The following is a 137957-nucleotide window of genomic DNA, read 5'->3' on the forward strand; positions in this document are numbered from 1 at the left end:
GAGGAGGCTGCAGGGATAGGCCTGGCCGTTTTAACCACTCCATCTGGCATGGAGTGATTGACTAACTTTGGCCTTTCTTATTTATACTCACGTGGGCTTGAAAACTCAATATGCTATGAAAAGCCTGTATCTGTATGCAACAAGTACTACAACAAGTTCTAAGAAAATGTAGGGCCTGTTTTTACAGCTAGTTTAAACTAGAAGTTGAGTTCAAACTTACCTCCTCGTCTCCGCTGCAATTAATCCTAATTTAGATGGATGAAATGCCCCCTTTGAACGCAGCATCAACTCTGTGTGCACCCTCTGCTTTCTGGTAACGTGCTCGGTCCCCTGGACATTTTTCTCTGTCTGCTACAGCGGCAGTAAACAATAAGATCATGAGGCGTAGGCTATGGCAGCATAATGTTCTGCATGGCTAGAGAGGGGAGGTCGATCATTACACAATTTGTTTTAAATTTGATCAGTCAGAGTGAGCAAGGGATTGGCATCTCCCCGGAAAGCCCGCACAGGGTTCCTATGGTTTTAATCTAAGTTTTATATACTGAACGGCCATGCATGCCTGTTCAATACCACATCAACATGTAACTGTGAATACTGTCAGATATTTAACGTTGACTGAAATGTCTGTAATTGGAAAATATGCAGTAAAGACTGGAATTACGCAAATATAGGTCGATGGTTATTATCATGAAGATTTGAGTTGCAAATTAGTTTCCATACTTTCATACAAATTCAGAAAGAACTGTCAGTGTGGTTTAGTGTGTGTGTGTGTGTGTGTGTGTGTGTGTGTGTGTGTGTGTGTGTGTGTGTGTGTGTGTGTGTGTGTGTGTGTGTGTGTGTGTGTGTGTGTGTGTGTGTGTGTGTGTGAGAGAGAGAGAGGGGGACGATGGGGGGAGCGTCGCGTTGTGTAGCAGCGTGGTGACGGCAGAGGGAAAACCGGCTGGACAGATTTGCGTTTACGCCTGATCTGCTTCTGGAGAGCGAGGCTGTGTGGGAAGGGAAAAGGAGCACCTGGCTCGACCGCTGTATCCCATCTCGTTTTATTGACAGCCTGATAAGCAGGGACCAAGCCGTGCGGTTTCCAGCGCGGATGTCGAGCACCCTGCTGCGTTGCACAGTATCAAGGCCTCTTAATGGCTGTTCCTCCAAATAATGGCCCAAACACAGCCAGTCTTGACTGGCCCGTACCTGCGCTGCCCCGGTCTCTTCCTGAGAGACAAGCGGCGGCGCGGTTGCCCATTTACTCACTGTCTTGTTCAAATTGACACAAACATCAGAGGTTGTGAAAGAGGATTCGGGGCTTTTAGCCTGCCTTAGTAAAGTTAAAGTCCCATTAGGAGTCACTGATGGCAACTTTATAGGGCTGTAGAAATAAAAACGTTTTAGCGCAGGCTGCAACAGATAAACTGTCTACAAATATAATTCATGTTTATGACTAAAAATTGTAATCCTTGAAACAGAGCAGTGCCCGGATGTGCTGTAACATCTGAACTTTGGAAATGTGTCTCTCCTCCCAGTCCAAATACATCACGAAGAACAAAAAGAGAGACATTTATAGGCCCTTAGAATGGGACACGGCTGCACCCGTTCTGCCCACCTGTTGCACACTGGGCATGCTCAGATTTAAAAACACAACAACAGCTTCTTGCTCATTTGTTAATACCCTTATATTCAATCTGCCCCTGTCCCCAAACATCTGTTAAAAACTGTAGCTACTCAGGAGAAATTCAGCTTTTAAAATCCACTGTGGTTTTAGTATTTTAAATTTATATAAACAAAATATTGCAAAGTCTTTTCAGTTTTAAGATGAGCTCATTTCCATTTATTCTTAAAATCCCTGGGACCGCAGCTGGAGCCTGTGTCTTGACAAATAGTGTTTATACATCGGAGGAGATTGATAGCAAATAGCAGCTCTCTAACCAAAAAGCGTCTTTCTTGCTGAAGTACTCTTGAGCAAGTCGTACCAACTCCATGGTCCCTGTATGGTCTAATGTATAAAAAATTGGAGAAAAGACCAATTAGAAAGGAGAACAGCGCATCCTGTATCCAAGAGTGAATAACTGCTCACTGGCCATCTGGAAATTTGGCACAGTTTGGGACAACAAAAGACACTCTGGGATAAAGTAAAATAAAAATAATACACGCACATATTAAAAAAAAAAAAAAAACGAATTCAGGACGGGGCCCTGCGGAGTGAGTTGTTAGCTGTCAGCCTCTGCGCACAGCAGACACACTGGGACAGTAAACAGGCCGGTGTGCTCCACATGCAGGCTACCTTGCGCCTTCCCCATTCTGCGCTCAGTGTCCTGTCCAAGGTATGACGTCGACCCGTCGCTCCAGCCAATCACTGCCAACTCGAGGCTGATGCTGAAGGGAAAGTTGCTGTAAGAGCCGCAGATTTTTTTTCCCACTCTCATTGACATTTCAACTCCACGACGGATCCAAAGGTAGCTAGATATTAATCGGGACTTATAAGTTTCTGTTTCTGTGACACGGAGGAGAGATCCGGGGCGGGAAGAAGCGGCTTTATACGCACAGGATACCGGTCCGACACCTCTGCTGCCTTTCGTCCGGTGAGTTTATGTGGACTATACTTCCAAACAGTCTCCTTTTAAAATTGAAACCCATCATAACCTTATTTTAAAATGTGTGCTTCTATATTTGTCCACATCTCCCGCAACCTGAAAAGAAGGAACTTGAGTGTGAATGCCGATCATTTGTGAGCCCGATGCACTGGAAAAGTTCGGCAAAATTATTGGTTAAGTTCCTGCACGTTGCCCTGTGTCGTCTACGGGAGGTGTACACCCACACAAAGTGGAACACAGCGAGCTGATTTCGTTTTTGTTGTCATCCATCACACACACAATACAGCGTGTAATTAGCAATCTTCACTGAGGAATTAAGCGAACGTCACTTCTTTAAAAAGCGCCTATTATTGTGAGCTTTACGCAGGAGAAACGAAAGGCTTCGACCTGTACAGTAAATTCAGTGTGTGGGGGTCAGCTCTACTCGATCCATGGTGGAAATGTCGCCGTCCATCAGCGGAATATTTTACTTTTTTTTTTTTTCTTTCCCAACTTCAGACCAAAGAATGCTTCCCTGTTATTTTGGAGAAACAACTTCATATTTCGTTTTAAATGTTGAGTTAAAGAAGTTCATGGTTTTATAATAACGTAACAGATTTGTCAAAGTTTTGGCAGCAACTTACCAAAAGAAGAGTGTGTAAAATGTTCAAAAACATTTGAGCATGCAGGGGGATGACATGGCGTGCGCCTTGATGGTTTTCAGGTTGACTTTAGTGTATGGAAAGGGGCTGAGTCTGGTGTTTGTGTTTTCAAATTTTTTATATATATATATATATTTCTCTCCTCTGATGAGATAAGCTCCCATGTGTATTAGCCTACTATATATACTTATAGATCCATCGTACAGGTAAAAGTCCAATGTGATTTCCAAACAGTAGCTGGGAGTCTTTTTTGAATGCCTCAGGTCCAGGTTCTTGTATGTTTGGCTCCAGTGTTTCTTCCTGTCACGCTTGCCGAGCAGCGCTGTGACACCATTAGCCCCGGTGTTTATCCCAGCCTTCAGCCTTTTGCCAGGAGAGGGCTTTAGTGGACTGTACACCTTCTGTGGACTGCACAAGGAGCCCATCGCTCTTCTACACGTCTCTCCTCAAACTTTGAAGATTGTGCAGTGTGGAACATTAATTATAGTTGAATATAAGCTAAATTGACTCAGGAGTTGAAAATGCAGTCATGAGGCATGGGGACGTTTATTGTGACAACGTGTTTTAAAAGCGCCTGTAAGCAAAAGGTTTGTGCGTGTTAGACATTTAGACCCAAGTAACATCTGCAAACATTTCCTCCTGAGGAAGCTCCATGGACGTGTCCACGCCGTGATGGAGTTGTGGTTCCTCAGTGTGCTGAAAAACTACTCTTCTGTCGCGCTCCACGTTCAGCACCATCTGCAGATTGATGAAATAGCTGCGCTAAAATCGAACAAGCGTGAGACTCTTTAATTATTGCTTATAAAAAAAACAGAGTTATACCTTATAAAAATAAATAAATGATTTACGAAAAAAACAAAAACTGGCGACGTCCTCGTGAATCTGTTCGCAGTAAATACATGACAGTCCGTTGTTTGATTAATGACAGTTGATCTTAAGAAGAATGCAGCTGCATATTCAGGTCAATATAATTACAAGATGAACAACACTAATAAATAATAATAATAGTTTTATGGCATTTCCCAAATAATAAATTCATAGTTGTTTGACTTTTTATTTATTTACAAAATGTTTTAATTTCAAATTTAATATTTATTGTAACAGTCCTAATCATGCACAACACTGTCAACAATATTAAAAGAGAGCTAATAATAAATCAATAAATAATAATAAAAGCTAATAATTTACAATTAATGTTAGATAGAAGAAATAATAATAGAATAATAGAAATAATAATAATACTCAGCAAAAGAATTATATAAATAATTATATAACAATAAATGTGTAAAATATTATAAATAGTATACATACATATATCATTTTGTTAACTTTGCTAAACAGGTGTTACAAAAGAATTGGTGGCCTGTAAATTATATTATTATAATCAGTAGTGAGGCAGCAGCACTTACACAGCACTTATGATGTATGTGCACTTCTGTCCTGATTCAAAACAAACAGAAAATGAGTGACTCCAGTTTTACAGACAGCTATTATACAGATTTAATAATACTGTAACACTTTCTGATAGACTTCTACTGATGACCTGATAAACAAAATGTGAGTCAACTGTGACCTCCAGTGGGGCATCATCACAAACAAGTATCTATTAAAAAAAAAATTGAAGAAACACATTTTTTTAGTAGTTTTTCAGATGAAACAAAAACAAAATACCACCGGATTATTTTTTTTCCTATAAAAACAGTACAAATAGGCTAAACTGTAAACTAAGTAAAAGCAATACATTTGATTTAGGTTTGGAGTTTACCCTCCACATCATCCCCTTTCCCTGACCAAAACCAATGTTTTCCACTGCAGCTCTCTCCTTATGTTTTTTTTTCTTTTTCTTTTTCTGTCTTTCTTTCTTTTTGTCTTTCTTTCTTTTTTGTATTTAAAAGTTTATAGAGGGGTACAAATACCACATTGCCTCAGGGGAAAATAGCGACCAGATTAGTCTTTCCTTTCAAAGCCTGTGACATTAGTTGCTGCTAATCCGAATTGGGCTAATTGCTTTCCCAACATCAACCCCCCTCCCCCCTCTTTTTTTTTTTCTTTTTTAAACAGACTCCTACATCAACGCCACCTCCCACAACACCGAGACATGTATATAAATATATTGAGGAAATATTTTATTTCAACATTGTTCCTAGATGCTCTTATGGCCTACTTGGTTTACCAGTGAAGGTTGTGAAAAAAACACAACCCTGAAATCTCTTGAGAGTGGAGACAACGAATTAGCTCTTGGAGCGGATTTACAGCTTAACCAAAGAAATCAATAACCTACTGGAGGTATTGTTTCCAAAAGAAAACTACTTGACACACTCATCGGGGAATCTGTCTTTCAGCAGAGGCAGGTTAGTGGTGTGAATTTTTGACAGCTGCAATCTGTGACAAGTGAGTGGCAATAACATTTGCACTACAAAGGTAGGTCATACAATACTTTGGATGATCAGAGGCCGCTGTGGAGAGTTACGCACGATAAATTCTAATACGTGGACGAGATCTTTGGGCTGCAACTTGTTACATAGAGTTCAAATCTGATATTTTAATTATTAAAAATTATATTTGTCATGACTAAAAACCATTGGCTGTCAACAGTCCCATGCAGCTGTCCAAGGCACTCACTGTGGCTGAGCAACACGAGGACGCACAGTTTAGTAAACACTGAAGTTCAAACTCTGCTTTGGTCCTGCAGTCAACAATCAAAATATTACTTTTTTGGTAACACACTACCTCTACCTTTATTTCAGATCAAGTAAATGCTCTCATAATTTCCTGGAAAGGATTTAAGATTTTGAAAACTGGCATTTAATATTTTAGAATAATGTGAATTCCCTATTAAAAGTTTAGCTCCACCTGCAGTGTCCACTGACTCATTTTTTACAGTAAATTATAACCAACACGATTCCCCCCAGCACAAGCTTCCGTCGGGTGGGGTGACTTGTGTGTGTGTGTGTGTGTGTGTGTGTCTATGTGTGTGTGGGGGTGTTTGTGGTCTAATGCATGTCTAATAGGGGGGTCCTTGACGTGAAAATGTTTGGGGGAACCCCCCCCCCTCCCCCCACTCGCTGATATAAGCTGCGGCCATTCACGGTAGGCCTATAGGCTGAGCCACCAGTCTAAGTGAGTAGAAACAATGCAGCAAGGAGAAACAGATGAATGTGCTCGTTTAGTTTACGGGTTGTTTGATGAAGGAGTATTGGCCAAAGTGTTGTTCCTCACCGCGGGACCCTCGGTGACAGTTTGAGCCGGTCCTCTCAGCTCATTATCTCGCCGGCCCACTGAGGGCCTCATTCAAGCCGGGCAGTCCCTGACCCCCTCCTCTCTCCCTCCCTCCCTCTCTGCCTCGCACCCTCTCCCTCTCTCTCTGGCAGCGTCGTTTGTCTACTCATTGAACCCATAGTCAGGAATGCGATGGTTGTTAGGGAGCCCTCTTTCACCTCCGAAGTGTTTTATTGATGAGCTCTGACTTCTCCTACTTTTTCACATGTCAAAGAAAGTCAAGTGTAGGCCTCCATGACTTCATTTCATGGCCTCCCATCCCAAAAAAAAAAGCATTTTTCTCCCCTCCCCCTGCTTATGCTTGTGTCTCTCTCTCTCTTTGCCCTTTCATGCACCCCCTTTTCTGCTTTAGTTTGGCTTCAACATCCACACAAACCTCATTCTCTTCCACTCGGTTCTCCTCCTTTTGGAGTAAGCGGCGGGGCTTCTCAGTGCTGAGACTGGTGCTGCCCAAAGCCTCGAGTGTATGCTCAAACACGGGCGCAGAGGGGTTGCTTTTGGGTGCGTTGAGGTGTGCGTTAATAGTCAGTCATTCAACCAGCTCAGTTTGGGAGCGTGTGGCCATGGCTACACAGTCATTTGCTTTACTTTATTTACGCGTGCTATTTGCTGTCAGGTCGTAGGAGTGACGTCGCCGTGCCTCGCAAATGTATCCATAAAAAGCAGCCGAGCTTGCCTAAAGGCTGCGCTCTTTACGCATGGTGCTCTTGTTGACAGGAGGGGTAAGACTATTCAGGGGAAGGTGATACTCAAAAGAATCAACAAAAGCACGTGGTGGACATTTTTGATTGTTTTCAGTGAGGCAAGGCCCTTTCAAAGTAAATATGTTTTAATTTGGAGCTTAAAAAAACAACTTTTCCCAACTCATCTGCATGCAGCACCAGAGAGCTTCTCTCCGGGATAGCCTACTTTCGGGACTTGCTATGTTGTTTTATTTATTGTTTATGGAGCAATATAGAGCTAGTTTTCTTCCGTAAAGCTGACGTAGCTGTAAAGAGTAGAAAACTGGTGCGGGCTGAGGATTTGATGCTTTTCAAAGTAAAACCTTTTTGATTCTCTCCACCTGTAAGTCTATATTTGTCTGATGCAGTACCACAAAATTTAGAAAAAAAAAGAAAAAAAAAAAGAAAAAAAGTAAGAGGTGACACTTTACAACATGTCCCCCAAACTTTTAAACAGCATCATTATATGCGTCTCTATAACATTAATCGCATCTGTAGAGCGTCGGCTGCTTCATAAAGGGCACGCTGCAGCTCTTTGTAATTTTAATTTGGTGTTACGAGCTCCAACATTCACGTGTGCGCAGCTCCACTGCTAGTTTCCGTCCCCCTTTGCAGCACCAACTGGCCTCAGGTTGGAGCTGAACATGCCCGAGATTCCCTGTGAGGACCCAATTCAGCCTCGAAGAATAGAGCTCTCCGTCCAATAGGCATTTCCGAGGCAGTTGCTTTGCAATAGGGCAATATTCAGCAAGTGAGCGCAGGGTATTTGCATGCGTGGGCTGATTAGTGGGTTGGAAAGACGAGACTCTCTCTCTCTCTCTCTCTCTCTCTCTCTCTCTCTCTCTCTCTCTCTCTCTCTCTCTCTCTCTCTTTCTCGCTGTAGCTCGGCCCCGTTTCCCGCTTTGGCTGTGGTGCAGGGGGAAGTGTTTATATGGGGGATGATGACAGAGGTCGGGTCGCGCTAATGGGCCAGTGAAGAGCGGCGGAGGGAGGCGAGGAGAGGAGAGGCGAGGAGAGGCGCACAGAGCAGACCAGGAACACATACATTAATACACTTGTTCCATCACCAATCAGCATAGGTGTGTTCATTCTCTTACCCCCACCTCCTTCCACCACCGCTCTCCCTTCCCTCCCTCTTTTCCCTCCCTCCCTCCCCCCTTTCTCTCTCTCTCTCTTTCTCTTCCCCACTCTCTCTCTTCCCGACTCTCTCATTCGCTCTCTCACACGCCAGCGCACATCCTCGCCAAACTCCGTGCGTCCTGACATCTGAGTTCACTGTCAATCTCTGTCTCCTTCGCAGGGATATCCCCTCCGTCTCCGCCGAAGACCACTGGAAACTAATTTTTCCTCTTCTAAACTTCCCGAGAGAGACTGGTCCTGGTCGGCTGTGGTTTTTTTTCTCTTTCTGTGGTGTGGAGAACTGGGCTGTAGCCTATAGTTTACCAAGGACTTTGACAACGACGCAGGATGCCCCAAAAAGGTGAGATCCTGACTGAAAGTTTGTCCATACTGTTACATTATGGATTTATTATTTTGGACATGCAATAAATGTGTTATTATTATTATTATTATTGTTGTTGTTATTGTTATTATTATTGTTGTTATTATAATAGTACTAATCATTATTATTATTGTTATTATTATATTATTATTATTATTATTATTATTATTATTATTATTATTATTATTATTATTATTATAGCTCGTGCATTTTCGGCTGTAGGTTGAGGTGCAGTGAGGCTGTGGGTGTTTTCTCGTTTGGACTGTGCAGCCTGTCTTCTGACTGGACTCTCTCAGAAGTGCGAACAGCCTTTAGCGTCTCTGCCTGTTTTATGTGCTCGATTTTGTTGTTGTGTTTAGGCCTACGGATAGCTTACCGCTTATTTATGACAGCAAAGAGTAAAAAGTCACGTTGGGCCAGGACAGTGATCATCGTGGAGAATGGGGCGCAATGACCCGTTGAGGAAAGGTGTCAGATTGATTCATGCAGGCGAGTCACCCAAGCGCCTTCTAAAAAAGAAAAAAAGAAAAGAAAAGTGCTCCACCGAGCACTTGCGGAAGAGGCCGGTTTTTAGCATGTTTGTTTGTGTGCCGGTGAAAATACAACTTTCTTCCTCGTTTCTGAGCTGATTCGCTCTGTACTTAATGACAGCGACTTAAACTGCTTTTACATTTTAGCGGTCAGGCTGTGGAGGATTTTCAAATAGTCAGACACAAGGCCTGACTGGCCTCTACGCCTTTAACAGTAAATAGCCCTTCAAATAATTTCAGTCATTTAATAAAACACAACATTTCAATACAAACTGCTACCGCTGTTAAACTATTTGGTTGCAACTATATAAATTAATAAACCAAAACAGATGCAATGATTTAATGCAGTTATGCATATTTTTTATTTTGTAATTTTAAAGATACATTTGTCATAATTCAGACAATGCACTTAAAATAATAATATTAAAAATAACATTAAAAACACACCAGGCCTATCAGCTCTAATATATTATGATGCTATTTTGCTCTCAGTTGAGATTAAACCTGTTGGCTCTAATTCACAAACTATTCTGTAATATGTAAGAATTTAAAAAAAAAAATTAAAAAAAATTAAAAAAATGTGTCCCTCATGTTTATAATTTTCTCTGTTAGCCTCCAACTTGCAGCGGGACCATTGTAGCCCAGGCCTACATGGACCGTTTCTGCATGTGAATGTTGAGCGCGCAGGAACCACCGGCCAGAATAAGCATGTTGAACTAAAACACTGTTGTTTGAGATTACTAAAAGAAAAGAAATGCAGATTCGACCGTCGTTAACCTCAGGAACAACAACGTTTGAGCTTTCGACCTTAAATAAATGATTAACCACTTTACACGGCTAAAAGCTACTGACTGCAGCGCACTGACCAGCAATTATACATTATTTTATTCATATATATGGTTCCACATGCATTTGTGAGATTAGGCCAGAGATATTAAAATATAAAGAAATATTTAGAAGCTGTTTTGTTAATTTTCTAGGTTACAGGGTGACGCAGACTATGTGGGCCAGTGTGAAGGAATCTGAATTTGATTAATGACCGAGCAGCCGATTAGTTCAAACATAAAAGAAAGCTGCAATCTAGATGTAATGGCGGCCCCGTACGTGCATCCCACAAACTATGTCTTGGTCTAAACACAGTCTGCTAGACGTCGACATTATAGGCCATTTTGCTCTGCACACAACACAACTTTGCACGGAGGGAGAAAATGAAAACTCCAGACTTCTCCCTCACTGGCCCCCTTTTTATCTGTTCCCCCATTCAATAGCTTCTTTAATGCATTTGTCTTTTCCAATTGAGCGCCCTACTGCGCTGTTGTGTATTTAAAACCCGCTTTACAACCAGCACCAGCAGCACCAAATAACCACCAAATATTTATAACAAGAAATTACTTAAATATATATATATATATACATATATATATATTATTTTTTTTACTAAGAAGGCAGGGCAAACAAGACCCACATTCACGCACTGGCAGCGCCGGGGTCATGGTCGTGTGTGTGTGTGTGTGTGTGTGTGTGTGTGTGTGTGTGTGTGTGTGTGTGTGTGTGTGTGTGTGTGTGTGTGTGTGTGTGTGTGTGTGTGTGTGTGTGTGTGTGTGTGTGTGTGTGTGTTTGTGTGTATGTGTGTGAATGGTCCCGGAGGGGGTGGATTCATGCCTCCGGCTCTTTGTATTAATCTGAACTTGTTGGTGTGTTTAGTGGGGAAGCTGCGTGTTTCTAGTCGCGGAGGCCGAGTGTTCGCCTCGGGTTTGAGGTATATGGAGGCAGAAAAAGGGGGTGCATTGTTGGAGTCCACCAGGCTTTGTACTCCAGCTTTGTACCCCCTCCTGGTCTGAACTTTTGCAGAGCAGTGAGGCGAGGTAGACAACGTGTGTCACTGTACAGTTTCCCCGACAGACTCCACAAGAGGAGGGTTATCAAGTTTTAAAAAAATATATAGAGGGAGAGAAGCGTCTTGCTGGGACGATGAGGTCCGATTTCTTAAATAAAAAGAAAGAAGAAAACATCAGGACTAAAAGCTTTGAAACGGACAGTGCTGTAAAAGAGTTGCAGGCCCGATATCAGGCTGTTAGTTAGAATTTATTTTGACAGGCGCTTTCGGAAACAGGCCCAACAGAGATGTTAAAATGATTAACATGAATGTTGTCCCGCGCGTCAATTTTAATTTCTTTGCTTGGCAGCAACATTTAGGTTAATTGTAAATGTAGGCCAGAAAAAAAAAAGAAAAAAAAATGAAGATGCAGTAGGTTTAATCCGTGTAGCTATGGCTGTGCTAATGTGTTGTTTTGCTTTGTCCTATAGGGAGACATTAAGTAGTGAAAACGGCAGATGATTGACTAAATTGTTATAGAGTGGACAGTCAACTCTGTTTCCAGGCAAGTTTAATTAAAATCCATACATACACTGAGGATGTTCAAATTCACTGTGCATCTTTAATGTTAAAGAAGCAGATCCGCAAAAAAAATTCTAATCGAACGAGATGAGAAACTTTCTGTATTTTAAAAAGAAATGTTGTAAATAATTTTACACTAGAAAAAAAAAGAAAGAAAAAATATGTGTACATCACCAGATTTCTGATTTGATGCTAACCAGTTTTGTTATTTCCTTGTGACGCTCAGAATACCACAACCAAGCCACGTGGGAGTCTGGCGTAGCCTCAATGATGCAGAACAGTAAGTTGTTTTTATGTCTCTTATGTTTTGAAACTTTTGATTACAACCACAAGTTCTAATGTGGTTGCATGGAAGCAGCACCCACTGACATTTTGCTCTGGTTGTTAAAGCGCTATTACTTTAAGAAGCACTTGAAAGGGAAAGAAAGGGATGAAATGTATGTGCAGGCTTAGATTTGCATGACTTTGAAGTGCAGGGAGGAAATATTCCAAGTTATTTGATGGTCGTTTCATTGCTGTTAATTTATAATTCCCCTCCCCTCCCCTCCCCCCCCCAATGATAGGTAGGCAAGTTATTATTGAACAAGTTAATCACACGTCGTTCTTCTCCAGAGAGAGAGAGAGAGAGAGAGAGAGAGAGAGAGAGAGAGAGAGCAGAGAGGGAGAATAGAGGGGGTTGGGTTGGGAGGGAGATTTTTGTTTCTGCTTGAGTTGGTATTAAATAATTGCACAGCCGTCTGCATTAGCGTTAGAGCTGGCTGCCAGGCTGCATACAAGATTAGCCGCGCAGAGAAGAGCCCTGCATGAAACATGAGGAATAGCAATAATGTCTTATGTAGATTAGTCCATATTCTTCACGGACAGACAGCATGAACTAGAAAGAAAATGCTCATATTATAACCACAGGCCTTACTGTCAGGTGTAGGCTCAACTCAGAGCGGGACGATAAATATTAACAACCATATTGTCGTGGGTGCCAATCCAAAAAAAAAAAAAAAAAAAAAAAAAAAAAAACATGGTAGATGCAGTTGCTTGTAGGCCTCTGTGTTTAAAGTGGCCCATGAGTTGAATTTCTGTCTAATTCCTGGTGTGTGTTGAAACAAAAAAAGATAAACATGAAACATTTTCTCTCTTGCTGCTGGACAAGAGGTGTATGACATCTGTGATGAAGGTGTGTGGAATAATTTTATTACATTATTCTCCATATACCTTGATGACGTGTCTGTGCTGTAATCTGTGCGCATTAGTCCAAACATGTTTGAATCCAATGTTGGACCATATGACAGTTGGATTGCTTGATGTGTAGAGAGGTGTGACACATGATAAAAATAAAATAAAAATAAAGAGACCTGTGATGCACAACTGAAGTAAGCTGTTTTTACAAACTGGTGGCATTAGTTTTATTTTACAGGCCACAGCGCTGTTGTTGTTTTTGTTGTTGTTGTTTTGTTTTGTTTTTGTATCTTGCTAGCTGTCCATTATAGAGATGATAGGGCCTTATCAAAGCTGTGTACAATACCCAGTGCTCCTGCTTTGCTGCGGATTGATGTTAATGGGATGCTCCCCTGGCTTAGCGTGTGATGTCTGGTGCGAATTGTCGAGGAGATATCATTGGGCCTGGCCCTTTGGGTTGTCTAAAGGTCGCGACGGCCTCGCTGGCTTTTGTGCTAATAACTCCTGGGTGTATATGGTGGGGAGCGTCCAAATTGACACCATATGTTTTCCTATTAGTCGACTTGCAATAGAATACAAGGCGCATAATCAGCGCCAGCGGGCGAGATCGACTCTGGGCACTTGAGGGAATTGTGCCATGATTAAGACTTAACCTTAGGACAGTCTGATTTTTATGTGATGTCGTTATCTGGCGGTTTTATCGATCCGCAGGATTTATGTGATAGTTATAAATCAGAGGTGATTGAGCAGCCCCGGAGAACCCGCTGAGCAGGACTGCTTAATGCGGGTAGGCCAATTTCATCGTAAGAAGTCTATTAATTCCACTTAATCCTGGAATTACCAAAGAGCAGGAGGGATGATAATGGATTTACTAGCAATCAGATCCACGCTGTAAGATTATTACACACGGCGGCCAAAAGGGATACGTTGCTCAGTTAAACAGGTGTATTTTCCCTCAAATATTAACGCACCCTTTTGCCATTTATATAAAGTGCATAGCTATAAAAGTCTGCATTAAAAGCCGAGTCCTATATGGCACGTTTCAGTGTAAAGACGCCCACCGATTCCACACAACAGGACTGCAGTGGCTGTGAGCATTTGTTGTCAAATACAAACAAGGGGGGAAAAAACTGCATGTCACTTTTAATATGTTAAGAATCCAGGCGCGCCCTCGTTTGTGTGACCGCGCGTAGCCCCTGGCCACCTTAAAACGAAGTCTCTCCCTCGGAGGGTAAACGAGTAGCGTCCAATTTTGTCTGAGTGATATCCAAATGCAGACAGAAAGGGTCGTTTTATCATGCTACTATTTGTCGTGACGATGCGATTTTCAAAAGCAGAGCGGTGTCATAAAGTGACATGCCTGCCACAAGTGCTCCAACTGATCTTTTCAATTAGCCTCCCATGCATGATCCGAGGCGACTTCCGCCTATTTCCAGAAATTAAGCTCAAACTTGACGTGCAGCTAGCTTTATTTTAAAGACAAATGTCAGGCAGGCTCATCATATTTTCCCCCTCTTCTATATTTGGAGCTTATTTATTGCTAAGGAGCCTCTGCTCCCGGAGTCAATGTACCGGGCGGCAGCGCAGGGGAAGGGAGCGGAGAAACAGAGAGCAGCTCAGGCACTCCGGGGAGTCAGCTCTCCCATTTGGCTTCAGGTTTGCGGGTTTATTCTGTGCTTTAGACAGATGCCATAGCCCAGTTTAGGGATAATTTCCAAAAAAACGATCATTTTTAGACAATAACTGCTCATAAAAACGGCTGTTTTGGAGCTAATATCCTTGTGTTTCCTGTCTTTGTGATGCGTAATTATTGTGTGTTTTGAATCATGGAAAGGATTTACCGATTTAATGTCATTTTCTAGAAAGCGATGCTTTTATATACGAGTGCTAATTTAACACATTATTTCATTCTAATGTTTTATGGCATTGTCGGTGTTGCTGGTTATCATTTCGAAGATAGTTTATGAGTGAGGTGCTGGTCTTGGTTTTACGCAGCTGTATATGGAGGAATGGATAACGGTGCGAGTGTTTTAATACTGAAGTTTACCGGTTTGATAAAAGCTTGGTTGAGATTTGTCGGGGCTGATGACCAACTGGATTTTTAATTTATTATTACAGAATTACATATTGAAATGTTTTGGTTCGGTTTATGTGATGCTGCTATCGTTTATTCCATGTTCTGCATGCGTACCTGCGCAATGTTTGTCTTCAGAGGCGGATGCACTGACCGGTATAATAGTTTCTTAAAAATCTTATTATCACCAGTGCTCTCCGATTATTATTATTATTATTATTTTTTTACATAGCATATGACAGTTATTTTTTGAAGTAAACTTCTTCTGTCTGCTGTCTTCATGTTGCATCTTTAACTCGGTTATCTTGAACGCTTAAACCATTCTCCTCACCATTACATTAAAAAAAAAAAAAAAAAAAAAAACCTCATCTGCTTTATCTCATATTTTACCTGGACCGAGTGGTGACGTGACTTGATGACTCCGATGCTTTTGTCTCCGTGTAGGTCACAGTGGCGTAAACCAGCTTGGTGGTGTGTTTGTTAATGGTAGACCGCTGCCGGATTCCACCAGGCAGAAAATAGTTGAACTTGCTCACAGTGGCGCTCGACCCTGCGACATCTCCCGGATACTGCAGGTGACCATCACACTCCTTTCTGAGCAGAAAACAGGTTTACACAGACTTTGTTTTCAGTGCATACAAACTACCGGTTAATAATTCAATCACTAAACAAAAGGTGAACGACATTACGGTTTGATTTCCATTATTAAATCTATGTTTCCTGTAGCAGAAATGTTACATTCTAGGGTAGTTTTAAAACAGTGAAATTATGACTTATTAGTTATAGCTATAATTCCTTCACTGGAAATATAATAAGGCCGACAAAAAGGAAAAGTAATCTGCCTGCTATTACAGTATAGAGAATAAATGCCGAATATACCATTGAAGGCATATTTTTTGTGTTTATAGACCCATGATGAAGTCCAAGTGCTGGACAGTGAAAAGGTGATAATTATTTGAGCCATCTTAGAAATTCCGTTAATAGTCGTAAATAATGTATGTGAATTGTGTCTTTTGTTTTCTATCCAGGTGTCCAACGGCTGTGTGAGCAAGATCCTGGGTAGATATTATGAAACTGGCTCCATAAGACCGAGAGCGATAGGCGGCAGCAAGCCCAGAGTCGCCACTCCGGAGGTGGTCGCGAAAATCGCTCAGTATAAGCGGGAGTGTCCGTCTATCTTCGCGTGGGAGATCCGTGACAGACTTCTATCGGAGGGGGTCTGCACCAACGACAATATACCCAGTGTAAGTGTATTGACTGTAAGTTGTGTGCATGATTTAATTTGCCACATGAAATGACTTTTTTCCTCATGCAGTGGAGGAAAAGGAGATGGGCATCCAAGCATTCAGTCTTATTAAATACAGTGTGGGGCACGCGTTACTGCATATGTGATCACCAAAACACAAACTCAATTAGAAGGAGCCCGCTGTCCATTTGTGTGCTTGCAGGAACATCTTCCCGTGAAGATTCATTGTTATGATAAGGCGCGTGGTGCCGTGAACACCGACATCTTTGTCCCCTCATGCAAAGACACACCGACGCGGCGCTTCCATCTAATCCTAATCCTCACTTTTATCATATGTAATTTGTCATTCAGGTGTCATCAATAAACAGAGTCCTCCGCAACCTGGCTAGTGAAAAGCAACAGATGGGCGCAGATGGCATGTATGACAAGCTGAGAATGCTCAACGGTCAGACAGGAACTTGGGGGACCCGGCCCGGCTGGTACCCCGGAACATCAGTGCCAGGGCAGCCCAACCAAGGTGAGCCTCATTATCACACAGTGGCAAATAAAAACACCTTGAAGCACGCTCGGCTGTAAATTTGGAGCTAAGAAGGATGCAACCGCGCGGTCGAGCTTTGATTTGAATTCTCAGTATGTGATCAGTCACAAAAAAAACAAAAAAAAAACAGGCTATTTGACTCGAAGATAGATGCATTAAAGTAAATTCCACAGAGGTCCCCATAAATTGTATGAATATGACTAGTTTTGCAGCTCACTATTCCAGTGGTTCCGGTCCACGGCTCTGTTTGCAGAAAGGTATTGTACTGGCAAGCTTTTGATGCCCTGGACAAGACCCCCAATTAAGACTTGCCGATTAGAGGAAGCCATAGGCCATGCATGCAGTCTGAATGCCTCCACTGTCCCAGACATGGATGTGCGTGACAGCGGCTTGTCCTTTCAGCAGAGGTGTCCATCCAACAGCCTGCGTTTTCCTCCCCTCCTGATGGGGAGGAAGAGCCGGGGAGCTGTGTGCGGGGATATTAGTACAAAGGAATGTTTTCCTTCACACGCAATGATTGGTTATGGGAACGGCCCGCACTACGTGTAATTGCTCATTAGAGAGGGCTTTGTCTCTCATTATGGCAACATGCAGGAGTGTGGAGATGGTAAGACTGCTGTGGAAATGTTCCACTCCAGAGGGTTTTCCTGTCGGCCTACTGCAGGCCAAATACTCAGCACATTTTCTTATAAGAAACGAGACTTTTTTCTTTTTTTTTTGCTTCTTAAATACTCACTAATTAAACAAGTACCTATTAAGCACTGTGTCTCATTTTATATGCCCCCAGAAAGCAAGTGTTGGAATTTAGTCGAAGCAAATAAAAATAAAAAAAAATAAAAAAAGTATTTGTTTGATGACCGTTTGGACACGTGGGGCTGTCATCAACAAGCAGTAAGGCGGAAATGATCACATTAGCGCCTAAAAATATTTATTTAAATTTGTAATGATAATAGCTAATTTACGATTATTATTTTCCTCATTATTGATAACAGTTATGTCCACCATATCAGATTAATTATTATTGGTTCCTCATACATATAATATTGCATTATTAATATTATAATTACGTATAGCCTATTATTTAGATTATATGAATTATTATATTATCGGATAGAACAACAACAACAACAACCATACCAACAACAACAGCAAGAATAATCATAATCATCATAATCATAATCATAATACTATAATGAGTTGTTAATGCGGTCATTGTGTTTTTAAGTATTTGGGTAAAACAGTTGTCTCAGGGGAACGTAAATATGTTTTCGATCAGACAGCCGAGTAGGCAGATATAATGGCTACATGGAGAGTGACAGGGCCCCAAAAGAAGACAACTCTATCCAAAGAGGAACGAATAAAACTCCGCACCGATTTCGTCTTTCATCCCTTTCTCCTTCTCCTTCGCTGGCTATATGGCTCTAAATCCCTTCCATAGGATTTAGTCTCTCACTTTCTCTTTCACTTTTAAGCGGTTTCTCAAGAGTGTTTTGATCCAGTCTCAGCAGCTGAAAGGTGCCGCAATTGGTTCGGTATCTTTTTTTTTTTTTTTTTTTTTTTTTTTGCTGCTTTTCCGCCTCAGTGGTTGAGACATCGTGATACTAAAGAATGAGTTTATTTCCCAGCGCTTTTATAAAGAAAACAAATCCCATCCGAGCGTCAGTGGGTTTGGCAGACGGATAATAGCTGCACATTCACTCCTTTTTATGGATTATCCGGAGTGAAGAAACAAATAGCGTGGATACAAACTATTGGCCTATAGAAGAATACTTTGTCTATTATGCAGCAAGGGGAATTGTCAAGAAACGTGTCGCATCAGGTTTCCTCCAGTGAACCAAGACTGACACATATAGACACATTAAAAATATTTACGTGAAGTAGGAGGGACAATTTCCTTGCAGCAGAACTATCGGCAAACACTTGCTTGATTTGAACATAAAGAAAACTTTTTTTTAAAAATTTAACAAAATCATTTGTTGGTTGTGCATGGATAGCCTTTGGTTTTTAGGAACATATGTAGGCTATGTGTGTTCTGGCCGGCCTGCACCTGTTTCAACTTTGCAACAACCCCAACCGAGGCACAGCTCGCATGCAACTATCCCAACACGTTTACAAACATTAAAAAAAAATATAATAATAATTAAAAAAAAATCTGCATACAAAGAGCTGAAATTCCACTTCATGAGTTCAACCCATGGCGCCACAGACATGAGTGAGATATTACATAAACCTCCCTTTATCAACGCACCCGCTGCTTAATTTCGCATTAACTTCTCGGTGTGATAATGATGTCCAACAACAAGACAGACATTAGTCGATAAGCCTCGCCCTGCAACTGAAGGGGCCTTTGGGCCCACCGCGGACAAGCAGGAACAGTGAATAGATTGGCCTTATTTTGGTTGTTCAGGGGGTTGCATGCTCTCTCCTCACTCATTTGTTTCCAATTGAAGACAGAAATCCTGACTGGCGTGTAGCTGGCCGGGGGACGTGATTAATGATGGTAGTGGATAAGGGTTAACACACTGGACTCAAAGCTCTGTTGACTGGGATCCTCGTGCGCACAATGCCAAAGTACTATAGCCTGTGCGCCTCCAGAGGGAGAGGATCCTTTTGTCATCTCCTCCAATAGCCCCCCTCCCATATATTACACCCACCGAGGGCTCACTGCTCGTCCCTGGCTGTGTCCATAGTTTAATGGTTTCCCTTACTCCTGAAGGCATTGTATCATTCTGAAAAGCGTCTTCTCCTATTCAAAAGTTGGTGGTCACCTCAATGGCTATACCAACGCCCATATGGGAACGACCATTGAGGCACTGCTCTGCCCTAAAAAAAAAATAAAATAGGGGGGCTAGAGAGTTTGGGGTTTTAATACATTTCATAGGCTCTGAAAAGAGGCTCGCCACATCTTGTCACATTTCTCTTAACCTTTTGAGAACACACGCCATTGTTGGGACGCGATAAGTACGCGCAACCTTTCCCTCTCCAGCCTGTTTTTCCCACAATATTTTATAAACAGTTAAACTGTGAGGCCTTTGCTCATATTGTTCCTTCTCACGCAGGCAGCCGTCTTTAATCTGGAAGCATTAAGAAGAAATTGCAATAATTCCTCCGTATTTTGAATTAAATTAACCATGATGGGAGCTTTAATTAATGATGTAGCACCGCGCTCTGTACAATTAGCTGTAGGCTGATACAACATGAGGCCCGATAATTAATTATTCAATTAGTTTAAGTGAATGTATATTTCCATTAAATGTGCGTTGTTGTTTCTTTTCAGATGGCTGCCAACAACAGGACGGTGCAGGAGAAAACACAAACTCAATCAGCTCGAACGGCGAGGACTCAGAGGAGACACAGATGCGACTGCAACTCAAGAGGAAACTCCAGAGGAATCGCACGTCCTTCACACAGGAGCAAATCGAAGCACTGGAAAAAGGTCAACTAATCACTCAATAATGTATAGCCTGTATTTTAATCCACTGTCTTCAAATTGAAAATAGAAAAAAACAAACAAACAAAAAAAAACGTACAAATGAAACGCAACATGTTCTTGAAGTTTGCTTGAAAATTGTGCGATCAGTTTTTATTGACTTTTATTTGGGGGTGTTTTCTTGCGTTACAGAATTTGAACGAACTCATTATCCAGATGTTTTCGCGCGAGAAAGACTAGCAGCGAAAATCGACCTGCCCGAGGCAAGAATACAAGTGAGTTATCGCAACTTTTTTACACCACGATTTAAAAAAAAAAAAAGTGTTCAAAAAGTTACCTTTTAAAACTAAGTGAAAACTAAGACGAAGTTATTTCCATTGTAGGTATGGTTCTCAAACAGAAGAGCAAAGTGGAGGCGAGAGGAGAAGCTGCGGAACCAGCGCCGGCAGGCCAACAACTCCTCCAGTCACATTCCCATCAGCAGCAGCTTCAGCACCAGCGTCTACCAGGCCATCCCACAGCCCACCACGCCGGGTAGGTCCAACACAGCTGGGGCCGCACTCCCGCTACCGAAAATAACATTCAAATTAAATGTTAAAATATAATGTGTTGGCTGCATAAACGCTACACCAACCACGTATTAATTTGTCATATACATTGCATAATAATACATTGTAACAACACATCTAACGGGTTGATCAGACAAACAGAGTCGATATGAAATATTACTAAACAGTAATATGCGACATCCTGCGGATTAATATTTAAAAAAAAGGGGGGGGGGGGAAGTTCGCCTTGCGGTTGTGCGCTCTGGTTCACATGAAGAAGCGGTCGTGCTTTCCTTTTAATGGATGATTGAGCAAAACTTCTCAGCTGACTATCCGCGTAATTACCGAATCAAGCACGAGGGCACACAGGCAGAACTGAAGCTCATGCTTACAAGTCAATCACCTGAGACAGGCACTGTACAGTATCTGTCCAGGCATATCAGCTTGTCAAATAAGGCGTCACCTTCAAGCACGCACTACTTAAACGCTAATGAGACTCGACTATCACGCTGGAGGACCGTGAGTGACTTCTGCGGTTTTAACCACGTTTTTTTTTTTTTCATTTTTTTTTTTTTTCATTTCCATTCACAGTGTCTTTCACCTCGGGGTCAATGCTGGGTAGACCCGACTCTGCACTCACAAACACCTACAGTGCGCTGCCCCCCATGCCCAGCTTCACCATGGCAAACAATCTACCTATGCAAGTAAGTGAAGGATAATCCTCAGTCAGTAGACAACAATGTTTAAATATATGACGTTTAAGTAACATTTTATGATTATTGATGTGGTTGTAAGAGTGGAGTCAAACACACCAATAACAGTAATTTATTGTGTTTCCTGGCCAAACAAAACTAAGGAGCGACAGGAAAAGAATTAAACTCTATCCGAATCAAAAATAAAATCATACATATGACTACTGAGATGAAAACTATGGTTGGCTAAGCTAATGTAATATTCTCTTCTCATCTGTAGCCCAGCCAGACCTCCTCTTATTCCTGCATGCTGCCTACCAGTCCGCCTGTGAATGGGCGGAGCTACGAAACATACACGCCCCCTCATATGCAGGCACATATGAACAGCCAATCAATGACCACTTCTGGTACCACCTCAACAGGTAGGCAGAAAGTTCATTGCTTACCAACATGCTTGGGAGTTCATAATATCAAACAGTGCACTCTCGGAAATATCTGCCACCTTTCCTGTAATTAGGGGGTACTACATAGCCATCTCTGATTCATGACATGTCACAGCAACTTTTCCCTCTCCTTTCCGTCTATTTGAGAAACTTCACGGTTTAACTGTCTGAGGATCGATATCTCTGCATCCCATATCATTTTCGCTCTGCAGTTGCATGAACGAAGCTCATTTCATCGCCACTCTAGGCCATCATGTCAATCCCACGACTCCAGCCCATAGTTTAGTTCCACCCCATTAGGATGCTGTTACTGAGAGCCATATATACCGGTTATAGTCATGAAGAGTTAATCATGCATAACCACATTTCCTCTGTGGTAAATTGCTAATTAATTTGATTCATTTGCTGTTGTACTCTCTCTGTTTAAATGCCTTTGCCAAAGCCTCAATTTATCGAGCTTGCAAGCATTTTACTGAGCAACCATGTGCAGAGTATTCTGTCTCATTGCAGCCCCATGCTCATCTACCTATTTGCAAGCATTTATAGCACAATACTCTGTGCTATAAGGCTAACTAGTGTTAGCTGTCACACTTAACTGTGCATGGTGCATCCACTCATCTGATTTAATTCAGCATGTAGACTTCTGGGGCTTTTATTTTAGATTCTCGCTGTGTTTAGTTTTTTTTCTTCCTAACATCTTTTCTCTTTTTGTCTCTGCAGGACTCATCTCTCCTGGAGTGTCTGTCCCTGTCCAAGTCCCAGGGAGCGAGCCTGACATGTCTCAGTACTGGTCAAGACTACAGTAGAGAGAAGAGCTACTTCACCCTGTAACCACCCACTCCACCATCGCCCTCCGGCAGTGCTCCTCACACATACACGGCACAGGAGAGTAGAGAAGGCGAGAGTGGGTTGAGAGGAGACAACAGACAGGAGAGGAGGACAGAAAAGAAAGAGAGAGACTCTGGGAGAGCCTTGGGACGTCTGGGCTTTGTTTTTCCAGTGGGACAGTGTGCTGTTGTGTAGCTCTAGGCACATTCAAACGAGGACTTGGAAGAGAGAACAACGATGGAAAGAAAAAAAAAAAAAACGGACCTCTGTAAAGTGCCCGGTGTTAAATTTTTATGGAACAAAAACTTATCTGTTTTTTTTTTCTATTTCCAACTTCAGTCATTGTTTCCTTTTTTTCTCTGGTGTGTTTGTAAATGGCCATTTGTATGTTAATATGAAAAACCAAGATCAAGTACTGATAGATGGACTGCTAGAAAACCATGTTGGTCTTGCGTTTGTTTGAGAGAGGAGAACCTGAGAGATTCTGCCATGACTATCTTTTAATCTGCTTATATCGAGACTTTTTACCAGCCTTTGCATGGTCTCTGGACACTGTTGCATATCATTAAAGACGAAAAGCTGGAGGGAAGACTCTTACTGTGTCAAAAAAAAAAAAAAAAAATATTTATTGGTCTCATTTCTTACGAATGGATATTTAGCAGAGGAAACCCAAACTCGATCCACCCACTGAAGCTGTGGTCTTGGCTCCTCTGACACGGGCCCGTATTTTCTGGCTTATTAGACACGGATCACTATCAACAGCTCCAAGTGTGCAAAGACGGTGCGGCATGCAAACACAACTTGGACCTCTTGCTTCGGTGGTTGGATTGACTCTTAAGTTACCACGAAGAACATTCAATGTGGAAAACAGGTGTAAAAGAAAACCTGTAGTCTGTAAATGGTAGACTGCGTCTTCGATATAATCCAGTTTGTTTATGTCAAAATGTAAAGTACTTGTCTTCCCTAGAAATCTTCCAGAAAGATTTCTCCAATAAAAGTTGATTTCATTTATATCCCTGAGAATATTCTATAAATGTTCCATGCATCATAAAATACATTTCTTTAGGGTCAGGTACAATTTGTCTCTTAGGTATAGTTGTAATATAGTGTCCTATGGTCAAAAAAAAAATGTGCAACTAGAAATATTTAATTCCTATAATTATGATTAAACATTGCTTGACAGAGTTTTAAACTTAAGTGTTTGGCAGTTGTTTACAAGTACATATCAGATTTAATCATTGTTGATTGTAAAACAGACCAAAGCCTTTGTATTTCATCTAGTACACAATGTTTTGTTTTTTTAAACGATATTAGTCTTGTGTTGCAAAATTTTGTAAACACGTTCTGTTCAATTACATTGGCTTCGAGTTCGTGAGACTGCAGTCGAACCCCGCAGTCCTTATTTATAATTGAAGACCATGGGAGGGTTTTTCTAGCATCATCTGTCATGCTCTTTTGAGTTTTGCATTTTTATTTCAGTGTGTACGCAGAACATGGACACATACTGGGTTTACGTCTGAGCATTGCTTCTGAGATAAAACGTCTACACGCTGTCTCTTAAATATTTCAATTTAATTTTATTTAAAATGGAGCTTTTTAAATGTATTTTGTGAAAACTATAAAACATTTTGTACAGTAAAATTGTGTCTTAAAGAAAGCCTTTTTGCCTGGTCAATGCTGTGTCGGTTTTCACTAAGCAAGGAGAGACAAAAGTTTGACAAAGTGCATCACTGTTGCAATGTTAAACAACGCAAATCCTAACTAACGGCAGTAAAAAAAAAAAAGAAAAAAGAAAAAAAATAGCTTGTAATACACATAACAACACTTCTAATTCCCACCACACAAAGGTGCACAAAATAGCAAACCTCTCTTGATGTATGGGGCTGAACCAAGTCGACACAGACCACACAGCACAACACCACCACACAATGAGAAAGGTCAAGCAATTCACCATCGCTAGCTCTTGTTTTAGTAGAGTTACGATGGTATGAAAAAAATACAGAAGCAATGAGGAGGAGGGAGCACAGAAGAGAGAGAAAAAAAAAAAAAAAAAGTCATGGAATAAAGCAGTCAGTGCCTAGAGCGAGGCAGAGGAGCGATTGTGTGGCAGAGTGAGTTATTTTGCTTCACTTGCTGCCTCAGCGGGGGGCGGGAGGGAGGAGGGGTTGTGTGTGTGTGTGTGTGTGTGTGTGTGTGTGTGTGTGTGTGTGTGTGTGTGTGTGTGTGTGTGTGTGTGTGTGTGAATTTAAAGGGGTGTGTGGTAGAGAGAGAGAGAGTGCCAGACCATCTAAAAGGAAAAGATATCCAGGAGAGAGTGAGGTCAGGTAACATTCACACAGCACGTATCAGCACCAAACATCTCACTAAATTGATTAATTGAATTTACATGTCTGACTCGATATCAAATAGTCCAATCAGGAGTTTGGTCAGATTTTAATGCAATTTCTCTATTCATTTAATCCAGTTTATGACACAAATGGAGGAATACTGTCGGAGGGGAAGACAGAACAGACGAGACGACTGCACCGAGACAGAGGAGGAACATTAATAATTACAGAGAGAGAATGAAAGAGAAATTCAAAATGCAAGAAAGACTGCAATTAAGGGAAGTCTAAATAATACACAGCTTTGGGGATGAAATGGTTTAAATGTAATTCTCACTAGGAACAAAGTCATGTAATGTAAGTTTCTGTAAAAGTTCCCTGAAAACTTCATACTTTTTGATCTATTTTTTAATGAGAGACAATAATTTGGAGCTGTAGTGATCCTTATTCGAGTCCCCACAGCAGTAAGCAGAAGCTGACACCCTCCTGTTCCCTGTCAGCAGTTATATTCTGGGTTCTCTTTGTGAGTGTGGGCTTAAAGCATATATGAAGTAACATTTCCCTGATCATTGTAAAAACAAATACATTTTGCGTTGTGTAAACTGTGTTGAACAGTTATGGTTTAAACATTTAAATTCAAGTATTTAATGTGGTTTAAAAAAAAAGCTGTTGTCCACCTTAATGTTAATTTACCAGTGCTGCAATGTGATGGCCCTTCAATAACACAACCCACAAGACCTCAATTAAAGCAGCTGTAGGAAAACAGCTACGGCTTTGCTTGAGAATCAATAGGACATGAGTGGCAGCTACCAAAGATAAAAGCCTATTCTCTGCACTCACTCCCATGTTTTTCTTTTTTTTGCCATACGGGCGTGTGACGCTTTTAAGAAGTAGGTTTTGTAAAATGGGCCGACGGCACTGAATGTTCATCTTATGTATTGTGGTTACGGATTCCATTCAGATAAAATATGTTAGCCTACTTACTGTCATAAAAATATAAACACAATAACTTGTTTGAAATACGTGTTGACTTTTGAGCAATAAGAAGGAAACGTTAGGAAGAAAGCTGAAAACAGCGAAACAGAAAACTACAATCCAGCCTGGGTTGTTTTAAATAGTGTACTGTTTCTTACTGAGGGTGAAGTGAAGCGCATACGAGCATCTGAAGAGCCACATGTGATCGTTTATAAAAAAAAAAAAAGAAAGTAAAGAAAATAAAGAAATAAAATGAAATGCCACATTCTCTACCAGATTGTAAAATTCCAGTTTTTGTGTCCTTAGGCTGAAATTAATTGAACGATCCTAGTATCTTGAACTACTTATCACAGCACTGTCTAACCAATTTCATCTAACAGGAGGAGACCAACAAACATGCTGTCAATCAAAAATTAGAAGTATTTTAAATGATGTTTATTTCAATGGAAATATTAAGACTGGCACCAATTTAATTCTAAATAAACCTGCACTTTACATCAAATTGTGACAACACTCAGTCCTTTATGTTTACCGTAGAAGCTGACATTACAAAACTTTGTTGATAGTTTTAAAACTTAAAAAGTAATGATGAGTCATAACTCACTGGACAAAAAGCAAAAGAGCATGTTTGTTGACATACAAACTTGGCAGGGTTAAAAAGTATAAAGAACACACTAGTTGTATGGCAACATGCCCAAATAAATGTATTCTACTTAAATCTACCTGAAAAGTTTACCCTGAATATGTCAGCTCTACAACTACAATATATTGGAAAACTGTTTTTATCTTGACAACACGAGCTTTCATTCATCACCTGTATACGTGACCTGTGTATGCCATCTCTCTCTCTCTCTATCTCCTAAAGCCGATAAAAGAGCGCTCCATTCATGTATGAAACTGTCAGCTAACACTAGCCTCTCCCAACACATGTTGCAGATGGTTACCAATACTGCCAGTTTTTACAGGCAAAAATATTCAAAATGGCATCAGCAGCAGCAGACTGCGGAAAACAAAAATGAAACATTTAATTTTTCATGTTGTTTTTTTTTTTTTTTTCTCCGTTTCTCCATGTCACCATTTGACCTAATTTGTTCTTTTGGGCTTGTCATGGCAAAGCAGCTCATCCAGCAAACATGCCTGATGAGGTGTGAAGCCTGCACCCAAATCCAGCTCTCCTACCCTCTGCCCACATTCCTGCTCTGCTCGGATTACTGGAGGTAGACGTCACTCACCGGCAGAGTCTCCGGGTCAGATGGAGGCGTCCCTATTCGAACCTGAACCCAGTCAGGCTGACCACAGATCAGTCATTCTTAACCAGTGGTGGAAGAAGTACCCAGATTCTTTGGTTAAGTAAGAATCAATGCAGCAATATATAAATATTCCATTACAAATAAAAGTCCTGCATGGAAAATCCTACTTAAGTAAAAGTAATGAAGTATTAGCAGGAAAATGTAGTTCAATTATTAAATTGAAAGTTCTGATTTGGTCCCTCTGACTGAAAAATTATTATATATGACATCATTAGATTATTAATACCGAAGTATCAGTGTGTAAGCAGCATGTTACTGCTGTAGCCGCTGCAGGCGGAGTTGTTCTGAACCACTTTATATCCAGTTTTATATCCAGGAACAGCAGATACATGTGAGGGGTCGTCAGATGATTACTGGGAGAGGACAGGAGAAAAAACTAAGTTCTGATCCATAAATCTCCAACTAGACATTTCTGTTTGTAATATGAGAAGTGAAAAAGGTTGGAAACCACTGGTTTAATTTTTATCAATGCGTTGTATTCTAATAGCTTTTAAATTTTTTTTTATTTTTTATTATCCACTGCATCAAATCTTCATCTTAAAAATAACTAAAGCTGGCAAATAAATGTGGTGGATTACAAAGTATATTTCTTTCTGAACTGTAGTGGGAGTATACAGGTACATTAAAATAGTAAATCGGTGCAGAGTGTGAGGAAACGTACGTAGTTACTTTCCATGTTCATAACACATCTGGTTCAGATACATTTTTTTTTTCCAGAGAATTGGTGTTGTGGTGAAATGAAGTAAAAACTGAATAAAAAGCATGTGTTTGGTTCTGTAAACTTGTTCTCTTTTATTCAATGTAACAGAAGTACATTTTTAATTATCAAAGAAAAATAGAGAGAGAGAATCACTCAAAGCAGAGAGGAACCCAAAGAACAAACAAAATGTACCAAACCTTAAAACAATTCCCCATCTTGGATTTCAATTGGATGAAGTGTTAGTCACCATGTCAGTCATGTACCTTCAAATAACATTTTGAAACACCACAGGTTTCGCATGTTCTTGCAATTTACAGGTGAAAAAAACCCCTCAAACTGAGGAGATAAAGCGTGGGCTAGCAACATAATGTAAGTTAAATGAGCTTCTCATGACAGTTTGGAATGTGCCAATTTCAGCTGTCAGATTGAGAGAGAGTGTACAGTATATATTTGTATATAAAAAAAAAAAAAGCGCTTGAAATATGGGATGAAATGTGTCCGTTATGAGAAGAGGTACTGTGGATGTTTAGATCGTCACCCCCGGCTGGGTCAGTTGGCAGGTGGTGAAGGCTGGCAGGGTTATCGCAGTTGACATTACGCGGGCCGGGGAACAACCTGGTCGCCGCGGTAAAGAGGACAACGCTGCAGCGTTCCAGGTGTGGGTTGCCCAGGGCGACTGTGTGGGAGTTTTAGAAGTCCAGGTGTTTGGTGCCGGAAGTGCCGAAGCCACAGGCCGGAGCCACCAAGGCCGCCGCTCCTGCCAGCTCCCCCCTGCTCACACGACTCACCGTCTCAGACAAGTCTGGAGGCAAATGTAGTCTCTACAGAAATCGGAGGGAGGGACGGAGGGAGAGGGCAGAGTGTTAGTTCGCAAAACGAAAGCACGGCGGTGGATCAGCGTACGGAAGATGGTACACTTCAGTGATGCTTATTCACAGAGAGCCATGTTGGGTTGAAATTGCATTAGATGCTTCAGCACTCCCCTCAGCACTGGCAGCATGGAGTAAACCTGCTAGCATGCTGCTAAATGCTTCAGAGAGCGTTAGGTCTGTTACGCCTCACAAGGAATATATGTACGTGTGTGTAACTGTGTGTGAGCAAGGGATGTTTTAGAGCAGGGGCGTCAAACTCATTTTAGTTAAGGGGCCACACACTGCCCACTTTCACCTCAAGTGGGCCAGACCAGTAAAATCGTAGCATGATAACGCATACATAACAACAATATTTCTCTATGTTTAAATCATTGGTGAAGGTTTTTGGATGATAAACCCTATTTTAAGGTCTTTCTACAATAAACTATAAACATAAAGACCAAAAACTCAGACATCAGCCCACTGTTTATCTGCCTGGGCTCTCCTCTGCAGATTCCCTAGCAGCGAGCGCTGCTGCCTGTGGCAACGAGCGCTTCTGCCTCCGGAGCAGACGTCACATTTACACTGTTTTTGAAGCAATTACCGGATCGATTAAAAAAAAAATTACAAAACGTTTGTACTCATAAACCTCCATATTCTCATAGAAATGCAATTTATGTCTTTCTGTAATTTTCACACTGAGCAAAGTCATCCGGCGGGCCGAGCTGGACCCCCTGGCGGGCCGGATTCGGCCCGCGGGGCCGTATGTTTGACACCCCTGTTTTAGAGAGTTGTTGTGTACGGGACACAAAAAACATGCACTTACAAGGTAAAAGAGTGCGTTCAGACAAATCTGGATGTGTTTGCGCTTGTGTTGATTGCTGTACTGTAACACAGATGATTATGTTGAGCTAATACCAGAGTCATTACAATCAAGTCTTTGAGCTGTTTCACAGTAAAAGCTTATCTGTGGAGCAGCCCTGTGCCAACTCAAAGCACAAAGACGCTAAGAGGTTAATGAGGGCCACTCATGTAAACCCCCCTAACACCAACACGCTAGCTACTATAAAGCTTAAGAGGGCCTACGCTGCTCTGCTCTCTCTCCGCAACCGGCATGAAAGGCCGCCAATGGCCCTCCATGAACAAAGTGCTGAAGAGCCGCTGAGAGCGTGAGAGGAGGTGAAGTATCTCCGGAGTCAAGTGTGTCCCTGACAATGGTGTTGAGTAGCATGTTGCTCGAGTGTCTATCGAGGAAGTTAAATCTGAATACTGCCATTCTGGGTACAAGAGAAGTTAAACCCTGTAATTTGTCCTTGAAAGAATCTGCCATGACATTTGAAACCCGCTGGTCAATGCCTGCTCTCCCACCCCACCCCTCCACCCCACCGCACCCCTCCACCCCAGGCCCCTAAACCTTCCCTGCCCGCCACATCCTCATCCCCTCCAGACATCCAGCTTTAGGAGTGCCCCTGCACTCCCACAGATACTTATCTTTTTCTTAATGACTAGGTGTTTGGGTACAGGGTTTAAGAGTGTCATTACTAAAAGATAATTCAGGACTACGCATCGCTCTTTACCCCTCTAGGGTAGACTACTTCCACCCTTTATCCAAGACTGTTTTCTTAGGCGCACCGAAAAACCCGAGTCTGTTTTCAGCTGATGTTCATGTCTGATATGAAGCTTTGCGTTTCTGCTACCGCGTCTGACGGTTCAGAGGCGCGACATGCTCAAGCGGTCTCCTGTTCTGTTGCCTTTGTGCGTTTAAGAAGACACATTTGTGAGGCAGGTCGAGGAAAGAAGAGCAGTAATCTTCACGCTGCCCTGCAAATTATCTCAGGCAGGTGAGCACTCAAGACGTTGGTGATGTTGGTCGGTAGAGGTAAGGTTACATGGAGGCAAGGGTGATGATTCCCAGTGGGGAGAACAAACACGAGGTACATAATCAACATGAGCCAGCACACCGATGACGCCACAAGAAGTTGTTAGAAACCAACACGATAAACCTCTCCCTGTATGTTAAGTCTTTCTCCGACTTCCTGTCTTCACACAAACACCCATGCAAACTCGTGCATTGGCCTTGAGGGGGCCTCCAGAAGCTCTGCTCTGCTTCCACCCCTGCCAAACCTCACCTGTGTAGTAACCTTTCGTGTCTTCAGCTCACTCGAGTGTGATTGAGAAAGAAAAACAATGCATTGATCAAGCCTGGACTCAGTGCTGCTTAGCGCACTGCAGCGGAAGCGCGGTAGAGAGAGGGGTAGGAGAAAAATCAATCACATATACATCATCCTCAGTGGGTGAGTTAAAAAAAAATAAAAAGACATCACACCGTTGTCTGGCTGTCACGCACCCACGAGCCTGGCTACACCGTGTCTCTTTGGCTCTGGGCTCTGTGAACCCACTGAGCCTGTGCAGAGCGAAGGTCAAAGCAATCCAGAAGTGCAGCTCAGCTCCTCTAACCTCTGAGTTCAGGGGCAGATGAGAACAATCAATGGTAACATCAAAGTTGGAGGGAGGAGCAGACAAAACCAATCGATTGGTTTGACACACAGAGGGAAAAGACAGCCTAGTAACAGTCAGCGCACATCACTGACAGCCAATATCAGAGCTGATAACTGTTACTGGTTAACAGGGCCGTAGAAACGTACTTATATTCACCTCAACACACAAGATATACTTATTTCACATCACTCTTAAATAAATGAGGACAATCAAGGAAAAAGACTCTAATTCATTTTACCTTGCTTTTTAGATTATGTAAGTGTGGTTCACTTATTTGAGCCGTGATATGGCAACTGCAGTGCGGCCATGAACATTTGCATTGACACCAAATGAATGGAGGTCAGTCTAGGACTTCGACAGAAGTATTCAGGGAGGCTATGAGTCTGCTTCCCTACGACCTGCACACTCCATGACGTAAACAAGGACATCCGGAAAACCCTCAGAGGCATAGTGGGGTGTATGTGTGTGTGAAGTCTTTCTCTGCTGCCTGGCAACCTTCACGAGGGTGGAGAAAGAGGAAAAAAAAAAAAGAAAATAAGAAGTGGGTAGTGGTGGGTGTTTGATGGGAGTGGACGGCGGGAAAATAGACCATTGGCTGTGGTGCACTGGTGGAGGAGGAGGAGGGGGGGGGGGATGTGAAAATGGATGTGTGCCACAATGTTAGTGCGATTATGTGTGTGTGTGTGTGTGTGTGTTAGAGCTGTGATGTCAGTGTTCCCTCCCTGGTGGCGGGCAGGGGTAAAGGTCCGTGGTTCAGCACCGCTCCACAGCCAGAGGGGCTGAGTCCATGCTGGCAACAGGGTGAGGGGTGACAAAGCTCCAAACGAGCGCTAAGCACTTGAAATGAGCCCTCAGGGCCGGCCCACAGACTAGCTTTGCCTAAGAGGGTTACTAATATCACCATACAATGGACAATTCCCTTCAGCTTACTAAACACACCAAAGAACCGATTCTACGGCGTTTCATGCTGCCAGGTCATTTACAATCTCCCATACAGCTTTGTTTGCGGATATGACATCAGTGGTTCATGGGTCAGAAAAGGCACCAAATCACTGCTTTAAATAATGAGTTGTGTTTTGTTGATGCGTTTTATAATGCAGTGCAATGGCGTAATATTCCGAGATCCAAACGGACCAAATCTTTCCGACTGGAGCTCAGAAAGAACCCACTCACACAAAGCAGCGTCATCAAAGGCATTCCACGGGTGGTAACGGCTTGCTAATGACTGGAGTATTAGGTGCTAATTTAACGAGTCATTTCTCCCATAGAGTTTTAGCCACACTTTCAAATGGCCCGTGTCACTGTACAGCTTAGAACTATGGGAAACCCAACACCTTGTTGTAACACATGACGACTGGTCTGGCTGTTCCAATCAGATTAGCTGATGATGGAACATGCTCATGGAAGTGACACGGTATTTACCATAAACACCTACTTAACGCAACCAGTGTTGTAATTTGGTCGGCATTTTATAAGCTCTACTAAATCAGTGAAATGAGAGAAACTGATCATTGTATCACAGCTGAAGTCATTACGATCACGGAAGAAAAGGCGACTAAGCAATCCGGCTATATGCTGTCAAAGATGAAAAAGAAATTCCAGTTATTGCTCTGATGTAGAAGAACTCAGTGAAATATCTTTTTAAATAGAGCAGTAAATTCGGTATTCATAGACAGCGGTCGCACCAGAGGTAATACCGTTAGCCAATTCCATTTGTCTGAGCGCCACAGCTGCAGTGCAGCCACTGTAAACTAATGTGTACATCTGTCCATGACACCAGGTCACTGTCCTCCATTTCCAGCCCCATTTCTACAACCAGCCAAGGGTCAAAATGGCAGCAGAATGTTTCACGGCTGAAACTGGTAGATATTTCCCAGACTCGCTGGTCTGTTCAGTCACTAAACCAAGCTAAATCACCTCCTGGTGCCGTAATCCCTCGGACCTCTAAAGTTACACTGCATTGTGTGGGAAATCATTTGCTGAACCTATAGGAGACGTCAGCACACCAAAAACCCACATAATGAGGTGATGTGCTCGTCTATTCGAGAAGCAAACTATCATCACATTTACGCTGGCAATTTCAGACAATACTTCCGCTACCTTGCGGGGAAAAAAAATGCAGAAACAACCCAGCATAAATCCCATCACTGGTAATTCTAGCCCACCTGCACCAAACAAAAGCGGAGAAGAAGCTCTACCTTCCTCTTCTTTTGTGGTGACAAAGAGTGTAACACGAACCCTGGCTTTGCCCTAAGAATAACCTGTTGACTAGGGAAGTCTTTCTCCCTCACACTTGGTCAATAATCTTGAATCCATTCATCTTTTTCTAAGTTTTTCTCACATACTTATTTTTGTAAAATAAATGTCAGTACATTAACTGTTTTAGGGCATTTTGGACCTTCTGCTCATTTAGTAGCTTGTAAAGTTGGTGATTAAGGAATTTAAACTTATTCAAGCAATTGGCATGCGCTGAATTCATCAAGTACATAAATGTACATGACATGTAAGGCTGAGTATATTTTACAACTCCACTCTATCCTGTGGAAACCCACGCTGCTTAAAAATAGTGTAAACTTCAATTCTTTGAGTAAAAGTGTAAAGAGAATATCAGAGACAGAAAAAGAAGGACACAAATGTGAACTATACTGAAGCTCTTCTCAAGTTTCTTTTTCGGTAATTGGTTGATGGTCACCTGCTCGCTATGTCACCTGCTGCCTGATCCAGGATAATCTGAGAGGCAGCCATACAGACAGTCAGGCGGACTGACAGATAGACAGATACAGACACAGGCTCCTCATCTCTTCCGCTTCATGTCCTAATGCATCTGACAGAGTAGGCAGCAGGCAGGCAGAAGGATGAGTAAGCATTTTGAGTGTAATTATATTCCCAAACACTGAAAGAATGGGAAGGGACTAATAACCGACTGAATTTCATTAAAAGTGAGCGTGTCCAAACAGGAAATTGATTAGCTGACAATATTTCAAGTTCTTTTTCTAATACCTAATGGAATGTTTATTCCTGTTCTTTTGAATAGATAGCTCCTCACTTACCCTTCACGCTCCACAGACTGATAAAAAGCAGCATTTGATAGAATCTGTCATGTTACTAAATGTGACATGCATGGGAATCAGTCAGCTCTTCGGTGCTTCTGAATAACCAAATGGACAAACAAGGGCCAAAGTGTAACTGTGCTGTAACACAACAACTTGACTTGTTATCTCCGTCATCATCATCTTCTACTAAACCCTCCTCTGGGGTCCTCTGCTTGGACCTGTCAAGAGTTTTGACAGGGGAAACAGCATGGGGCCATTTTGTCTCTTTTCAGTTCAGTTTTGTTTCTCTTTGGAGGGCAGTGTTGGTATGGACCGTGGGCGTTGTAGGGTGAGGGCACATTGACCCTTGTGGTGGTGGATAGTAAGGAGGGGGGTGGGTTAGTTGGTGTTATGGACTTGGGCACAGCAAGAGAGTGCTGGTTTGCCCCTGGAGTGACATGGTGCCTGGGGAGAAAGGGAGAGGGATAGAGGGCGTAGAGTACAAACATATCTAAGTGCTGCCTTCACTACCGATAGGCCCATAGCAAAGAGCGCGGCTGCATGGGTTATGACAGCATATCTGGGGGACCTCTTGTGCCCTCCACCCCTCAAACACACATTTTACCCCTCAAACCATGACTCTGATATAGACGTCCTCAGGTTAAAACACTACTGACACTTTTGGTAAGAGCAGGTTTTCTAGTGCTATATAGATGCCCTGCTATAATAATCACACTTAAGAGCAATTCTCTAAACACACTTCTGTTATTTAGCAAAAAAAAAAAAACAGTTGAATATCAAACTATTCAATTTTGTACAGACAAAGTACCCTATTTCTCCATTGTCTTTTAGGCATAAAAATTCAAGCTTTTAGGCCACTTTGAACGTTTTAAATCAAATGAATGTGAGACATTTGCAATTTTAAATGCTTGAACAATGTCAGTTTAAAGGAATAATTTGACATTTTTATTTGCTTGCTTGCAGAGCATTAGATGGGAACATTGATACCACACTTATATCTGTTCTTTCAATATAAATCGAGAGCAAACGCAAATCAGCTGAGCTTAACACAACAACTGGAAAGAGTGTGAAAAATGCATCTAAGCTCTGTCTAAAGGCATCAAAGTTATATTACCGACACTGCGAATGCTCACTAGGTCTGGGTATCTTCCAAAAATGTTCAACAGCAGTACCAATACTTTGATATCAATTCCTGAACAATACTTTTTCTAGACCAATTTTCATAACAAATTTGACCATTTTAAGAAATAGAAAATTATATTACACATTATGGTACAAATGTTTAGTTTTCACGCAGTTTAGAAAGGGAGAGTGTAACCCAGGTTGTTTTCTGCAGCTAATATTAACAGCTGTCCCCTAAACGTCTTACAAGCAAGTTATCACAAGATGCGACAATTTACTGATGTTCCCTGAAAGCCTCACATGCTATCAGTAGATGCTAGCAAGCCGGCTGAGTGCAGAGAAGCCTCCAGTTACTGCAGAGCACTGGAGTCAGACAGATATGTGGCCAAAAAGGAGTGAAGTAAGGTGTTCTAATGAAAGATTTACTTAAGTGATTCCGTCTACGTGATTGGGCCGCCCAAGTATAGGCAATGTATTGTAAATGCTTGGGCTTGCTGACGCTAATGAGTTTACTCCTGCGTAAACGTAACAGGGTAGGTATCGAAATTTGGTATCGCATGACAAGGCATTTTTCGTTAGTAGACGATAAAAAAATAATTTGATCGATCAGTGCCAAAAAAGCGTTGAGGTTATGGACCCTGCACGATATGTCGCTTATTTAATCTGCATAAAAACCACATTGAAAAGATCAAGCTGTGTTTTTGGAGAGGTTTAGTTGCTGAGCGCTTTCTTGACCAGGAGCAGTTTCCAAAAAAGGTTGAACTGTTCCTTTAACATCCCTGCGCTATTTGGTTGTTAATTTTCAGTCACCAAAAAAATTAAAGTCGGAGCATTACCAAGGATTTTTTTTTTCCATGTATTATTCATGCCCTTTTCTGTGTTGCACTCAGTCTACAAGTGCACACGGCCATGTACAAAAACAGACAGACACACACGGCCTCTTTCCAATGCATGTGTCACAGAGGTATTTACAACATGAGCGCACAAAGCAGGATTGTACATCTAGGGTTTCCTGAACCTGGCCTTAGCGCCAACACAGAGTCCTATTTATCCGTCGTCATTTGTGCTGTGATGGGAGTTCACACAGTTTACAGGCATAACATTTGGCAAAGTGAAAGGTCGTCTGGAGGTTACTGTGTCAGCCGGGGTAAGTGGCTGACCTCTTGGGAGGGGTGGGGGCCGTGACTCTCACAGAGGAAGTCTGTTGTGATAGCAAAACACAAGGACTGAATGAGGCAATTTTGAAGAAAGAAGGCAGAAGATGACAACATACAGAATTATCTGCCATTTGAAATATTTCCAGTGTCATGTGATAATGCTAAAGTTGTCACCACCAGTTTGTAAACCTCATCTACCACCACCTTCTTACTACCATCCTGCATTATTGCAATGGAAACTACAAGACATATGTGACACAGAACTGTGTTTTGTCTTTACATTGTGCCACAAAAAGCAATCCAAAAACACAGCATGTATCATCCTCCTCAGTTAAGGAGATGAAACAAAGCAGAGGTCCATCTGTGTATGAGAATCACTGGTCAGTTCTTTACATTGGAATCTACCTGCACAGGAGCACAGCTTCAAGTTCACCTGCTTGTAATCTTCAGGAACCAGGCGGGAAGTTATATATCTGAGATTCAGCAAAATAAGAAAAGGAGAGTCAGTACAGAAATGTGGAGAGTAACAAAGTTGAAGAATTACAGTAAAACTGTAACTGAAGACAGAGAGAAGATTAATCCAAGAGAAAATTCACCACATGACTAAATTATACAAAGGGGACAGTAAAGAAACTATATGAAAGTGTATGATGTTAACTCTTTGTGAGTACACCAAAGAAAGGTGTGTATATCTACATATGTAAAATTTAACATGCTGATTGTGTTTGTAACACTTTTGATATCCTTGTGGTTCTACATATGCGTGAGAGTGTGTGCGTGATTGTATGCTTGCGCGCATCCGTGTCTGTTAGTCTGCCCGGATGAATAAAGGGGGGTGGGTATAATCCATCACCAGTTGATAGTCCTCACAAAAAAGAAGCCCTTTTTGCTGAGAGGACAGCCCTTGTGTGGACAAAGACCACCATACTGGGGACTTCATAGGACCCAGCTGAAAAGGTGTTGCCCAGAGTAACCCCATTCACATTAACAGGCATGCTGGCCAAAGCCAGTCATTACTGCTGACTTGGACCAGCCGGGCCACACATAGACCAGCCTAGAGCCTCTAAGGCCATTCACTCCACATCAGCCCACAGGCAAGCGGCCTGAACTCTGCCACTGGGGAGCATCTAGAATTGTTACCATTCTATTCGACTGTCCGTCTTGAGAGCCTCAATATATGCAGGCTTTGAGTAAATTCATAAGAAGCATGAATATACAGTTTAACTGGTTAGAGTCTTTGTCGATTCATAAAAGCCTGAAAATGTGTCAAAATAAATGAAACATTTTATTTCAAGTTGATGTATTGTGTTTTGTTTATGAAGCAGTTTCTGACATTTGATGTAAAAAGTGATAAATTAGTAATTTTAATTAACTTGAATTTCCAGCTACAATTAGTTCGATATCTACACAATCTGGTCAAAAAAACAAAACACCTGTGCCAATATGATATCTTGGGTATTTCACAAATGTTGCTACGGAATGTCAGATTTCCATTAGGCAATAGCTTCTGGTACTACATTTACATGCAGTATAACAGAGCTGCAACAATTACTGTCACATGGACGGTCACCAGAAGATAATTCATAGTGTTTTGATCAAGTATGCTGCTCGAAATTATTTTTAAAAAATTGGCATTTTGTAAAAATTTAAAATGTCTTAGAGTAGAAAATTTCCTCCCCAATATGACAAGACAAATTAGTTGCTTTCATTGGAGGTGGGTCAAAACAAAATAGTTGAAGCACATTAGATGTCCTTTCTTATGAAGTAAGACATGTATGTATTATCTGACTTGTTTGGCAATATTCAAGTACTTCTTCACATCCACCCATCTTCCCACCACTACGACTGTCTCTGAAATGAGGGTGACCTCTTTCACAATCACACAGTGGAATGCGATGAGAAAAAGGCTGATGCGCTCTCAGTGGACTTGTACTGGGATCGCTGGGGGCTGAAAGGCTTCGTCCCACTAATCTACTGAACTCTCCTAAAGGCACTTTAGGAAACCAAAAATCGGACCTATAATACATCTCCACGCAGAATTCATAACACAAGTTTTAACTGCAAAACCTTCTAGGTAAAAATCAAAAACCTGATTTAGATGTATTGTTCAATCAAATAGGAAAATTACATTTAATGTAGCTACATCAACATATTATGCATTGGATTCTTTGGTATATAAACACACTTCAGTCTCCTACCTCCTCTTTCTCTCCTTCCCCATTTGCCCTCCATCCCCACTCCACCTCCACCTCCACCTCTGTTCTACTCTCCAGTACCCTCCCTGTGGGCAGGTGGTTGTGTAAATTTAGCCACAGCTAGGTGAGGTGCTTCCTGGGTAGACTGTTGGCAAAGCTACCTTTAGGGTGTTCAAGATGTCAGAGGGAATGAGACATCACCTCGACTGCCCTGTCAAAAAATTCACCACCTTCCATTTCCCCCATAACCCCTAGGTCCTGGAAGCACCGTGGGTGATGGGGAATTCTTGTTTTGTGTTTTCTAATTTAGCCTGAGACACACCAGCCATTACCTAACCCAAAGCGCTGGCTGAGTGTTAATTGTGAAGCATTACTAGAGCTATTAAAACAGTGAGCCGGGGCCTGGGGACAACACATGCTAAAGTTAAAAATCAGAGAGACAGCACTAAATGCATGTTATACCCTCCCTGCAAATGACCCCTAAAAGAGGTGACACTGGGGAGGATGTCTGGAATTTAAAACAACGACAAGAAACATAATGCAACAATCAATATAAAAATGTTAACTTCAAATGTAACTTAATAAGAAATACCATGGTATTCAGATAAAAAAAAAAAAAAAAGTTTGCGGATATGTTGTCAAATGATCATCATAATACATTTTCATCTGCAAATGCGTACAGATTAATGAAAGGAGACTAAATACTCACAACAGGATTAAACATGCAGATGTTTCCTCATGACTTCGTTTTTTTTTTTTAGTTTTTATAGACCTTCTTTCATAACAACCCTGTATGATGCCAAAGATTTTTTTTTGTTACTTTTAGTTTAGTTTTTTTCAATACTTTTCTTTTTCTATTAAAGTGGGGGAAAATACCGCTTTTAAAAGTGTTTTTTGCAGCCATTGGATCACAAATTGGTCACCAAAAGAGAGTCCTCACAGAGTCCTCGCATAGTTCATCTTTGGAAAAAATGCAAAGCAAAGAGTAGAGTAATGCATTGGCTCAATAAGACTTATTTCAGTTTCTTAAAATGGATATTGATGCTCGGTCTTAAAATGACTCTAAATCAAATTACAACAAACAAGTGCAGAAATTGTTCCAAAATTTTGTGAAAAGTGAAGCAGTATTATTTTTATGGATCATATTATGAGAGGTAAATATGACAGTGATTTTTTTAACAGCTACTGCTGTGACAATGATACATTTATTTAGGTATTAAGAACAGTACAACTTTTTAATGTTCTCAAAGTAAGACATATACTTGAGCACCAATGCAGCTCCAGATGTGGATATTTTGGAGGCATGGGTGTTAAGTGTGCTGTACCTAAACACTGTGTATATAGCTTGTTGCAGTGGAAAGTTTGGTTAGTAAGGTGACTAACGATCAATAAAGACATTGTTTTCCTCATTTCGCAAACCTACATCTGACAAAATGAGCACAATGGATCGCTCTAAACGTTTTTCTCCGATTTTCTCTTCTTACCGAGCCGTTCACAGTTTCACGACACTTGTAACAGTTTCTTTTAAAAAGAAAAACGCTTTTCTGTCGTTTGGGTGGGTAGCCTTATTGGTCAGGAACCTTTGATCACAAAACCACAAAAGCTGGAGAAGACTAATGAGTAAGAATATTAGTTTGCGCTATGTAATTAGGGTGCAATTATATTCTATGAAGTATGGTTTAAAAGAAAAAGAAAGGGTTAGTACAGGGATGGATACAGAGTGCAGCTGAGCTGAAAAGAATAACAAAATTGGAAAGCGGTCCAAATGTGACTATCAGCTTCTTCATTCTCCCCGATGCCGAGTTAGGCGTTTTGCTGGGAAATGGGCGGCCTGCCAGATTGGGGCCAAGTCAGAGTTGTCAGGGGATTACAGTTCTGCCTTGCTCACTGCAGGGGGTGCGGATTGGGCCTCAATTACCCTGGAGCGGCGTGTTTGATTTGGCCCGGCACTTTTGGGGACAGACCAAAAGCTGAATAATGCACCATTAGCAACTCAAAATCCTGCCCTAAAATGAGTCCACTTATGCATCACATACAGTAATTGTGTGTCTATCAAAGACTGGCAGGTCCACACCAATTACCCTGATAACAACAAAACAATCTATGCATAATATTATCTGCCGAACACCTGTGGGCACCCGCAAACATCCAAGTTTTCCTGTTTAAAACTTCATTCAAAGTCTGTCCCTGAAGTGAAGTGTCAACTTTAGAGAGCTAAAAGACAAAAATGCAAGTTTGCTCTGAGGTAATGTGGAAAATGTGTGGTGGTATACATTTTTATGTTTGTATTTACAAATGTATGGGAGGCTGAGGGAGAGAGAGTGTGTGTTTATGAGGAAAGAGAGAGAGAGAGTCTGTGTGTGATGACAGAGTTAGAGAGGGAGAGAGAGAGAGAGAGCGAGCGAGAGGGAGATCCCCCTACTCTGGCTACAGTTAGAGCTGTGCAATTGAATTTCACAGGATATGAGGCAGCAAATGGCATGTAAAGGCTGAAGCGTCAGACGGTTCCTGCCACACAGGCCAGACAGATAAGGGAGGTGTAAGTGAAATCATTAGGTAACTCTGCAGGACATCAGGGGCAGTTTGAGGTTGGCAGGGGGCTACGAGAGCCAAAGGTCCTCCTTGAGCTCCATTGAACACCCACTCAGCCTGATATACATGCACTTACAAACACACAGGGAAAATCACTTATACAAACACGCTGCAAGACAAACAAGGACTCGAGACAGAGACAGGCAAAACAACCAAGCGCTGTTTTTTTTTGGTTTTTTTCACTCTCCACCCGCAAATACATGCATATGAACTCACATGGATATGCACTCATGCACACATACACACACCACTTCAAACTGCAGACGCCTCATTTAGGTATCAGCCCCTGCGATTGTGTTTGTCCACCTGGGTATGAAAGAGCCATTCTGGCCTGTGTGGAGGAGACAGCAGTGTGGTACAGCTCAAGCCGGAGCCCAGCAAGCCTACGTCTGTCTCAGGCTCTCAGGGAGGGGAGCAGCCAAGTGTGGATGCACCTCATTACCTCACTCATCCACACACCAATTACCCCTAAATAAATACACCCAGCCCACAGGCAGCAACAATGACATCCAGCCTGAAAGGGAAGAAAGGACGCCGTTCAGAAAGCATTTGCACGCACAGAAAAGTGCTGTTGGATAATGATGAAAAAAAAGTACAGAGAAAAGAAGCAAAAAGAAGAACATGCAGGGGGCTCCAAGTCTTTTAAAGAACTCAAAGACGAAACGGAGAAAGAGAAAGAATGAAACAAACACAGAGCAAGCAGAGTGAAGTGATTCAGAAAATGATAATTTCTTGCTAAATTTCACCCAACACATCCGCAAATGATTATTGTGGCGGGGGAGGGGCAAAGTTGAATTGTTTTAATGCATGCAGCCATGAGATAGCTCTGCCGCCGACTAAAATGGTGATGACTGGAGCTGACATGTATGTATTTGCATATAAGACGGACCGCTTGGGGTAACAGCAGTGTGTCCGAAGGCCAAAGAACACAGGCTAAAAAGAGAGCGAACAGAGCTCGTTCCCCAGAAAGTTTGACAAATTATGGCAGGTGGCATGAAATGTGACAGGAAACACTTGCGCCCCAAAGAGAAGAAAACAGTTTAAGCTGTTAAGAGTGAAAAGTCTCCAGCACTGGAGTGAGAAGGTGAGTGAAGGATGCAGAAAAGGTGTGTGGCAGAGAAAAAGAAGACAGATGTGTTTTCAGGGAAGGGTGGTACAAACATGGAGAGGAAGCCAAGAGTTCCTTCATACGCCCCTTGCCCGCCCTCCCCCTCTCCACACCACTCTCCCACCTCCCTCCATGTGGGATCTTTCTGCATGAGTGACTCTGTCATACCTGGGGGACAAAATGGTCTCTCTCTCTGCCCTAGTTCCTCCCTTCCTCTCCTCTTGTATGTCTGTGCTGTGATTATGGTGAGCCAAGCCTGATTAGCTGTGTGGTACTGTGTGGTACTGTGTGGTACTGTGTGGCAAAAGAGACGTAAAACTACACGAGTGAGTGAGTATAAAGCATCAAATATTTCCATCATAAATACCCTAAAATTATTCAAATTACCAAAGTCCCTAATACACAGAATTTTAAATCTTAACTAAAGAGCAGCTTCTACTTATGTGAATCACTTTTATTTTGGCAGCCAAAGGCAAAAAAGATGATTCACTTCCTCCTCTAACACCTGAACAATCAGGTGATGGGTGGAATGGTAATTTGCTGATGATGGTGTGTCAGGGAGTGCATCCGCTTGTAATCCCTGATAGGCTGCTCTCAAGTCACCAGGATGTAAGAGCACATCTAAAACTTTAAATAACCCACATGACCAGAGCAGGGCGGTTCACCTGACCAGAGGCAGATTCCTGGTTAACAGAAACAACGGCTGGGAACGTGTCAGTTTTCCACACCGTTGATTCGGTGCGATAAACAGAAGATGATGGATGGAATGGAAGTGAAAGGAGCAGGTTTATTAGGATTCCTTCCTGGTGAAGGGCTAATTGAGAGAGGGCACATTGCACACATCTTGTGCCACAGGTGGGTGGAGTAGTATTGACATGCTGTGGCAGCATAGTCAGGATTCCTGGTGTACAGCTCAACCCTCAGCTGGAATCCCACTGCATGAGAATCCCTGGCTGTCACATAAAACACAACAAAGCGAGGCCTATGAAGACCTGCTGGCCATTTACAAAATCACTTTGTCTTTTACATATATTCTTAGCTGCGGCTGGATGTAAAAATTGTAGCGGCCCTTCACCTCTTCTCTGTCCTTCTTCCCTGCTTGACACGGCCTGGAGCTTCCTCCAGAGCGCTAAAGTGTTTTTTATTTTTTATTTCCTGCACCCTCCAACATCGACACATGCTGTTGTCAAACCCTGCAACACACTTCACGCACTGATATACTGTGAACACATTTTCTTTAAGGTTTCTGTGTCTTGTTATTATTTGATTAAGGTCTGAATGCACACATATATAAACATTATACTTTCTCAGAAACCGTGTGAAAAATCGTGACGATGCTCAGCCAATTCCAGCAGTTGAACCTCCTTGGGTAGAGAGGTTTGCGTGACTTGTGAGATTTCACACACTACCTGTGCCTGAAAGGAATGTACAGGAGATATGCAAGATCCTCAAGTACACACCCAGAGGCGCTTCATGATCAGGACAATCCACAAACACACATACAAAAAAGAAATGATTGTGCGTTCGTGTCATCAAAATATGTTCAGTGAGCAGGAGCAGACATGCCAGTCAGTTCTGGCTTTCACACAACAAAAGAGAGATGATTTGACTCACTAATTTCATTCACTAATGATAAACTCACAACTACAAGTGTCTGTAGTTTGTAAATATAAACTTAAGTCATTGAAGGATTTTGAGACTAATGATGGCTTAAATTGATTATTGTCAGTTTTGTGCAAACTCTTCATCTCTTTGCTGCAGTGTTTAGCCTGGGACACCTTTAGCAAAAAAGTTGATCCAAAAATTTAACATTTTGGCTAATCAAATATGTGCAATAAAACACGTCAGGTAGATATTTCTTAAAATTCAACAGTAAAATTGTACTATTTAGTTCACAATTGCTAAGACAGGGAATAAAATGACAGTCTAGAAACCCAAGCAGCTCATCTCATGCAACATCTTGTTTTTTTAAGTATACTGCTCTCATGATTGCCCAGTAAATCTGATACCCAAGTCAAACAACTTTTCTATTCATCGGAGTTTTACGTCACTTCGGCATGGCATTATCATGATTATTCACTGGCGGTCTGATGTAAATATCATTTGGTGTGCTGATAAGGAAAGATGGAAGACATCTTCATGAAAAGACATCATATACGTTTTTGCTCTCCTGTGCTTCTTCGTGCAAATGATATTTAGTTTACTTCTGTGCGAGCATGCCAGGTGTGATATTTTGCTATTGTTCTTTAGTACATATGAATCACCTCAGGAACATGACCTGTTCACAGGTATTGGTAAAGCTTGTTGTGTGAAAATAGGGTTAGTATCCTGCCTGAAGTATTAAGTGTCCGCATACATATAAATCAAGCATCCTCCATATGAACACTCACTTTACTAATATTTTTTTTCTCTCCCAACAGTAAGTAGTCAAAATATGTAAAAATGTATATACGTTCACAGACATGCAACTTTACAAGGTTATTTCAAAGTACAAGACTGAGTTAGATGAATTATACACAAATGCTATCACCGTTGTAAATGTGCATCATCTGTTCATCCATCTAAGTTAGAAAAAAATTGTGTTTGTCATATACAGGGCCATATCACAATGTAATCTCTCGCATAATGGTGCAGTTTCAGAATTAGTAGGACAAAAAAAGACACATCCCAGTGATATTGGCCATATAAAGTACATTGGCAAACACATTTACTTCAACTGCCAAATCTCTAAATTAACACCTTTTTGGTGAGAAAGCTCAATTTGGAACACATCACACCAACACCACAGCTGGCATTCAAGGGTAAAATTAATTACTTCAGATACATGTGCTTCCTCTCAAAGTGGCAGACTTATTTGCATTGAGGAACATTCAGCAGAAGTAATCGATGCACACACAAAATACGGCCACCCAATGACCCCAGCCCCGTCTCACAGTCCCCTCCCACCATCCCCAAAGCCCTGACGGCTCAGCCATGCATGGAGGAACAAACACAGGTAGCGAGAGCAAATCAGACTGCAACAAAACACAGAAACATGAATGGGAAGCATTACAATGACGGGCTGGATGCAGGACAATGGGTCCGCTATTAAACAAACGGCAAATCCCAGGATGGGCTGCGGGAGTATGATACAGATTACAGGCACCTAGTCCCTGCCTGGGGAACAGGGGAGAGGGAGAAAAAAGGACACAATATTGCAATCTGACAGCTGACGTCTTCATATAAATGTATGAATTTACATTCCAATTAGAGGAAATTTACATCTTAATCACAGCGAGCAGTGTGTCGGTCCCTCGGTTAGTGTGTTGCTACGGTAATGAGGTGGGATGCCGCTGTGCTTTCTCATCCAGACAGTGATCTGTCAGCAGACGACACCTCCCTGTTATGAGGGAGCTGCACCCTTAAATGCAAACCGCCACCACAATCCAGGAATATTCGCTGAAATCTGTCTTAAATACCAACAAGGTGTGAGCTGCCACCCGAGGATAATGTGCCAAATATGGAGTTTGAAAAACATCAAACATATCTTAAATACAGTGCACTGAACCAGGAGTGTCTTTAACTGTCACTCAAGTGACAAGCTTTCAGTGCTCTATGGTATTCCATTTCTAATTTCCATACTAATAATGGGTATATTATCTTTAATGGTTTGACTTTGTTTTATGGCATTTCAAATGGATGGTGAAGATGTCTGTGGAATTTCTCAAACATATCATGTCATCCAATCACATGCTGCTCGGCTGCTAACAAAGGCAGTGTGAGTGGTTGAGATGGCAGGATTGTGAACGTATCATCAATATCCTTCTGGTCATCATTTACATCAGTGTAAATCATAGCATCCAGCTCACCCTCAGGGAGAGCACACACAGTCGACACAGCATGTGGAAACTTGTGGGGAGAGAAGGAAAGCAATTCAGTTGGGAGGAAACAGTAAAAGCCGGCTGAAAGAAGAACTTTTGTTGAAGTTTCTGAAGTCTGTTTGAGTATGCTTGTTGTGGTTTGGTTCAATTAGCAGACAACACCTGCTGGTTTGAGGATTTGGAATTGAAACCACACAGGCAAGCCTCAGGCCCAGGCAGGGTCCTTTCATAAACTCACGAGAGAGAAAAAAAGATCGCTCTACTGACATCAATTTTAACAAGTCCAGAAAAGAGACAATTTCATGAAAACTTCAGCATCCAAACTGAAATAACTTTAATTCAGTGAAATCATTTACTTGAACAGGATCCGTGATTGCTGACAAAGCAATCCGGAAAAGCAGATTAGCTACCACCAAATAGGAGAACACGTAAATCAATTTAACACAGTCTTTTGCCATCTTCACGCTTGACTTTAATACAGGGATGTGTGAACAAAAAATTGGAGGGAAATGAGGCATGGCTTCTTTATCAGCTACCTCGTAGCCATTCAGACCCCTCCTGCCAGAGACACTGCTCTAATGGCCGATATCTATGGGAGCAGCCTATTACTGGATACTGCCTGTAATTAAGACGAGTCAGATTACACCAGGCCAGTGCATCCCCTCTGATATGTAGGATGCCATTAAGGCCTGAAGTGGTAATACACTTGTACACCGCAGTGAGAAAAGAAATGAAGCTCGTGGTGAAAACAAAACATAAAACACTTAAAAAAAATGTCGCATGTCCAGTGCAAGTGCTGAATGCGTCCCCAAACATTACATGGGGTGATATGTGGGGCGTGGCTGGGATTCCACTTTAGCCTGCAGGGTGTTTAGAGAAGATGCCAGAAAGCTGCACACAACCCCTTTGGCACTTATCTTGCATACTCTAACATTGCAGATTGATTCCCACAGCAATGCTGCTTTGCCTGTGCACTTCTGCCTGAGCATCCAGGTCAGATCGCCTCTCTTTTTTTAAGGGCGGCTGGGTGGGAGTAGGAGGTGGCAAATGAGGTTCAGCAGTTGAGTTTAGCTTGAATGTTCACAGTGATTACAACTTCTTAAAACAGGCAGCAGCTTACAAGGTGTCAAGTTGACTTTGTGTCTGGAAGCAAATGAGGTGAAAAGGGTGAAGGTGAATGCTGTTAAGTTGGAATAAGGGTCCTGAATGCAGAAGGAGCAACACTTAAAAAGCTGGCTATGATTAAAAAAAGAGGAGCAGAGGATGGAAGCCTCCAACAAAAGAAACAGTGAGTGAGAGGGAGACAGAAGGAGGGACAGCAGCGAGTGAGTTTGAAATGGGAAAGCACTTTCTGTACACACTCTGCCTACTCTAATATTCACCACTACACATGCTTTTGCGCACTATTCCTCATCTAAGCACGCAAACTCTCCTCTCAATACACACACTCGCGCATTATAAAAATGCACTCCCTGTTAATACCTATCTTGCATAGGTATTAACAGGGAGTGCATTTTTATGATGCTCTCAGTTGCCAGGAAACACACATAAACATCAAGACACGCTATCTTTTGAGGGGTCTAAGAAATTTACTGTACTGAATTGATTATAAGTTTACATTACTTCTCTTGTCTCCCTGCCAGACTTACGGTGATGCACAACAATGACTGCTGAATGTCAGTGTTTTTAAGGATGTGCATCAAAGGAGTCTGTTTACTTTCATATTTTGTGAGATTGACATGGAGATACATTCACTGGGATCTCTCCTCTTGTTGATGTGAACAGGTTATTTCTGACTAAATAAAGTCGCTCAGTAAGTGAAAGCTCTGATATCTGAAACAGAGACAATAAATATTGCTGTCATACCTTTGAATGAACAAACAACAAACAAAGTTGTTGAAATAGCAATTACGCTGAGGTTTATATTCATCTTCCTTTTATGTCAAACAAAGTATATTCAAAATAAATGAAACATAATCTTCAGGAGAAACGATACCTGTAAAATCGCAATGCATGTAAAGGATGCACATCTGAATTATAAGCATGCTAAACGCAAAGCAAGGCAACACACGTATACATGTAGTCTTACACACATTCACAGTGGGTGATGAAGCAAGCGTACATGAGGTCCACGTTCAAACAGTCTGTGTAAGTGAGCGTACAACATCAGGCCATCAGATCACTTCCCTCTCCAAACATGAAGCCTCTAATAGATGTGAAACTCCAGGCCCTGGATCTTTTCACACCACTGAGTCGCAACCCACACAGAAGAACAGGAGGCACAGGATGACAGTGCAAAAAAAATAAAACAACGAAAGGGACTCCACACAGGGCAAACATATTTATGATGCGGGGATCGAGCAGAAATATATCGCATTTGATTTGATCCGGACAAATCTTTCTAGACTTGACAGAAAATATCCTCGTCTGAAGAAAAAAAAAAAAAATTCATAAGAATCCTCTGACTAACATATGGAGTAACCTTTGTGGCCTTCCGGGACTTGGGGGTGGTGGTAGGGTTACGCGGGGGGGTCTAACGCTCCGAGGACTGTAGGCACGCTAGGGAGAGGTGAGCTGTCACCCCCCATTACGATCACCGCCTGAGCTCAGAAAGGGGGAGGGGTAGGAGGAGAGCAGGCAAAAGAAAAATACTGGTTCCTCACTAACTGCCATCTAGAGCCATCCGTGGGCCTCAGAACCCTCCGTCTACGACTGCCTCCTGGGAAACACTTGCACGCAAGTCCTGCTCATCCCTAGCTGGCGGTGGGGCACAATGTGTGTGTGTGGGTAAAAGCAGGGGTGTGTGTGTGTGTGTGTGTGTGTGTGTGTGTGTGTGTGTGTGTGTGTGTGTGTGTGTGTGTGTGTGTGTGTGTGTGTGTGTGTGTGTGTGTGTGTTTAGCAGGGCTGTGTAAGCACAATGTATGGATTTTGTATAACAACAGAACAATAGTGCATGTTTTCTTACTTGCTTCAGCGTGTCGAATATACTGATATTCAGTATGCTTCAGTATTGGAGAGCATCTTGAGGCTTGTTATTAAAGTTTGAAATGAGAGAAAACAAAAGGCAAGAAGTATTTCAGGGGCTCGCTGTTAGAACAAACAAGTTCGATCATCAATAACTGACAGAACTTGCATGCTTCAAAATGATTGCTAAGTTCTTTTCAAAAAGATCTAGGATGGCAGTTAAACTTCATAAACATAATGCCAGCATGTTAGAAGACAAATAAAATACTTTATCTTATTAAAAGATACATGGGTAGTGCCATGTTATGTGCCAGCAGATAAGAAGCTTGCCTCAGATTTGACCTTTTGCTGCCTTTTGTGTTAGTTTGAGTGAGCGCTGCTTAGGCACATTCTGTTCCCCAGATCCCACTCCTAACACCCCTGTCACTCATCATCACTCATCATTGTTAGGGACAAAAGGAAAGTTTGGTTAAGCCACACACTGGAGTATTCTCCCACCCAGAGCCACCCCCCCTCCACCTTCACGCACTTGCGTATGAGTGTTAGATAGCACGAACGCACACACTGAGAAATGCACAAAGAAAATGTTTCTATTTTTGCCGCATAAATACAAAACCACTGACTCCAACATGAGGTCGCAAACCTTTGGGTAAAGCGTCACCACCTTGCCCTTCGAATGGTCCTCCGACTTATCTACTGCGTATCATTAAAGTCTATTCAGGGCTCTATATGTGTCTTAACTATCCTCCGTCATCTGGCTGGGCCTTTCAATAGCCACCTGTGAACTCTGAAGGACAGGGACACTTGGCACTCATAAAATTCATGAGCACCACTACATTCAGCAGCCGGGCCAACTTCCCTTAATGGCCGACAGCACTTTAAACAACTCTGTGTTGACTGTTGGGTGAATCCTTTTTAAATACAAGCATATTCGCAGTAGCAAGGGTTAAGTAGCTCCCATGATTAGCTGAAACAAATGCCTTTATGGTGTGTTTGGAGATAAAGACACAGAAAGAGGATCAAGACACCCAATTTGTTTTCGTCATTGAGGGATTGCTGACAGAGAAAGCATTTAGAAAAAGGCTAAGTGTCCAACTGATCTGGTATTTCTACTCTGTTGTGACACAAACAAAAGAATGCAGTAGGCACAAATACAGCACTCTGTATGTCTGGGGTCCAGAAATAATGGACTTCTAACAATGAGGCTGTCTCCTCGTGTGGAAACACTTTTCAAGGGATCTCGTGCTGTAGTGAACAGGAAAAACATGTTTTTTAAAAAAATGCAGACATGTGATGGTCAACCTTCACATAAGAGTATTAAGGAACCAAATTTCTGCTGCCTTCAACTCTGTTTGCGACCAGGCTCATGGTACTGCATGCTCGTAGAGGTATGTGAATGTGTCTGATGGCAAATCTTTGAGATTTCAGCTGAAGGCACTGAATAAAATGGACATTTTGATCAAGGCTCTAAATGCAGACACTATTGTATTACCATTCACAATGTTGTATTACAACAGCGTTGCATACCTAAACACTGAGCAGACACACAGAGAAATACATACACACAGTCCTCCTCCTGACCCCCCCAGGACACTGAGCAGTGAGAGTGTGGGAAAGTTATTTTTAGGACCCACGCAGAGAGCCTTCCTGAGTTTGATGCTCCTGCTCCGGATCAACATTCCACCTTTGAACCACTCCGACCATGGAGCTGTTTGTGCTCATGAAGGCAAATTTAACTTTCTCTGTGGACCAAAAGCAGTGGGGACACACTTTCATTTAAAATGAGACGGTCACTGCCTTTTGACACTATTTTGTCTCAATAATAGTAGCGATAATGTTTTTGTGCAACTTTAGAATGGACAATGTTTTCAGTGGAGAACATATGGATTATTGAGTACTTAGGGTTTGAACTTTCAATTAACAAATTGTACCTTTTTTCAAATATACTGTATGCATGATTAGAATTTCTAAGACGTCCTATCTTGTGCGCGCTAATTGACACAGTGGCAGATTATTCATATGTCTCTAAAGTGAAACACTAATATATGTACTGCCGCATGTATGTTTATTAGTTTCCGTGAGCGTCCGTGAGTCTATTGATTACGTTTACACAATTGAACTTAAAAGAACACCAAGTATGAACTGAGCCTGACTAGGGGGGAAAAGCAACAGAGGTTTGACACAGGATTTGCAGTGAACTTATTTGCTACTCTTGCAAACAGTTTTTAAGACTTGCACAAAAAGTGCATCAACCTAAGGCAAAATTAGACAGTATTTTCTCAAACCTAACACTACAATGAGAAAGCCAAAGATACAGTGGAGACCCAGTTTTTAAGCACCAGGGGGGCTATTGGTTCCTCAGTCACTACCATTATGCTAATAGGAGCCCTTTCTGAACATACTTATACATACCCTATAGTGCCACAAGACCCCATGGATGTAGGGTGGCATGCAAGTTATAGCCTCTTTCCTCTCTCTAATGGGAGCTGAAGACAACTAGGGCTACTTTAATCAGATCTGAGTCCAATGTGGCCGGTCTAGTCTGATGGGGGCTGAGTGGTGCATGGACCATGTTAAGGGTTCACTGCTCACTGATGAAACAGCTTCACTTCCATGGCGAATTCAGGCAGACCACACTCTTACTCAGTCTGGCAGGAGGAGCACATATGCCCTGTTTTGTTTTGCTTTAATACTGTCCGTTTGAAAGAAACGTTTCGGCGTTTTGTTGATATGGTATGGAGGGCAGCACATTTGGCTGTCCCAAATATTCTCTTACCGAGCTTTGACTTGGCTACCGCAAACACAACTGCTATTGCTTTTTATCCCAAGGCGCTTGACAAAAAAACCCAAAAAACAATAAATTTAAGTTTTAGCCAGTGTCCTCAGTGATTTCTGAACCTTGACCTTATTAGTACAAGCACATCTTCTACACCCAGGCTACTATGACTTCACTTGCACTTCCACTCATAAAAGTCAGTTGATTCATCACATTAGTGGAGTGGACATGGTTTCAGGTTTGGTTCTCTCAATGAATAGAATTAACAAAGATCAGCATTAAAAACGTCCATAGATTTAATGCAGAAAACCTGAATCACACGGCGCAGATACCACAACAAACAACCCCCTCCCCCCAAAAAAAACACACGTTTGCAGCTCCCAACCCGCCAAAGACTCGGCGCAGAGAATTTACAAGCTGGGTCTTTTCAAACACATGCACATTTGCCGAATAGATAAAATCCCTGTTAAATAATAGATGCAAATCTGATGTATGTTGTGAATATTGTTCAGCTGAGGGGTACAATCGCGTGCCACTGACTGGCCTGCACTGAGTTCTCTCTCTCTTTTTCATACACGCACAAACCATAAGCACACCTCATTCCCAAATGTGACTGAGGCTGGTGTGCGCAGAGGGAGGAAGTATAAATTATTCAATTGGAATATTATTCCAAAGGTCCATTCCCATCTGATCGTGATTCTCTAGGCAGATTTCGGAATCACAGGCTCACAGTTTGGAGGATCAAAAGGATTTTTTGCAAGCTACCAATAGGTTCAGGACATCCAGCAAGCCCATTGCATTTAGTTTTCTCTGAAATAGTCATTGGGATCTGCTATTGAATCACTGAACTCACTTCTCTCTACATACGAGTTTGTTCAGCACTGGCTTTTCTCTGACATTTAGTGCCAAGCATTATTTGAGGCATGGGGAAGCTGATATATGACCAGGCATGGAATACAAACAAACATATAAACAAATACAAAAACAAGCCCTTAGGACTCAGTCTCTGTCTAAATCATTCTGCATTCTGCAAGTCTTTCTTTCCCTCCCTTTTTATTTCTCTCTCAATAAGACGGTTTGTTGCCTCTGAGGAAAAGCCCTCATTTTAATTAGACCTGACCTGAGAATCACTTAACTGCTCCTCTCCGCTTATGCCTTCCCCCCTCCTCTCCAAGCCTTCGCCCTGTTCCTCACATAGGTCCATTAACACCCTTCCCTCGGCACCCACGGGCTTCAACAGGGGGCAGACACAGGCGTTGTCTTAAAGACATTTTGAGGACATGCCAAAAAACATTAACCTACTCTATACACCTCCCTCGGACTCTTTCAGTTTGGCTTCCTCTTCCCCTTAAGTCTTCTTCTATTCAGTAACACCATAATCTTCTTTTCTGCTCCATCTTTGCTTCCCTCGCACTCCCCTAAAAAGTGAATCAGCTGGCTGATGCCCAGTTCATGTGGAGGGGTACTGGACAACTCAAAATGTTTGCAGGATTAAGGAGTTGATTGTGTGAGGGTTAAAATGCAGTGCTGAATCACATTAACACAACAATTTCTATGTCATTTTTGGTTAATTATCTTTAACACCACACTGTGGCTGTTACGAGACATCTGTGTTTGTATTGTTGGGGCATTTATATGTCAGCATTAAGATCAAAAGTCCTGAGTTAAAACACCCCAGAGCCTGCGCTCGTGGGGATGTGTTCTATCAGGTGCCGGAAAAATGATAAAATACAACCCAGAAAGTCCAGTTTAAGTAACTGATCCATACATTTCAAGGCCTATCAGATGCCAAAACACTGCACAGCAATTTATAATATTCAGGCAAAAGTTTAATGCAACTTCAGGAGGAATTATTTCATCTTAACAGTGTGAACAGCGGAAATATGGCGTTAGCATTAAGGTAAGCTACCGGGATCAGCGACAGCAGCAGCGACAGATGATGTTTGGGCAGCATTTCAGCTAAATTTGAGCCCCGTTTCTTTGCCCGTGCACTCTGGATTGGCAAACAAACTTGTTCATTCAGATGAACAAGGATTTGAAATGTACCCACAAGTCATAAACTTTGATGGCGCTCTGACATTTTCGGTCTGGATCTGGCTTGAACCTTCATCACATCTCATCCTCCACTCTCATGTCTTTCTTTTACAGACTTTCTCTATAGAATTTATAATGCTACAAAATACTATAAAAAAACAAAAAAATCAAAACATTAAATCAAAACTAAAAGTTCCCAATACAACAATGTTTTTCTATGGATAGACTACATAACCATTGTGACATGATTTGCAGCAGACACCTCCAAATAGGCTCTCTAATAGAAGACTAATTTGACACAAATCCTCATATTATACTGTATTTGACCCTGTGACCTGCCTCTGGCACCCCACAACCCCACAGGCACATTGCCTGTCAGTTTAAAGGGTCAAGCAAAGGTAAAGAGAATGTAATTGCGTGCCATCTGCATTCTTCAGTGCTTCATCCTCAAAGCATCTTGCATTGTGAAACTAGTGACAGAAGCCTCTGTCAGTTTAATATGAGTGACTGGGAAACTTCTCACGCATTGCGTGTTTGGGAATGTTTCTATCACATATGGCGTGCCTGCCTTTCTCAATACGTATGTGCTTGTGCTGTTGCATGAATGTCAATATCTCTATGTGTGGGAGAAAGTAATGTTTGTATGTGTCTATGAGTATGTGTTAATCTTGTCTAAACACCTAACACTCCCCTACCTGCTCAGACAGGGCCATGGGTTAATTCTGGCTTCAGGCATCATGGCTAATAACTGCTCATCAACCGCAGCTTGAACTCTCGGAAACGTCAAATGTTACCGTGGTAACCTTAACACAAAACTAGCAGAATATTGATGATGCTGAGAGAAGGGAGAGAAATGAATGTACTAAAACCTATCAAATTAAGGAAAAAAACGACTTGCTTAATAAAACTGCTAAATACAAGAGAATGTGTATCTTAATAAAAACCTGTGATATCTGTGCTGGCAAACACATATTTTCCGCATTCCTGAAGTGCTCAGTGATAAAAGCATGAGTCAAACAGAAGTTTAGAAATTAGTTACCAGAACAACTCCATGTGTAGCTGGCGTGACATGCACCTGCCTGACCCAGCTGGTGAGGAGATAGTGCTGTCCATCACCTGTCATTCACCACTAAATCACAAATTAATCCAGATAAATGATATAGAGCGAGCTGCTGGATTCACAGCTTTTCAAATGTGGAAAAAGAGTCAAAAGTTGAAAGAAAGGCATAGCAGCAGGATGTGTGGCAGCAGACTGAGCGGCTGGAGAGAATGTTGTATTAGGTGGCCCCAGGGAGAGGAGTCTTATAGCTTGAGTAAATGAGGTGATTAGCAGGGATGGTGTGGGCTGTCACATGCCAGACACTGGGTTTAGAATCCAATCGCCATCTCATGTGTCAATCAGCGGCCCACCGAGGCAGCTGGCCAACAGGTCAAACACAGTATAGAATGGGCCACGTAGCCGGATCACAACAGTGGTCCTGCATGGGCTCCTATAGACAATGCTTTCTGCAAAGAGGGATGCAGGGCTGACATCGTCATGACATTTTCATCTCAGGTGATGTACAAATTAATGACAGCCGATCACAGCGCCAGAGTGCACAACACAAGAACATAATAGGGTATTACAGTGACTAATCTGTGTTTTGGCTGATCTGATGCATGACTGGTGATATGATAAAATGTTCTCTTGGAAATTCCCTGACTAATAACGATGTGTCATCGCCAAGGACTCTGATTGACATTTCATATTATGTACTGTCTTGTGTTAACAATCGCAGCCAATTTAGTATCTCAAAAACAACATAGGCGAATAGCACTCATTTTCTTCCAAGCTTATGCTCTAAGGACAGTGCAAAACTAGGACTCCCTTTCCACAAAAACTCTAATAAAGTTCCTTAAACAAGGAAGGCAGACAAAGCTTAGTCTTAACAATGTGCTGCTGGGATATATGACACGGTATCCAGGCCCCACAGAGCTACCGGGATGCTCTACGCTTCGGCCCCCTGGCCTGACCAATAAAGAGGCCTAATTAAAAGACCATTGAGGATAACCACCTTGACTTTTACAGACCTTATAAATCTATACTGGAGTGGCCTATTTGGGGGGTCAGAGAAAGGAGAGGGAGTGGGCCAGTAGAAAGGGTTAGAAGGATGATGATGCCTGGCGAAAAAAGAGAAGGGGTTGACTGTGGGATGTGGAGAAGTTTGGGGGTTGGGTGGGCATTCCTCTCCTCCCCTTCAAATTCTGCCTGAGACAATAGGACTCACTAAGAGCCAAGGACCAGAGGGTGTGATAAGGTAATGATAATGCAATGAGGACCAATCATGAGAGTGAGCTAAGAGGAGGGCCCCTTAATTTGTCTCCAGAGTGGTAGCTCAGTGACAGATTGATTGCTCTAAGAAAGAGTGATGAAATGACAAATGCAAAATGGATGCACCTCTGACAAGGAAAGAAAGAGGATGAGAAATTATGAATGAAAATCAACGAAGAAAGAGAAAGACCATTCAACGTACTGTATATAACGTATATTCATCTTCTTAAATTGACGAACGGACGGATGGACGGACATCCGCAGGAGAGGATTCAGCAAAGGATCTTTGGATATTACGCTGCCATTCAAATGAACTTGCAGTACAATATAAAGTACAACTCCTTTCCATCAGCATGTCATTACTGTTGCCAGTTGGTGAATGAGTGAACAGTGACCTGTCAAATAAAGTAAGCAGGACCTACCTTAGATAGCTCATTCTCTCAAGAGCTATTGTGGTATAAAATGTTTCCGTTAATGCAACCCTGTTTGTTGCGGTTGCCTCATTTTTGTCAGTCAAAACAAAAGAGTTGTTAGAGTGCAAAATTCATGCAGGACATATTCATGCATCAGTGTCATGACTAGTTACGTCCTGAATATAACAAAAATGTGAACCATACATTTAACTTAAAATGACATCAGTACTTCTTCATTGTATATTTATGACTATTGATAGATTTTTCTCACTCTGTTGCTTCTTGATGTTACACCGTAGTAAGTGTGGCAGCAACAGTTTATAATCAATAGCTTCACCTTTGAATTTTCTACCCAATAGCAGAAAAAATAAAACAAGAGGTTGGCAGAGCTTCACTTTTGTAAGAGACTTGTCATTATCATCTGCACTGAATTTCAGTAACATTAGGAAGAGGATGAACGCTGCGAAACCTAATGTAAACTTTCTTAATAAATAATTACTTTGCATCTAAATCAGCCCCTGTTTTTGGTTAATGGTTGGATGGCGATGGAGCTGGAAATGGGGCCACAAACCAAAACAAAAGAAAAATGACTGAGAGGCTACATTAAAAATACAAGGGTCGGGGTACAACCACTGAACACTGCTTCGTTTATGAAGAACCACTTAGTGACCTCGACAACATACCTCAATAGTGAACTGTTTTCTCTTGAGCTTGAAGGCCAGGTCCTTGTGGTCAGGGAGTTGGCTTGCCAGACAATTCAGGTGAGGTACCTGGTGTACATGTAGCAGGCCTATATAGGACGGAGGGAGGAGATTAAACCTGAAAGCGCTTAACAGTGCATAAAAAATACAGCAAAGCTACAAGGAAGATCTTCCTGTCCTATCCACAGTGTGCATGTATTATGTGACACTATGCCAATAATAACTCCCTTGGTGCTGGACAGAAGAAGGCTTTCTTATTTCAGTGTAAAATAAGTATTTTATATTTCTACATCAAAATGACACATTACAGATTCATTATGAATTATGACCAACTACCATAATACATTAACCCACATTATTAAAATCAAAAATCTTATGGTGAAAGAATGTCGCTCTGCTCTAGGATTGCAAGATAAAGTTTGAGTATCAAGCAATAATTATTAAAGATATGATCTGTATTAGAACAATTAGCAAATAATGCTTTATATCTCAAACTGAATTTAGTGCATGTTTACAGATGTTTCGTTAGTTTAAAATATTTTCAAATTTAAGTCTTCATCTGTTTTACAGATGACAAACTACTTCTTTTCATTTGAAAATGCCAAGACAAATTCTAATAGTATACATTTTTTTTTTAATACATTTTAGACTTTAGACGTTTTTCTCATTTTGATATGACCAATTTCAAGGATCCACCTGCTGATTGCAAAATACAGTTTTTTGAAAATGTTTTATGTGGATGTAATAGATTACGCATTAAAAGTATTTTTCAGACAACTACATCATAACAAAGCATATAGTTACAGTAAGTAACGGTTACAGTACTACAATGAAATGAAAAGCATTACTGTGGAAACTACTTGTTATCAGATATCTGCAAACCTTTCTATATCAGCTACTCTCTTCTTTTATTTTCCTGTGGGCTGGAGCACGGGTAAAGGAAACTTGCCAACTATTACTGGGACACATTAGAGCATTGAACGACAGGGAACAAAACATTCAAACCAAGAATCCTACAAAAGCTAAGAAAAAGGTCTGGGGGATGTTTTTACTCATTGTTCCTTATTTCATTTCACCACCGTTGCATTGTCATAAAACAGGGTACACACTGTAGAAGTGGGGTGTTATGAATAAGCATGAGAGAGGAAAAGAGAGATCGAGGGAGTAATGGAGAAAGGAAGACAGACAGAGAAAGTGGGGGATGGTGGGTTCTCTACTCTGTGCACTTGGGTGATTTCCCCTTGCCTGATTTGCAGTGACAGGCTTCCCAGCATGCTTTGAGCAGCCCTGAACTGCTGCCGCAAACACGCACGCACGCGCAGCCACATGCACTCTCACACTTGTACCAGATGCGTTTGCACTCATGAGCACACATCAAAACAATAGTACGCATAAATGTATTTCATAATCCAACCAAAGTTTTGCTGGTTGGTTAAAAGAGACCGTTATATTTTTGAATAAGACATTAAAACAATATTCACTGCAAATTTCAAAGAACATTGTATGACACTCATATGTTGAATGAGTTTAAAAGCCACCTGCCTTTACAATGCAGAGGAATGTGATCACTACGGGATGTGCTATCTAAATAAAACATGCTGGTGGATGAGACCAAAATCTGCCATTGAATGTTTTCAATCTCGTCCCTTCATCTGTCACAACCAGGGCTGTCTAACCCGAGGAGGGGGGGGGAGGGGGGGAATGGAGGGAGAGAGAGAGGGGGGGGGGTGGGGATGAGAGGAAAAGCGCAAGAGTGAGTGGGAGAGTTCGAGAGGCATTGCTAAAAATACCCCACTCGCTTAAACTGACCTTTATGCGTGGAGAGTGTGATAGAGTGATAGAAAAGAGGGAAGCAAGCGGGAGAAAGAGGGAATGATAAAACTGTGCCGAAAAAGTGATGGTGAGGACCGGCAGAGCAAAGACAAACTACGCTTCCCTCCCCTCCTCTTTCTTCGTTTCTTTCCCTCTAACCGTCCCTTACCGGTGTCCTCTCCCCCTACTGAAAGTCTTGCCCTCCATTTATTAGCAGAGCATGCTGGCCATGGAGACATTGAGCGAGGGATAGAGAGATAGAGGCAGAGAGGAAGAGAGAATGATGGTGAGAATATCGATTCCCCAGTGTTGGTCTGCTCTGCTCCAGAGCCTCAGGGGTATGGGACCGGGGATGGAGAGTGGGCGAGGCGAGAGGGAGAGAGGCTCTGCTGGAGGGGGGAGGCAGGGATGGAGGGGGTGAGGGTGCGAGGGAGAGGGGGTACAGCGTGGCAGCTGAATCCCCCCCGGCCTGTCTACTGAGGAGCACGTCTGATTGAGCAGCAGCACACTAACGCGCACTGACAGCCTGGCCTGCAAGGGGGCTGCCCTGCCTCCATCCACAGCCCAGCCCCAGCCTTAATGCATTGCCTGTCTGTATGTGTGTGTATTTGATGGAAAAGAGACAGAAAGATAAGCAAGTGTGTGTGTGTGTGTGTGTGTCTGTGTATGTGTGTGTATGTGTGTGTATGCGTGTGTTCTTACCATGGTAGTCTTTGTAGAGCAGGTTGGTCTCTCTCTCAGAGCCTTTGAATGATTCCAAAGCTATGGCATTGTCACATAGCCTGGTTATGCTGCCCATTAGAGCTCTGTCCTGTAGGATCGAGTGGGATCAAGATTGAGGGAGGGAGAGAGGGAGAGAGAGAGAACATGAGCAGGTAATTAAAAGCCTCCTGACGGGCCATCAGTGTTGCAATTAAATTAGGTCATCATTTCCTGTGGCCAGGTCACTCCTGCCCATGGCTTATGCAAGTGTGATGAGGTATAAAGGGGAAAGCACAGAGGGGGGTGACACAGGTGATGTTGGGGCAAACAAATGGACATACACCTCACATCAGTCATACAGCTACAAGAATTCCATGAGAAAATTCAGTGAAATTATTTTACTTCATCAAACAGCATCTTTTACGAAAGGTCTCACAGTTACTGCACAATCTGAAACCCTCACCCAGCAGGGGAGCACAGGAGAAGTGGGAGAAGAACATAGGCTTGATGAGGATAGCTCCCCCTACTGGTTAGGTCGGTGACTTGTCAACAAATAGGACAAATATGGGGTGAATACAGTATATAGCAAGAATGAGGGAGAGGTATGCAAAAGGGAAGGTAGAGGGTAAAGGGAGTGGAAGGGAGGAGGAGAGAGGGACATTGGGACAGAGGGAGAGAGGGAGTCCTGCATTATTAATCCCTTTGCCTCCTGAATCATTCACATCCTTCTCTCTGTGTTGGCTGCCACTGCCTAATGCAGTTTTCATGCCTTCATGTCTTTTCTCCACTCTTTCTTCTTCCTTTTCATTTTTGTCCTACTTTTAAAGTATGCATATCCTACCAGTACCACCAGCACTTACAGGGTATCTGAGGTCACTCATGTGCAGCAATTAAAGCCAGTGTAAGAGTTGGGGGTACAACAAATTATTCAAAACATTAATGGCACAGTATGACCAATACTGTCTGTGTGTAAGATACGACCAGCTAAAACTTTATCTGCGTTAGCCAATCAAGGCCATAATGACTGCTCTATGCATATTTAAGGTCAAGCCTGATGCTCCTTGACAAAGAATCAAAAGTGCCAAAGTCACAGGAACCCAAAGTGTCCACACCGAGCAGCTCAGTCCAGTGGCAGCAGGGCACAACGAGGTCAGTAACACATGTACGTCCTCCACATCTCCTTGAGTTTAAAGAGGTGATCGCGTGAATGGTCATCTCAACTGTTAATCTTTTTCAATTTCTAATTGATAAGGGGCTCTAATAAGTGTCATTTCAGTACTGCAACAATGAAGGGTTTAGCTCAGGTTCCATCAGTGTAAATCCCCTGAACACTCTGAGCTTCAGCTGACGACCACTGACTGGCAGGTCAGAGTGGGGTCCCAGCGGTCACCTCACCCTGTAATATTTTACCCACCGAATGGGCTTACCCAGTTATGGATGTTTGGCTCTATTCATTTTGTTTGGCCGTTTGTTATTAGAATGCATTAAAATATCAAATAAACAGTCTACTTAATATGACCAATGGGTCTGGCGGAGGCAGGGATTACTTGGTCAAAAACCCAAACACATATTCTCCACTAAAAATTGACAAGGATATGATGCTTATAGCTTCAATAATGTGACATAGTTTCAATTTTTTTTCCAAATGAAAATATTGAATACAGTAAAAATGTGAAAACAAAAAGTTGCAAAGAACAATGGTATTATTTCACACAAGACAAAAACTATAAACTAAAACAATTGGCCAGTATAATCTTTACAGGTAAGTTTACATATCTAAGTGTATGCTGTCGATGTTATAGACTATACGGATTGTATGCTAATGTATATAGACATCTTTCTGTATCACTTTGTGATACTTTAAGTCTGATTTATGAAAAATGTAAGATTTTCATTAAAATTTTATAATCAGCAATGCTGTAGGGTTCAAAAGTAAAATATATATATTGATGGTTGTGAAGAAAACATCTCTTGTAGCTTCACCACAGAAGGTTGTGACACCAAACAACTGTGTATGACGAATTTGACCCAAGTCAAAATGAATGTATAGATCAGAACACCGTGTAGTCAGAGCAGCAAGTGAGGTGTATATGGATTCACTATAGGGAAGACTGTGTTTTGTGTTACTGTGTGGAATGGGTGTGGTAGCAGGAAGTAGTATGATGGAGAAGAACCTGGGATAGGACAAGGCTAATTAATGTTTCAGATGGACTGTGGCACTGGGCTGCTTTGAGGAGGCTTTCAGTGAGTCGCTCTGCTTCCCAAGCTGCTCAATAATAGATTGAGTATTGTAGACTGGTAGCAGTGGGCTAGCTGGCCGAGACAGTGCGGTCTTGGCCAGGTAGCCCACTGCTGTTAGTCTAGACAGTCTTCCAGCGGCCCAACTCCCTTAACAAAGCTAATCATCTTAGCTAAGTAATGCAGTGGCAGAAAGAAGCTCTACTAACATGTCAGTTTCTAAAATACCAAACACACTCTAGTCATCAGCTTGAAGTGTGCAAGTTTCACATGTTGGTGACATCATCTGATTAATTAGACAATTTTCTTTAAACAGCAACATTGAGTGAGATTCACGATGCTATACTCATCATAAGGTCAGAGCATAACAGCCTCTAATTACCTCTATGTTGGCTTTGTCGACCAACACCTGATTCAGTCCAAAATTTCCCCCTCGCCTCGTCTTCCCCAGCTCATTCACTTTTCTCCCCAGGGTGGAAAAAGGGGGAGGTGACAGATTAAGGGTTTGGATGCCTGGCCAGAGTGAGACAGGGGGACCGCTCCCACCACAGCTGACATCTGCTAGTTAGCCACTCTACCTTTTTTGACTAGGCCAAGGCCGCTGTGCACTGAGCATACAGGCCTGGAGCCAGAGCATGTTGTGACAACACAGCTGTTCTATAAGTTAAGCACTGACCTACATTTTGTTAAAAGGGATCACGAATAACACAGTGTCCATGCTCTTATGAATGAGCACTATGACGAAGTAGGATATTTAAAGTGTGGGCAGGTTAAAACATTTTGGTAGAAAGTCTCAGATGGCTTTTCTGATGAGTGTGCTTCTGTGGTCGACTGTCTGGGGGAGGGCTGTGGTTTGCCATATGCCTCAGCAGATGACTCCACCTTCACACTGAGAGGCCAGACTGGACACAGACGCATGCACGCGGACTCATACCCCCCCTCTCTTCCCTCCCCAAGACACACACCCACAAACACAGCTAGAGACACACACAACTGCAAGGAGTGATATTGGTAAGACAATAAATCTGTGCACATGCAGACAATCTCTGTACAGCTTCAAGTAATTAAAGCAGAAACAAACAAACATAGATTTAGGGGGCTTTGAATGAATTGTGCACTTGACTGGGTCTGCTGAGGGAGTGATGCCTGGAGCAAGAGGCCCCTCGCAGGCCTGAGTCATCTCAGGGTGACAACGAACCATAGGGTCAAGAGCAGGCCCCACTACAAAACACTTCATACTTTGCAAAGCAAGAATAAATGGGCCAAACAAAAACGGTGCACAAACATTTAGCATGTTATCTTTAAGTCAAATCAAGGTTTGAACAACACACTCTTAGAAATTGGAAGTAAATGTTTTAAGTCACAAAAGAGGACTAATTGTTGTGTTCTTGCAGTACCACACATCTCAGAAACTAGTGACAAACTGTTCACAACTGTTAAACACGAGCAAAACAGTGTGTGTGGGTGAACTGTGTTCAGCTGTTGCCATGTGTCAGACCTCTTACCTGGATAAGATGAGAAGGTACAGTAACGACTGCAACTGACAGCGATGACCTCAGCAAGGCACGGAGTCCATAGAGAAAGGTAGTCAGGGCGTGGCTGTGTCTGGGGTTGTCATGGCAACTCAGGTCATCACCCCACAGAGCCGAGCCAAGAGAGTGAAGCCCAACTCGCAGGATGTTACGTGACTTTGACTACAAGAGCAAGCGAGAAGAAGGGTCAGAAACACAGCAGATGTGCAAAAAGTCATGCAAATGTGTAATAATTAACTGAAGCACAGACACAGTACATACTAATGCAATAATAAAGATCACAGAGTGCTTCTGAAAATTATCTGATGACTGCTTTTGAATCATTTAATAAAGCTGCTGCTGTCTTGGGTAGTATTCCCAAACTCTGGGAGAGAGCGAGTGTACAGTCTGCTCACCAGCACAGACGATCGGAACACAGTGCCCAAACGTGACTGGACACAACTGCCCAATCACAGAAGCCATCTGACACACGCACAATGGACCTGTCAGACAGGCTTCCAATATGGCCGCCACCCAGAAACCCCAGCACATTCTTGGCACCACAGCGATGCTCTGCAGCCAAGGGGGCCTGGGTAAGGGTGGAGTGCCTTCCCTTGAAGCCCACCCCCCACCCCCCCTCCCATAAGAGATCAACGGTAACCCACTCTCACGAGGACAGAGAAAAAAGTGGCTAAAAAGTGGTGGGATATATATCACTGAAACTGAGAGAATGGAGGAGCCTGTCCAAACTGTGAGAGGTTTTTAGCCTTTAGTACAATTGCCTTTTATTTGGGGTTTCTTCGGGATGGCTCCTGATTACTGAGGTGAGAGCCAAGAGTGATTAACAAAGGCCTGGCCTAGAATCTGCTCACTTTTCGCTTTTTTCTAGCCTCCTCTCTCCTTTATCCTCCTCCCCCTCTATTATCTCAACCCTCCCGAAACCTCCTCCACCCCACTCCCCATTGCTTCCTCTCCCAACAGTATGACCTAAGCTTCGTTTGGATCTGGATCAGAATCACAGGGATCTAAGAAAAATAAACCCCATTGTTTCTGGGAGTTTTTCACAGTTGGCTCATAGCTTCCCAAAAGACTCTTGCACTGGACTTGACGTTCATCTTTCTTTACATTATTCAACATCAGTAGTCCATCTCTATAACTTACTATGCTTAAATACTATGAGTGTGTGTGTGTGTGTGTGTGTGGCTTAGTCACTATCGGATATGCCCTTTCTTTGTTTAGCAGGCTTTTCCGACACAGGTTTTGGGGGCCACAGAATTAGAAATCTATTTCTATGTCTGCAGCTCAGCGGGAGGGAACTGTGGTAACACGACTGTTGCTGTGGCAACATCAGGATGAGAGGCCAAACTTAACTCCTATAGTTTAGCCTATAGAAAAATCAGGGAACAGTGCCAGTAGGGTCCAGCCAAGAACCAGGGGCCAGCCATATAGACTACAACTAGCCTGGGACCACAACCTAATCAGCCAGTGTCTGTGGAGACTCACAGTCCTGCTGCTACTCCGGTCCCACCCACTCGTCTCAAAAGACTCCAAAAAAAAATATGCTCAGGGAGATTAATCCTTGTTCTAATCTGTTATTTACATAACACAGTTTATATTAAATCTGCCTGTTATGAACAGTGCACAATTGGGGACTTAAGATGAACAAATCAACAAACAGATGCACACACACTATCGGCAATACGGAGCATTTTTGTGCCAATGCCCATATCGCTCTGTGCTGGTCTGCATTCCTGGACTGTGCCAACAGCATGTCAGGCGGCCACACTGCTTTAATGATGTCAGCAGTTAATCTGGTGTGTGAGTGACAGCGCTTGGGGAGGGAAGGTGGGGGGTAGGGGAGGTAAATCCTGTGTGTGAGTGACAGGGGGGAGAGGTGGCTCCAGGTGACGAGCAGAGGGGTCACAGAATGTAGGTGAACGAGGCGCACACACATGCGTGAGTGCGTGCATACACACACACATGCCTTGTTGTGAAGGCGCACTTAAATGATGTAGAGTGTTTAAAGTGTGGGCATATATATATATATATATAATATATAATAACATAATAAATACATATTGTATTTACTGTGTTAAGAGAAGAACACTTGGCCATGTGGAAAACATAAATAGGCACGCCAAAGCGAGATAGACGGGGCCATGGATGTTCCTGGCATTTTGAAGAGGATTGGTGATTATTAAAAAGATGCATGTCAAAGGTAAGACGCACACAGCTGAGACAATCAGGTGAGGCCAACCAGAGCAGGTGAGAGAGGTAAACAGACTCAAGTGGTGGTTGGAATGTGACAGAAATGCTTGGGGTCACAGATGAAGATCCAGTATTTTTTTTTTTTTGTTTTTAAATGCTACCGTTATGCATATCACACATTAATTTAAATTCATAATAATTTGACTGGAAACATGGTAAAAAATGACATTACAACCAGATATTTGCAACCTGATACCTGCTGATCAAAGAATTCTCCTTTGATGACATTTGGTGAATAGAGACAAAAATGCACACCTGCCTCTTTGTGTATGTGTATGTGTGTGTGTGTGTGTGTGTGTGTGTGTGTGTGTGTGTGTGTGTGTGTGTGTGTGTGTGTGTGTGTGTGTGTGTGTGTGTGTGTGTGTGTGTGTGTGTGTGTTTCATTAGTGGTACCATATACCTACTGCATTTCGGTGATGTTTTTTTGTCAAAAGCACAAACACCGAGAGGAACACTGATTGACAGATTGTAGATTTGACTATGTGGATTGTCATGTTCTATCCACTTGGACTGATGGGTAATTTTTGTTACACTAATATGGGTAAGGTGAAATAAAAAAACAAAAGGTATGCCACCTTTGAACATTTTAAACCCACCAGTTGAACTGGTTGAATAGATTGAGAGGTGATTTGGGCTGCTGTTTCAGCCACCAATCTAAACACAGAGTCATGTATTGCTGGACAATATATATTTTTTGATATGATTGATTTTTGTTGAAATGATGTGCTGCTTTGCTTGAAAGGCCTGACAATAACTACCATACTATAGATACTATACATTTCATAAAGGTTGTAGTTGCAGAATATATGTTGTAAAAACACTCTGAATTCAGACTGAAAGCAACAAACACAAAACAGTAATTCAGCTGTGGTCCTTACCATCGGGGCAGCTACATCAAAGCCCTCCCTGTGTATGAGCTCTTGAAGTGACTTCAGCAATGCAGAGTAGGACTCAAGCATGGGACTGGAGAGACCACAGGACGGAGGAAAGGACAGACATAGCGAAGAGAGAGAGAACAAAAAAGGGTTACTTTAGATGTGTAAACTGTCATTGGGACCATTTTGATAAAACTGGGACAAGCCTATCACCACAGTGGCTTAATCCTCTATGACTGCAGCATGTTCTTCCTGACTGTGCTTTTCTGGAGCCACTGAAGCAGACAGATGATCCATATCAAGAGATCCAATTAATTTATTTGGTTGATTAAATTACAACATGACTGGTTCTCTGTCAGCTCCCCGAGGATTTGATTGTGCCGAGACAGACAGACAGATGAGATGCACATATGCACAAACATACACACAACAAAGATGATAAGTGAGAGGGGGGGGGGATTAATGGGCTGATATCTAAAATTAACAGGGAACAGCATTTTGTTGTTTAATCAGGGGTAAGATGTGCACCACTGACAAAGGGCATACAGTACCATCACAACAGCATTTAGCACCAGTCAGGGGACGGACGACTGCTGAGCCCTCCATGTGCCTATATGATGGCCAACAGGAATGTTAACCCCATCTTTTTACACAGGACCCTCTACTTAAGAACACCCCACCATTGTAATGACCACTCTGTAGTGACTCACAGTGGGCTGCTATGTCAGTTGTCAATTCGACCTGCAGGCTACAAAAGCTGATACGCATAGATTGGTCACACGCCAATAGCCCTGCATAAAGAACAGTAATACACACTTGTGTTGATTACACTTGGCCAAGTATATCCATGTACTCTATTTCAGTTATTCAGCACGACAATGGTGCCTCCTGACCCCGCTGTGGCTAATGATAGAGCTGGTTTGGTGAAAGAGGAACACCTACCCTCCATGGCCTCTCTGCCCATGCCCCAGCTCTGAGGTAGGGGGCTGGGATGGTGTGACATGCAGTCGAGCAGGAGGTTGGCAGCCATTGTGCGAGACGGCATTGTGTTTTAGCTACCCCTACTGAGCACCCCTCATTCAGGTACCAAAAAGGTCTAGGTGCTTAGCTACAGGGGCTAGTGCGTCAGCTAATTAGGATCATGCACAGGGAAGCTTCTTTATCTCAGTGTTCCTCATTCAGCGAGGGAAGAAAGGAGGAGAGAAGGGGGATGCTTGGTCTTAAACAACAGGATCTGTATCACCTAGAGAGCAATTTGCGCCAATTATGCCTTCAAGTGAAACGGAGCAATTTAACAGCTAGGGTATCAACATGGGGCTGTGGACACGTGCAAGGGGGAGTCTCCTGCTTAGGAGTTTGTGTGGTACAAATGCGTACGTAATGTACTGAGTGTGTATGTGCACGTATTTGCGTCAGTCCTGGGGCGGGCCTTGGGACACAATGGTGCAGTGCAGGTGTAGTGTCCCGCTGTCAAAATGTCTATAAGATCTATAACCCATTCAGACACTGCAACAGTACCACTATGTCACTCTTACTCAGGGCAGCACGATGCTACGAGTTGTGCTGGAGGAGATGTTTTTTTTTTTTTTTATATCTAATATTTTCTCCATCGGGCACCGATACGTTCCGAACTGTCATTTGACACAACAGTTAACGCTGCCTACTTCATAGCCCACACTTGTGAAAATGTGAACTTTAAAGTGAATATCAACAACATTTAATGTGTTTGTCTGGTGTGCTCTGTTAAACAGGGTCTGTTTGCGGATATAAAAGAGGAGGGACTTTATAAAGCCTCTTCTACATCCCCTGTGCTCCAGATTGCTGTATTTACCCAGTGTGTGTGAGTGTGCCTTCGTGTGCCCGTGTGTGTTCAGCAGCACTCTTTGAGTAAAGAGCCTGCATGACCTCTGAACCCTAAGTACACTCAACGCAGGAGAAATCAAACAGACGCTGAGCAAACAAGACCCTTATTTGAATAGACATACACAACCTTTCCAAGAGGCTGAATGACTTGGGCTTGTGGCAAGCTACTCGGAATAAAAGGTGAACTGGGCAGATTTCTAACTGATTTGTATGAGCTGTTAAAGGATAATTATACTGACAGACTCAGTATTTAATCTTCCTTTTTTTTTTATTTTTAAAAGGTGTATTTTGAAATCAAACATTTTTACTTTGGATGCTTTAAGCTTTCAATCAGGTATGTAAACAGCGAAATGAAGAAAGCAATAGGGGACAATTCAGCTGTAATGATAAATACTTTTTAATATGTTGAAGCAATTCAATGGATCTCATCAACTACAAAATCTATCAAATATAAATGATTTTTTTTCTGCAGCTGGAGGTAATAAAAACATTTTAATAGAGTTGAAACAATTCATTCATTCATCAACTGACTGACAGAAAATTAGCTGGCAACTATTTTGACAACCATTTATGTGTTGAGTAATTTTCAAGCAAAATCGCATATAAACTGGTCAGAGCTTCTCAAACGCAAGTATTTTTTTCTGTTTTTTTATAATAGGAAATTGAATACTTTTGATTTTGGGTCATTTGTGACAAAATAAAAAGGCACATGAACATGTTAACTTGGGCTCTCCTGTGATGGTATTATTTGTTTTTACAATTGTGTGACATTTTACAGACAAAACCATTAATAGAGACGAGATTAATGAATAATGAAACCTAAAGTTAATTGAATTCTTACAAGTGACTCTCAACCAGAGGGGGAAGGATCAATCCTCTTGACTTTTCTTTGATGCACATGCAGGTTACAGGGCTTATACAGTATGTGCTCCTTAAATTATGGCATTGTGTTAGTGATGTTGGTTTACCTGTATCCTGTGAACAATGCCACGTTTACTTACCTGTGCTCTGTGGATGATGTCTTATTTGTATAACTGTGTTTTGTGGACGATGTCGTGCTTGTGTGTCTGTGTTCTGTGGATGGTGTCTCATTGGTTTCCATGCATTCTGTGGATGATGTCTTGTCGTTTTACCTGTGTGTGGTTGATGACTGGGTGGGATGTTCTGGGAGGTAGAAGCGGTGGCACTTGGCTGCCTGGCGAATTTCTGGCTCCATTGTCTTGGAGACGTCATAGTAGTGCCCGAACCGGGAGGAGGATGCCAGGGCACTCTGAAAAGGTCAACAAGTAAAATTCATGGTAAAGAATATGTCAAATAAAACCATTTTAATAAAGATCATATAAATTACACATCACACCATGGCCAGCTGTTTGTATGCATTTAAACAAATGGTGTGTATTTAACTTATTTCAAATAAGAATAAAGCAATTCATAAGAAAATAACCTTTTTTTTTGTCTTTCTAATATGTTAAATGAGTGTGCCTACTCATACTATGGTAATGCAATTGCGTTGTTTATGGGTCATTCCTCAACATTCCTTCAGCAGAGAAGTTAAATAACCACTACGACCACGCTCTTAATCATTTCTTCACATAAATGTCCACTTCTGGCTGTGAAAGCAAACGTGTCAGGGACGTAGGGGAAGGCGGATGTTTTCCTGCAGCTGAAAGAGAGAGTTTTAGCTCTTCTCTCTCAGTAAAACCACGGATTCCATTGTTAGAGGGGCCCTTAATCTACTCCTAATCTGGATTAGGGCCCCCGGTGTGTCCCTCTCCTGGCGGGACGAGGGGGTCAGCAGGGCAGTGGGGTCAGGGGCTCATCTTCTCTTTGTGAGCTGGGCAACCCGCTTAGCGTTCCATCCCCGCCCTGACGGCCTCACCTTTGATCTGATGTCTTCATCGGGAGAGCGACACAGTGGGCTATGCCAGGAGAGGTGTGTGTAAGGGGAAAGTAAGCGTTGACTCTGGGGGTGAATTTGGGATGCAAATCCTCTGGTGGGGCTTACTAGTGGTTTGTAAAGACGATTTTACAGGGGAAGGGGGAGAGGTGAGGAAAGGACACAGATATAAAGAAGTTTCCAGGGAGAGAGAAAAAGGGAGAGGATCCCCAGGGACACACTGTGTGCTGTTAATCCACATAGCGATATGGATTATAGACCGACGGGGGTAGGCTGCAGAGAAGTAGAAGGGGAGGGTCACCTCTCCTCAAAGCGGAAGAAAAAGTGTAGGGCTGCCGACCCTCGCAGGGGGAAAGGCAGGGATTTGGGGGAAGACAGAGGCGCAGGTCTGGGTCATAGGGTTGAGCGAGCAGACATGTCAATGCACAGGCTGCAAAGTACTCTTGTTTCCCAGGCTAAGCAGGGGTGCAGGCGTGTGTGTATGTGTGTATATGTGAGTTGGGGACCAGTGAAAAGCCTACCTATTGCCAGCTAAGTGTGAGTAATCTGGTCCAGCTCTGAAAGGAGAGGCTGAGGCCTCATTCACTCCACAAAGGAGTTTAGAAGCTGATGGATTTAGTGGTCGAGACAATTGCCAAACCACTAAGACCAGAGAGCCAGTGGTGTCCATTCTCATACCATCATTAACAGAGACACAAGTTGAGCTTTTAATAAGAGCAAACAATCAAAAGGTTACCTGTATTCCACTGTATGTTGTAAAAATAGGATGCCGTCATTATGATAACAGGCAATATGAACCATCATGTAAATCAATCTGATTACCTGGACTTTAGGAAGATTCTGATAGCGCCAGGCAATCTTCATGGCATCCAGAGTGTCCTGAGGTTCACCAGACAGTCTGGGCTGTTCCATCGGTTTGTGGACAGCAACATCATCCAAGATGGGAGCCGGGAGTTCCTGTACACAAAACTGCAATGAAATTCATGCATTTTTTTTATATTTGGTAAATGAGATATTGATTTTAATTGCTGAGAAATGTAAGAAGGGAATAAGGGCACGACGATGAGTGTTGCGAGTCAGTACAGCAGGGGGTCTCCAACCCGTCGCTCATGAACTGCCAGTAGCCTGCAAGGCTGCCCAGGTATATTGACGGCTGACCAAGTACATTTGGCCACCCATCCAGCATTATTCATTAATTTATTTTTTAACTTAGCGACGCTATCGACGCAATCAATTAACGAGTGGACAATCTCCCCCCGGTGTCCTGCATCTGTGTCTGCTCTGCACTGTGTCAGTGCAGCAGAGGTTGCAGTGCGCACATACTGCATTGAAAACATAAAGAAATGCATACAGACAAAAAGCATGCACATGTAGTTGAATTTAAGCTGTTGTGATACAAAATGTGTGTATCAATGTTATTTTTCACATAAGAGAAGCTTATTTTGGTTTGAGTAGAGCTCAGCTATGTCAATAAATGTTACTAATGGTTGGAGACCCCTGCAGTACAGACTTTTCCTTTATTTACAGTAGTTGCACATGCCATCAGTTTTCCAAAAGTCTAGTAAAATAACAAAAACTGGGTTTTGTTCATTGTGGTGAAGCAATAAAGAAAAACCTGAAACCAAAGATTTGGGGAGAATCCTGATTACTTGGTCATCTATAAACTGAACTGTGTTTTTTTTTTTTACAAGAGTGCATGCGCATGACAAAGACTCCAGACAGGAGACTTATTGTTGTAGCAGCAGGGCAGAGGATGAAGGATCCTGGTAATAATGTGAATTGTATAAAAAAAAACATTTGATTCTAAGTCAGACTCAAACAGAAACTAAGATCTACGTATATCATTTCTACAGATGAACAATATACTATTTGTAAAATTCAGACTCGTGCATACATGAAGGAAAAAGCCTTTCACACTGTTTTTCCACTACCAAGAGTTTCCATAAATTTCTATCAAAAAACACAAGACAAAAATCTTGCTAGCCTTGGTTAAAAAAAAAAACATGGTAGAAATGGGTCGGAAATCTGCTCATTCAGCTGACACGAAAAAAATATGGATTTTAAGTGAGCAAGATATTGCAGAGCATGTGACTACGTCCAATTTCCTCCTTTAACTGGAATTCTTTGTGCATATTATTGTAATGCATTAAGTCCAACCTCTGCATCTGAAGATTAGCATACTGCAAATGTAGCTGTGAAAACACTAAATGATGTGATATATCCCCCTTGGGAGTCCCCCTCTCTTAATAAGTCTTTGATATGTAAAGAGAGGGTGAGGCTATGACCCCTCCCACTATCAATCAGTGGGAGAGAGGCCCTCCTCCTGTATGCTGGGTGGCAGTCAGCTTCTGGGGCTACGGTCCTCTTCACAAAGTGATACGTCGGGAAACGTTTCAACAATGCTACAACCATGCCACCCTCGACCTCTCAGATACCCCCGTTGACCCTGACACATGATAAGGAAAGCTGTGTGCCTGCACTGTACAGTGGCAGCTGTTTATATTGTGACAAAAGTAGTTTTCTACATCTTCTCATAACTAAATGATCAACAAAAGTTTTTCAAAGATGTTTTTATGACCGTGTAGCAGTTCTACAAGACGATGTTAAAGTTGATATATTGAGGCCATCTTAGATTCTTTGTGAAATGTATGTCAAGACTTGTGGCTTTGAAAAGGAAAATCTTTGCGGTAGCATGAATTTCTATCCTAAGATTTTACGGAAGATGTGGCATCTCCTCTCATACCTGTAATATGTCATCAGGGTTATCTTGAGCTGCCGCCAGAAAAAGTTCATGTCGACACACCACTCCTTCTGCCAGGAAGTACTTTAAGATCATGCGTGAGTAGCTATCATATCGGTCCTCCTCTAGAGCAAACAAAGACAACAACAATCAGAATTTCAGTGTTTTATGCCACACACTGGCTGCAAAATCGAAGAAAAGGGTTTAGTAGTAAAACAGTTACTTTTTGATGGAAAAATGATCAACCTTAACTCTATCAGTGGGTGTTGTTGCCCTTTTCACCATTCATTCAGACACCACAGATGCAGCAGTTCATGACCACATCAGAGTTGCTGAATGTAATTGATGTAAGGACCACAATCCAGCTACCTTTTGTAGGGAACAGATGAAGTGGCAATCAACATGGCACAGAAACGTAGGTGTTACTGTGGGGTCTGACTTTTAAAGCGAAGATGACATCTTCAGCTCTCTTGTTAGGGTCCTGACAGTATTCCTGTCCACTTTCACCTATCATATCCCCAACCAGCAGCCGAGGTGAGAGGGGGACACCTGCCTTAAGCATTCACCTGACCCCTCCCATTGAACGGAAAGGTACCTCAGCTGGCAGGTCAGCTGACAAGAGAAGGCAGGAGTAGGATAAGACAGTATCTGTTCTCAAAATGCTTTCTGACATCTGGTTCACTTGAATCTGTCTGTTTTTTTTGTGTGCATTATGATGGAAATGGCATCCTTTCACTCCTATGTTTAGGGCATTCACATCAGGTGTTTTTATTATTGTAAAAAGTAAGTTATAATCAGAGAATAAATCTCAGCTGGGAGGGATGACACAGCCTCATCTAGAGGAGCATATCTGACTGACAAGCAATTGTAAACACCAAACATACTTTCCCTAAGGTAGCCTTTCTTACTGCACACAAAGCAGCCACCCGGTCATTCCACACCCCAAACCCACAAAAAAAAAAAGCCTGCATCATCACCATGAAACCCAACCGAGCAGGGCACATAACTCTGCCCAGCATGCTGCTGCTGCTTCCTGTCACAATCAACCATTTTGTAAAGATTTCATAGGCCTCTCTTCACAATGACAAACAGTGGGCACAAGGACAAAGGCAGCAGTGACAGTTTAAGGTAATGGGCATACAGCTGACAGCTTGGGAATGACATCCTGACATGTCATCCTCGAACATCCGGAGAATTCCCCCCTCCCACGTTCCCGGTCTACGTCCTCACCTACAGACTTAGGATGGCCCAGGAAATTCCATGGCTCTTCAATTTGTTGTCGGTGGGGCTCCCTGTTCTCTTATTGATGGGTTTCTAGGTCAGCGGGCCTTTGTGGCTTTCAGCAGGCCCCACAAAGACTCCCAGATGGGCCCTCTCAAGATGGGGCCTATTGTGGTTGTGTTTCTATGGGAGCCTTACAAATGGAACCTCCAGGAGTCATTAGGCTGTTGAGGCGGGGGGTATGAGGAGGGGGCGGGAGGTGGCGTGGTATAGGACCAACAGGGGGTGGGGGACGGTCATATCTTTGAGGTAGATCAGTCACTCTGGACAGTCAGGGGATGATTTTTTTCTACTTAGTTTTTTTTTGTGTGCTTATTCTGAAGAAGATTTCATAAAGGGGGCAATGCCGCTGCTTCATATGCCTTCAAACAAGGGAGTGGGAGTGCGAGAGTCCTGAATCATATCTGCTAAAGCTGCAGGGGGAGGAGACAAAATATCTAGGTCAGAATGTTTTCCCCTTGCATGTCTTTGGTCTATGAAGTATTACTAGTTCTACTGAGCAGAAATAAAAGCAGGAAAAATTGAAGAATACAGATTTGATAAAAAAGAGAAAGAAACACACCTGAAATCTGAACCAACAGTATTTGTCAACCGACTGTGTATGTCTCAAACTGTATTTCCACTGTGTCTCCACTTCACCAGGCTGTTTGAGCAGTTTCTTAGTGTCAGGCACATGATGTTGTCATTTTGGAGACTGTTCACCTTGACACATTAAAAATTGCTGTCATTTCTGAACAGATGTCTTGTCCTCTGACCGATATATCAACCGGGCTCAACTCTGTTAAGTGACTAAAGTTGCTTTGGGAAATTCCATATGGAAGTGTGGATGTCAATACACTGAAGTTTTTCTTTGCTTTTATCACAAGAGCCTTCCATTGTATTTTCTATCACAAAGTTGCATGGGGTAATTTAGAAATTGCTCTATTAGTTTTATTTTTTTCTATAGTTATTTATACTTACCACATAGACAGTAAACGTAACTGTTTCTATGCAGTAATGACATTTAGAACAATAAAGTTTATTGATAAATTGTAAAATATCTTGCCTCCGTTTCATATCTTTGTAGCAAGTGTTTGGTAACTGCATTTTAGTCGATATATCAATATTAGACTGGCTCTGGTTTTTATGCTGCCCTGCTGCAAAATGTATTTTCTCTTATTGCACAACATCAATCTGAACTGGAACTATAAATGTACACATAATCACTGTCAACGTCACCAATAATACTGCAATTACCTTTAATTATTCTTCAAAGTGCACCTCAAAGCTGTTAAATATTATCATGTAAAAGAATAAGGTCAAAAGTAATTATTGTAGGTAAATTAAGAGGGAAAAAAAGACAATTTACTTGAACTAAAGGAATGAGACCATAAATGGTCAACATAATAAGAGCGGGGAAGCTTTGTTCCTCCTCTTACAAAAACACAAGAGATGAGAGATCTTCAGACAGCAGCCATACTGGACTGATCCCCCTCTGGATGACAAATCGGGATGGACAGCTCAAGACACTTCAAAGGCAGACAACGACCAGTCTGATAATTTTATGTCTGTGTCTCACAAACAGGCCATCACAGCTAAAGGGGCAGACTGTAGGAGACGACTGCCTGAAACAAACACAAACAAACACACACTGAAAACTCCCCCCATTCCACCCACAGAACAAAACAGACACACAGACAGCACAGTGTGTGCACACACACACCACTCTTTCAGAGACAAACACAAGAGACTGCACACACACGCATTTCACCTTTACTGTGTCTCTCATTACCAGATGAAATCAACCGTAGATTGATTCACAAAATGGAAGGGAAGAACGCATTAGTGTGTAATCACTGACTCCTGCATCGATTGGGGGGATGAATTAAAGGGCAAAGCAATATCATCAGTTGGTATAGGCCTGGGCTACACACAAATTACAGCTTCAAGGGGAAACATGACTACCTTAACCTTACTGTCCACCAGTGCATACAGCCTAGCCTATGATGAATGATAATAACAATAATAATAATACAGTGGAAGACACTTATGTCCCTAGAAAACCCGCTTGCTTTGAATGTAATTCTGAAAACTTCTGTAACACATCTGCAGATAAGCATATTAATTTAGGATCACAGTGAAAGTGTGAACACCTGGGATTCTAACTAGAGGCCTTCAGGTCATTGGTCTATTTGCTATTCAGCTAGATGGTGACATACTAACCACAAAGAGCCTGAGAGCACACTGAGAGCTGTAGTTTGCTGAATGCATTAGATGTCTGGTTGTTCATGAATATATAAATATAGCATAACACCTTACTTTAAGATCTCTACCTCTTGAAGCCTCTTCATTTAGAGAGCTGCAAAGAATTTATAAAAAACAGAAGGCTATAATGAAGCACCATATATGCCCGTCCTTTTCCTAAAGTAATTATCCATACTGGTAGGTAGGTACTGACATCAACTAAGACAACTTCTGCTGAACAATGGTTCACCGTTCTATGGCTCCAGCCAGAGCAAATAACAGGCATCAAAACACCACTGCTTTAACTGTGACAAACACATTGAACTTGTTAAAGAAACCGAAAGACAAAAGTGTAGTATCCAGAAAGAGTCCAGTGCTGTTGTGAACTTTGCCCATTGCATGTGTAAAGGAGCTAATGAAAAATGTACTCCGACAGCTTTTCAAATAAACATGATGTTTTACATACATTTTTTCAAAAGCTCACTGGAGGAAAACACAGAAAGACACCACCTGTAACACCCATTATGGGTAACTGCATAGGGACCTACATGCAGGGTAACTTGCCAACTGATCCAGCCACACTACATATTTATCTGCACCCTATTTATAAATGGTAGTTTACACGTGTGAGGCTGACTTTCACCTTAGTTATACTATATTCAGTGGAAACTTAAAAAGCTGAATGCAGTGGTGGGTTACAGTATCTAGTGGACTATTAAGAGAAAGATTAATCACTTGGAAAGTTGCAAGAATTTGTTTACTACTAGTTCTCCTTCATGAACACAAGCTAAATGGAAAGCTATCCACTGCCTTACAGGATAACAACGTTTCTCCGGATGTATTTTAGTTGCGCCATTCAGGGGCCTACTGTCCATGTTTATTTTCACACTCTATGACAATCATTTGAAATAATTCACATTTACTTGAAACACTGTAGGAGGCTCTCAGCTTTAAACAAAGCCAGGGTAGATGCAGCAAGTGGAAAGTTATGCACATACAGAGCAGGTTAAAAAACAAACATGATTATCCTGCAGAATTGACTCCACCCTGTCAGTGGGAAATACATCACATGTAAGAAATTATGACAGTACTTCATTGGGAACCTGAAACCAAACCAATATTTGATATGAATAATTGAAGACACGGACTCACCTACGAGAAGCACAGTTCCCACTGCTAACCCACCACCTGTTTGTGAAGACAAAAACAATGAGTAACATATCGGTTACATAATTTTTTTTACATATTACTGCATATATGTTTTCTCTAAATCACCGTGAACTACTTGAATCATCCCTTTGGCCAAACGCTGCTTCCTTCATTGTCCTTTTATAAGAAAACCTTTTTGACTTGTCACATAGTGTCCGACTGACCCATGACTGTGACAGCAATAGCAGGACCCTGAAATTTAAGCAGCTAAATGGAATTCTGCTAATTTTAATTCATTTTTTCACACTTTTCCTGTTGTGATGTGTCATCAGGGAAAACCACCAATAATAGAAGTATCTCTCTGAAAAGACATCTCACTACTAAAGTTCCAGTAATCCTGTTGGAAAACTGAAGACCACTGGTAAGGTAAGAAATCATTCCTTGCTGACTGACTGCATTTTCCCTTTTCATTTAACCCAGAGTGCCATGTGATCTGCCTGACATTGCTCCTTCCTTATGCTGCTGCAGCAAAGTACGGTTAATGGCTGATAATCTGAGACAACTGTTACAGGTTTAATTTTTTTATTTTTTTTTATTTTATACACTTTATTAATCCCCGAGGGGAAATTTCTTCACTACAGCAGGGGGGCTCTCAGGGGGAAGATGCTGCAGCAGGCTGCCACTAGCGCGGCGCCAGGTAACCTGACCTGAGGTGCATGTTTTTGGATGATGGGAGGAAGCCGGCGAACCCGGAGAGAACCCACGCAAGCACCTGGAGAACATGCAAACTCCGCACAGAAAGGCCCAGGACCGGATTCGAACCCGGAACTTTTTTTGCTGTGAGGTGACAGTGCTAACCACTGGCTGAAAGAAAAAGAAATGCAACGTCTGAGCTATTGCCACACCATTAAATTTATTAAAAACCAAATTACTAAGGTGGATTCCTGTTGCACATGAAAGTAGCACAGAGCAGGGAGAAGCTATAACTTTTATCAGTAACTACTCCAAGTTACGTTGCTTCATTAACCATCAGCACTTGAGTTCCACACATTTTTGTGAACAGTGGTCCAGGTGCTTTTGTAATGTATAGCGTTTCCCCTTGAGAAATTAATTGCAGTGACATTATGAATTAAAACTGCAAGCAGTGATGTATGGGCGCCGCCTCCCCCGCGCGAGGGACCGCGTATCCCCGCTTAAAGTTGCTATTTTTGTCTCGATTCCTGTCTCCAGCAGGGGGCGCTGGCGAGCCGTTTGGCCACGCCCACTCGCAAAACACATCAGATGTATCGTCTCACCACGCCGGAAGTATGTCACACGTTTCGTGAGGTTTCAAGCATCCTTTGACCTTAAACATCAACTTCCTGTGTCACGGCGAGACATCAAACTTTGCCGCATCGTCACGGCGACACCCATCGACAAAGTCGAACGAATGTCTCAACATATCATCAACTGCATGTTCAGGTTATTGTGACCTGACTTTAGGTTCATGGGATCAACCAGCTCGACGTAGAATGTGAAAGTATGAAAAGTGTAATTTCCGGTGTCCACCAGGGGGCGCTATGACTATGCGCGAATATGACCCCACAGGTGTCTTCAGGGCGGAGCTGTTATCATACCTGTGATGTTTGGAGAAGGTCGGTCCATGTACATAAGATTTAAAGCAACTCGTAGTTTCATGGCGAGACGCTCAAAATGGCCACCTCTCACGGGCACACACATCGACGAAAACGAATTATTTATACAACTTTTAATCCCAAACATGTTTTCTATCCATAGAAACTAAATTCAAGTCGGTCCGACAAAATCCCGAAGAGGAGTTCGTTAAAGTACAACGTGTCAGAATCGCCCAAATGGCGACTAAATTCAAAATGGTGGACTTCCTGTCGAGTTGACATAACGGTGCAAAGTAACTTTTTTGTGCGTCCAGGTGTGATACACGTGTCCACCGGATTTCGTGAATTTAGGTAAATGTGTCCGCAGGGGGCATCTCTGTAGGGGGCGCTCTCGAGCCGTTTGGCCACGCCCACTCGTGACTCCACTAGAATACGAAATGTTTCACCGGGAGACAAATGTTTATCCACGTTCATGAGTTTATGAATATGATAAAGCCTCCAAAAAAAAAAAAGGCAAATCACTTTACGTTAGAAGAAGAACGTCTAACGACCAACGACGGACATCTTTACGACATACAACTCGGTGCTCGGTACTCGGTGCTCGGTACTCGGTGCTCGGTACTCGGTGCTCGGTACTCGGTGCTCGGTACTCGGTGCTCGGTACTCGGTGCTCGGTACTCGGTGCTCGGTACTCGGTGCTCGGGCCGTGATTAGTTCCGCTGCAGTATCGTCCAGGTACCAAACCAACGTTACATTGAAACACACTGTTAGCCTGTGCAGCTAGCGCCCCGCTACATCTCAACGTAGACTGACCGAGCAGATAGTCGAGCGACGTGACACCGGTCGAAACCAGGAGCTGTCCATTTTGAACCGAAGGTCTGGTGCCGGGGATGGAGATCAACTTGCTCCTTGTTTTCTTCTGAAAACTTGTTCTGTTGAACGGTAACCGCTCGACCGTTGGTTTCCCCACACCGTCCACGGAAGCTGCCATGCTGCTACTGACGTGCTGAATGTTTTGGTGCGTGTTGTCCAATCACAGAGGAGCGTGGCGGCGCTCAACCAATGAGGGCAGCGGTTGTTACGACGCCGCGTCTGGACGCTCTCAACCGGAAGTTCCGTTTGTTATGGTGAGTGTTTGGTCAACGCTTTGAATCACACGTTGGTAAGTGACTAAAAACTCCGCCGATGATTGTAAGTTAGCAGCTATCGTTTGGTTTGTGTTTATGCTTTCTACAAAAACGGGATCTTATATGTTCTTGTCAATAACCAGAAGTTATTTATTGCCTAACAATCTCATTTGTCTGCTATAGCTTTGTGACCTTGTTCGTTCATTACATTATTATTACATCACATTTCATGTCGCTGACGCTTTTTATCCGAAGCGACTTACAATCAGTGCATTTACAACCATGAACAACAGGAACCATTCATAGCATAAGATCAGAGAATCAGTTTAAGCCCCTTCACCATTACTCTCGTTTTCAGCTCATCTGTAGGCTACATTAAGTAGCTAATGTGCTGCATTGTTTTTTTTTTTTCTTTTCTTTTCTTTTCTATTCTATTCTATTCTATTCTATTCTATTCTATTCTATTCTATTCTATTCTGCCTGGATTGTCTGTGTTGTTGAAAGCTGACAGGGTTTGGGATAAGCAGCAAAAGATCTGAACATGTGTTCTCACCTGCATGTAAAGCAGCTGCCGGAAAGTGGACTATTTTAGATATTTGTTTTTATTAATCAGTATGTGCAAATATTCAATTTAACTCGAAATAAAATAGAAAATTATTAAAGTAGAACACATAACATTGTACGTTTCAATTTTTTTTTTTTTAAAACAGTAATGTTATGGTGCCAGTGTGTTAATACCAAATTTCCAGAGTGTATCTTTACATAAAGATTCAAAATTCAACATGGGAGATTCAAGTAGTAAAGAAATGTACTGTATGAGAGCATATCACAATAGCTGCATTGGTGAGGCTATTTATCCTCCTATTGTATCCCAATCCATTCGTCATCAAGACATGGCCCTTGTAATGATCTGTCTACTAATTTACATCCGGTCTTATGTAACTTAATGTAATAAGTGTACCATGGTTGCTTTCCTTCAAGTGCATCATAGTAACACAGAGCAGCCTCGTGTGCCTGTTCACGTCTAGCAGCTCAATGGGAAGTGCTGTGTGTATTTGTGATCATGTTCACTCCACCCATTCAAGCTGAAGGTAAATATGTCAATGGATGATAAACTCCAATATTCTCTCTGTAAAATTTCCTTTTATTAGTATTTAACATAACAACATGGCACTTGACATCTAATCAATATGAGCCGATTTTATAACACTAAATCAACACTATTCAATAATTAGGATCATTGTCACTGTCTTACTGTATTCTGTAGCCTCCAACAAAAACTCATACATGTAAGTGACGTTCTGCACTCACAGTATGATGTGGAATGTAATACAGTACTCTGTACATGAATAAATGGTACAAGTAATAATAAAAATGATGGATGATCAATTACATTAAGCTGCTTTGGTTTCAGGGTTATGGGCTTGTTCACAGTCACACTGTCATGAGAGTTGAATAGGATGGAGCCATTATTGTCATTATTAGGAACACCTTTGCTTTCTCTCCAATAGGAATTAAAAATGTGAACAAGCTCTACTGACAACGAAACTGTTTCTATATATTTTGACAACTCCTAATGTTGTTCAATTGTGCGAACCGCTGGTAGGAGAAAGCCTAGCTTAATATAAATATAATGCCTACTATTAATACTGGCTGACTGATGAGTGATCAGGGTTATCCTTAAGACAGCTGTAGAAAGCGTTGTGTGGCAGAGAGGGGCCAGAGGCAGCACAAGATCGCAGGATGCTGTGATGCTCCAGAGGAAGCAATCACCCAACTGCTCACTTTACAAATGCTCTCAGCAGAGACAGTCCTGCTGTTTTGACAGCACTGTTGAGATTTATATGTGCTGACAGGAGACCAAGGGAATATATCATGACTGACAACACTGGGCATTGTGGAAAGCCTATATGAGACAAATAAGATGCACTGACTGACCTGCATCTCAGAAGGAGGAGAGGTTGCTTCAGCAGTGCAACGTGCAGGATGTATGAACACGTAGCTTTCTCCACATCTTCTTTGCATTGCTTGTCACCTAATTACATATCCCATTGAATCCCAGTTTAACCCTTGGGCTCTATAGCACTATTCAGTGTGTGTGGTAGTGTACACAGATCAGCATAATTGTATAAAAATAACAGAAATGTCCCGTTTTTCGAAGCGTCATGTTTTCTGCTGTGTTTTTGTCAGCTCTGTCAGCCTCTGTATCTGATTGAGCCATATAATGGCAGCAGTCATAACATGTCAGGCCTTTCCTGGTGAGACTTTTTGTTTTCTTCAGTCTAATTCTGCCATCTGTGTGCAACTGCGAGAAGTCGTCCCCATCTTGTGTCCGGAGGATGCAAGATTATCATCAACATGCACCGTATTTGTTTTGTTTAACATTGAAAGGAAAGTAATATTCTGAGGGCACGAGTACAATAAAGCGTAGGACAGGTTTTGTACACAGCTAATTTTGTCTAAGGTTTTGACTTTTTCCATTTATTCAACATTGCATATTTTGAGTAGCTTTATTTTGGTTTCCTGACACTTTTTTTTTTTTTGCAGATGTTGCATTAAAATACAGTGAGCCATATTTAGCTTGACCTATAGTATAGAGGCATGATTTAAAAAAAAATATGTTCCAGTAGAGTTAAAGGAAATCCCATTCTTAAAATTTTTTAGGTTTGCTTTTCAGTTGAGGTGTCTGTCATTGGCTAGTGTTAAGATATATGAGGCTGTGTCGTAAGTCAGGCAGTGCATAACCCAAACTCCTTTGTGAATCTGATTTAACACTAGATAAGATCTCTCAAGTCTTTCCGCACCAGGCCAGCACCACGCAATCACTTGTGGTCAATACAATAAGGCTTAATGTCTGATTTTCCATTCGACGTAATTGGCTGGGGACTCTGTCAACCTACACTTCCTTTCAATTCTTAGCAGTTGTATTCATATCACTTGGCTATTATTTACTCTGGCTGACCCATTGATTGTAGGTTTAAACCCTCAGCTTCTCAAATAGTAACCACGCTCAGCTGTTTCACGGCTGTGTTGCCGTTAGCAACAATGAAAAGAGCAATATGGAGATCAGTCCCTTCAATTAAGCATCTGATAGAAGGCAAGACCTATAGGAGAGACGGGGGCGAGACATAGTACTCTGTGACTGGGACTTTTACATCTGTCACTCCCCATTCAGCCAGGTGTCTGTGTTTAAATCAGCAGGATTATCTCTGATCGCACTGATAGTTGAAACAGACCCCCCTTGTCGCCAAACCTCCTCCTTTTTATAGCTCACATTAAGATCAAATCAAGCTCGGCGCAACAGGACTCCCCTGCCTTCTGCTGCCCAGAGGAAGACATCAGAGGTGGGATTCGTCCCCTCTCTGGTCTGCCTGCTTCTCCAGACTCCCTTCCATCTGGGATCCTGAGGGAGAAGAAGAATATCTGACAAGGGGCTCATAAGCCTCTTAGCCCCCCTGTTGCCCAGTTCTCTCTCAGCCCATGTTTTCGTAATTTAGTTGTGTAAGAAGTCCACTGCAAGGCCCTTGTGTGCTGTTTGGATTGAAATTCTCTTTGTGGTTCTAATAGACTGGCCATGTATATCAATTAACACTACTCAGCCATGACAGGGTCAAATCTCTTGAGACCTCCACCGGTAATTCCTTTCTGGATATTTCCTTGTGGCTTCAATATTGTGATTTTAATTAGGTATCAGTTTTGATACACTGTTGTTGTTTTTAGGTTTCTGTCATTGTTGTTTACTATTCCTACATTAGCTGAGTTTCAGTTGAAATTCATTATATTACATTCATGAGCTAAACTCAGTGGAAGTTGGTGCACAGGAACAATCCGTAAAAATTTAATGATGCACCTTATTATCCTCATTTGAAGCGTTTTTTTCCCCTAGCATATGAATTATGATGAAAATATTTTTATTGAATTAATGACGTTTGCAATTGTTGTCTTTAAATCACTACCTTGAAGAATTGGCATCTGTGTTGATGCATTGGCCATCTTAATTTCCTTAAATGTTGCCACGGTCATAGTCTCAATCCTGAAGAACTTGTACTGCTATGAAAGAACAACTTTCCAAATGCTGAACAGTTTTTGATTGACGTGTCTGCAATAGCAATGGTCATTAAGCCTCTATATTTTTGTCAGTGGAGATAATAGAAATACCTTCTTCACATTTTATTTTTGCAGTGTCTCAAATTGTTCATTCTAAAAGCTTTTGACAGCTGAGTGGCTAGGTATAATAGGTATTCCTGGTACTGTAGCACTTTATACCCATATTTGGTAATGTAAAAAAATATGTATTCCCCCCCATTCATCTGCTTGCGATGGCTCTGCCCTGAATGAACGGGGCTCCCTCAGTAAGAGGATCACAGAGCTAAACACACAATGAGATGTTTCCATCAGCTGCTATTCATTTGGGATCCCCCTCTTTTCCACACTGTGCTCTGTGACAACAGGAGGCCAGTGGCCACAGATGGTTCTGCAGGGAGGGTTGCTTTGACTTTTTTTTTGTTTTCCCATGGACATGTTTGACGTGTAATCCTGGATTAACAGAGAGACTTTGTGTTAATTTACAGCTGTAATACAGCATTCAATTAATGTTGGTACCCCCCCAACACACACACACACACACACACACACACACACACACACACACACACACACACACACACACACACACACACACACACACACACACACACACACACACACACACACACACATGCACTGGGTATTAAGAGACAGTGTGGGCTGCCTGACTCTTTGCCCGGGGGGAATTATAGGTAATAGAGATCTAATCAGAGGTCTCTGTGGATGTCCACCTCATTCTGAGTCCCAAAGGAGTCACTGCAGCTCACATATATACTCTCTAAGAAACCCATAGGTAATGCCATTGTCTGTGCACATTCACACACCATCAAACCACATGCACACACACACACACACACACACACACACACACACACACACACACACACACACACACACACACACACACACACTATCAATGACAGAGGGTGCCTCAGAAAACCAGGCGGCTGCATATGGACTCTCTTGATATCAGTCACTGGCCGTGTGATCTTGTTATGCAAAGTCCCTTAATCCCTACCTATGATGAATGCATGCTGGATTGGAGGGAGGGGGGGGCGATGGAACAGAGATATGAGGGCAGCTGTACGGGAGGCTGTCCACTGTGCTTTGCGAATGAGTGCTAACAAAGATTCCTGATCCCTATTCTAGCAGAAGGAAGAGCACATGTGAGATCATCTCTGAGAGTGTATTACAGTACTGCGATGTGAGATGCTGCTAGAGCAAGCTGAGAGCAAGACAAATAGAGATGAACATGTTGCCTTAGTGCAGACCTGAGATTCACATTAACCTCTAGACCACTTGCTTCCCAACAGAGGAATTAAAGGGCCAGAGGTGTGATTGTACCAGCTGGGGGAGGCCTGAGTTTATCGTTCCTGTGGAACAGCACAAGAGACCGGAGCAGGCTGCCACTGGAAAGGGGCACTTCATTCGGGCTATGTGCCGAGCGTATATATGTCCCCCTTCACCTGCTCAAGCTCTGTCATTCACAGTGGCGGTGAAAAGCAGAGGGTTGCCAGGGGAGGTGAGGGAACAGAGAGAAGAAGTAAAGTAGCAGCACACAGGGAGGTGAAAGGATGGAGTTGGTCTTTTCTGGATCAGGAAGGATGGCGAATGGGCCAAAGAGACAAACCATGCTAGGGATGAAAGAATAGATAGAGGATTTAATAGGTGAAGTATAGTTGGAGTGAATGAGAGAGCATTGTGTGCATGTATGTGTCTGTGGCTAGAGAAGACTGGAGGGGGTAATGGGATTAGGGGTAACACCTTTGGCAGGGCTGGGAGAGCCACCTGACACCCGGTCTGTCGGGAACCTGGGGAGAAAGGGGGTGGAGGTGGCGGGGCAAGGGAGAAATTGGGGGTCTAATCCTTGTCCATCTTTGGGAAGTCATTCCCAGAGCTCTGAGGATTTGGGGCTTTGGTTTCCGCTCTGCTTGCTTTGGTTAATAATACCCTGGGAGGGAGAGAAGACATGGAGAGAGAAAGAGGGAAAGAGACAGAAGGAAATGGAGAAAAAGATTTCTTTACCCTGTGGTGGACTGGCAGGACAGCAGCTTGGGCTAAAAGAAAATGTTTGAAGTGCAGACTAATATCTAAGCCAAGCGGTATCTATTGTTCTTTTATTTGTGTTTATGCAGGTGTGTGTGTGTGTGTGTGTGTGTGTGTGTGTGTGTGTGTGTGTGTGTGTGTGTGTGTGTGTGTGTGTGTGTGTGTGTGTGTGTGTGTGTGTGTGTGTGTGTGTGTGTGTGTGTGTGTGTTTTGTGCCCGTGCGTGCCTACGTATGCACTCTGCATGACAGTGTGTAAATACTGGCTTACCTTCCTCCGTCCATCCCACCGGTTGCAGCTTGAGTAAAAGTCAATAACCTGAGTGTGGCGGGGATGTTTGCTAAGAAGACACATGGATCGTCCTCGGGTGTGTTTGTGTGACCATGTTCGCAGGGCCGTTTTATGGGTGCTCGGGGTGTCTTTGTGTTTCTATGGTGCTGACAGAAGTTGATAACTGCTCTAATGATTGTGGTGGTAGCAGAGGCAGCACAGTGTCAGGGACGAGCTGCAGACAGTGCAGAGCTGCTCGGCTGGATGTGTCACAGCTTCTGTGTTTGTCCGTCACCTGAGTACAAGGTGTTGATTGGTCCATCCTACAAGGGATCAAAGTTCAGGGCAGTTTTCTGGTGTGAACTGGTTGCTCAGCCGCTGAGAATGAAACACCAGAGAATGTGCCGTCTTAGCAGTAGGCCAACTGTGACAACCTTGTCCACACCTTTAAAAATTTAACCCCAAACAGCTTTTGTTTTTAGTTGTAAGGGATATAAGCCTACCATACAGGGCTCAGACATACACATGACGACACTGTACCATAACCTCTGTTTGTTTTGTTCTGTAGGTGATGTTCCGCCACGTGCTGGGGAAGACTTTGGGTTTTGTGGGCTACACAATTCAATATGGCTGCATCACACATTGTGCCTTTGAATACATTGGAGAATTTGTGGTGGTTTGTATTACTGGAATAACTACTGGCCTTTTTCTGTTTTTTTTTTTTCTCAAATTGTAATAATTCATATATGCACAAGAAATAATGTTTTTTGTTGTTGTTTTAATTCAGTGCTGTGGTCCATCCATGGAGCCCACCATCGTCAACAATGATGTTGTCTTCTCTGAACGGATTAGTCGTCATCTTTGCAAAATACAAAAGTGTGTTGCAGTCAGTGGATTCATATGCAGTGTTGAGATTCATTTCAAGATTAGTGACCTTTTTGCTGTTGTTGTTTCTCAAAAAAGGAAAGAAAATGACAACATTATTCTATTAATTCCCCTCATCAATTAGGAGATATTTTGCATTTTTTGTGAATTAATGGAGTCTGACTTGTTATTGAGTGATTGTGTACATGCTGTCTTTTCAGGGGTGATGTAATAATTGCCAGGAGTTCATTTGACCCAAATATGAACATTTGTAAAAGGGTAATTGGATTGGAGGGTGACAAGGTCTGCACAAGTTCCCCATCAAATCTGTTCAAGACCCACACATATGTGAGTATGTTTACATCCCACAAGCCCACATTTACTGAAGGTGTCATGCTTTTCAGCTGCTTTTCTTATACATCCTCTGATTACTTACTTTACCAAGGAAGATTTTCTGGTAGCAAATTTGCTGTTTCGCTTCAAACAACCGAAACTCAGTGCGTCTCTTTGGAAGAAGAAGAAAAAAAAAAAAAGGTTAAAAAGATACAGTGAAATAGAGATCGAATGGACAAGGTGTTTACAACAAAACACTTGATAGTTTGGTTCGCCCTAAAATGACAAACAGAATCTCTATGCATAATGCAAAACTGTCTCTCACTATTTCTTCGTGTGGGTACCACAGACTATAGACTCATAGTTGTTTACATTTTAGACCGCACACATCCATTTTGTGTCATTGGTCAAAATATCAGCTTTTGACAACACCTATATTTCCTCAGAACAGTGATAAAACCAGAGAGTGAACAGGGGTTCTGCTGCTGAAACTACTGTCATTGCTTTTCTATTACTACTCTCCCCAACACCCACAGCTCAGGCCTGCAATCTCTCTGAAGCCTGTTAGAGTTAGTGCCAGCCGAATGGACAGACTGATGGGTGGGAGGAGGTGTGTGTGTGTGTGTGTGTGTGTGTGTGTGTGTGTGTGTGTGTGTGTGTGTGTGTGTGTGTGTGTGTGTGTGTGTGTGTGTGTGTGTGTGTGTGTGTGTGTGTGTGTGTGTGTGTGTGTGTGTGTGTGCGCGCGCGCGCGCATGTGTGCATATGTCCACAAACCAAAGGTTGTGTTTATGTTGCATGTTTTTTGAATGTCTTGTGTATTTTATAGACTATGGGCAGGGTGTTGAATGGGTTCAGCAAAACGTAGCACAAAGCCAAGCCTCTAAGTGCCATTCATCAAATGAAAAACAAAATAAATAGGTTTCCTCTTTCAGCTTCACCTCCACATACAGAGGACTGAACTTATAAGAGGTGGCATCACTGTGTTGTGATTTGTGGCCCCAGAATGTGGTGGCACATGTCTCAGTTTGAGTAATGTTTAAACTTGCCACTAGGTGGAGGACAGAGGGTGAAACTGGTGTGGATTTTCACTCCTGTCATATCCTAGTCCCATAAAAATACTCCTGTCCCACCCCAGTCCCATAATAGTAAAAATAAATATCTGTCCTGTCCCATTCCAATCCTAGTAGAATGATTCTTGTCCTATCCCGTTCCCACGTCGTGTTTTTTAGGGGTCGTAGTACTTCAGCATTGATTGTGATTTAATGTTCTCATCATCCTTTTCTGAGATCACGTTATGTTGCACTGCACAGTTTTTTATCCACACCATTTGGCCAGCAAGTTGGCAGTTCCAAGATCACTGGTTCATATGGAATTTGGGATATATTAAACAGAAACTTCTATGGTTTTCCCAAATCAGATTCCAACTCAGTTGTAGGCATTCAATTTTAGTGGCTGCATCACAGGTCATCAATCTACACACATCATGCACTGGTCAGGTGGCTACAACCAACCACCAGAGCTAAACAAAAAGACAACAAAATGACTAGCATTATGTTCAAAATAAAGACAATGATGTTTATTTATACAAGAGCTGCATATTTATGTATAAAATCTTAAGTCATTCCCATCCCACCTGCTCCCATTGTCTTCTCCTGATTCCCATCCCACTCACGTGATGAATAGTGAAATCAACTCCCATCCCACAGGAATCACGTAACCCACTGGTGTCCTGAAAAAAATCTCAACCTCTCGTGGAGAACTATTATTTTTAGGTTTAGGTCAAATATAGGATGACACCTATTGTCTTCCAATGACTTGTCTCCTTCAAATTTATTCACTTATTGTTCATCTGTTGGGTACTTTAGCCAGTGTAGTATGAGTGTAGTAGGTTTCAGGTCACTGAAACAAGTCTGAAGCACAACTGTTGTGAGTTTGGTGCATGACATTGTCCATTAGTTCATCTAGTTACAGACTGATTCACTTCAATGTTCCATTTCAGGATCACGAGGGTTTTGTAATACTGTATACACTATAAGGCATCCACAAGTCAGGGTTTCCGAGACTGCATGTGCGGCCAGATTTTACAACGCTGCCTTTATTGAACAGGAATATTTATATATATATATATATATATATATTTTTTTTTATTATTATTTATTTATTTTCCATTTTGAAACATAGCTTTTATTTAAAAAGAACATGCAGTGTCGCTGTGAGAGTCATAATAAAATGCAATAATGGATTATCACTTCTCAATGGCAACCTGTCTCAAATCAACTTTAAGGTTTAAAACAAATTATAATTAGCTACATAGTCCACACACATATGATAGTAGCCATGGTGTGATGCATAATAATTTAAGGTTTTATTCTTTTCTCACACAGCCCCATGTATGTGTTGCTATGTTATTTTTATTTTTTTTAACTTCCAGGAGCAAAATTACTGGCTTTGTGTGACAGCGTTTGGGGTAACTGCGAAAATACCTGCTGTTCACTAAATGTTTGGGCTCCCTCAGGGAGTTTTTTTTTTCCCCCACGGGATATATGTGTTTGTGTGTGATTATTATGATGGTGTGAGGCATTATGGGCGGACTTGTAAAGATGAATTTTGGAAGGCAGTGCTAGACCCTGTCATCACCTCCTTTTTTGTTCAGACAGACAGGCAGGTCTTCTCCACCCTCAGAGATCCAACAACAGACTAATTGCCCTGTCACCTTTTAAGAATCATTTCTGTGTCTGAGCTATTGTGTCAAAACAATGACACTTGATCCCTAATATTATACCAGAGAGAGAGAGAGCACTGCAAGACATGAGAGAGATGAAATGTCCCTATACATTCTGTTCTCTGCAGTAAAGATAGACAGAGCAATATGGTGAAAGATGAACTTAATATTCCTGTATTAAGCTGAACATAATTCCCCACCCCAATCATGTTAACATAATGAGCACTGTAATGGTGTGGTTGTTAAACAACACACCTCCACAGTGAGGAGAGCTCCAGTTTCTGCTTCCCTCGACACGTCTCTGACAGGTACACAATGCCTGGCGTCAACCCAACCTGCAACCGCGGGACGGGTGCAGTCTTTGCCATCCATCACACCGGAGTCACCGGCAGAGCTGATCAAAGTGACTCCGCATGCAAATACCACAACTCTGTGTTGAGCTCACTGTAGCTGGATCTTTGGAAGTATGTGTGGTTGGAAATGACATGGGTTGATGACAGTTTCACCTGTTCTTCTGTCAAAATCAGACCTGTTATGTGCCAAAATGACGGTTTACTCGCATGTCTTCCCACCCTGTCTGCAGAGAAACACCTTAATTACAACCTTCATACAACCTTAAAAAAAAAAATGAATTGATGCTCATGGTTTTTATGATTTATTTGTGATTGAAACTGCAGTTTTCTTTTGAAAAGCAGAATCTGGGAATGTGCATTATCTGGATTCACACCACTACTTTGCATCAATCCAGTTTTAATTCAGAGGTTTTCCCTCGACTTGCTATGTTTTTCTTTTCTTGTTCACACACCTGTGACTTGCAAGGTGATATACATAAGCTTTTATCCTCATGCTGGCCACAGTACGGCAGGTCAAGTTTCAGACCTCTTCACTTTCTCACTTTTCTGAAATATGGCCTGTTTGATCCTTAAAGTTCTTTCTTCTTTAGTCGGGCTTGAGTTTCTCTATGATGTCATTTGTTTTACGGGAATCACTTAGTTTTTCTGTTGTCGTTCAGATGTTGCCGATTTGCAGCGATGTTTTCGATCCTAAATAGAACAAACATTATAAAATTGGCTGTGAGAAGCTTACACATTTTCAGTAAATGATGTTTATGTTTGCAGTGATTTTACTGAATTCTGGACAGGCACTTGACATTTCTTAATCAAACTGCTATGCCTCCAGGGTGAGCACAACCAAGATGATGCTTTAAAAAGAAAGAAAATGAGCAGAAACAGGGGGTTCTGTTTTGGCAGATGACAAACGGGGGTGTTTCTTTTTCCTGTGCTTGGGAGCCAGCATATGTTACCATGTTAATGAGGTGTAATGGTGAGAATCCAGCATGCTGACATATGGTTCTCAGATGACTCCTTTAATGATATTCATTTGTGTCGTCGTTATTCAGCGAGTTGTTTACCTCATGTTAGGTCAACGTGTCACTGGCTTGTGATTATGTCACATCATCTGTCTCAATTATCAAATATGAAATGAAATGCAGCATCCCACAGTAAGACTGAGGCCTCTAATCAGACAGACGGGTGATAGGAATAAGGAATCCAAAGCAGAGGCGTAGACGTGACGTCACCTCATGCTGGATAATAATCTGTTTCTTTATTCACGTTATTCTCTTTCTTCCAGAGGACTTTTGCCGTTAAAAAGTTAGGCAACACAAAAATAGACTCGTGGATTGTGATGCCCATTATGACAATATAATGTGTTGTTGATCCTGTCTGCACATATAGGGGAGACAGCGCACTTAATTAGGGCCTTGACAAGCCTACTCTCCTAAAGTGATGAGATTAATCATAATTGGTGTCACTGTGAATTAGAGCCCGCTTGGATGACCGCCCCACTGGCAGGTCGGACCGCGGTGGAGACCCTTGGACACTGCTGCTAGCCGCAGCTTAGCTCTCTCTCTCTCTGTCTCTCCCTGTCTCTCCCTGTCTCTCTCTCCCTCTCTCTCCCTCTGCCCAGCTATCTCAGGCCCCTCTCTGGCTTTGCCCTCCCTGGGTAAGGGGCGCAGATCTCAGCCAACAGCCTAATGACCCTGTTTGAAGTTCTTCTAAATCCCCACCCTCCGACCCTGCCCGTTACCCATGACCCATGACCCCTCTCCTAAGACGGTGCAGGGTTAAAGAGGGACATGCTGGTTGATGTTAAGAAAGGCTGAAGCGATTCGTTGGGGGTAGTAGGTGGGGTTGAGGTGGATTTTCACTACATACTCAACTTACTTTTACATTTTAAAATGAAGTACTGTAATTTCAGGGATTTGCTTTCAATTTGATTCCTTTGTTGAGCAGTTGAACGGTCCACATCTTAATCATGTTTGCCCTCTTTCTGTGTGCTGTGGTGTTTTTAGGTTCCGAAAGGTCATGTATGGCTAGAAGGGGATAACCTGAGGAATTCCACTGACTCAAGGAGTTATGGCCCAATTCCCTATGCTCTCATTCGAGGGCGTGTTTCCTTAAAGGTAACAGAGGAGCTCTTCTGTATGTTGTCATGTAAAACTTAGGAAATGTGTTCTTTTTAAAAATCAGGAAGCTAGTTTTATTTGTATTTCTCATATACGGGTTCTAGTGTTGGGTGTTGAGATCTGGGTTAAGCCATCTAGTGTTTGTTTTTTGTTTTATTTGATTTTGTTTTTGTTTATTAGTCCAATACATCTATCTTAAGCACAATTCATAGATGTGAGTCAGTTGGAAGTTCAAAGCAAATGTGTCTGATTGACCAAAGCCTCGACAACATATTGTCTAGCTTTCCATTCTGCGATGTTGTCATGTCACTGGATGTCATAGCAACCATGACCCTGGAAACAGGTCAGCCAACCTTCTGTCCATCTGATTGGACAGCGGCACTCCACTGGAGGCCCTATTACGACAGCTGATAACATAACAGGATTTTCTGATGAAGTCAAATGCATCATTAAAAGCCACATTAGCAAATGTGTCCAAGATGTGAGATAAAGAATTGCACGTATTTGGAAGCTCTTTATTTTGTGATTGTGAGTCTTATATCTCTTTTAACCTGATCTTACTCTGTGTCCTTTGTCCTATACAGCTCTGGCCGCCACATAGTTTTGGGACCTTGAGTGAAAGCCCAACCAAACTCAGTGACTCAAGCTCAGACTGACACGTACACTTTGTTTATACTGTATGTTGCTGTGTTTTCAATTATTTTGGAATAAAACTGATATTTACATTTTCTTTAATCAAGCCTGTTTAATTAAGCTCAGACTGAGTATTTTAAAGGTACGTTTTGTTTTGGGGGAAAAAAACTTTGCGTTCATACATACTTCATTAATTGTGCTGTTTTATAACTGTCAGGCCTTGACTGTCATCTGGGGCTTACAGTGTGTTCATTGTAACTGTGCAGCATTGTAGGAACAGCATTGCGTGAGCAGTGAGTAAAGCTGTGTCTCTGTGGAACTTCTAATGGCAGAATTGGCAGAAGTAAAGATGAGATGCTGGGGATTGTGTTCATTCAGTATTAAGACTTAAAACAAATACTTAAGTTTTAAATCAACAAATACAAATCATACATATCAGTACATAGACTGGAATTGTAAGTTTTGGTTGAGTTTTACTGTTTGATTTCATTGGATCTGAAATGCACCTAAACCCCATATTTACTGGATGTTTCTAAATGTCCTTTTAAAAAGGGATATCTGTCGAAATCGACAACATACGATGTCAGCAATTACTCGTCTCATTCCCCTAAAAAGATATGATTAATGTCATGTTTACCCTTTCTTGGTATTATGGTAAAACAAAAGCTCTCTGATTGTTTAATATTTCATTAGGCTGCCAGGGCAATTGAAAAATTGTTAACATTTCCCATTTAACTATACAATATTAATGCGCACTTAGTAAGGGCCTCACTCACCCCTGAATACATTGTGTGTGTGTGTGTGGAAACAAAGTCTCCTACATGCACTCAAGACAGCATTATTGACAGCTTTCTGCAGGAAACGTGGTTTCCGTTATTGGGATAAAGGATTAAGAGAATACTGATTAACATTGCTTTTGCAGATTTCTACTTGATTCTTTGGACTGTATACATTTAAAGTTTTACATGACTGCATATGCACAGAAAATATTTAACAGGGCAAGCAATAGCATGGAGGGAGGAAAAGGGAGCGTGTCCTTGTTTTATATTAAGAATAGTTAAAGTCAAAGTAAAAATTTAGTTAAAATAAATTAAAGTAAGTAATGCAGTTTCCATTTCTGAACAAAATTACAAATTTAAACATAGGCACACAGAAAGGAAAAACTGTTCTGATACAGTATAAAGCCTGTAGAGCTGCACATTTTCAGAACAGAGGGGAAAACTAAGCTCATTGTGATATCATATTTTTCATCAGGCTGCTGACTCTCCTAAAAAGCGCTGCATGGCTGCACATTTGTACCGCTTGCTCATGCTGCTCAGACCTTCCTGGACACAGGGACATAACAGCGCATTCACATACTGAGCTGTGGAAGCTCAGCTGGTCATTCTTTGAGGCAGAGAGGGACTCTTCTTACAGCTCCCTGGGGGAAGTGAGTTCCAGGCAGCCGTGGGTCCCTGTCCAGCTGCTTCCTCTGTCTGGAGGGGGCCAGAGGGTCAGAGACAAGGCTCTCTGTGACACTGAATTATCTGCCTGAGTGTGATTGTGCCTGCTGGGAGGGACACTCAAGATTGTGTGTTTGTGTGTATATGTGCATATGAAAAATATTTGTGCAGGGCCTTGCTTCAAGCACATCTTTGTTTCTCAAGGTTTTATATTCATCTGTTCTGTGTCAACACAGTGCCACTGTTCAGCTGAAGTGCTGACACAAGTAATCTTGGCGCGTCCCTTTAAAGCTACTGCCCCATAGAGGGAGCTGTGGCTGTTTACTAATGTAGCTCAAACCCTGGTGGATGAAAGGCTGTTTATGATTTGAGTAATGTTAAAGATGCCGTAAAGTAGAAATCAAAATGAGTTTTAAGTTCATCACACCACAGAAGTATGGGTTGTTAACTACTCATCCAAATTTGAATGAAAAAAAGAGACAAGTTTGTTAAATTAGGCTTTGAAATCGTGAGAAAATCATCAGTCTTCTCTGCTCTGACACTGGGGGGGGCGTGTCCTGAAGAGCTGAAGCTCCGCCCACTCGCTGGAAGGTGTTCAGTGTCCTGTAGGACAGTTCTGTGACTGCAGTTCTTTCCCCACTAAGTGGTCCGTCTGACATCCAACCTCTCGGTGACTTCATGCATGATGTCAGTGGCTCTGTCTCTCTGGTGGACGGAGCAGCCTGCTTTGTGAAAACAGAATAAAATTAGAATTTATTCCTCCAGTGAGTGAAACATACAGATGCATATAAATCCAGCTTGTCCCCGCTGAGCTGTAACACAGGAGTAAAACTGGACACCAGAGACAGCAGACAGTGAGTCTCCAACTACTTCTAGCGCACCTGCATTTCAATAGTGGAGATAATAAGAGCGGAGGAGTTGATTTAGTTCTGTAACGACTACAACATGCACAACGCTGCATTACATCACAACAATTCATTATATCACATGTCAATTCATTATATTACGTCAATTCAAACTTTGAACCTGCTCAGGTCGAGCCAACAGTCTTTCTCTTCCACTGATGTCCCTCCACCTCCACCTCCACCTGTTCTCTGCAGCCTCCTGCACATGTAGTTGGGCTCGTTTATCCGGACCGGTACATGTAACCGAGAGGGTCGGTGATTGTAACGTTACACTGTCACCGGAGTACAAAAACAACCCTCATTAATCAGGAGGACTAGATCTCCTCTGGTCCATGCGGCGCGGTCCGGCTGTGGACACGGCTGGCGGTCTGGCGGCGGAAGATGAACGGCCGTGAGGGTGAAACTCGGATCGGCTCTGCGCTGCAGGAGAAGTGGTGCAACTGTGAACTCCATCCGTCTCCAGTCCAAGTTGAAACTACCCATCGTGAAATGATCACTGCAGAGGCGGCTGTTGGTGTTGATACTAAAGTCTCCTTTAGCGTGGCTCTTCATGAAATCAGTCCACCTCTTTTTTCTTTCTTCATCAGTAGGGAATTTAAATAGCGCTGCAGCGCTGCAGCGCTGCTTTGGAGGTTCTTGCTTCCAGGAAAGATGCACTTGCGTGTGGAGGGAGACGTCCTGTAGCAGCCAGCTGATGTACAATAACAATCAGACCACGGCAGGAGTAGAACTGAAGTCCAGTGGGATGACCTCTTATGCAAATGAGCTCCAGGCTTTTATAGCGTTTCACCGTGTGAGAGGAGGAGCCATGCAGAAGGTTATATAAACCAGCTGTGATCTGACGTAGATAGGTTGTTGTGAGGTAGATAGGTTGGGTTTTAGCCCCGCCTAAAAAAACTTGAGTTGAAGACGGATGAGAAACTGTTCAACAGTCTAACTCCACATTTCAGTGCGACAAAGTTTTCAAACTTTGCACATGCTTTCAGCAACTCATTTCACACGTATATAATGTATTGAGAAGCAAATCTTGGAATTTGCTTTACAGCATCTTTAACAAGGTTAAACCCAAAGATTGGGGATTCACACCAACTCGCGTCTACTGGAATAAATGCTTTTCCCCAAGGATGGAGGCCAGTCCACCCTGAGGTGAATTTGGCACCATTAAAGTAAAGATTAGTCATTTAGGTTTACTGATACAGGGGCCTGATTTGACCTGCATATTACGTGAGGTGCACAGATACATGAGCTATACAGTATGTTGCTTTCGTCATCATACTTTTAGTTGTACGTGACTTTCAAACAGATGACTGGGCAGAGGTGTATATCATTATCATGCTGAGTGGACACAAAGCTGGGAGTGAGGCAGGAAGAGATCGAGATAGGAAGAAACGGACAACAGACAGCTGTGCTGAGCTATGCAGCACTGCAGAGTCAGGCTGTGGGCTGTCAGCAGGGCTGAGGTGTGTCTGCTGCCTCTGTAAGAGAAGATGGGGACAGGAAAAAAACGTGTATTGTGTTAATGTTAGCTGTATGTTGGAAGAATGCTTGATATCTGATGTCTTAAGGAAATTAATATTGAATATATGCTGAAGTTTTGGCTGTTGCAAAGAAAACTCAGATTTAGGTGTCTGTATGATTTTAAATGCTTGAAATGGCGAAGTGAAAGCTAATTTTCACAATCCCTAAAATGTATTGCTGGTATATGAATATAAGAATTTTTTTTAAACGTTTAAAAGATTTCTTTATAATAATTTTGCCTCCATAACAATGTCAAACTAATGAAAACTAAAAGGGTTAGAAATGAAAGTAACAAAATCAGAGAATCATCTCTTCTCTTTTTTTTTTTTTATTCCAAACCTGACGCCTGCACAATGCAACTCAACTTCTGATGATGGGGTTGCAGGTTCTGGTGTGTTATGGTGGTAGCAGCTAATGTAGCTTCAAGCAGAGATGAATAGCAGGCTTTCCATGTACAGACGTCAGGAAAGCTCACTTCTTTCTAACTCCACACTGCCACATTTCTGTTCATTTTCAGACTTGTATTCTTCATCCCTAACTGACTCTGCCTTGGGGCAATTCACCAGATTTTACACAGCTTGCTCGAGAGCCACAAAATCATTGTCTCCAACTTTCTTCTCACTTGTAGGCCTTCTACTGCTTCCCAACACTTTTAAACAAACCTGTGTAAAATCATAACAGAGTTCAGACTTTTTTGGTTTATGCAGTGGAAAACCATTACATTAAAACTGATGTATCTAGAAATCTTTTCACTTTTTAGGTTTACTTTCCTTTGACTTCAACTATAAGTGACGGGGCCAAATTAGCACAAATTACTTACATGGTGTCCAAATCCTTGGCAAGCCAGTCATCCCTTTGTTGCTGCTCTGCCACAGAATTTGACCCTCCGAAGACAAGGGTTTCCTTAAAATACCCAAATCTTCCTTTTACATTCAGTGACAAATTGAGGACAGCAAACCACTCTCATAAAGTGAAAATAAAGGTAATGAACAGCGACTGTATTGTTTTGGGCTTGTTTTCATATTTACTAAGAGCCAAACTTACCCAATTTCTGATGTCTTTTTTTCTTATATTGTCTTCCTCTGGCCAATGGGGATATTCAGAAAATATTCTACTACTTTTAATAAAAAATGTTGCACAATAGAATTTAAAACAAACATTTTATTCAATTTCTCATCATTGTTATTGACGGAACAGGGTTCTCATGTTTGCCCTTGCCATTGTATCTCCTAAAAACTGTTGCACATACAAAATAAAAGCATTAAGAAAGAGAAAGATAAGAAATGACTGGAGGGGGCAGAAGGAAAGGGGAACTGGAGTGGAGAATAGTTGAATGCGGGGCAGAAACAGGAAGATAGGCACTACCTGTTTGCTTGATTCCTTAGTTCATTTCAGGTTAATTGAATCCTTTAAAAGAGCAAAGACACGTGAAAAAGGAGAGCGGGAGGCATGGGTAAAGAGAGTAAGAGAACCGCCTGTCACTGGTAATGGCCTGGTTTGTTTGTTTTCATATCCATGGTGGAGAACGTGACCCAAAAGTAAGCTTGGGTCAGACGCTGCAGCATTAGTCTGACAGCCAAATGTCTCTCTTAGTGCTGCCTGCAAACAAAAATATCTCCATTCTAAAGATATACCACCAACATGAGGTCACTAATGAAAACCTACATAGCCTTTATGACACCAAACTTTTGCTTGTCAGACACTTTAACTATGTTGAAGTCATATCAATCTGACTGCTGCATGAAATCAATCATGCTTCAGTGCTCCTCTCTCTCTCTGTCTCTCTCTCTCTCTTTGCATATTTCTGCTCTGTTGATGTATCCTGTTTTCTTTCTTCTTCACACTCCCTCCTCTCCCATCCACTTGTGTTGCTGTTAGCTGATAAGGGAATTGCTCCTTTCATTGACGGATCCTTTCATTCTCTCCTTTTAATCAAGCCTGTTAGTACTTCTTAATTAAGACATCACAGTCGCGTTTGATCACTCTTGCTGTTCTGTGTGTGTGTGAGAGAGTGAGGGAGAAAGTCGGTGAAAGACAGCATGAAAAAGAGTGGGTATACTCTACCAGTCCCTATTCTGTGTGTGAAGATGACTGAACAGCTTCAATTGGGGCAGATACTCCTCCTCCAACTGTGTTCTGCCAGCCCTTGAGGCTTGTGGTGTGTACATCTCCCAAGCCAACAGGCGTCAACCTCCAGAGATCCATACTAGACAGATGGTATTGGAGGCTGGGTAGGATGGCTATCGAGCTCCCTACTGTCAGTTTGTGGTGAAGATCAAACACACCAGGCTGTCAATACTCACAGTCCATTAATCAAAGAGGAAAAAAAACAAACACAAAGACTATCTGGAAGGCAAAACGTAACTTTTGCCAGGTTTCATGAAAGAACTCAAACTATAAAGTTTTAAAATTCAAAAGTAATCTCTTGTATATTTTTGATTGTGTTTCAATGTTGTTTGAATAAAGTCAATAGGACAGTAAGGCTAAGGGTTTTGTGAGAACATTAGCCTGCCCTTGGCCTTGGTGTTTCCCCCCCTGAAGGGAGTCAACACTATGAGTGCTCCTTCCCTCTAATGGAGCGGGTGGGTGGGATTATGTGAGTGTATGGGGGTGTGGGGCCTCTGCTGTACATACAGTACACTCACTGAGGGTCCAAATGGAAAGCTATGGGACCTCTGTCCTCGGGCAAGGAGTAATGCAGAAAGGGGGAGAGGAGGAGGGGTGACAGAGGCCTTAGTCTGACAGCTCTGACCTATATCTCCTTTTGCTTAATAGAGAGACGGAGAGCATAATTGGAAGATACAAATTTGCTGTGGGAGCTCTTGCTTCCTGTATAATATTTTCTGAAGTGTATGTGCCTGTCTTTCTCTCTGATGGTCCGCCAGTTATTCAGTGAGTCTGCTTGTGAGTCAGAATGAAAAAGGTACACTCAGTATGTGTTTGTGTGTCTGTGTACGTGCATGTGGTCCCTCTGGCATGTCCTGGATCCCGTAGCGGGATACGCAGCCCTTTCTGCGTGGTTTACTGATGGGGGGCTGTTCGGCTTCCAGACAATTTAGCAAAGGAAACTCTGTACAACTAACATAAACAGACAGAGACTGATCTAGGCAATGATAGGGAGAGTATGCACAAAACAAAATACACACACAACCATAGACAGATGTGTAGACACATGGATGTGATGCAGAAAAGCTACTTCCTCAACCAGGAACCAAACTCCCTGACACTCACGCCGTCTACCCGAGTCCCGTCTTGTATTTCTCTCCAATCACTTTCTCTTCTTCCCCATTTTCTGTCCACTAGCTTGCAGCCTTTCTTTCACTCGACAAGCAGTCCATTTGCCCCTAAGGTAGAGGGCAGGGGCAGCGAAAGGGAGGAGAGAAAAAGGGAAAATAAAGAGAGTCAGGATGGAAAACAACTTAGATCCTTGGAGCGGGGCATGGGCCCAAGTGGTGATGGAGGGCTGGCATGGCAAAGCAGAGCATTGCGTGCGTGTGTGTTTGTGTTCCTCTTCGGTCACTGTAGTTCAAAAGCTGAACTGTGTCCAAGCCGTGGTAATGATGCAGCCGGCCACAACAGACTACAATAACCAACAGTCTATTGCTGGCCAATTACTGTCCGCCACAATTATATTTCCAATTCAGAGGTAACAAGGGAAAGTGGCCCAACTCAACTAATCATTTCGAGCAATTACTTTTAAAACTAATTAGAATGTCAGGTTTGGCTGTGTGCGTGCCTGAGCTTGTGGGAGGTTTTTGTTTGTGTTTTCACTTTGTCAAATGGGTGGACTTGAAAGAAGAGAGCAGGAGAAGAGGGCAAGATCAGCAACAGTACAAGCCAAACATCAACGACAGCCATGGACTGAGAGACTGTCATTATGGGAGTTTTTGTGAGTTTGTGGAATCCATTGTGTCAGAGAAAATGCTGTGTACGTCAGGGACTTTGCTAGACTGGTAAAATGAGTTCTTGGTGATGTCAGCTTAAATGCTGTGAGAAAGCAAACAGATTTCTGGAACCTCTGAACTGAGGGAGAGATAATGATAAGACTTTCACCGAGTTCAGTAAAAGCTGAATAAAAAGGAGTGTCTAGAGGGGTTGTTCTGCAAAAGTCTTGTATCTGTAGAGAAGTACTTTTGACACAACAATGACTCAGTATTATTGTTTAAGATGGGTTATACCATGATTTGTTCAAATCTTTATTTGTTTGAGTTTGGATTAATGAATTGGATAGCATGGAAAGTTAGAGGATTTTGTGTTGTTTCACATACCTCTACAATATTTTGATTGTTGGAAATATATTCATTCATTCAAATTAATAATGTGACACTGATTTCATTTACATTGTTCAGTCCTATATTTAGACAAAACAAACATGCAATAGAAGAAATCTGAGGCATTCAAGAGGGTGGTTAATTAAAAAGCCTTTAATCAGTCATGGTATTCAATCATAGTAAAAACTCATGCGAACGCATCTCAGCCTCTAAGGCCTTCATCAGGGCAGGTACTGCAATTGACTCATTGAGAAAGATGTCAATACTATAAAGGCATATTAACAGACTTAACCATGGACTAAACCACAAAAACGTCTTAAACTCTAAAAATTGTTAACAACAAGGCTGGTTTGTGAGATTCGGTTGACTTAGCTGATACTGAAGTTTACTGAAAGCAGTGGGATATTTTAATTACTTGTCACAGAAAAGTGTTGCACTGTATGCATTTTTTTTTATTGACTTGGTTCTGTATAATTGCAACTGTCCTCTTCCAAAACAACAACCCTACAGATCTTTTGTGCAAGCAGCTTATTACGACCCACAGCTTCATTTAAAGTTAAGTGGCCTCTAGAGAGCTTATAAATAAGGACAGTCTGGTATCCCGAAGAAGTGACGCAGTTCAGATGACGTCTATATAATGTGAGTTTTTCCTTGTTAGGAGGAACTGGTTTGAGTGGATGGTTTGATGTGTCAGCAAAGTTGAGTGCAGGACACCCCTTTTCATTTCACGTTTCCAATCACGAGCTGGAACAGTTTTTAAACTAGCTTTTACCGCTGCCATGATGAAGAAGGTCGCATAATTTAAAGGATGTAGTTACTTAAATGGACAACACAGTTCAAGGGATCATTTGAATCCAAACCATAATCTTTCCATGGCCAAGTGGTTTCTGTGTTTAAACCTAATCAGGGGCGTTAAGTTTTGAGGGTAGGAACAACCAACCTATATTGTCATATGGGATGGAGGACTAATTGTTGTAAAATGCAGCCATCGTGTTGATAATTAGACTTTTACTGTAGGATCCCTTTGCCTCTACAGAAAAATAAAACAGTTTGAAGGAGCATTTACTAAAGCGTCTACTTAAATATATGATGGCATACCAGTGTTTGGGTGCACATGGACTGTGTGTGCACCAATATTTCCAATCGGAAAATCTGCAAGATGGGCTGTGTTATATATTTTATGAGTCAGGGGGTTTCTTTTTATACCATAACATTTTTAGGCACGTAGATACCTGATATACATACAGCTGGTTAAGACACGCACATGTGTTTTAACACAGTCACTTGTAAATATAAAAAGCTTGCTTTAAAAGAAGTGGAAGGTCCACCTCGGTAACACATTAATTAAAAAAATGCACAGCAGGGTTATGGTAACTCACACAAGTCTAGTGACATGTTGTTTAATGTTAATAATTCCAGCGTTGAACAATGCTTTGCAGTATGTAATCATTTTAATCTAATCACATAAATTGTATCCTGTCGATAATTTACTAAATACAAAGTTGGTGCTATTAGTCCTCTCAGGTAGTGTGGACAGAGAGCCTTTAAACAAACAGCAGCTAACCCCCCCCCCCCCCCCGCATCTCCCCCTTGCACTCTTTGAATGACAATTTGTGATTGAGTCATCTGACTCTAAAGAGTGCACCAATCATTTCTGTCTCTGGTTTGCATTAATATTTTCATGTCCATCACCACACATGCACTACAGGCCTTACAATTTAAAAGAAAAAATCTTGGAAATTTGCATGATGACTTTTGGTCATCATCGTCCAAATATACACGCAGATGTACTGTACACAAACAAAAACACAGTAAAATGCCTCTAGTAGTTGTCATAACAGACCACCCCTGATGGAGTGATGTGTCATTAATAGACGGCTTGCAGCAACAGCATGGCGTTACTGCTCCCACTTTTATAGGGCCTTGGTGACAGTTCTGATTTTATCAACAGGCCCACTGGATGTGAAACAAGTCAGTAAATGTCTGTCAGGTATTAATTGTATTAAACATTTTAGAGAGGGAGTATGACATTCTACAGTCAAATACTTTGTAAATAAAACAAGTTGTGTCCTCTGTTAGGCACCATAATTAACAAGAAATTTCAATAAATATTCCCAATCCTGATTCTGATTAACTTCAAATTAATTTGAACGCCAAAGTATTTACCTTAGTTACAAAGACAAGATAATAACACAAATCATTACAAGAGCTAGTACTATGGATGCAATGCAGGATACATTAAAAGGACTGTGTGATAAAAGAAACTGCTACAGTAAAGATATAGCTAAAAAAAAATTCCCCATTGGTAGTTCATGCTTTTGGAGCATTTATTGCAAATGATGTGGATGAAAACCTGACACTTAAATCTGTAGCACCAAAATTTTTGTTAACCTGCATCTCTGAAAATATATTGTTGTTGATGCAGAAAACAGATTACATTCTTGAATCTGGTCTCTACTGTCTACTACTGTTCTCAGGTGTGCATGTCGATTTATTGTTTAGAACATAAGTCAGAGGGACTTGTGATCTTTTCTCTGTGCAGCTTTTTCTATGCCTCCGTGCTCGCAACAGACAGTCTCATTCATGTGACCATGATATCTCAGGAACACCCTGAGGGAATTTCTTCGAATTTTGTCACAAACGTTCAAACGGACTCTAGGATGAAGTAATTGGACTTTAGTGGTCAAAGGCCAAAAGGTCAATGTCACTGTGACCTCATGTTTGTTACATTCTTGTCTCAGGCACGATTTGAGGGAAGAGTTTACTTGATCTCAAGGATGAATTTGGTGATCAAGGGTCACTGTGACTTCACAAAACAGGTTTATGGCCATAACTCTATAACTTTATACCCAAAAGGTCAAAGGTCTACCGCACTGTGACATGATAGTGTTCTGCAAAAATCCTGTCCATTATTCATCACCATAACCTACGAACAGAAGCGGGATTGTGAACATATTTCACATACCCACATTCGGTCCAACATTGAATTGGTAACACCAATCTTGGTTGTTCACCTCAAAACTGTGTTGATTGTGTGGCTCTTCTGCTGCAGGGTTGAAGCTATGTGTGACACTTTCACATGTTCTGTACTGTCATGCGCACAACTTTGTCTTCTATCAGAATCAGCCTTTCTGGCCAAATTACTTCAAAGTCTTTTCTACATATATTATACGAGTCTGTCTCTATATGAGTGAGATGTAAACTGTAACTTGACCCATTGGTAGAGGCATACAACTCCGAGATGGTAAAATGCCAACATTAATGGATGAATTGTTTTGGCTTAAAGTTACAAATTAAAACAATTGAGAGGGGGACTCTATTCTCATAAGAATTTGTTTCATGCCATTGCACAGTCATGTAATTATCATTGTGGAAATTACTAATTAGGTAAAAAGGGATCCACAATTGTTGATTGTCATTTCTTATCCATTGCACTGTAGGAAGAGACAAATAATAGATAGACAGAACATTTTAATGTTTATTTTCTACCTCTTTGTAGCTTGTTGTCCTCGCTGATATGCAATTAGCTGACCCATTAAAATGTCTTATTAGTCACAATTACATATCTGCCACTTATGTTTGTCTACGGTTCAGCCAACCAGTCCTTGTCAGAACATCATGGCCATTATGTTCACTGTGAGGATCTCTAGGCTGGGGATGTAGTTTCTGTGGTTTTCTTTAGTGGGCATACTGGGAAGGAGAGAAACCGAGGTGGAAGAAAGAGAGGCAACGTAGAGAGGAGGGGCAGTAGGAACCAAAAGTGGAGAAAAAGAGGAGAGGTACTTTGATTGACAGTTGTCTGGCCTGGTGCCTGCTGAGGTTGTTCCCCCCGCCGACTGCTATTATCAGCAGAAGGACTTCCCCATCGCCTTGGCAGCGACTGTGTCACCCCTCTCCCCTGGAGGATGGTATCCCATTTGGGAGGAGATGAATAGGGGTCCCCTCACCCCGTATGAGGTCTCTGTGGACAGAATCTTTACAGAGGGGAGCACAGTGGAGTAAACAGACTTTATGTCAACACCAGCATCTCCGACATCTCGGTATGAAAAAACTACTGGTCTCCCAATACTTGGGTTTCAAACGGTCCATTTGGCAAGCTTGTGTCTGATTACTGCTGTGAAAGAAGAGCCCATCAAAATTACAATCAAGCACTTTTCAATATTTTCAGATTTATTCTTATTTATCTTAAATATGTGAGATTTGGGCTTTTAAGTGTCAGATTGTCCAGATTCACAACAGTGCTATGCTGTTCAGAAACAGGAGTTACAACAGTTGTCTGTCACCATTTGGTTTAGCTTAAAATGTATGTCATCTTAAAATTAATATTAGAATTAAAGTGTGGTGAGGGTGTGTGACACAATGCAGGAGCGGAGCTGCTCTACGTTCGTTTGTGTACTGAATGATGAATCATTGAGGTTCAAATTTAGCATCTTTTTAAAAATGCTGAACATTATTCACTTATGGTAATTAAAAACTATCTGAGTGATTCTGACATGGAACTAATGGAACAGCTTGTCGTGACATTTGTCCCCACTTTAGAATTTAAAGCTGCGTGTCTGAGAGTATTTGAGGTACACAGTTCATTTCTAAAGGAATGCAGACAGCTCACAGACAACACACAGGCAGCTGCACTGCCAGGTGATTGGCATGTTCAATGTACTGTGTGTAATACAAGTAATTCCTTCACTTAGGCAGGTGTGTGTGTGATAGAAAGAAAGAGAAAACACCAGGAGATGCAGAACGAAAGAAAGTGTGTGCAGGTGTCATGGACAGGTTTATTAAATTTTGTTCTTTTGACAACATCCCTGCAGCTGTGGGTGTGGAGATCCTCTTGACTCGCTCATAAATTTACATGTGTTGTTCTTCCTTACTCTCGTACCAGCAGTGAACAGGCCACCAGGAGGGGAAATTGGAGGCTGGCCACATGAGAGCGCAGATGCCTACAATTTGAAGTCCATGTCTAATATTATCACACATATGATTTTCTTCCATTAAAGAGCTATCTGGGTAAATGGTTACGCTTTTATCAGCAGCATTGTGGCTTGATGTGGTTAGAGAGTGTGATAAATACACAGGACAGTATCCCTGGTGAGAGACTATAGAATGTATTGTACACCTATACCAGGACACCTGAACCAACTCACCTGCACTGTCATCCCAGAAAGCCTACCTACTCCCCCCCCCCCGCACACACACACACACACACACACACACACACACACACACACACACACACACACACACACACACACACACACACACACACACACACACACACACACACACACACACACACACACACACACACACACTTCACTTCCTTACTCTCAATTTAACCCTGGTGTGTGATGGGGCCCATGGTTAGGCTCCTTGCGGGTGTTAATGGCCAATGGAGCAGATATCGTAATGAATGATCAATCTAGTTGCTTGCCATCACAGCAACACATTAGCCATTCATACAAATTCAGTCCACTCGCCCAAGCAGAAGATCTGGATGCATATTTAATGTTTATCTTTTACAGATCTCATTTAAGCAGACCTGTTCGTGGAGCAAAGTCTTTGAAAAGGTGGCAAAGTCCATGTGAAGTCAGCGCCTGCTTGACAGAATCAAACGAGTTTGTCCTGCATCCCTGGAAGTGATGCTCCTCTTTTTAATGAAGAAGCTGGAAATCCTGCATCTGTGAATGATAATGTGATGATTATTCTGATCTGTTGAAACTATTTTACAATTAACACTAAAGCTTGGAAGAGGTGCATTACATCAATTAAACAAGATCAAAACAAAAAAAAAGTCAGGCAATAAAAGAGAGCTGATGCATATAATGTCAGGATATAAAACGCAGCAACCCTGGGAGATCCAGAGAGAGGGGGACAGTTGCTGAGAGTGTCTGCTTTTAAGTACCTCAATCATGCACCTGTCACTCCGTTTCTTCACGTAGACGTCAGTGTTTACCAAAATGAGGCCTGACAGAAGACATCAGTGCTGGTTTGTGTGCAAACTGCTTATGTGGACAGCCTCATGGAGGCAGACTCGTCTTGCACACTGATGCATTTTTTTTTTGTTCATTCGAGATCCCATTTAAGACTGTTTGAAAGCAAGATAACCTTATACTTGTCTGGAAGCAATTCTGTGCCTGTTTGCTGACACAGCATGTGTAGAGGACAGTGTGCATGTAGGCTAATATGTATGACAGTACAAGTGTTCCTTAGTTACTGGCAGGCTAATTGTCTAAGGATGGGGAAGTACAGTCATGAAACACATTAAGTATCTCAGTAAGTTATACTAACCCTGAATTCATTTGCAATGGAACCCCCATTTTGAAAAGCTCAACAATTGCAGCATCATGCATCCCGAACGAAGTCATCCGAACAAAGTCTGAAAGCAGGTTTCAGGCAAGGCTGGTTCCAATTCAACTGTGATAAATGGGCAGATAAGACAATCAGTGCGCACTGTGACATAGTGCAGTGTTAGCTGTCAGACCAGTGCTCTGCTGGGGAGTTCAGGTGCACCCATGGTCCCGCAGCCGAGGAAGGAGGGAAAAGCACGGGCACAAGGAGGTGTCTTGCAGCCCGTGTGTATAAATACCCAAACTTCAGTATTAAAGGTGACAATTAGTTTGAGCTCAATTTCTGTGCCTAGTCTACTGTCAACCATGTATGTGCTATTGAGGCCTGTAAACATGGAGAATGACATTTTTGGAGAATTAAATCCACAGTGTGTTAAGGACCTGTATCAACTTTTGCAGGAAATCACTGTCTCCTCAAGCCAGGATGGAAAAACGAGTCTGCAGTTGAGAAACTTGTACCTGTGTGAATTGGTGAGTTGGCAAGATACTTAAATACCATTTGCCAGTTAAATGTAAACTGTGTGCTTGGCTGACTGAATAGTGTATGAATGGAGCAGGCTGTTTGAAGTGTTTCTGTTGTATTGTGTTGGGAAATGTGTACATGTGTACATGATTCATTGTCTCCAAAGGGTGCCAAGTCACAGCAGGGGAGTGCCCACAGTGCACTTCTCTCATCTCCAGGATGCAATAATGAGTCTAATTGTGTGCTGCTCACTTGTACAAATCATGAGGCTGTTACTGCTTCTCTCTGTAGCTCATTCTCAGCAGCGGAACAAGTGCTGCTCTGCACGCAAAGCTCCCACCAACACCAAACCAAAACACTTTGCTCCAGGTAACACATACACACACACACACACACACACACACACACACACACACACACACACACACACACACACACACACACACACACACACACACACACACACACACACACACACACACACACACACACACACACACACACACTAGACCCACTAGACCCAGACAAAAGTAGTTCAGTTCACGGTTGTGGTGATGTCACTTTTATCACCCTTAGCACTGTGATCACCTTTGTGTCATATACAGTAACTAAGGCATTCTCGTGGACAAACTGAAAAGTTTGTTGTTGTTTTTTCAAATTGGACAGAAATGTAATGTTAACGTCAGCTGGGAGTGTCATTTTCTTTAAAAGTGGAAACAATTGTGTGCAGTCTTATGGATGTTAAGTTACGTTTTTTGTGAAAATATAAATTTTTGTCTGAACAAAAGACGACAGCAAATTTTGCATTTATGCAGGATTATATGGCTCGATGGGAACCTCTAGGACGTGAAATATTTTATGTTGAATTTAATATCCTGTGCAGCATTAAGAGTGCACGGTAGATGATCATCTTTTAGCAGCAGTCATAGTATTCTACTCTGAATTGGGCAGTAAGATTTTAGTTGAGTTATGAAAGCTGGAGCAAAGTGAGCCAGCTTTGAGTGAAGAAGTTGATATGACAACACTGCCACCTAGAGGCGTGGAAAGGAATGAGGCAAAAGAAGAACGTTAACTAAAAACTCTTTCAGATATAGTTGATGTCAAAGGCCAGTACTAAATACACAAGCAGCTTCCCTTTTGTGGTATCATTCCATATCACCAATGTAAATTTTAGGCTCTATGTGTGCATTTCTGTGCACCAGCATGTGTTCAGCACTTCTCCGCTGTGGTTATCAAAAGGATAGAAAAAGACAATTCTGGCCACATTATGGTTACATCAGGTGTGTCATCCACTGAATCCCATCTCCATTGAATCCCATCTGTCCGGCAGAAGTAGCCCAGCACATGCTGACCTGCTCTCATTTGCTATCGGAGAGACGGAGATGCGGGACATGACTATAAAGAAAAGACGAGGCAGAGGAAGAGAGAGGGCTCACCTGTGAACCAGAAATGCCCCGTTCAGGTGGGACCTGTTTTGACCTGTTGCCACAGGGACCCTAATGTAAGAGGTTAGAGGGGGAGTGGCCATCTGGTGTGTGTTTATGCCTGTGTGTGTGCGCTTTTGTTTATGTGCCAAAAGGCCTTAATAGGCCATTGGATTTCTCTAACAGCTGTTACCATAAACAACATTAAAAAAAACCACATAATAAACCATTTCAAAATGTCTCAAATATGAAAATGTACTTTTATCAACACTTGAGATTAAACATAAATGAAATTAAGAAATATCTGTTTTTATGATTGTAACTTGCTTAATATTGGATAACATCATATGTCTTATTCAACACTACAAAGGGCTTGTGATTGAATCTAAAAGACATAATGACAAACTCTTTCAACACACTCACATGAGCCTCTTGTGGTATATATTTAGAACTGAAACCAATGTAAATTTAAACTGTATTTTAGTGGCAGAATATCAGACAGGGAGCAGACTGAAGAGTGAAATGGAAAGCTGATGAGTTAGCATCTTTTACCACGTGTTATTTAATATTTCTTGCTCAGCGAATATGTTGGAGCTCTTTAATTTCAATGTCACTTTAGTTAATATAGACCCTTTTCTTATTTGTGTGTTTGTGTTCATAGCCTTTGACTTTAATTTTTTCTTTTTTCTCTAGAACTAGTTCTAGTTTTCAATTTCAGGATACATTTTTATGATCAGTATTGACTCGTAATAGCATGATGAAGACAAAACTGAAATCCTTTGACAATGACAATAATGTGATCCTCTATTTTTTTACAGTCAAAGGTCAGTTGTTCGTACGATTGTAACGATAACAGTCAAAACAAAACCACACACACTAATCGGAACAATAACATGCATCGACTCAGACACGGAATGACCTTTGTTGTTTGTACAGAAGAGCTGGTTGTCTGACAATCCACACTCATGCACGCAAACACACGCACAAGCATGCACAAACATATACGGAGACACACTCACCTCTTGAGAGTATCTAAAAAAATCTAATTGGGATTTAAATTGGTTAGAGGCCTGGGGGCCTTGTTTGGCTGTGTGGCTTGTCTGTCTCTTGTTTCTTTCTCTCTAAGGTCATTTAGAAAGTGCTTGTTTAGGGATGAGTGATTAGCAGAGATGTCCAGGGGCTTCCGACTCATCTGAGGCTTCCTGGAAAGGCAGGATAGACCTGCTACAGTGACATGGCTGAACAGCACAGGCTCCGGGGCTTTACCACCCAATACAGTAGGGATTCTGCTGTGATTGTGAATCACTGTAACGGAGGCTTTTGTGGTTGAACTGCATGTGTGAAATTACAAATCAAAGCTGGATTTTGGAATTTTCTCAAGTAAAGGTATTGCAGCAGTGTTATATTCTCTGACCCAGACCCTTTAATGCCAAGAGACAACATGTTGCCACTTTTAAATGACGGCATTGAACGTGCATGTTTATGTGCTCCCAGGGTAACACATGAACACAAACAGACAAGCATTCAATGTAACAAAGTCCTCTGTTGAACCTGACATCCAATTTAACAAACACCAGTTTAAAGTCCTGTTGACAAGACGCAGGAAGCGAGAAGAGAAAGAGGATATGACATGAGGAGAAATCGGCTCCTTCTGTTCCTTGTCACTCCAGATTATTGAAGACTTACCCAACATGCACCTGGGGGAATCAGTGTCTGTCCACCCGAGTCTCTCTGTCTCATGTTGCCCTGCCTCCCTCCGACACACACACACACACACACACACACACACACACACACACACACACACACACACACACACACACACACACACACACACACACACACACACACACACACACACACACACACACACTCTACTTTTTCCTCTCTCCTTCTTATCCTCCTAATCAAATGTTTGCCTCCTGTGCAAACATTTGCATTTCTTTTGTTTCCTTTCTTTTTTAAATTTTTTGTATAAGTGTTTGAACTCCAACGGGTCCAGAGCGGGCATGTATGTCAGCCTGTGTATGTTTATACATAAGTGTACACATGTGAGCAGATGTTTGCTCGAGGCAGTCTCGCATGTCCGTCCCAGATAGCTCAATAGAAATGTGGGACAAACTTGAAATCACAAAAGAACTTTGGATCGCGACATATTCGGCATGCATACTGAATAACTAATTGGACTGTGATCAGTTCATCTCCATCAAATCACGCTGTCCACATTTTTTGGGCTGACTATTCATTACATGACAATTTATTATAATTTGCATTATTTCTACATGTTCAAAGAGGAGGAAAAATACATCTGTTAATAGCGCGAATCCCTTGATAATGTCCCTGCAGAATAAGCTTCTGCTCCCCATCTGATATTAATAGGTCTTAGAAACACAGCTATAGTTATTACAGTTATTTATACATTTTACTTCACAAAGCCGGCATACCTCAGTGAGCACCAAATATATTTTGTCAAACTCTTTAATGGTAATTTAATGAACCGTGACCTTTAGATGACAATTAATGCCAGATGTATTTCCTCAATGTTCATTTATTACTGGCTAATTTTACCTTGCCTGCATTTCCTCCTGTGCGGATATTCATGCAAGTCTTGTTTAAATGAGCTCTTCATCATTAGTTAGCCTCACCAGGACAAAGACTTCCCCGTCCACTTCCTGCAACTGTATTTGAAAATCCAGCTATCAATTCTTAATGAATATGTTTATGAAAAGCAGAGACTGATACATTAGCTGCCCTTTCATCATGGGTGATTCAGATAAAGATGGTGTACTCAGATAGGTGCATTCATTATCGGGGTACAAACAATTTAAAGTTAGACTTTGACATGTGTCACAAAGCTTAAAAACCTCATTAAATTTGATTCGATTGATTGTTTTATTGACAGGGTTGATCCAGAATTAATCAGGCTTTTGAAGTGCTTTTAATTTGTAAGCCTTATCATACGTCTGGAACAATATTTTTTTTTTTTTTTTTTTTTTTGGATCAAGTGAGACGGTCATCACAAGATCTCAGAAATATCTAGTTTCCTCTTGTTCCTTTTTACCCCCACCTCTACTCACTATGTTTCCAGTCTATCATACATCCCCCCCTTACTGGGATCAGTGGGGCCATCACGCGCGCACCTTTGATGTCTCCCAGAGTTAAGCTGGTTTTGAAGTCAGATTAGTGAATTGTAAACACCCTTTTAGACCTTCAGACTCTCTCCGCAGAACGAGGGAGAGAGAGGGAGAGAAAGTGAAAGAGTTGTGGGATTAACCCGTACACCACAGCTCAAAGGTTAGTCGATCTAAAACAACGCTCCATATTGCCAAGTGCAAAAACATAAATTGAGGTGTTCAATTCATTTATCATCTGCTTTTCTCCCCTGTCTCACCCTTTTTCATTTCAATTGATTTCATTTCGGGGATGCTAAAAAGGCTGGATTGAAGCAGACAATGTGTGGGAGCAAGAGTGCCCTCTCCACACACACACACACACACACACACACACACACACACACACACACACACACACACACACACACACACACACACACACACACACACACACATGGACACGCACACACACATGGACATGCATACACACACATATATACACACGTGTACGGAGAGAGGGCAGTGTTTTTCAGACGAGAAGCCCGTCTGTCTCTTTCACATTCCATTAGTTCCTGGAGCTACATCAGAGGGCAGAGAGAGCACAGACATTCCTGCAAGACGCAGATGTCAGGATCAAAAGTCAGACTGACTCCTGTACGCAGCAGGGGAGAAAGACAGAGGAAGAAAAGAGAGGGAGAGAGCAAAGGAAGAGAAAGAATTTATGCTGGGGTATGGCGAGAAAGCGCGGCTGCATCTTTTTGAACATCCCGTGTGTTGAAACGCAGACAGTATATATTCACTCCTTCAACAAATCCTCCAATTTTCTGCAAACAAAGGCCTCATCCACTGCCGTGTGTTTCCATCTGCACCTGTAATGCTTCGTGTATTTACTGTTCTCAGGGCTATTGTTGCTATTGTTCCTTACTGCTCTCTCGCTGCCAGGCTGATGGGAAACCATGCACCATGCTGCCTACATCTTGTGCCTTGTTTCAGTTATTAAAAGGCACGGGACCAGATGGTCTCTGTGTGTGTGTGTGTGTGTGTGTGTGTGTGTGTGTGTGTGTGTGTGTGTGTGTGTGTGTGTGTGTGTGTGTGTGTGTGTGCGTGCGCGCGCGCGCGCGCGCGCGTGTGTGTGTCTCCAGGTCTACACTCTGGCTCCAGGCTCTTCCAGAACTGGCACAAGCCCAACTGGGTCATCCATGCAAAGACTCACTCTCTCTCTCTCTCTCTCTCTTTCTCTCCTCCTCACCAAGAGCGCATCTGTGTAGGCCTTTACATGGGGAATGTGTGTGTGTGTGTGTGTGTGTGTGTGTGTGTGTGTGTGTGTGTGTGTGTGTGTGTGTGTGTGTGTGTGTGTGTGTTTGTGTTTGTGTGTGTGTAGTAAAGACAGTATGCGTTATAGGAAGGACAGGGGGGGGGGGGGGGTCTGGGCGAAATACGACTGCTCCTCAACAAAGCATAAATCCTGTTCTGCATATGTCCATCTCTCCTCCTGGGTCTTTCAGTCTCCCTCTCTTCTGTCTGTTTATTTTCCATCTCATTTGTTTTATTTTTAATCTCTTCCTTCCTCTCATCTCCAGCCAGCAGAGAAGCCAGGTGAACATTCAGTGAAGTGATCAAGGGATGCTTTTATTTTTATATTTTTTGCAGTTTTCACTAGATAACTATAGGAAGGAGAAGAGGCAGGAGGAAAAAAAAAACTAAAACATTGTGGGACTGGAAAGGGGGAAGCAAGAGGGAGTCAAGGTGGGTAACAGTGAGGTGCAGACATATGTGCAGGGACACTGAAGTAAATGGCAGAGGATTGGAGGGTAAACACTCTCAGCATCTGCTGAGAGAAAGATAGGAAGACAGAAGGAGTTAAGAAGAGCCATGGGCCTAGTAGAGCTGTCAAGACGGCCGGGGAGCCAAGACACTGCAGACTGTCAGGAAACATCGTGTCCCTCCAAGAACAACCAGAACTTGTCTGAGCTCGCAGTGTGGTTGGGATTTCACAGATATTTCTTTAAGTAGACAACCACTATGTTTTAGTAGGTGCTCAGAGAGCCTACTCAAATATTTACATGTCACTGTTACATTAAGGTGACCTGAGATGGGACATCAGAGCTTAGAATTCAGCTCAGAGCTTTACCTCGGATCCTTCATCCATCATACTATGTGCATTGCTGTTATGAAACAAAGATTACAATTTGACAAGTGGGAGAGTGTCTCTGTTTGCTTCAAGCAGTGCCTTCTCTCACTCAACCTGCAAAAAAAAAATAATAAAAAAAAATTCATATCTTTATATACAAAACTGTGTCATGCTCAGTGTTTCTCTTCACATCTCCAACTGGCATGATACAATGTATAAACTGTAAATATATTTTATCTAAGGGGTCCCTGGTGCTTCACTCCTGCCTACCTGTCACATGGCTAATCTCGGCCCTTCACCACCTGCCTCTCAGCTTGCAGAGGCAAAGGGCACTGATTACATTAGTCCTCAGAGGCCTGCCCAGATCAATACAGGCTCACTGTTCAATCCAGTGCAATCACAGCTACTTGCTAATGAGAGGCAGAAAAGTACAGACAGAGTAAAGAAAGACAAGAAAACTGATGCAGCTCTGTTCTGTATTTTGTCATCAAAGGGGAATTGTTTTATAGATTTGTCTTTTGTGGACCGCAGACACTCCGAGCTCCAGTTTTCCTTGATCAATACTACATCAGGTTTTTTTGCATTTACTGTAACAAGACTGTGCTGATCTCACTCTTTCATCAGATTCCTTTCATATGAAGTGTCTGTCTTCCAGTCTGCCTCTCTCCGACTATCCCATTGTCTATTAGGGGCTCTCCTTTTTTGGATTGCTCTTTCTCTCTCTCACACATCGCTGTTTAATGATGGTAATTTTCCACCCAGGTCCGAGTGTGAGCTGATGTGGTGAGGCTCTTGGCCTCCCGCTGTTCCTGATGAGGCATGATGGGAAATTATCCAGAGCTCTCTGTTGTCAGATTGTAACTCACTGTTTGGTTGTAATAAGCAGGCAAACCGCTGCATGTGGGTTCACACACACACACATACGCGGACACCTCTGATTGCGTGCATTAATTACACTGTGTGAGATCACCACAGTGACCACAGCTGTGTGGGCCACGCCTTGCTTTCCGGGTCACTTGGGTCATCAACTCCCCATAACAGTTACAGGACTGTCACTGTCAGACACAACAGCACATAATGAGAGTTCTCCTCGCTGTGCTCACTGTTCACATACCACTGAAACACTTCCCTCCATCCATCCATCATTTCCTTTCCTTCACTTTTCCTCTGCGTCCTGTTGTTCTGCTCAACGTTTCCATGTTGTCGATGCTGTTGTGTGTGTGTATGTGGCCGCCTGCGGTTTATTGACTGACGTGAGGGAGGTACAGGGCTCACTGGGGCACCACCGCTGGGTGAGTGGATGGTGGTGGAGAGTGTGGAGAGGGGGGCTGCCCCTGTCACTGTGGTGTGTCACCTCTGCAGCAGCGCTGTCACCAACAAATGGAGCTTTAGTGGAACCCTGTAAAGAGAGTCCTGCTGAGGTACTGTTTGAATCAGCTTGGGGCCAGTGGGGGACTGCAGGTTCTGTTTGATCAACATCAGCAGATGTTGGGAGCATGTCCACTGTCAGCTTAACCATCCGCAGTCAACACAGACAGTGGGTATTTATTTTCAGTACCTGTATATTTAAGCAAAGTTTGAGAGAATAGCATGTCATATTTTTTTAATGAGAAACAGAGAGTCTGCGAAATCGTTGTATTGGCAATCATCTGGATCAAAGTTAGAAATGCCTTTAAAAAAATATTCTCCTGTAAATTCTATAATATTTAGGGTCTGATGTGGTTCAAAAGAATGATTAGTTAAAAACAATAAATGCACATCTCTCCCTTCACTAGCATTTCAATCATCCAGCATCTAATAGTATGTAAATACCTTTTTGAGGAATGCAAAATGTCTCCTACCTCACTTTAAAGTCCATTCTCAGTATGTGCTGCTGTTCATAGTAGCTTGCAGTAAGTTGGGAAGTTGGACCACAATTGTCTTCCAAACTAGTGAAGATGCATGTCTTAACTCTAGATTCAAGGTTAGTGCAAAGAAACTAAACCTAAATCCATGAGCATATGAAAGTGAAACCAACCTTCTAGTTTAAAAATTCTGCATAAACATTATTCTGAACAGTGAAGGTTAAGTGGAGGTGGACTCTAAGTTCATTTTGTTTTAGCTGTTGGATAAGCCAAAAATGATATGAAATTCAGGTGCCTAGCCCAAGACTGTTTTGTCTCTATTTAAGTCATTTCATGTTGAACTTCAGTCTTGTGCCTTAGATACGCCGTGAGTTTTAAACATATTTGGAACAGATCAAGGCTGAATTATGAATGAATATGAATCTAAAACATTTAAAAAAGAAAATTATTAAAAGCAATGTGTATGTTGTGAAAAGTAAATCATCAAATTTAGAATATTTTAAAAATGTCCATGATATTATTTATTGTACATTCATTGAATCAGGGTGAAAAGATGATGTAAGGACCTCTATTGGATTATCCATTTTACTGTGAGGTCACTCTGATGCACAGAGGATCTCCACATCACATATTTTATATATCTGTGATATCTGTATCATATTGAGGGCATAGTAATTACATTTCTCCCTGCAGCGCTGGCTACCGTGCCCAGCACCTCTCTGCATCACTGTGGAGATACCCTTCTGAGAGAAGCTTTAACTAATGGTTAACAGTCAGCATTACAACTATCGTAGTGCCGCTGGCTGATTGTGGGCAAAATGGCAAGGCCCAACTAAACTGGTGTGACTGAAAACGGTCTCAAGATAGGGCAAAGTCAGTCCGGCTCACACACGCACATACATACACACATACACACACCAACACACACACCCAGGGGCCAGGAGCTGACAGTAAATAAAACCAGAGTCCCTCCTTAATTAGCTCTCAGCCTGAGGGTGAAAACACAGAGAGAAAGTATGTCAGTCTCTCCCCGTGTTGGACACTAAGCTGCCACCCAGTCCTTCTGACCTCGGCAGCCAAGAAAAATGGCATTTCAGCACACTGGTTTGTATGCAGATGTAACTATATGCTCTTTATTTACTTAAGTATGAGATGATCATTTTAAAGTCAGTGTTTCTTACCCCATTTTTGTTTGGATTTTTTTTAACTGACACAGACTTCACGATAAACCAACTGCCTTACGCAGAGACAGCACAAACAGGCAGTTAGACATGCACTCCAATTAAAAGTAAAAATAAAGTTAATTTAAATTTAGGTCATGAATGTCATGACATATCTGAGTTCACTGAGGTGAAATTATAAAAGCTGATTAAAGTTAACAGCTACAATGTAAAGTCAGTATTTACCTTTGATGCCTCAGCCTCTCACTCAAACCTTCATTATGATTTGAAAATACGTGCTCTCCATTCAGCAGTTGTCCATGAGTTAGCGTCCCTCGTCCACATTTTTAATAGGCTATACGTATTACAATAATCAGTTTTAATTGTGTCCCATTTATTTTGTTATATTTCTAGTGATTCTTCTGGATATTTATTATCACAACAGAATACAGGAAATTATGTGAAGCTGGAAAAATTATTTATATAAATGACGAGTGTCTTCTATATAAAACCTTATCCAGTGTACAGCTTGTTTGAAGGACGGCCAATCAGCTGATGACAAGGACTGTAACAGCAGTGCACTACTGACCCCTGCTGGTGAGAGGTTTACCAGGAAACAGAAGTCCAGTTAGCGTTTAGGACCACTATAATGTTTTTCCTGCTTTTTGCATTATAGTTTTTTCAAGGCCTATACCTGCAAATTTGATCTAATATAAATATTTGGTATTGTTTTTTTATTTTTTTTTTATTATGTACTGTTTATAACATGAGAAAAAAACAATCAAGACACTAATCTATTTTGGAGTACTTATCAAGCCATTCATTTTCACTTACATTATCATTAGATTATTTTTCATAGAATCTTTTGGGAATATGATGTCTTTCTTGGATTATTCACAAAAGTCAGGAAACATGGGATGGGTTATGAGTTATGAAATGCGACAAAAATAAATAGGAAAGATGTCAGATCTGTGTACATCTTAACCACATGGCCACCAGGAATTAAATCTGTTTCATCATTTAACTTGTACAGCACTCCAAAACATCCAAACAAATACTACTTTCTGCAGCGCAAACACAAACTGGGCAATTTTCCTTGCCAAACAGGCTTGTGTGTCACACCTGACTAAACTGTGGCAGAGATCTTTAAGAGCAGCGGATTTACACCTCGTTGCCCATCTGATGTCACTGAGCCATGGGTCAGACGGAGGTGGAGAGTGCTTGTAAGTAAGACCTCTGGGGGAGAGCAGCTACAGGAGGTTAAGTAAATCTTGTAGTGGACAAAGGCTCAATCAGATGGGACACAGAGGGGGTTTGCTATGACTCAATTCCTTCAGCTACGGGAATAAAGGGATAAGGTGAAGTACCTGCTTGATATGTGTATTGTGGATCTATATGTTTGTGTATCTCCTCTTTTGCCCACAGTTTGAGTTTTTTCTAAAAACAGATTCTTGCAAAGAAGGCCAGCAACTGTATGAGATCAGACAAGCACAGGACACACATCATGAGCCAGCGCATGGCAGTGGCCCCGGAGCCATGGCTGGCTATGAGTGGACTATCAGTCGCCACTGTAAGGAAAGGCCCAATTAAGAACATTAATTATGCTTCCTTGGCACTAACTCTCTCACCCTCTTTTTAGCCTGGAGAGCATTTAAGTCTGAGGCCATGGCTGCACGCTCCCTGTCATGCTATAATCCAATCTAGTTGAGGAAGTTTGTCATGTTTGGCAGAACTGGACTCGCTGGGATGGGCTGGGATATCCAGATGGACAGAGTAGCAGAGTCGAGCCCATCCACAGGGTAAGGATGTGTAGTCGCACAGAAAATGCGGTGTGATCTCAAAGACTAATTCTACGAGGTTCTCCTAATGCACTGTGAAAAACCTGTGAGGGAAGCATATGCAACATGTTTCACATCAGCATGCCTCACAGCTCTTTGCTGACACAGAAAACGCTAAACTGATACAAGCTTAACGTCAATTAGGATTTACAAACACAGTATGAGCAAGTAGACTGTGGAGAATATGTGCAGTATAACTCTGTATACACTAACTTAATTATAGGGAGTGAAACCTTCTTTTTCTGTTAATATGCCCATAGTGCCTGAGGCATGCTGCCTTAATATATAAAGGGTTTTATCTGTGAGGGTTTGTTCTTCCTTCAGACTTAGTTCCCCTGCTTCTCTGTGCACTAATTAGTAACATTATGAGGTTTACTAATTGTCATAGATCATCCGGAGTGTCACCTAAAGCACCATTTTTCTAACGACATAAAAACTTTGGAGATTTTAGCGAGTACTTCTCAACAACAGATTGGAATAAATATATTTGGTTCATTGAAAGGGCATTTCTTTAAGAATTCAAATGATTGACAAATCAAGGACATCACCCCATTACAAAATCACAGTCAAACGACAAAATGTGGTTTGGTTTATGATTAAATTAAAACTGTTAATGCAGAGCTAAAATAGATTTTATATGAAAGTGATCCCAAAAATGTCACAGCGCTCTTTGTTGCATGTGAAATGTTTATTTAGAGCTTAGATAACTGAAATAATACAACTCAAATAAGCATGTCCCATAGAGAGCAAAGAGTGTGAGTTTTTAATCATCACTTCCTTGTCTCTGCTTTAGGTTACAGTGATAATTAAATCAGCTAGGGTAGTGGTTCAAATGGAAACCTCAATTTTTTCCATTGTTTATTTCTCTGATGGAACACAAGAGATAGCAAATTGCTGAGAAATCATACCTTACTGCTGGGGCTGCTTGGCCTGGGAATATTTTGTGAGCTCAACAGAAAAAGCAGCATACCTGCAGTCATGGCCAGTTGGGTTTCAAATAACAGCAAAAGTTTAAATCTACAGTACAGAACTTTTGTTCTCCCCCTGTGCCAGTGAGATGGATTACAAAAACACTGTCAATACGTGCTTATGTCATACACTCTGCCATACCTTACTCTGTCGCGACTATTGCAGCTGTTAAATGGTATTGCAACCGCCACAAAAAGCCTCGTTTTACCATCAGAATTCATTTATTCAGTCTGATAACAATTGAAAAGTCTAGCAGAGAGGCATTTTTAAAAAAAATTTTTTATCCCCAAATACAGTCTAGTATCCCCATTCAAGTTAGCATAGGGCTAAGTCGAAAGTTAGTTGGCTCGGCTTGCGCAAGTCTGTGGTGCGCATGCTCTGCCCATGTTCTATTTGCATTCATCCGGTTTGCGTGGGATGTCTCACCAAACAACTTGCCCTGCATTCCAATATACTACCATACTATTTAGTATGCCAAAAAAAGATTCAGTATGTCCCAATAATTGGTATGTTAGATGTAGGATGGCAAAAGTACCAGGATGTCCTACTACATCCGGTCGTATTTTGCAGTATGCAGGCCAGCATGCTATTCAAACTGTTCTGACCCACAATCCTTAAGTAGGAGGAGAGGAAGAAGAGGCATTAAAAAGAAGCCTACTGGTTCCATATTGCATCCTCTTTTTACTTAAAACGTCACACTACGGATCGTGAGCTATGACAAAGTGGGTCAAAGTTCAAGACGCATTTTTATGATAAAGTAGTATCTCCCAATACTACATACTACATGCTACCGTACATACGTTTTAAGGGTAGCTGCAGTGCGTACTAAAAGTAAAAAGAAATAGTATTTGATTCGGAACACAGGGATAGTATTTTATGAAATACAGAGAGATGGCAGTGGTAAGTTTAATCAGCTTTGTGTGAACTCGTTTGGAAAGGGTTTTAGTATAATGTTTACTTGCATTCATGTATATTTATATCATCCAGCACTATAGCTTTAACAAAAGTAAGAAAACTAAAGATCATTTGTGATCATTGCCTGTTTTTCACGTCTCCTGGAACTTGGAGTTCAATGCTCAAAGTAATGACATTTAGTGTAGAAACTGGCTTCAGAATGACGTCCTGCTTTGGCAAGATGCTATTTGGCAATTGGAAACGTTCCTTTATCCATTCAACTTGAAGTATTAAATTGTAATTCTCTTGTCAAGGCCTATGTTTATGTTTTAACATCAAATTGTGGGATGATTATTACTTGATTTCACACATAAACATGACAAAACTTTGTTCCCACTATTGTGTCAATCAACAACTACTGTTAATAGCCTATTGTTGTATTAGGATTGATCGTACAAAATCTGCTACATAGAGTACAGTGTATGTAGTAGATGCCAATGGAAAGGTCACACTTCAGTTTCACAAGATCTTCAGTGTGTTTTTACAGATCAATCAGTGATCAAACCTTGTAAAATGAAAATTCTAAAATGTTTATGGAAAAACACATGCTCGTTTCCTATAGCCTACTAAATGCAAGTTAAAATAAGATAGTTTGTCTCGGTGACTGCAGAAACTAATAAGCAGACTGGTAGTAATAAAGCAGTTTCCATTCAAGGTCTCTATCTGCACCCAGCATTTGCAGCATCCACTGCTGGGCATTAAACGTGGTGGAACAGTAACATTATCACCAAAGATGGTCACGGGAATGATTCGACGTGAACTTTTAACCGCTGTGCATCCCCACATTTCGCTGACGGAAAAACTCAGTGTCTTGATTAACTTTAATGTCCATTACTGTCCCGACCTGCGGCCCCCAACCGAATGCAACTCGGTCGATGATCCCGCGCTAAAGTATTCCCAGATACCAGACCTCAGTTTTCATGGCCAGCAGAACATTAGCATGCTTATTGCTCTCACCGATTATCCCCACTATGTACGGTACATTAGCGAACTGTGTGATTGGCCAACCCCCTGCCTGCGCAATCAACAGAGAGCGTGAATGAACGATCAGCCATTAGCAGGTCGGGTGTGAAACTGTGAAAATGGGCTCTCACACCAATGACTGCAGGAGGCCTTGATTTGCTTTAGCCTAGCCTAGCAGCCTGCTAGCAAGGCCTTGCACTTGTTACACTGTGTCAGAGCATCAGCTAGCGTTAGCCTGCCCAATGTAATGCAGTGGAACACAGACTAGTGTAGCGTGTTGAAGCCCAGTCTAGTGGAGTGCTGTGTGCAAGATCATAGTAAGACTCCTTGCTCGCATATGCTTGTGTTTAATGCAGCGACCTGCTTCTGCATGGTGAGTTTACACATACCCTGCAGTGAAGGTAGCGTGTGTGTGTGTGTGTGTGTGTGTGTGTGTGTGTGTGTGTGTGTGTGTGTGTGTGCAATATCAGTAATCAGTGTACCTCACACTGGCAGAGTATAACTAGGCCTGGTGTGGTGAGAGTGCTGGAGACCAGCTCTCTTCCAGCCCACGTCGACTGTTTCAATGGCTCTGTGTGTGTTTGTGGTCATGGATACTGAAATTGGAGGCTCCAGCTTCAGATGCCACCAAGACAGCCAAGGCCCTTAAGGTCCAGGTAAACGGAGACGGGTCCGTGTGTGTGTTTTGTTCGCTATTCATAGTGTATTTTATTTTTTAATGGGGTTTTGTTCTCTCATACACCTCTATGGCATCCATGTGTGTGTGTGTGTGTGTGTGTGTGTGTGTGTGTGTGCGTGTGTGTGTGCGCGCATGCCTGTGCATTAATGATGCATTTATGACCTTTGTGCGATACACGAGGAAAGAGACGAATTCAGTTATCAGTGTTACAAGAATACTCCAGATAGGGTCCGACTAAGTCTCAGCGGAGTGCCGTGTGTTTGTGTATTTGTGTGGATCAAGCAGTGTGAGCTTTCTCTCTGTGGATAGGATGCTGTTAGAGATGCCAGCATGAAGGCAGCAGCATGTTAAGGGTCAAAAGAGGATTTTTAGATGGACAGAAAAAAAACACGAGAGAATAGAGCCAAACGATCCTCATCTGCAATGTGTCAAAGTAAATGTAAAAATGACACAAAATGATAAAGGGAAATTAACTTATGAGGATGTTATCTCCTGCAGCTCCACTGCTGGAGGTTGTTCGGCAGGTCATTATTTGCAGTCTTTTTGCACCTTTGTTGCACTGAAGTATCATAGATAACGTGTAGAAAAGTTAGATAACAAGTTTCTCCGTGATTTTGAAACCACTATATTATTCTTTTTGGAGAATACGTGAATGGTTTAGCAGCTTATTCATGGTATGTAGAAAGGAGACAGTATTTAAACAAGCTCGAGAGGAAGATGGCACATTAGTCCCAACAAATGAAACAACACACTTCTGATCAGTTTTCTTCTTTATCGAGTTTGACAGTGTCGAGGCGTGGGCATGAGGAAGGCGAGAAAGCGAGATACAGCCTCATGCTTATTTGGTTTTTCCACCTTCACACCCCAGTCTAATTTCACAGTACAGAATTCGGGCTGCATGATGGTTCATCGTGGATCGAATCAGTGGACCAGAGTGGACTGGAGGCCCGCTGACTGAGCCCAGTATTAGATCCACACGCTGACGCCTGCATGTGCATGGTTAATTCGGTTGTTATCGTGGCTCATGTGTGTCCCAACGGAGCCAGGGCGCGTTGTTTGGTTCGCAGGCCAGGTTTTACTTCCACTCACTAGTCTAAATGCACACATGAAAGCTGATGTGAGGTCCCTCTGGGCTGCTCCCCCGCTTCATGTGTGAAAACCTTAAACTCTTATCCGACGCTGACTACATTAGTTTAGCGTTTTTTTATGTGATTGATAGAGATGGCGAGGACCGGGTGACAATTTTTTGGGTCAGATTGTTTGCATGCACTTATGCTTTTATTTTGTGAGTCATGATAATTGGCTCATACATAAAACAGACTAATACATTTCCATCCACAATGAACTCTTTTTGACATATAAGAATGAATCGGCCAATTGCATGGGAAAGTAATTGAATAACCTTTGTCATTAAGCCTTTATGTTTGTAAATTTTGTTAATATTCTGTTTGTTATAAAGTGCAATAAGGAAGTATGTATGAGTAGCTGATGGAAGACAGTGAACCCACATAAAACCTTGCATTTCACGGATGAGTTGCTCTATCTGTTCCAGTACTGTTACTTAAATGATGACCTCTCCGTTCCCCGCCACTGAACAGCTCAAGGACCATCAAATCTGTATTCCACTCTGTCATATTCACATCACAGTGCTTATCCAGGCTCCCCTGTCCATCAACAGAAACAAACATTTCATTATGGCTCTAAATTGCTGGCGGATCACTAATTCATCTCTCACAAACTCACATCTTTCTGAATAATAACATCAAAAGTTCTTCCATACGTTAACATCTCACTTTCTGCATGCTCAAGTCCTAACAGGCTCTTCTGTGGGACGTGGCCAGTGGCTGTGTGATAAGGAGGCTAAATAATGAGTAAGCTTTAAAACAAATAATGGATGAGCTTTACTATTAAACTCTCACACTAGGGATTTGGAGATTAGTGTCGCTTTTTGATCTCATATCCTCGACCCGTTGATGTGGCAATATAGATGCCGTTGCCCTGATCTTCATGCATAAGGCGTCATAATAATGAGCACCAGGATGGGTGCAGCAAGGGACAGTGATACAAACACTGGGTGCATGTGATGTTAAGTGTAAGCACTCTTAACTGGATTCACCTGATTTGTGCCTATTTATGCCCCAATGTGCTCAGTCGCGTTAGATATACAGCACCGGGGCTCATTATATGGCCTAATTCAATTGACCTGGAGATGTAAACACATGTGTATGTAGATATAAGAGGGCCAATTAAGAGTGCTGCAACACTGAACTGCTGGGATTTGTTGTAACGTGAGGATAATCACCTCAGAGCGTCAAAAGTAATAGTGAGAAAACTAAGGCAATAGCTATAATGTGGTTATTGTTTACACGGTAGACAAAAAGAAAGAGAAGGAGAGGGGGTCAGTGCAGGCCCAGCTAGTGTCCCATGCTTACTTGGGTGTAATGACCCATCAATGGTGACATCTTGTTTCATCAACTTCTGCTTCCCTTCACTTGTCTGTCTGAGCCCGGTCTCTCCCGTTCTCCTGCCCTTCTCCCCTCCTGCCTCCTGAAATCCATCTTCCTCTCATGTTTTCTATTTGTAACTGCCTGTCTGCCTCTGCTAGATGTAAAGGATAACCCTGAACCATGTACTGCAATACATGCCGTTTCAGAGCATGTGATATTTTGTGATTCAGTGTCCTGTTAGGGCTGGGCGTAATGGTTAATCTCAATATCATCCAAATGTTGCAAATGTATATGCAACTTTAACAGTCAAACTGGAGTTAGAAAAATTAACTGTTTTTAACAAAAACTTAGATTACTCACTCTGTTATTATTTTATTACATTTTGCATGGAATCATTAATGTATATTGTCAGATTTTGCATGTTCACATCAATATGATTGTACATCATAATTTAATTACATTGAAAGTATATAATATTTAACTGATTCCATAATTTTGATGATAAAACAATTGTTCTACATCATTTTATGATCAAAATGCTACAAAAAAGTAAATATTTTGGCTGTTTATTATTCGGTGACACTACATTTGAGTTTTGGACTGTCAGGTAATTTAAAGATGTCACCATTATCCTGAAAAACTGTGACAAAACAACAGAATCATCAGAAAGTAATTGTTAATTGCAGCTTTTATTTTTGGCTCTAATTCTAATTGTTGTACAGCCTTATCTGTTTATGTTTTATGTATTTAGCAAATGCCCTGTTAGGGTTGGGTGATGTGGATCAAAATAAATATCACAAGATTTTTGACCAAATACTTCAATATCAGTATTGCGATGATGTTGTTGGGATAACTATCATTGCTTTCCCAAAATATATACACAATGTGATTTTTGATAATCATCAGTAATGTGGACATAAAGACTAAATAGATAGAGGCAAAATAATAGAACAGCTATAACAGTCTGGAAAATGGCATCACTTAACTGTAATCCAGCCTTCAAAATCGGGAAAAGAAAACGCTTATGCTGTAAGACGATATCTTGTGCCATATAACAATATGATATAATATTGATATATTTCCCAGCCCTAGACTCTGCTTTCTTTCCCCTTATTTACTGTCTATATCTACTGTGCTACATAAATAAAGGCAACATGGCTTTTTGCCTTTATTTATGTAAACAGTGGTGTGAACCACAAACGACATAACAGTATAATTTGCACTGTAATTGCCTCTGTCAGATGTGTGTGTGTGTGTGTGTGTGTGTGTGTGTGTGTGTGTGTGTGTGTGTGTGTGTGTGTGTGTGTGTGTGTGTGTGTGTGTCCGCCCGTCCGTGTGTCCGCCCGCGCGTGTGTGTCCCGCGTGTGTGTGTCCACGCGTGCGTGCGCGTGAAGAAGCAGGGGGCCCAGCTGACGAGGCCTCTCACTGGGACACTGGCAGGCCTAACTCGCCGCAGGCCCGGCTCTCAGCTCCACCTCTGACAGGCTTCATACTTATTGCTCAATGACATTCGATGTTTTCCTTCAGTTTGCTGTAAGATTGATTTCCCAGATATGTTTGAAATATCTCCAGAGCCCTAGAGCAGGGTGACTGGCACAGTGGCACAGAGAGAGAGAAGAGAGAGAGAGAGAGAGAGAGAGAGAGAGAGAGAGAGAGAGGTGGTGCAGCAGGGGAGTAGAGGAGGAGATGGTGTGTTCAGGGCAAAGGAAAAAGTAGTAAATATGAGAAACAAGACAGATTGCTAAAAGTTGCATTTAGGGGAGCAACTATCGCTTTAATTGTTTTGATTAAATGTCAGAAAATAAGGGTCACCTTATAGTCGAGTGTTTAGCGTGCATACAGTTTCAAATGTGCGCAGATGTCCTCAGCATTGAGTCTCTGGTTCGACTGGCTGGCTAGACTTTTGCTGCATATTATTCCTGTACTCACTTTCCCTACATTTACTGTTTCTCCACTGTCACTGTCAATTACAGTAAAAGCACAGAATACCTAAACAATATTCTTTAAAAGAAATTCTTAAAATAGTGAAAATAGCCATTAGATTCTTATTCTAAACCCAAAGTAAAGACGCACTGTGAAGTTTTCTTGTCAACAAACAAAACCTATGTTTAAATGTACTGCTTAATATTTTAAAAACATTTAAAATCAGGATTTGTTAACTTCCTTGTTCACTAGCTTGCAGCTTGTTCATGCATTGCCACACTTATTTTTGTATATGCAACACCCACTGGTTGTGTGGCAGTGAAAAAGTGTGGTACTGATGACAGGGCTGTGAAAACATTGCACTGTAGTGCTTATCAGAAACTCTGCAGAGTACCTTTAAACAGGGGTCTCCAACAAGAATCTTGTGAGCTAGCCAGTAGTACTTGTTGAGAATTTAGCGTGTTGAGTATCAACTTGTTATTGTTCACATAAAATAACTTTATTCAACTGGCTATGTGAATAAATGTATATAATTTTGTCAAAGTAGCTCTGAGAGGAAGACAGGTTGGAGACCCCTGCTTTACAGTCTCTACATTTCTTGTTTTGTCCAACCAACTGTCCCAAAGCCAAACATTTTTAATTCACAATATTATAAAACACAGTAACATCGGGTCCTGTAGTTGACGCTGCTCTTTACTCTGAGGATAATAAGTTCAAAATAAATGGGGACAGTTCCTATATGATCCGGCGAGGCCTGGCGGTCCCTCTGGCGTGACATCGAGTTCATCTCTCTCTGCTGAGGTGCTTATCATGATGAAATTTTCCCCTTTGTGAAAATGCATCATCTGTGCATATCACATTGTCACATCTCATCACTGACATTTCATCACATTTACTGCTTTGTTTTCTCTGGAACACGAAGGAGGAGGGGGGGAGCACAGATCTACTGTTTTAAACACTTTAATGCAATTTAACAATGCCACATATTCTTTTCACGTTTCATTGGGGTCCTTTACGTGTGAAATTGCGGAGGCTTGCCTAGCCTGAGCGACACGGTACAGCAGAGGCAGGGTCATGCCGAAGCGCCAGATGTGGGAGGGAGAGCGAAATTAATTGCTACACATTGTTCAGTGGGTGTGTGCGCACCTTCAGTAAATTAACCGCTCTCAGGGTGTGACCGATTGAATAGCGGGAATTAGGTATGAGGCCTCTCACTCACAGCTGAAGCCAACTCCAGGCATTGCATCCAATTAGCTGATCTGCCCCCAAATTCACATGCTTAACTTGTCGTTTGTTAGTGCGTAAAGAAGGAAAACATTTTTTGTGAACAACACACCGCGTTGTTGTTGCTCCCTGGTTTTCTGCATCGTTCTTATGCCTGCAGTGCACCTCTCTGAACTCTTATTTTGAAATCTTTTTTTGCGTCTTTGAAGACAGGAAAGATTCCTTTTTAAGGTAATTTATTATTACAGATACTATAACAATCATTAAGGGCCAGTCTCTTAATTCAAGTGACATATTCAGACAGACAGTTGTAATAGTGATGACCTGAAAGCTGTGCATTAGGTAAAAAGGGCAAACCAATTAGAGTGACTGTCACTGTGGGCCCATTAACGTGGATCTTAATGTTGTCTGTTCTGTCTTGTACTGCCATCAGATTAGACAATTAGGTTGAGAGCACAGATAATACACATTAATGACAGTTGGATGGCAGACGTCGGGTGCATATGGTGCTCTCCTATGGCCATTACCAAGTTCATACCATCCCTTCACCCATATGGACACAAAAAGACAATCAAATATATTCTTAGGACATTGAGGTTCTAATGACAATACAGCTTTTTATTACTTTTAATCTTTTTTATGTAGCTGCATTGTGACATAATTGTATGACAACTGTGTTTTTATTGCTTTCCACACCATTACCTAAAGACCTACAGTATCAAGAATGGCAGTGCATCATCGTGTTCCTCTGAGGTCTGCATTACCGTCTAAGCAGCTCATACTGACCCTAACCCACACTGCCAGCATCATGTGTATCAGAGGAACGAGCAGTGGCGTGCCCGCCCCCAATCGTGACCCTGGCATAGCGATTCTCGTGGCCCAGCCCAGCAGAATAGAGCACCTCTTCCCTCCACCTGCCCCCTCCTGTCTCTCTATTTTCCTGGGCAATAGGAGGGTGGAGAGTTGGAGGGGGGGGGGTGATGGAGAGGTGTTGGGTGAGGGAGGGTTTGGGGAGGTAGTGGTGGGGGCACTCTGCTTCCCCTGGGGCTGCCTGCTGGAGCGAGGTGACCCAGCTTGTCGCTCGGTGACCTGTGAGAGGGACATTATGAAGTGTGAGTGGCTGTCACTCTAACCGCTTGTGACAGCACGGCTCCCGGCACAGCTGTGCCAGCCTGCCCCAGCCAGAGACCCAGGGCCTGTGGAGAAGGGGGCGGGAGAGAGGCCGCTTTGGAAAAGGCGCGGACTGGAGTGGGATGTTCAGAGAGTGTCTGTGGCGGGGTTGAGGGGTGGGGGGAGTAGATGGAGAAAGGAGGTGAGGGGTTTGAGGTTCCTTTGCTCTTACTGTTGTACCATTGATTCGGGTGCTTCAGGGACGGCCCTGCGGCTCTGCAGTGTCAAAGCCAGCACAGTTGGGCTTCGAGCTATACATTATGGGAATCTGACGGTAGAGGTGGGACCAGCTGTTATCCTTTAAGCCACCAGGGTTTGGCATATCTACAGTGTATGTTGTGCCAAAAATAACTTTCTAACTTGTCTTTCCTGAATGTTGGTTTCCTTTCTATATCAGAGATGTTTCTTCCATTTCTCTGCACACGCAGAGGTTGGATGTAACCCTTACATCTCTTAAAGCGTCGTTTTTTTAATAATAATTTCGTCACATAAATGTTTTGGTTCTATTGATCTCCCTCAAGTTCGTATAGAAAGCCAAAGACACCAGGAAAAGTAATTATTCTGTCACTTTCCTGTACTCTCCTCCTGCTAATGGTGTGTTGTAGACACCAGCTTTGTTCTATTTAGTCCTCTACAAATCTTCTGTAATGGCTCCAGTGAAAGGGTCACAGATCTTTGACATACCTGCACTGTTATTTGTCACCTTGTTAAACTCCTGAGTGTTTTAAACTGGCCGTGGAGATTGGCACATAATTCCAGATCTGGATCATTCAGCCAAACTCCCTCCCGCTCAGTTTTGCTTGTCTTTGATTATTCATTGCACACTTTACTCTTTTTCCACTTCACAGTTCACTTTACTACTAGATCCTTGAAACATCCCCCTCTGATATATGATGATGCCTCTGTAAAGGAGTTTTTCAGTGGAACTTTACAAAAGTAAAATATTACAGTATTTACATAATTCTGAGTAATTTTCTCATCTCACAAAATCATGTGTGGCTATACTGGATAAACTCTGTGTGCCTCTTGGCAAACACTGACTGCAAAGAGGAATACTTGATTTGAAGTAGACAACATTGACTTTAAAAGTCGTTCTGTTAATACCGGTTAATGAAATGTTCATGTCTTACATGAACTCTCCACTCTCCTATTGCCCAGGAAAATCCCTTCAATCAGGAAATAAAACCATCAATAAAACACATGAATTATGTTTTTGTCACCACCTGATTTTTTAAAACATTTCCCGTGACGAAATTAAGAGCAAAACCATAGAAATCAATACAAAGCAATCCTATGAGGTACACTCGAATGTAAACTTCACATCTCATTTCACCCCACTGATTTAACAATTAATATTTACCTTAATAACAAATACCTTCAACTAAATATTGTAAACATTTGTATTTATCGATTTATTTTTGCAAATCTCCACAAAACATTTCTTTGGTATCTCAGCAGATCTTAACTGCCCGTATGTACTATTATTATAAAAAGAAAACTTATTTTTTAAAAATTTAAATTAACTTTTTTTGGCAAACTATCATCTATAGATTAAAATATTTTAGATTTAGTAATAAAACTTACATTAATATGGATTGACTAAGTAAGAGAAGCATAATGGTCAAAATGTAATGCCCCAGTTCTCAGAGATAAACAAGTGAATTTGGTTTGTTGCTTATAACAGAGGACAGTTCCCCAGAACAATGGACATTAAATCAGACATTTCAAAGAAACTGGACCCTCATTTTCTGCAGTTTCATCAGGGTTTTGTCATCCTGAACGTGGAACAGCTACAACATAGACTACTTTACCAGTAACAAGTACATAAGAGAGTACCTCAGCTGTGAAAACCAAACATTTATATCTTTAGCAACTGTTTGTAAGTTTATTTTTAATTCTAAGTTTCTTAGTAATTTACCTTTGTCATCACAAAGAGCAGTACATATTTAGAAAACCTACTTCTTCCTACAAAATTAACGAAACAGACCACTTAGAATTCTTCTTGTGATTTCTTGCGTTGCATTTTTATTAATTTTGTTTCTATTGTGTTTCAAAATAAGAACCCATTTCATGTCGCTACCTTGCAACTTACGCCACCTTTTCTTTCCTTTGCATTCAGTCCCTCCATAACTTTCCTCTCAGAGTTTTTGTATCCCTGCTCTGTCTAAACCTTTCCACTTTGCTCCACACATACTCTCTCTCTCTCTCTCTCTCTCTCTCTCTCTCTATCTGTGTCCCTCTGTCACAGCTGACCTGCGTCCTCTCTCTGCAGGGCCTCTCCTGGTAGCGCCCAGCTGGCGCTCTGTGAGTCGGCTGGGCAGAGGCAGGAGGCAGTGCCAGCTCTACTGGTGCAGAAAGGGGCACACCAGGCAGACAGGCCCAGTGTCAGCAGAAGCAGCAGCATGCTATCCCCCCGGCTGCCACATTCACCCCACACACACACACACACACACACACACACACACACACACACACACACACACACACACACACACACACACACACACACACACACACACACACACACACACACACACACATATATGCCCGCATATAGATTGCTGCAACCCAAACGCATGCACACCAGCGTCAGCGGACCAATGCCAAATAGGTTTGGTCCGACTGGGACCTAGTTAACTGGGACAAAACATTTGTTTACACAGTAGACTGGCACAAACGGGCACACAGACACATCGAGCCGCACATACATTCACATGGGAGAAGATGTGGAGACAGTATTCACACAGAGGAGCATATCTTCGTGCAGACCCGCAGCGATTAGTTTGACAATCCTGAATTCAGCCTGGGGCATGTTATCCCCTGAAGGAGTCTGAGCTGCACGAAGCTTGTTTTTTAACACGTATTGAACGGCACGCATGTTATTGCCTTGTATTTGTCCTCAGGATCAACACCGGAAGCTCCTTGTAATTAAGAAGATGTAGACTGGGGCCTCATCCAGCTTGTAGGTACCCCTTCATGTCTTCAGCTCTGGCAATGCCTGTCCTCTTTCTGACTACTCCGATTCAACTTGACCTTCTTCGAGCAGCATTTTATTAACTGAAGCAGAACCTTGCGGCTCTGAGATCAGGCCAACAGTAATTCAGATCAGAAGGGAGAGCAGAGAGCATATAACACCTCGACTTACATAATTTTGAAACTGGTGAGCTCAGGTGTCTTGAATTTAAATGTCCAGAGATATACAGACTAATGCAACTACAGTGTGACACTATATAAAGTGATTTGACTTCCAGTGGCCTCCATAGTGTCACTTATTCTAACTCAAGACGCTCATATGGGACTCGCCTGTCTCTGTATCGGAGAAGCAACTTTCTGATTTGCATACCGTTTGATTATCAGAGTCTTGAGTATTCAGCCGAACTTCCTTTTTTGTGTTTGTGCCCCTACGTGTGTGTGTGTGTGTGTGTGTGTGTGTGTGTGTGTGTGTGTGTGTGTGTGTGTGTGTGTGTGTGTGTGTGTGTGTGTGTGTGTGTGTGTGTGTGTGTGTGTGTATTTTGACCTCTTTCACACAGAGAGGCCCCCAATTGTGCTCCAATAGCCAGCCGAGCTCAGTGAAGCACAGCCTATATGCTCACTGGCATTTCACACACTCAAACGTGTGCACATAAACACAAATGAATACCATTTATCCAGCCGGGGTCCCATGCGACACACACGCACACACGCACACGCACACACACACACACACACACACACACACACACACACACACACACACACACACACACACACACACACACACACACACACACACACACACACACACACACACACACACACACGCGCGCACACACACAGGCATCAGCTCACATATGGAAATAATGGTTGGGGTCTTATCTCCTAATGTACACCTTACATAGCACCTCTGTGCAGCATGAAGCCCCTCAGCCATGTCTCCACTCTGATCAGTCCAACTCTTGCTTCACTCTGCAGGTCAGCCCACCCTTCGACATCCCCAGGATTTGAGGCACACTTCCGCCTTAAAAGTTGTACACCACTACCTTTGATAATCAAGATAGAACCTAATTGAGCTCACCCATGCAGAAGATGCTCTCGCCTTTTTGCGCACACACACTTTTTGTGGAGATGGGGGTCTATACTGTTTCAGCTCATCCAACTGTGAGATTCTCCTTTCCCCTTTCCAGTCCTGCCATCATCTCACTAATGGTGTTTCTATCTCTTCTCCATAGGAGGTAAATGAAGCTTTTAAGCAGGGCGGAGGGAAGGGGGACCGCTGAAAAGATTAATTGACTTTCTGCAGAGCTTCACTTATCCTCCACTGGCACCTTTGACTTGTGAGCGTATTTGTGTTTGGATTACATGATTATATCACCGTTATTGTGGCAATTTGTGGTTTGTTCAGAACTGTGTCAGGAAGTATCAAACTGTGTCCCATCAGCCATTTCATCCACAGTGGCCATTTCACAACTTTATGCAATTAGAGCAAATGTTGTTGACATTCTTGGGAAAATATTTTATGATTATAAATTAATGATATGATAAAGGAATATTTAGGACTTATTGAACTTAGAGTTACAAATCTGCAGTGGGAGCTGAATTTAAATGTGAACAATCATGAAACAGGACAGAGAAACATTACACTTAGACAATATGTGCCTGTTGACGACACATAATTAATGCTTGAGAATTACTTCACAAAATTTACATTAGTTGTTTTTGTTTATGTTGTGTTTATTTTATTTACAGAACGTGCACAGCGTTCCTTCTAAACATCCTGTGTGTGTTGTCAAAGTGAAGGTGTTCACTTGTGAGCCACCATCTCCACAGCACATTTATAGAAATGCCACAGCATCTGCAGGAGTTCTTTTAGAAGCAACGGTAGCCTCAAAATGCTTTATGAACAACAGAGTTTGAAAATGAGCATCGGCAGCTTAAGTGGACCAGTTTATTGCAAAGGGTGCGTGGAATATACTGTATATTGTAGTAAGTAGATTTTAAATTCTGACATACTACAGCTAAATCTAAACAGTAGGAGCTCCTTGGAAGAATAGCAGAGACATATATGAATGGGACTGAGTCACAGAAATGGTAATTATAATAATACTACTAATAATAATAATATTAAATGTAGATTGAACCATCAAAATAAAGTTCTCCTCCCACAATTTTTAAATATGACAAGGAATGTTCCACAGTGACCATATGAGGAAACTTTGCTGTTTAAAACACTTAAACTCAGATGATGTTTATTTTCAGATTGTAGTTTAATCCAGGATGAAGCTTAATGCACGGTGTGTTCTTCTGCAAGTGTCTGTGAGACATTCCTCTGCTTTTGTACCTTCCATCTTCTCTTGACCTGACACCTCTGTCATGTTTTTTTCATACATGATTGTCTTGTGGAGAACATCACCCACTGGCTTGACACACAGTAAAAGAACTCAGCGTCAGCGTTTACTGTCTGTGCATATGGACAAACACAAACACATTGATGGACACGCAGTGCGCATACAGGTGCTGCTGTGACAGAGTTGACAGAAGTAAGTTTGACTCCCACGCCGCACACAGGTATGATGAGAAAGAAGAGCCAAATGTGTGAATGTACAAAGAGTTTGCTCCCCACCCCCACCTCCCCGCTGTAAACTCCACCACCCACAGCTGCACACACTTCTCCTGTCACGGTGATAATCTCTTTGTCAGGAGCCGTCTGTTGGAGATTTGTCCGTCTGATTCGGTGAATGTCCGAGTGGCAGGTCGAGCTGTAATGCCACAGGGTGTCCAAGGGTCTGTGTGAGTGTGTGTGCGCATCCAGTGCCATAGGTGGTGGCATCTCCGTCCCTGTCAGAGTGTGTATGTCGCTGGTCTTCAGACCTCTGCTTGGTAAAGGAAGAGGCATGTTGAGCTGAACAGGAACAATAGAGCTCCACAAGACAGCGTTGTTAATTTGAATTTATGATGCATATACTCATGTTTTTCTGCATTCATCCTTGTCTCCTCTCGTCTTCACGCCAATATGATCAGAGATAACATCAGCGCTCATGTTTCATCTGCACCTGAATTGCAAAAGAGATGTTTTTTTTTATAATCCCCTTACCAGCCTAAGTGTTAAATAATAAATATCCCACCACAAGATGGCTCTGCTTTCTGCACAGATTTATTGATTGTACAATAAATGAATAAAAAAACCTGAAAACCACATTCAACTTTATTGACAAAGGCTTTTTAAATCTAAAATTTTATTCTTGCAAACGTGAATAACTGACTCTGACTCTTCCAGCTTTAATCGACACTAGATCCATTTTGCAATTATATCATTCATTATGAAACCAGTTGTGAAACCAGAATGATCTAATCCTCTGTTTGTTTCAAAATAAGCATTTTCTTTGTATTCTGATTCCTAAAAATATAACTTGTCCAGCTCAGTGTTTTGTTTTATCTGAGAGGGAGGACGTTTTGCTACTGTTTCAGATGCAGTAATTAGCACTTAATAGTTACAATAATACAATATGAAATACAAAATACAAAAAAGGATATATATTATTTCAGACCTAAGTATAATATTCACATTTATACGTGTTTCAGAGCTCCTTTGAAGCTTGTTGGTTGATCACACAAGTTAGTTCCTGTAAAACTTTTTGTGCTCATGGTCAGTCATTGACACAATTGAATCTTTTCTCACGTTATCACATTTTGTGGCTCTATTTGTATTGTGGATTACATTTTTAAGCAGCAGTGTAATGTTGCTAGCCGAATGTTGTAAATCTTAATATATTTTCACTTTATTCTTTCAGGAAGGTCAGATGTCAAGTCCTGCTCCAAAACAACACATCCAGCGTGAGTACCAATTCAGGAACTTGCTCAAGGACACTGCGGATATTAAAATGACTTGAACCATGGCAGCCTA

General features: G+C 42.0%; 3 protein-coding genes across 12 annotated transcripts; 2 read left to right on the top strand and 1 right to left on the bottom strand.

Annotated features, from left to right (window-relative positions):
* The first annotated feature begins 8041 nt into the window (after nucleotides 1-8041).
* Nucleotides 8042-24428, top strand: pax6b (paired box 6b). 9 transcript variants are annotated; one of them, XM_069693648.1, is made up of 14 exons: nucleotides 8050-8306; nucleotides 8528-8707; nucleotides 11883-11936; nucleotides 12804-12827; nucleotides 15348-15478; nucleotides 15812-15847; nucleotides 15932-16147; nucleotides 16501-16666; nucleotides 19965-20123; nucleotides 20310-20392; nucleotides 20501-20651; nucleotides 21257-21369; nucleotides 21638-21779; nucleotides 22521-24428. In XM_069693648.1, the coding sequence occupies exons 2-14, from the start codon at nucleotides 8695-8697 to the stop codon at nucleotides 22604-22606; spliced, it is 1374 nt and encodes a 457-aa protein (XP_069549749.1). In that variant the 5' UTR covers nucleotides 8050-8306; nucleotides 8528-8694; the 3' UTR covers nucleotides 22607-24428. The 9 variants fall into 9 exon arrangements, with proteins under 9 accessions (XP_069549755.1, XP_069549757.1, XP_069549758.1 ...); XM_069693651.1 differs by lacking the exon at nucleotides 8050-8306 and adding an exon at nucleotides 11566-11639 and having other exon boundaries at nucleotides 8619-8707; XM_069693654.1 differs by lacking the exon at nucleotides 21638-21779 and having other exon boundaries at nucleotides 8042-8306.
* Nucleotides 24429-24802: 374 nt separating this feature from the next.
* On the bottom strand, nucleotides 24803-80742 carry elp4 (elongator acetyltransferase complex subunit 4). The gene is made up of 10 exons (XM_069693660.1): nucleotides 80559-80742; nucleotides 78136-78171; nucleotides 73483-73604; nucleotides 71562-71696; nucleotides 69976-70112; nucleotides 66983-67067; nucleotides 63831-64019; nucleotides 60088-60196; nucleotides 57556-57662; nucleotides 24803-28758 (listed from the first exon to the last, which is right to left on the bottom strand). Exons 1-10 carry the CDS (start codon nucleotides 80734-80736, stop codon nucleotides 28627-28629), a joined length of 1230 nt encoding a protein of 409 aa, XP_069549761.1. The 5' UTR covers nucleotides 80737-80742; the 3' UTR covers nucleotides 24803-28626.
* Nucleotides 80673-94394, top strand: immp1l (inner mitochondrial membrane peptidase subunit 1). Of its 2 annotated transcripts, none has more exons than XM_069693661.1 (6): nucleotides 80673-80872; nucleotides 87842-87949; nucleotides 88061-88149; nucleotides 88359-88485; nucleotides 93546-93656; nucleotides 94244-94394. In XM_069693661.1, exons 1-6 carry the CDS (start codon nucleotides 80756-80758, stop codon nucleotides 94313-94315), a joined length of 624 nt encoding a protein of 207 aa, XP_069549762.1. In that variant the 5' UTR covers nucleotides 80673-80755; the 3' UTR covers nucleotides 94316-94394. The 2 variants fall into 2 exon arrangements, with proteins under 2 accessions (XP_069549762.1, XP_069549763.1); XM_069693662.1 differs by having other exon boundaries at nucleotides 80860-80907.
* Nucleotides 94395-137957: the final 43563 nt, after the last annotated feature.

The sequence above is a fragment of the Brachyistius frenatus genome, unplaced genomic scaffold (genome assembly GCF_029030835.1).
Source record: "Brachyistius frenatus isolate BFR_SWC_R1_liver_20210118 unplaced genomic scaffold, ASM2903083v1 Contig_15, whole genome shotgun sequence".
Lineage (NCBI taxonomy): Eukaryota > Metazoa > Chordata > Actinopteri > Embiotocidae > Brachyistius > Brachyistius frenatus.

Excerpts from the sequence above, each read along its gene's own strand:
- pax6b (XM_069693648.1), top strand. Across the intron at positions 11,937-12,803 it reads AGCCTCAATGATGCAGAACA|AGGTGTATGACATCTGTGAT; the intron begins GTAAGTTGTTTT and ends CTGCTGGACAAG. Across the intron at positions 21,780-22,520 it reads TTCTGGTACCACCTCAACAG|GACTCATCTCTCCTGGAGTG; the intron begins GTAGGCAGAAAG and ends TTGTCTCTGCAG.
- elp4 (XM_069693660.1), bottom strand. The coding sequence starts at position 80,736 with ATGGCAGCTTCCGTGGACGGTGTGGGGAAACCAACGGTCGAGCGGTTA. Across the intron at positions 78,172-80,558 it reads GTCGCTCGACTATCTGCTCG|GTGGTGGGTTAGCAGTGGGA; the intron begins GTCAGTCTACGT and ends CTTCACAAACAG. Across the intron at positions 60,197-63,830 it reads TACCTTCTCATCTTATCCAG|GACAGAGCTCTAATGGGCAG; the intron begins GTAAGAGGTCTG and ends TCGATCCTACAG.
- immp1l (XM_069693661.1), top strand. The coding sequence starts at position 80,756 with ATGTTTTGGTGCGTGTTGTCCAATCACAGAGGAGCGTGGCGGCGCTCA. Across the intron at positions 88,150-88,358 it reads CATCTTTGCAAAATACAAAA|GGGTGATGTAATAATTGCCA; the intron begins GTGTGTTGCAGT and ends CTGTCTTTTCAG. Across the intron at positions 93,657-94,243 it reads GAGGGCGTGTTTCCTTAAAG|CTCTGGCCGCCACATAGTTT; the intron begins GTAACAGAGGAG and ends TGTCCTATACAG.